This window comes from Schistocerca americana, chromosome 3 (assembly GCF_021461395.2).
Source record: "Schistocerca americana isolate TAMUIC-IGC-003095 chromosome 3, iqSchAmer2.1, whole genome shotgun sequence".
Lineage (NCBI taxonomy): Eukaryota > Metazoa > Arthropoda > Insecta > Orthoptera > Acrididae > Schistocerca > Schistocerca americana.
In genome coordinates this window covers 973,640,114-973,784,292 of record NC_060121.1, presented here as the reverse complement: position 1 = coordinate 973,784,292, position 144,179 = coordinate 973,640,114, and positions in this window count along the sequence as shown.

The following is a 144,179-nucleotide window of genomic DNA, read 5'->3' as shown; positions in this document are numbered from 1 at the left end:
AGCTTGTTTTACTGTTGACAGAGCTGTCGGTGTCTTAACTCGTTCTGTTTCTACCTTGTATGGTTGTCCCCAGATGTCGTTCTGTAGCTCCGTTTTGACAAAATTCGTCCAACAGTGTTGCTTTGTTGTCTTTAGTTGTTTTTGGTATTTCTGTTTAGCGTCACGATACAGATCAAGTCTTATCTGTCTTTCAGGAGCTGTCTTTGCTTGTTGGTAGTACTGTATTTGGCCCGTGAATCATCCTTTAGTATTGCCAGTTCTGTCTACCACAGTTGTTTCTGTCGCCACCCAGTCTTTGCCCGTGGTATAGCTGCTTCCCGTGCTCTCTGTAGGACATATGTCACTACATGCGTTTTGCAATCTATACTGCCTTGAACAGTGTGTAATGACGACGCCTCAAAAATATCTCGAACTTTTTGCCAGTCGGCTCTTCCTATGAGTAAATGCTGGTATTCGTGGCCCATGTTATGTGTATTGATATATCTGTCCGTGGTTATAACGACTGCGTTGTGGTCGCTGTGTGTGGCTCTACCTAATACCCTCCATGTATTGATTAGTGGAAGAGATTTTGCATTCGCTACAGAGAGGCCTATGTTACTTACAGCACCGGCGTCTCCGCGGTAGGTAGGTGGCTGACCCTCTCTACTCAGTATGAAGAGGTTGCATGGGGGCTTAATTAAAAAGAATAATGAATAAATGCAGTAACTTTAGTAGCTATGTGTCCGGTTACGAAGTCTCGTAACCGGTTGGCCCTGACTAGTATTAGCACGCAATCTGACTGCATAAAATAAAGCCGGCCGCGGTGGTCTAGTGGTTCTAGGCGCGCAGTCCGGAACCGCGCGACGGCTACGGTCGCAGGTTTGAATCCTGCCTCGGGCATGGATGTGTGTGATGTCCTTAGGTTAGTTAGGTTTAACTAGTTCTAAGTTCTAGGGGACTGATGACCTCAGCAGTTAAGTCCCATAGTGCTCAGAGCCATTTGAACCATAAAATAAAAATAAGGAATGACAAGGAATTTCCATTAACACAATTGATTAATTAAGTCCCCTGAAACTATAAAAGCTACGAAACAACAAAGCAAAAGTGTAACTGTTGTGTGTGTGGTAGTGTGATTCAAAGTACATGTATCTGGCTCGGTTCTTCCTCAATATGACAAGATATTTTAAACACACATTTACAATGAACTAATTGAAAAACCAGAAATACTACAATTGCACATAGAAACCAGAATTACAAGTCTAATACATGAACTCGAGCCAGAAGCCTTGTTGACTGTACCTGTGACCAAGAGGCATTGTCATTAAAGAAATCTGTAATACTTTTTTTTACCTCAATATATATTAACGAAAAATACATTGTGATCATTGCAACATCTTCCATATATACATTACACCAACCGAACAGCATCTACTCTCTCGCCCAACAGAACAACTGCTCTCGACATCCTCTGAACTACTACTTCCCCAGTGGAGGTGGCTGAATAATAATCTTTGGCGCAATCTCTGGCGCTGTGACTCAGTGTAGCCACCTTTAAAGGTTGCATTCATTTTCCACGTCAAGCACGAGTTGCCCTCTGCCGTCAGTTCTATCTGAGTTCCACAAGGGGGATTTTGCGTATATATCAGTTGCAATGAGTAGCCTTTTTCTTTCTGAGTGTCGTGCAATTTCCGTTACTTTGTCTAAGAAAGGTTCTATATCATACGAGTACTGAGCGTAAATAGATATGAGACATACATCCTGTCCGTCTGTTGCTCGTGCTGTGCCAATGTGTTCAAGGCAAAACTGCGTGATATGTGTTACTGTGAAGTTTTTATTAACTATTACTATCGCGGCTTTCGCGTTTGGTGTTTCGGCTATTGTGATGTAATGTGAGGGGAGCCCTGAAATCTTGCCGCCTCGCAGAAAAGATTCCTGAACGCAGGCGATGTCTGCTTTTGTTTCTTCTAAGAGCCTACCTAGTTCCGTGTTTACTTGGGTACTGCCCAGGCAGTTTAGTTGTACTGCCTTCAGAAGGGATATACAGTGAAGCAAAGACACCTGGGTGAGGTTTCTTTAAAATCCAGAAACACACGTCTATGTGCTCTGACGAATTCCTTGTATACTTTCTCTAGGTGTAGGCCCTCTCCCCTAAAAGCTTACATAGCCCTTTGGAGTGCGTTGGCAGATTTTCAACTCGATACCACAGTTCATCAAGATTATTGGCTGGCGTATTGTGGCGAGCCAGTTGCACGGCCACCATTGACCAGACGTTTTCAATTGGTGAGAGATCTGGAGAATGTGCTGGCCAGGGCAGCAGTCGAACATTTTCTGTATCCATAAAGGCCCGTACAGGACCTGCAACATGCGGTCGTGCATTATCCTGCCGAAATGCAGGGTTTCGCAGGGATTTAATGAAGGGTAGAGCCACGTGTCGTAACACATCTGAAATGTAACGTCCACTGTTCAAAATGCCGTCAATGCGAACAACAGGTGTCAGAGACGTGTAACCAATGGCACCCCATACCATCACGTCGGGTGATACGCCAGTATGGCGATGACGAATACACGGTTCCAATGTGCGTTCACCGCGATGTCGCCAAACACGGATGCGACCATCATGATGCTGTAAACAGAACCTGGATTCATCCGAAAAAAATGACGTTTTGCCATTCGTGCACCCAGGTTCGTCGTTGAGTACACCATCGCAGGCGCTCCCGTCTGTGATGCAGCGTCAAGGGTAACCGCAGCCACGGTCTCCGAGCTGACAGTCCGTGCTGCTGCAAACGTCGTCGAACTGTTCGTGCAGATGGTTGTTGTCTGGCAAACGTCCCCATGTGTTGACTCAGGGATCGAGATGTGGCTGCACGATCCGTTACAGCCATGCGGATAAGATACCTGTCATCTCGTCTGCTAGTGAAACGAGGCCATTGGGATCTGCTTTGTCGATATGAGCTCTCAAAAACAATTACGCTGTTATCCGTAAGGTAACTTAATCTTATGATGATAAATTATGGATCAAAATAACAAACATAAATCAATGATATAATAATGAAGAGTTTATTTATTCTTCATTCCGTATTACCCTACTGAACCAACGGATTCTATATTCTGCTAAGTCATTGGATCTCGACTCAACGCGAGCAGCAACGTCGCGATACGATAAACAGCAATCGCGATAGGCTACAATCCACCCTTTATCAAAGTCGGAAACGTGATGGTACGCATTTCTCCTCCTTACACGAGGGATCACAGCTACGTTTCACCAGGTAACGCCGGTCAACTGCTGTTTGTGTATGAGAAATCGGTTGGAAACTTTCCTCACGTTAGTACGTTGTAGGTGTCGTCACCGGCGCCAACCTTGTGTGAATGCTCTGAAAAGCTAATCATTTGTATACCACAGCATCTTCTTCCTGTCGGTTAAATTTCGCGTCTGTAGCACGTCATCTTCATGGTATAGCAAATTTAATGGCCAGTAGTGTATATAGTCGGTAATGCTGTAGTACCTACACTGTATTGTCTCCCAGAACTGATGCATTACATTAGTATCGGTATCTACATTTAGGGGTTTTAATATCTCCATGTGTTGCCGCCAGGCAACGGCTCACCGCCAGCCTCTCATCCTAGTCGCGGCGATTTGTACCTTTGCCTGTTTGTGTCTTTAGTTACGTCTGTTCCTGCGTGTGTTGGTGAGAGGGGGGGGGGGGTTCTGACAGTTGTGGTAGCACTCCTTATTAATGGACGTAGAGATCATTCATCATCGTCATACGTGCATTGGAGCTGCAAGAACTTAAAAGGCACAAATGAGACGCAGGTGTGCGATCTGCATTGCGGGGAGCGCCCGGTGAAGCGCCTCAGCAGCGATGAGGGAAGGTGGGGCCAGGTGCGAAGCCTGTCTCCCCTCAAAGGAGTCTTCTCTTCTCCCTCCCCCCGGAGCGCAGCGCTGCCGGCTGGGGGCGGCATTGTCTTCAGCGGGCGCGGATATTGCCACTTTCACGGCCGCCGGTGAGGGGCTGGCGCCGAGCCGAAAGCCCGGCAAAGTGGGAGTTGCGAGCCGGGCCGCAATCAACGTCCCGCGTTAAAGCGAGCGAGCTCAGTCGCTCCGAAGCCGGCGGCCTCTTCGCGAAAAAGCCTTCCGTTGCTGCAGCGGCATCACAAGAAACACGGAGCTTCGAGGAAAGCGCCTACTGCAGAAATACAGCTGAATAGAAAAAAAGAGCACCTCTGAAAATAGCCAGCTGGCCATCAAAACAGTAACATCGTGAAGGCGGCATGCCACAAACGTCAGATTAGCGTGAAGTGTACCCTTCCGTTTATCACCTTTCTCTTGAAGACCAGTGAGCCTGGAAATGCTTCGCGTTTGCTAACTGTGTATGAGAATTGGATATACATCCTAATCTTTTCTTTTCTTTTGTTTTCTTGTCTTCCCTTCTCTCTCTCTCTCTCTCTCTCTCTCTCTCTCTCTCTCTCTCTCTCTCTCCCCCCCTCTCTCCTCGTCTATCTCCTCCTTCCCCCTCTGTATATCTATGCCCCCACCCCCCTCCACTCCGCCCATTTCTTCTTCTCCTCTCTTTCTGTTCTTTAGAATGTAATAATTCCAATCCCAAAGAAAGCAAGTGTTGACAGATGTGAAAATTGCCGGAACTATCAGTTTAATAAGTCACAGCTCCAAAATACTAACGTGAATTCTTTACAGACGAATGGGAAAGCTGGTAGAAGCCGATCTCGGGGAAGATCAGGTTCGCATTCCGTAGAAATGTTGGAACACGTGAGGCAATACTGACCCTACGACATATCTTAGAAAACAGATTAAGAAAAGGCAAACCTACGTTTCTAGCATTTGTCGACTTAGAGAAAGCTTTCGACAATGTTGAATGGAATATTCTCTTTCAAATTCTGACGGTGGCAGGGGTAAAATACAGGGAGCGAAAGGCTATTCACAATTTGTACAGAAACCAGATGGCGGTTATAAGAGTCGAGGGGCATGAAAGGGAAGCAGTGGTTGGGAAGGGAGTGAGACAGGGTTGTAGCCTCTCCCCGATGTTATTCAATCTGTATATTGAGCAAGCAGTAAAGGAAACAAAAGAAAAATTCGGAGTAGGTATTAAAATTCATGGAGAAGAAATAAAAACTTTGAGGTTCGCCGATGACATTGTAATTCTGTCAGAGACAGCAAAAGAGCAGTTGAACGGAATGGACAGTGTCTTGCAGGGAGGGTATAAGATGAACATCAACAAAACCAAAACGAGGATAATGGAATGTAGTCGAATTAGGTCGGGTGATGCTGAGGGAATTAGATTAGGAAATGAGACACTTAAAGTAGTAAAGGAGTCTTGCTATTTGGGGAGCAAAATAACTGATGATGTCGAAGTAGAGAGGATATAAAATGTAGAGTGGCAATGGCAAGGAAAGCATTTATGAAGAAGAGAAATTTGTTCACACCGGGTATAGATTTAAGTGTCAGGAAGTTGTTTCTGGAAGTATTTGTATGGAGTGTAGCCATGTACGGATGTGAAACATGGACGATAAATAGTTTGGACAAGAAAAGAATAGAAGCTTTCGAAATGTGGTGCTACACAAGGATGCTGAAGATTAGATGCGTAGATCACATAACTAATGAGGAGGTATTAAATAGAATTGGGGAGAAGAGGAGTTCGTGGCATAACTTGACTAGAAGAAGGGATCGGTTGGTAGGACATGTTTTGAGCCATCAAGGGATCACCAATTTAGTACTGGAGGGCAGCGTGGAGGGTAAAAATCGTAGAGGGAGACCAAGAGATGAATACACTAAGCAGATTCAGAAAGACGTAGGCTGCAGTAGGTACTGGAAGATGAAGAAGCTTGCACAGGATAGAGTAGCATGGAGAGCTGCATCAAACCAGTCTCAGGACTGAAGACAACAACCACAACAACAACAACAACAACAACAACATTTGGTTATTGTTTATTGCCTTGGAAACTGAGCTCGCTTAAAGTGAATGTGTAGGTCGTACACAGAGTATGAACTGACACCTCCAGCCGTTGGACCTGTGAGGATGTTAACTTCAATCTTATTTCGCATAGCCTTAGGAAGTTTCGGACGATTAAAATTCCGTAGTAGTATTCTCATCATAAGCCATAAATGCAATCTTCCTGTTTTCTATTAAATCGACCGCGAGGAAGAAGACAAAATAGCACATAGTTGTTTATATAATTGTTGTTTAAAATTATATTTAAGGAGAAATAATATGTGCGAGAAAAAAATTTGGCTAGTGTTTAAATGTCCTGCTATTTTATTAAAATTGATCACGGGAAGAAGAATAAAACTTCACATCTTTAGAGCACGGCGTAGCACATCATCTTCATTCTCGCAGTCGGTTTAGCAGGAAACCTGTACATATTTGTTGAGTATCGACGTCAGAGGGTGGTACGGGACTACAAGTCCCACCGCCACACCTCCAAAGCGAATTGCAGTGACGGAGTCACTGCCCTGTGGAAATTTACTGCCTCACCAACACAGTTAGACCGCAATAGACCGGTGACGCTGTATTGTAACATATCACCCCCGGACTGTAGTCCATTAAAAAAAAAAAAAAAAAAAAAAAAAAAAAAAACTGGTTGCCCGCGTATATAGTAAGAATTTCCAGAACCATTGCGCGAGACCTTTTCAAAACGTGTTCCTAAAACATTTCCCCGTTCAATGGAATATACATGAGGCGGCAAGAACCATATAAGCCTAATGCACATCGTCGTCAGTTTTGAGATTGTAGGCTCTGTGCATTTTGATGATTTGAGATGATATTACTATGAGCCACATTTATCTGTTCTGTGTGTTCATATTATATATATATGAACATTAGCGGAAAGCTACGTCATCGGTTTCTCTGATACTCTGAGGACGAAGTGCTCTAGGCCCTTGTAGTTCTCAGCGCCTAATATATTTACAGGGTGTTTCAAAAATGACCGGTATATTTGAAACGGCAATAAAAACTAAACGAGCAGCGATAGAAATACACCGTTTGTTGCAATATGCTTGGGACAACAGTACATTTTCAGGCAGACAAACTTTCGAAATTACAGTAGTTACAATTTTCAACAACAGATGGCGCTGCGGTCTGGGAAACTCTATAGTACGATATTTTCCACATATCCACCATGCGTAGCAATAATATGGCGTAGTCTCTGAATGGAATTACCCGAAACCTTTGACAACGTGTCTGGCGGAATGGCTTCACATGCAGATGAGATGTACTGCTTCAGCTGTTCAATTGTTTCTGGATTCTGGCGGTACACCTGGTCTTTCAAGTGTCCCCACAGAAAGAAGTCACAGGGGTTCATGTCTGGCGAATAGGGAGGCCAATCCACGCCGCCTCCTGTATGTTTCGGATAGCCCAAAGCAATCACACGATCATCGAAATATTCATGCAGGTAATTAAAGACGTCGGCCGTGTAATGTGGCCGGGCACCATCTTGCATAAACCACGAGGTGTTCGCAGTGTCGTCTAAGGCAGTTTGTACCGCCACAAATTCACGAAGAATGTCCAGGTAGCGTGATGCAGTAATCGTTTCGGACCTGAAAAATGGGCCAATGATTCCTTTGGAAGAAATGGCGGCCCAGACCAGTACTTTTTGAGGATGCAGGGACGATGGGACTGCAACATGGTGCTTTTCGGTTCCCCATATGCGCCAGTTCTGTTTATATACATCTACATCTACATCTATACTCCGCGAGCCACCTTACGGTGTGTGGCGGAGGGTACTTATTGTACCACTATCTGATCCCCCCCTTCCCTGTTCCATTCACGAAATTTATTGACGAAGCCGTCCAGGTAAAAATAAGCTTCGTCAGTAAACCAAATGCTGCCCACATGCATATCGCCGTCATCAATCATGTGCACTATATCGTTAGCGAATGTGTCTCGTGCAGCAATGGTAGCGGCGCAGAGGGGTTGCCGCGTTTGAATTTTGTATGGATAGAGGTGTAAACTCTGGCGCATGAGACGATACGTAGACGTTGGCGTCATTTGGACCGCAGCTGCAACACGGCGAACGGAAACCCGAGGCCGCTGTCGGATCACCTGCTGCACTAGCTGCGCGTTGCCCTCTGTGGTTGCCGTACGCGGTCGCCCTACCTTTCCAGCACGTTCATCCGTCACGTTCCCAGTCCGTTGAAATTTTTCAAACATCGTTTATTGCATCGCTTTTCGGTCCTTTGGTTACATTAAACCTCCGTTGAAAACTTCGTCTTGTTGCAACAACACTGTGTTCAGGGCGGTGGAATTCCAACACCAGAAAAATCCTCTGTTCTAAGGAATAAACAATGTTGTCTACAGCACACTTGCACGTTGTGAACAGCACACGCTTACAGCAGAAAGACGACGTACAGAATGGCGCACCCACAGACTGCGTTGTCTTCTATATCTTTCACATCACTTGCAGCGCCATCTGTTGTTGAAAATTGTAACTACTGTAATTTCGAAAGTTTGTCCGCCTGAAAATGTACTGTTGTCCCAAGCATATTGCAACAAACGGTGTATTTCTATCGCTGCTCGTTTAGTTTTTATTGCCGTTTCAAATATACCGGTCATTTTTGAAACACCCTGTATATACCATATGTATTCAAGAGGTGTGTAGTCTTTGCTTGTCCGAACGTTCAATACGGTACTGTGTAAATATGTGTAATGAATCAGTCAAATACATTTATCCTTTATATAGTGCATATAAACAGGATGTTCGAGGAGGAATGGCCAATATTCAAGGATATGACAGGACTGATCATTCGAACCAAAATAGCCAAGTAATCTTGGGCTCTAAAACGCATATCTTAAGACCTGTGAGCAAGTCTTGATCTTCGATACTGTGAAACAAATCTCTTCTACTGCAGTCTGTTTCCTTTCCATATTCTGAGAAGTGGTAGTATGGACCAAAACAAGAAAAAATTGAAACACAATTCTTCTAATGAATAAGTGCTCATAACTTTTAAGGTATGGATTTTGGACAATATTTTCTTGTTTTGGTCCATCCTACCACTTCCCAAAATATGGAAAGGAAAAAGCTTGCGGTAGAAGAGATTTGTTTCGCAGTATCGACGATCAAGAATTGATCATAGCTCTTAAGGTATGCATTTCAGATGATTCGAATGATCATTTCTGTCATATCCCTGAATATTGGCCATTCCTTCTCGAACACCCTGTATATTTTTACATATTATATACATATATACTTTTAGAGATTTTTGGTAACAACGTTAAATGACGACTTGCCCTTATATAGTAGTATACAGGTAGCAGAACCAAATCCAGCCTCCCAGTTCACTATGTCGCTTAGTTCGTTTTGCAAAAATGCTTCGTCTCTGATATACAATTATAGAAATTCCGTTGCAGGAACATGTACGTGGTGTTAAAAAAGAGTATTCCATATTTTGAGAGGTGGTAGTATAGATTAAAAGAAGAAATAAAGGCATATATTTTAGAGCCGATTTTTATTGACCTAAGAGCTACGGGGACTGGTTCATCTTCGCTAATGTCAAACACAGCTGTTATATTGCACGCTCTTTGCTACTGAGAACGAGCTACAGAATGCAGGAAACAAACGAGTGACGAATTGAGAACACATTATTCTGTTACTGTGAAACGGTAGATCTTCCAATGTAATCTGCTTCCTATTACGTACAATCTGCACTTGTTAGCCATCACTAAAGGAGGTAACAGAAAATTATGTCTGCCATTTCCAGCGATGTTAAGTGTAAAGATAGAACTATAATGTAAAAGTATTTCTCAATCTCATCAAAACATAAACTATTCCCAGTAGAACCACTGTATCGCCTGCACTTAATCAGCACTGTGAACATATTTTACTGTAACACCACCAACAGATGTTCACTGAGTGGATAATAACAGAAGAATGTGTACTCATGTGTGTCCTGCGTTGTGTAGCTCATTCATAATAGCAAATAATTTGCAGTGGAAGAGACCCAGCGACTGGAAAAAAGCGTAAGTCATAAGTGTTTTCAAGCAGTGCCTTAGGACAGATGTACACAACGGCAGACCTACATCGTTGACGTCAGTCTGTTGTAGAATTATAGGACATGTTTTATGCTGAAGGACCACTAAGTTATGGAGAAAGAAAATCTTCTGTATAAAAATCAACATGGATTCCACGAACAAATATCTTGGCAACGCAGCCCGTTCTGTTCCTCGAAGAGATCCATAGCGTTGTTAGATAATGGCGTTCAGTTTGATGCCGAGTTCGTAGACTTCTGGGAGGCTTTTGACACCATCCTGCACTGCCGTTTACTGGAAAAAAATACAAGCTTACCGAGTATCGGTCCAGTTCTGCAATTAGATTAGACTGTTCCTTGCAGACAGAACGCAGCATGTCGCTCTTAACGGAACGAAATCGACAGATGTACAGGTACTTTCCTTTGTCCCAAGTAAGTGCGACAGGGCCGTTCCGGTTTGCAGTGTACATAAATGATCTAGTAAAAAGCCCTGGAATCTCCTGAAGACTGTTCGCAGATGATGCAGTTGTCTATAAGAAAGTAGTAACACCAGAAGACAGTACCGTTTTGGAGAACGACCTGCAGAGGACTGATGAATGTTAAAAATCTCTGATAGTTGACCGTGAACGTAAATAAGTGCAACACATTGCGTATACATAGAAAAAAAATTTCCGCTACAGTACGGCCACACTATTGATAGCAAATTGTTGGAAATCGTATCTACCGTAAAATATTTAGGAGTAACTATCCACAGGGACCTTAAGTGGAATGACCGTATAAAGCAAACAGTAGGAAAAGTAGAAGCCAGACTGAGATTCACAAGAGGAGTCTTAAGGAAATGTAATGAATCCACGAAACAAGTGGTTTATAAGGAGCTTGTTCGACCGATTCTAGAGTATTATTCATCAGTATGGGATCCTTACTGGGTAGGACCAGCGTTTCGTCAAGGGATCGTTTAGTCAGCGCGATGGCGTTACCGAGAAGTTCAACGAACTCCATTGGCAGACGTTAAAAGAGAGGCTTCCTGCATCACACAGGGGTTAACTGTTGAAATTTCGGGAATAGTCTGAAAACATATTACTTCCTGCCACATATATCTCGTATAATGACCACGAAGAGAATATTCGAGAAATTAAAGCCAATACGGAAGCCTACCGACACTCACTCTTCCTACGCACCATTCGCGACTGGAACACGGTAGGGGGATCAGTTAGTGATGTCACAAGTAGCCTGCGCCTCACGCCATTAGGTCGTTTGCGGTGTATAATGTAGATTTAGATGTAGAGATATTTTGCAGTAGCGAAGACGAACGCGTGCTCATAGCTGTTAAGATATCCATGTTAGTGCCCATGTTTACTGTGGATTTTCGTCTTGTTTTGGTTTCGTAACAGCATCTATAAATTTACGGAGTATTTTCGTACATCACCTTGTGTATCTAGATCCACCATCTTACAACGCAACGAGCTGTGGATAGGAATTTTAGGTTTGGCTAGTTTTGTGCGTTCATCATCTTCCGCTAGTTCATTTAATACCTGCGCTGTTTACGATAAGAGATATAAGCTAGTGCCAGTTAGTTTAAATGCAGATACTTTAGCTCGCTATCCGCTGATTAGCTGTCGTCTAATGGCGGTAGTTCCACAACTGTTCACTTCCGACGTATTCTACTCTACTCTCAGTTTCTGGTCAGGATGAAACTTACTTCCGCTACTCTCCAAACTTGTTATTGTCAGCTTGTTTTTCTTCTCCATGTAAAAACAAATCAAAGTATGTCAGAAGAACGTCCACCTTGTAAACTCCACATCGGTGTAGCTTGAGTAACACACCTCTTCACTAATTTCTATACAATGCCATGAACGGACTTCCATTATTATTCTGAAGAAGTTACACTGGAGCGCATTTTACCTTTGCTAAAATACAGCTTTTTACTCAGCTGATCGTCTTGAAGTTCGCATCGTTGACTTATTTTCGGGGTATGATAATGTCCCCAAGTCTTGCTTGTACGAAGGAAGTACACTGATTCGAGGATTATGAATGTTTGATCAGTCACCAGGAAATAAAACAAAATCTCTAGAATTTTAACCCCTTATGTTTTTAGCATTCTATATGTTTAGCTATTCAAATATCAGGTTGACGATATTTAGCATCCTTCGAGCTACAAATTCCAACCAAGCATGCCTGCCTCTCGCCAATTCTCAAATATGACTTGACACGATCGCACAACACTTCCCATCAAGTGCCAACAAGCAGCAGCACAAAGATAACATTTGAGGAAAAAGATTTACATAATATTCAAAGACATTGTTTGAATTAGCTGATACATATTTAGTACAACTTAGTGCAAATAAATGCATATTTTAAGGTTGAATAACAAGTAAATTGTCCCCGTTCTACGGATTTTTGTTTATTTATAACTAGTTTTCGACCTATTTGGCCACCTTCAGAAACCAACATGCTACGGCCCGCAAGGGAGACAAATTCTTCGGTAACCAAACATTATAAGCGAAGATACAATACACTACACAGAATGTTGTTCACAAGACTTGTTTTTTAACGGTGCATATTACACTTTGTGCAATGGCCAATATTGAACACAATAAATAATTAAACTACACAATATTGCCCTATTACAGGTTATATGCTTATAATATTGAAGTCTGTGAGGTCGTGACATCGGTTGACAACTGTCTAACTGAGCGCTAGTCACTTTTGATATTCAACCAACTATTCTACATTGTAAATTACAGTTTACGCAGTGGGAAATATTAAACACAGTACATGATTAAAATACGCAGTATTACAGTATTACAAGTATGACTGCTACAATGCTTAAGTTTGTGAGGTAAGCAAGGTAAGGAATACGAAACTCTATGGTGCTTTAACTACCTGTAGCAGTGTGTGTCATTGTGATTATCTGTGGGTTTGTGGCTGGTTGAATGCATCACGTGAAGCTTCGATTTGCTCAGCTGTAATTTACATTTTAGAATCAGCTGAGGAATTAGAGCTGAGTGTTTAGCTCAAGTGCTCCCAACTGGCTTAGTTTTCTTCCTTTGTTGGCTACATGTATCACATTTGCGTCGATTTGGTAGCCGTGTCCAGACGTTTGCAATGACACGTACTGCTACACAAAATTAAAGCACAAAAGAATTTTGCATTCCTTACCATTCTTACCTCACAAACTACGATATTACAACAACATAACTTGGAGGACCGTAATATTATGCATTTTAATTATTTGTTGCGTTTCATATTGTCCACTGCGCGAAGTGTATTTCACGACGTTTAAAAAGCTAGTTTGGTGCACCTAATTCTGTGCACTTGGGCTATTTCTTTGCTTATCGTGTTTAGGTAACTAAGAACTAGTGTCCCTTGCGGGACGCCAGTCAGTTGTTCCCTGAAGATGGCACAATAAGCCGATAACTGGTAACAAGTAAACAGAAATCAGAACAAAAACGGTTCACTTGTTATCCAGCCTTAAATATGGAACTGTTCTACCAAGAAAACACGGAAGAACGTATAAATTAGATAACTGTAAATGTTTCCATGTTAAAACCTCAAAATTATCCTAATCATATAAAATATGAATATTTGTGCATGAAATAGTGAATTTTGCTTAATAAATTTTTATAAGGTCGATCAAAGGAACGGGAAATCGTGCATTCTTTCCTCTATCTTGGGATAACCGTCTGTGACACAGGAAGCTGAGAAGATGAAATAAGAAGTCGGATCACATTAGGCCGAGTGGCTATGAAGCAGCTCACCAAGATCTGGCGGAACAGAGCAGTAACAAACACCACAAAGGTCCTACTTGTTGAAACACTCGTATTTTCTGTCTTCCTTTTTGATTGCGAAATACAGACCCTCAAAGCCAGAGACAAACAGTGCATCGATGCATTTGAGCTTTGCTGATGGCGCAAGATGCTGCGCATGAAATAGACTGGAAGAAGAACAAATATGTCCATTATTGAACAACTGATTATCTCGTGTGAACCAAAAAATTCTCCAGGTCTTTGGCTATATAGTGAAAAGAGACGGAGAAAGCTGTGAGGATAGTCATGGAAGGGAAGATCGAGGACAGGAGACTGAGGGGAATAGGAGCGAAAAGGTGGATAGATCAAATAAAGATGACATTTCTGGTCCATCTCTTCAGCAAGCTTTAAGAGAAGTTGGTAAGCGTCTGGGATGGAGACACTTGGTTCATCGGGTCACGAAGCTTAGCAATGAACACAAAGACTCGTGAAGTTTTGTAAGATTTATGCTCGTAATTGAAGTAGCAACCAGCCACAAGTATGGTTTAACAATGTTTATTTGGATCAAACTATGACCGGTTTCGGATTTCTTACAAATCCGTCTTCAGATAGTTGTTGCACGTTTCATTGTTTTCTTTCTGGGGCATAATTTGTATCCAAACTTGGACAGACACAATTTTTTTTGTTCATTATTTGGTAAAGTTTGAGAGATTTAGTTCTTACGACATCAATCAAAGTGTTGATGAAACGGTTTTAAAGTTACAGAAAGTATAAATACTGTGATACAGGTCATAAGAACTAAATCCCTCGTAAACTTTGCCAAATAGTGAACAAAAAAAATTTCTGTCTATCCTAGTGCAGCAAACCAATAACGGAAACGAAACGAGGCCCATTAAGGAAATAACGAAACTTGCAACGTCTCTCTGACGATGGATTCGTAAGGTATTCCAAACAGGTCACAGTTGGATCCAAATAAACCTTGTTAAATCATACTTGCGGCTGGCTTTTGCATTATTTATAGACATCATATACTGAAGAGCCAAATAAACTGGTACACCTGTCCAATATCCTGTGGACCCCCGCGAGCACGCAGAAGTGCCGCAACATGACGTGGCATGGAGACTAATATCTGAAGTAGTGCTGGAGGGAACTGACACCATGAATCCCGCAGGGCTGTCCATAGATACGTAAGAGTACAAGGGGATGGAGATCTCTTCTGAACAGCACGTCGCAAGTCATCCCAGATATGCTCAAAAATGTTCATGCCTGGGGAGTCTGGTGGCCAGCGGAAGTGTTCAAACTCAGAAGAGAGTTGCTCGAGCCACTCTGTAGTAATTCTGAACGTGTGTGGTGTCGCATTGTCCTGCTGGAATTGACCAGTTGAATCGAAATGCACAATGGACATATATGGATGAAGCTGATCAGACCGGATGCTTAAGTACGTGTCACTTGTCGAAGGTCGTATCTAGACGTATTAGGGGTCCCATAGAACTCCAACTGCACGCGCCCAAGACAATTAGAGAGCCTCCATCAGCTTGAACAGTCCTATGCTGCCATGCAGCATCCGTGGATTCATGAGGTTGTCTCCATACCCGTACACGTCCATCCGCTCGATACAATTTGAAACGAGACTCTTCCGACCAGGCAACATGTTTCCAGTCATCAACAGCCCAGTGTCGGTGTTGACTGGCCCAGGCGAGGCGTAAATCTTTGTGTCGTGCAGTCGTCAAGGGTACGCGAGTCGGCCTTCTGCTCCGAAAGCCCATATCGATGATGTTTCGCTGAATGGTTCGCACGCTGACACTTGTTGATGGCCCAGCATTGAAATCTGCAGCAATTTGCGGAAGCGTTGCACTTCTGTCACATTGAGCGATTCTCTTTAGTCGTCGTTGGTCCCGTTCTTGCTGGATCTTTTTCCGGCCGTAGCGGTGTCCGAGATTTCATGTTTTACCGGAGTCCTGATATTCACGATGCACTCGTGAAATGGTCGTACGGGAAAATGCCCACTTCATCGCCACCTCGGGGATGCTGTGTCGCATCGCTCGTACGCCGATGTAGCACCACGTTCAAGCTCACTTAAATCTTGATGACCTGCCATAGTAGCAGCAGTAACCGATCTAACAAGTGTGCCAGACACTTGTCGTCTCATATAGCCATTGCCAGTAGCAGCGCCGTGTTCTGCCTGTTTACATACCTCTGTATTTGATTACGCATGCCTATAGCAATTTCTTTGGAGTTTCAGGGTAGTATTACAGCCACGGTTCTCAAATTGTCTGTTTTCGACAAAATAGCGAATGTAGTTCTATATGAACTTCTCTGCTAATAAATGGAAACAAGGCCCCGGGAGTAGGCAACATTCCATTAGAACTACTGACAGCCTTGGGAGAGCCAGTCCTGACAAAACTCTACCATCTGGTGAACAAGATGTATGAGACAGGCGAAATTCCCTCAGACTTCAAGAAGAATATAATAATTGCAATCCCAAAGAAAGCAGGTGTTAACAGATGTGAAAATTACCGAACTATCAGTTTAATAAGTCAGGACTGCAAAATACTAACGCCAATTCTTTACAGACAAATGGAAAAACTAGTAGAAGCTGACCTCGGGGAAGATCAGTTTGGATTCTGTAGAAATATCGGACCACGTGAGGCAATACTGACCCTACGACTTACCTTAGCAGCTAGATTAAGGAAAGGCAGACCTACGTTTGTAGCATTTGTAGACTTAGAGAAAGCTTTTGACAATGTTGACTGGAATACTCTTTCAAATTCTAAAAGTGGCAAGGGGTAAAATATAGGGAGCGAAAGGCTATTTACAATTTGTTCAGACACCAGATGGCAGTTATAAGAGTAGAGGGTTATGAAAGGGAAGCAATAGTTGGGAAGGGAGTGAGACAGGGATGTAGCCTCTTCCCGATGTTATTCAATCTGTATTTTGAGCAAGCAGTAAAGGAAACAAAAGAAAAGTTCGGAGTAGGTATTAAAATCCATGGAGAGGAAATAAAAACTTTGAGGTTCGCCGATGACATTGTAATTCTGTCAGAGACGGCAAAGGACTTGGAAGAGCAGTTGAACGGAGTGGACAGTGTCTTGAAAGGAGGATACAAGATGAACATCAACAAAAGCAAAACGAGGATAATGGAGTGTAGTCGAATTAACTCGGGTGATGTTGAGGGAATTAGATTAGGAAATGAGACACTTAAAGTAGTAAAGGAGTTTTGCTATTTGGGGAGAAAAATAACTGATGATGGTCGAAGTAGAGAGGATATAAAATGTAGACTGGCAATGGCAAGGAAAGCGTCTCTGAAGAAGAGAAATTTGTTAACATCGAGTATAGATTTAAGTGTCAGGAAGAGTCGTTTCTGAAAGTATTTGTATGGAGTGTAGCCATGTATGGATGTGAAGCATGGACGATAAACAGTTTGGACAAGAAGGGAATAGGTGCTTTCGAAATGTGGTGCTACAGAAGAATGCTGAAGATTAGGTGGGTAGATCACATAACTAATGAGGAGGTATTGAATAGAATTGGGGAGAAGAGGAGTTTGTGGCACAACTTGACAAGAAGGGACCTGTTGGTTGGACATGTTCTGAGGCATCAAGATATCACAAATTTAGCATTGGAGGGCAGCGTGGAGGGTAAAAATCGTAGAGGAAGACCAAGAGATGAATAAACTAAGCAGATTCAGAAGGATGTAGGTTGCAGTAGATACTGGGAGATGAAGATTCTTGCACAGGATAGAGGAGCATGGAGAGCTGCATCTAACCAGTCTCAGGACTGAAAAAGACAACAACACCAACAACAACATCGATATCCGTCGCTACCTAGAGATTCAAACTGAGCTTAAGGTTGGATTGCGTGACAAACTCACAACTCTCGAGAGAAGAGACGATTATCCGTCGTCGCCTTTGCATGTCTCTGTAATGAGGAAGCGTCGGCAGCGAATGAATTCAGACTTCTGCTGCGACCGCCCCCCGGTGCTCTGTCATCCTGTGGCGGGGATGAGTGAGCGGCAAGCGATGAGCGGTCACCTCTGGAGTCTGGAGACTGGAGACGGCGCGCCGGGCGGAATTGCTTGATGGCGGGGAAGTGGCTCAATGGCCGCTAATGCCGGCAATCTCGTCACGCCGCCGCTGCCTGTCCCTCTCCCCCTGTCCTCCTGTCCACCCCCGCCCTCCCCCACCCCTGTAACCTCTAACCTTCCCACCGCTACTCCTGCATGTGCGCGGAGCTGTACGGCCTGGGACGGCGTGCACGGGGATGCGCCCTTGTCCCCACGCGTCCAACAGTACATCTGCGGACGGTATTCCCCGTACAAGTGCACCTTCTCCTGCAAAACACCGAGACACACCGTTCGTCCGCGAGACACGGTGAAGTAGACTCTAACAGACGGAAAATAATACCACGAAGAAATTTTCCGAATGGGAAAACAAATCGGTAGATGGTGTAACCTCCTCCTCACTTTTCGGTCATAATGACAGTGCAAAGCCGGCCGGAGTGGCCGTGCGCTTCTAGGCGCCACAGTCTGGAACCGAGCGACCGCTACGGTCGCAGGTTCGAATCCTAATTAGTTCTAAGTTCTAGGGGACTGATGACCTCAGAAGTTAAGTCGCATAGTGCTCAGCGCCATTTGAACCATTTGACAGTGCAAAATTGAACCGCGTGCACTTAATGGAAATTTGGGAAAAGCAATCGTCACCGAAGTTAATTTGTCGGTAAAGGAGGAGGAAAGGGTTACATCTAAATGAAGCGAAAAATGCAAATGTAATTGGTGGAAATTAATTTTGAGAAAAGGGTAAAATTAATAAAGAAAGTATGTGTGCGGTCTTTACGTTAACAATCAATTGGCGTTAATCAGATATTTGAGATTTGGGGAAAATTATGGTCGCCAGTCCTATGGGCAACTACTATAATAACTGAAAATAAAAGATTAATGCACATATAATTAGCACTAAAAGCGTGGCAGCTGAAGGATGACGCGTGTTGTGTGAAAACTGAATGTTCGTCAGAAGTAATAAATTTCGCTACACTCTGACTTAATTGAGCAAAAGAATTAATAAAACCGGAAAACTAAAATTTAATTTAGTGACTGAAATTAATAGTGAAATTTGTTTCTGAAGCACTACGAAATTCAATAAAATAAGGTTAGTCTTGGGCCGCCTCAACAATCATTTCAAAAGCTACTTGAATCTATTTAGAAATAAGATATTTAACTTCGAACTTGAATTAAATGATTCTGAACAATTAACGATAGTAAAATTTAGTACGTACCAAGCTGAGCTGCAGCCACAGGTAAGCTAAAATATAACAAAACTCACACTCTTAATTTGTGCTTGTATAATCTAAATATTGTAGCCAGCTATGAATACTTTAACTGAACTTTGCAACTGAAGCAGTGAAATGGAATGATATTACTTTAACGGTGGCGTTTGAATTTCAATAACACTCGGGTTCATTCCGGAAAAGGAAGGGACCCTGCTTGGTAATGCAATTGGGACACTGAGCAACAAAGGTTCATGCTACGTTGCTGTAATTTTGTGAGAAAAATTTAACAGTTTGAAAAGCTGAGGTCTGCCACAACAGTTCTAAAACTTTACGTGCTTTTAGCCTTCCTTGTCAGTTGATTGAAGGTTTGCAGCCGTCGATCGGGGAGGTGGCGACAGTCACTCATTGTCGGCCGTCGCTGTTGCAGAAGCTGGATGTTGGCGCGCCTTCTTCTCGACACGGTCACCAAGCGAAACGGGCTCTTGATGTGCGCCAGCTAATGCTTCCCGTCCGCGACACCGTGTCAGAAACTATTATAGCAAGTCGAGCGCAATTACATGCTGCCAAACTCCGAAAGCGCGGCAACTCGCGGGAGCATCACACAACACACCTGCTCCACCGCCTTGCTCCACCCAGACTCCCCCTCTGCCCGCGCTCCACGCCGCAGAGTTAACACTACCAAAGATCCTAAACACTATGGTTCTCCATACGACCTATCGATGTAATCGTTTGATAGCATAGTTTTCCTTAGGCAACACCCAGCGTAAAAATACAAATAATATTTACACAACAAACCAGTCATACATGTATATATATATATATATATATATATATATATATATATATATATATATATATATATTAGTAGAACAGTTACAATATATAAAGACACAGAAACGTCATTTCTTCAGGTAACAAAATAAGGAAATAAATTTACGGTATAATAGATGGAAATAGGAGGATATCCATTTCCGGCGTTACAATGGCACGTACATGTTCAGACAAACAAACTATTCCAACGTCAGAGAAATTGAATGATTATCCAAGAGAGAGAATTTTTTTTTAGGTAATTCTTCTGATTCAAAAAGGGTATTTTTTTGCTCAAAAACGGGGTGATCGAGCTATATGTGGTGCAAGTTCGAGAACGTCTTGTCGAGCCCTATTCAATAGTCTGGGAGTTCTGACATTGCCCTCACAGTACATATTCTCTTTAATGTCGTTTGTTGTTAGCAATATTAGCTTGTTACCAAGAGTTAGCAGTTTGCACACAGTTAATACTAGGCAGAAATGAGATCTGCATGTGGAAAAAATGGTTCAAATGGCTCCGAGCACTATGGCACTTAACATCTTTGGTCATCAGTCCCCTAGAACTTAGAACTACTTAAACCCAACTAACCTAAGGACATCACACACATCCATGCCCGAGGCAGGATTCGAACCTGCGACCGTAGCGGTCACACGATTCCAGACTAAAGCGCCTAGAACCGCAAGGCCATACCGGCTGGCTCTGCATGTGGAATGCACTTCCTTGACTCTTGTGCAGAAAGGATTGCAGTATTCTGCTGCATCCATTTTCAATAAGCTACCACAAGAACTCAAAAATCTTTAACAGTAGCCCAAACACTTTTAAGTCTAAACTGAAGAGTTTCCTCACGGCTCACTCCTTCTATTCTGACGAAGAGCTTCTGGAAGAGCTGAAAAATTAAGCAAATTTCAGTGTTACATTGTTGATTTTCTTTATTTAAACTTACGACTTGTTTCTTATACTTCATTTTATCTGTTTCTACTATCGTATTATAATTTCATGTATTGATTCGTTCCATGACCATGGAGACTTCTCCTTAATTTGGTCCCGCAGAACAATAAATAAATAAATAAATAAAAATAAATAAATACAAATTGAGTTAGTCAATATCGCGTCAGTGTATCTTACCCCTTAGGTGGGCAATTATTCGGCTTGGCAGTGATGCATTGATTGACAGAGTAGTTGAACATTCTCCCCAGGGGTATCGTGCCGAATTCTGTCCAATTGACGCATTAGAAAGTCATAATCCTGGCTGGTTGGAGGCCCCTGCTCATAATGCTCCAAACGTTCTCAATTGGCAAGAGATCCGACGACCTCGCTAGCCAAGGTAGGATTTGGCAAGCACGGAGATAAGCGGTAGAAACTCTGTGTCCTGCCGGGCGTTGTCTTGCTAAGATGGAAGCCCGGGATGACTTACCATGATGAGAAACAAAATGGGCGAACAGTACCATCGACATACCACTGTGCTCTGAGTGTGGCAACCAAATGGGTCTTGCTGTGAAAAGAAATACCACCCACAAAAGATCACTCCTAGTTATCGAACTGCATGACGGGCGACTGGTTGATAATTCACCGCTGCCTGGGACGAGCCAGCCAGGGTGTCCGAGCGTTTCTAGGCGCTACAGTCTAGAACCGCGCGACCGCTACGGTCGCAGGTTCGAATCCTGCCTCTGGCATGGATGTGTGTGGTGTCCTTAGGTTAGTTAGGTTTAAGTAGTTCTAAGTTCTAGGGGACTGATGACCTCAGATGTTAAGTCCCATAATGCTCAGAGCCATTTTGAACTTGTCGGTGGCTGGCCACCGTCGTATTCTGACCATTTTCAACTGTCTGTGGAGTGAGGAGGTATTTCCTACCCAGTGGCAGGAAAGCATTGTTATTCCGGTGCTGAGGCCTGGAAAGCCACCTCTTCAGTTGGATATATACTGTCCAATTAGTCTTACCAACACGCTCTGCAAGCTCCTTGAACACGTGGTGAGTTGGTGGCTGTTTTGGATCTTTGAATCCCGCGATCTTTTGTCATCGACTCAAGGTGGTTTTCGCTGTGGCCACTCGACAGCGGATAACTTAGTCCACCTGGAGTCTATCTGGTCGGCTTTTGCCCATCAGCAACACCTCATTACAGTCTTCTTTGACCTGCATAACGGCTATGACACTACCTGGCGCCACCACATCCTCACCACCCTCCACGAATGGGGCGTTCGTGGCGCTTTGCCCATTTTTATCTGTAACTTCCTTTCTTGTCGCTCTTTCCGGGTCCAAGTTGGTTCCTCCTACAGCACTTCCCATCGGCAAGAAAATTGGGTTCCACAGGGTTCCATGCTGAGCGTCCCTCTCTTTCTCGTCGCCATTAATGGACTGGTGGCGGCTGCTGGGCCGACAGTGTCACCCTCTTTGTATGCTGACGATTTTTGTATCTACGTCGCTTCCTCCGTCATGGGCGCTGGAGGACGCCATCTACAGGCGGCAATCTACTGGGCGCAGTCTTGGGTTCTTTTCCCATGGCTTTCAGTTTTCGGTGGCCAAGTCGTGTGTCATGCATTTCTGCCGTCGCCATACAGTCCATCCCCATCCAGTCCTCTTCCTGGATGGTCAATTCCTCGAGGTGGTGGACACCCATCGCTTCTTGGGTCTGGTCTTCGGTGACTGGTTGACATGGCTCCCTCATCTTCGCCAGATGAAGAGGACGTGCTGGTAAGATCTCAATGTTCTTGGATGTCTGTGAAATACCACCTGGGATGCAGACCGCCCTATTCTCCTGCGCTTGTGGAAAGTACTGATCCAGTCTCGTTTAGACTACACGAGTCCTGTCTATGGTTCTGCATCACTTTCGACATTGCGTGTACTAGACCCCATCCACCATTGTGGGGTACGACCTGTGATTGGTGCCTTCTGGACTAGCCCTGTGATTAGCCTTCTTGCAGAAGCGGGGATTCCACCATTGCGAGTTTTGCCTCAACAACAACTGATATCTTGCGTGTTCCGCATTCGCTGCAGCCCAAAGCACCCTAATTATGGTCTCCTTTATCCAGACACTGAGATCAACCTCCCACAGCGGCGGCCACGATGTGGGCTTACCATGGCTGCCTGCATTCAGTCGTTCTTTTCTGAGCTCCAGCACTTCCCTTTACCGCCTCTTTTCTCCGCTCACGCACGTACCCCTCCGTGGTGCGTCTCTCGGCCACAGCTGTCTTGATCTCTCCATCAATTCAAAGGATTCTGTCCCTCTGGAGGCCCTTCGCCACCAATTCTACTGTCTCCTCAGTTCATTCCAGGGATCAGCTGTGATTTATACTGAAGGCTCCATGGTTACTGGTCACACTGACTATGCTCACACCTATGTGAGACACACGGAACTTCGTTCCTTGGCAGATGGCTGTAGTGTTTTTACTGCTGAATTGGCAGCCGTCTTGCGCCTACTGGACCATGTCCGCTTCTGCTCAGGACTGTTCTTCACTATCTGTAATGACTCCTTGAGCAGTTTGCAAGGTATTGGCCAGTGCTTCCCTCACCAATCATTGGTCATAGCTTTCCAGGACTCCCTTTCTGTCCTTGATCAATGTGGATGCTCAGTGGTTTTTATTTGGACCCCAGACCATATTTAGATCCCTGGGAATGAACTTGCCGATCCACTGCATAAACTGGTTACTAATGGGCCATCTCTTGCTACTGGCATTCCAGAAATAGACCTTCGCTCGGCATTACGTCGTCGGGTTTTGTGACTTCGGAATGCAAAATGGCACACTCTTTCTTCGCCGAACACGCTCAGGGCGATAAAGGATTCTACAACTATGTGGTGATCCTCCTTATGGGCCTCTCGTAAGGCCTCTGTCGTCCTCAGTCGGCTTCGCATCGGCCATACTTGGCTGACTCACGGTTATCTCCTCCGTCGTGAGGACCCCCCTCTCTGTCGTTGTGGAACAATGTTGACTGTGGTTCACCTCTTAGTGGACTGTACCGGCTTAGCCACCCTGAGACAGACTTATAGCTTTCCTGACTCGCTGCCCCTGGTGTTAGCTGACAATGCCTCAGCGGCCGATTTAGTTTTGCGATTTCTTCGTGATGGGAGTTTTTATCGGATTTATTTAAGGGGGGGGACCTTCAGCCTTATCGGTGGGTGGAGGGGATGACAGGCTGTCTTGCTCCCCCCCCCCCCCCCCTTCGCCCTGATGGGACTGGCTTTGACTGGCTTTGACTGGCTTTGACTGGCTTTGACTGGCTTTGACTGGCTTTGACTGGCTTTGACTGGCTTTGACTGGCTTTGACTGGGGTTGGTGGTTCATCCCCACCCCCTGCCTTCCCACTCCTTTCTTTATAGGGTCCGTTTTATCTTGAGTGTCTGTCTATCTGTGCTCCTTCCTTCATGCCCCTGTCATTATTCACTTTCTTTCCCTCCTCTCTTCTTCCGCCTTCTTTCTCTGTTAGTAATTTATAATTTTATGGTCATTGTAGTTTTCTCTTATAGTGTGAGGTTTTACCGGTTTTAGTTATTCCAAGATTGGAGGGACTGATGACCACGTAGTTAGGTCCCTTTCTCCAAACCAACCAACCAACTAGAAACATGTTGCCTGGTCGGACGAGTCTCGTTTCAAATTGTGTCGAGCAGATGAACGTGTACGGGTATGCAGACAACGTCATGAATCCATGGACCTTATATGTTAGCAAGGGGCAGTTCAAACTGATGGAGTCTCTGTAATGGTGTGGGGAATTTGCAGTTGGAGTGATATGGAACCCATGATACCCCTAGATACGACTCTGACTGGTGATACCTACGTAAGCATCCTGTCTGATCACCTTCATCCATTCATGTCCATTGTGCATTCCGACGGACTTGGTCAATTTCAGCAGGACAGTGCGACACCCTACACGTCCAGAATGGTTACAGAGTGGCTCCAGGAATACTCTTTTGTGTTTAAACACATCCGCTGGCCACCAAACTCCCCAGACATGAACATTATTGAGCGTGTCTGGGATGCCTCGCAACGTGCTGTTCAGAAGAGATCTCCACCCCCTCGTACTCCTACGGATTTATGGACAGCCCTGTAGGACGCTGCACTACTTCAGATACCAGTCGAGTCCATGCCACGTCATGTTGCGGCACTTACGAGTGCTCGTGGGAGCCCACACGACATTGGGCATGCGTATCAGTTCCTTTAGCTCTTCATTGTATATTGTACGCTTTATACGAAGACCAAGTTGCTATGTCGACGCTGTGGAGCAGTGGTAGCGACGTGGAATCTTGATCCCGACCGAGAAAAGTAGTAATTTCGCGTCTACCTCACTCCAATACTTTCTCTTATTCATTTTAAGAGAGAGGTTACCTCAGAAGTCGATGTTATTTGCTGCAATTCTTGTTGCGAAGGCCAACGAGTGGAATGTTTACCCAGTGACCAGAAATCTTAACCCGATTGCCAGTCTGTCAGATAGTAAAAGCAGATTACACACTGGAACTTTTTTTTCTATTTTGAAATATTCTGTAATATATCTCTGAGTTTATGGTATGGCTCATGTTTGTATCTCGGCGATAAATTTCTCTTTGAATGATGGTGAGCAGCTTCCGTTCGAATGAAATTACGAAACGAATCTCGCGCTTGCAATCTGTATGTTGCCCGTTATTTCAGAGTGCTAGTAGTCAATGCGACGTCGAGAGTATGAATATTGAGCATGCGCAAATTCACATTAGAGTGTATACCTTAACTATATAGAATTTGAAACGGAAAATGGTATGAATATTAAACTGAGTTAAGCAATAGGTAGTTCTGGTGTGTATATCAGATCATTGTACAGCATTGCGTAGTGTTCCTCTACCAACAACTCGCTGTTCAGGCCATCGAGGAGTCCAGAACCTTCTTCGGGATTTTCTCCGGTCTTCTCGGACAGTCGCTGACATAGTCAACGCAGCTACTTAATGCATGCCCATTTTCATAAGGAAACAGTGTGGGTTGCGAGACATATGAAGCTCGTTGGAGAGCCGTGGGAGCGCAAATCACGTTTACCAGCGCTTCTCTCGTGAGGTTGGATGTTTCGTCCGCGTTCACGTCAATGTCAGCTGCCTCGTCCCGTCACAGAACGGTTTTAAGCCGTCGGCACGCGGCCCTTGCATCCAATCGTTGATCGTACCGAGTTCCTGACGTCATAGCGTGGAACAGCACACTGGGGGAGTCTTTCCGAACCTGCGGAGCAATACCCAGCACGTCAGCTATTCTGAACGTGCGTTTGAACGTAGCGCAATGAGATGGCAGAGCCCCACCTACGTCACACGCTCGCCATCTCCCTTCAATAAAAGGTCGTGAGGCATCATTTTGGCATTCAGTTGATGCCCGTATGTATATACGCCGTTTCTGAGCTCCAACAAATTGAGGATCCCTCGAAAAACGGTCATCAAGTCTGATTCGTTGTAATAAAATGCAAAAAAATGTTGTATTATTGCTAAAAGAATTATTACAACTTGCGTGTTACGAGGCAACGGCATTTTGAGGATCCATTAAAAATTCATTGTTCTTGGTACAATTCATTGTTCTTGGTACAATTCATTGTTCTTGGTACAATTTCATTGTTCTTCGTACATTATAGTTAAATGTCAGTTAGTAACAGGGTTACGATTGAAGTTTTTAGGAGATGATAAGAAACTAGGTGCCGCCTTCAGTAGTTCGTGGTAAGTCCAGCGCAACAAGTAGCGTGACAGAGCTGTAACATGAAGTGTGTTGTTAATTCGTGTCTATCTGCATCCAAATATCTTTTTTTCTAGACCTCTCAATTTTAATAGGTTCTGATATTTTCTTAAACTAATACAAGTATGTACTCTAATATTTTATGTTATACACTCCTGGAAATTGAAATAAGAACACTGTGAATTCATTGTCCCAGGAAGGGGACACTTTATTGACACATTCCTGGGGTCAGATACATCACATGATCACACTGACAGAACCACAGGCACATAGACACAGGCAACAGAGCATGCACAATGTCGGCACTAGTACCGTGTATATCCACCTTTCGCAGCAATGCAGGCTGCTATTCTCCCATGGAGACGATCGTAGAGATGCTGGATGTAGTCCTGTGGAACGGCTCGCCATGCCATTTCCACCTGGCGCCTCAGTTGGACCAGCGTTCGTGCTAGACGTGCAGACCGCGTGAGACGACGCTTCATCCAGTCCCAAACATGCTCAATGGGGGACAGATCCGGAGATCTTGCTGGCCAGGGTAGTTGACTTACACCTTCTAGAGCACGTTGGGTGGCACGGGATACATGCGGACGTGCATTGTCCTGTTGGAACAGCAAGTTCCCTTGCCGGTCTAGGAATGGTAGAACGATGGGTTCGATGACGGTTTTGATGTACCGTGCACTATTCAGTGTCCCCTCGACGATCACCAGTGGTGTACGGCCAGTGTAGGAGATCGCTCCCCACACCATGATGCCGGGTGTTGGCCCTGTGTGCCTCGGTCGTATGCAGTCCTGATTGTGGCGCTCACCTGCACGGCGCCAAACACGCATACGACCATCATTGGCACCAAGGCAGAAGCGACTCTCATCGCTGAAGACGACACGTCTCCATTCGTCCCTCCATTCACGCCTGTCGCGACACCACTGGAGGCGGGCTGCACGATGTTGGGGCGTGAGCGGAAGACGGCCTAACGGTGTGCGGGACCGTAGCCCAGCTTCATGGAGACGGTTGCGAATGGTCCTCGCCGATACCCCAGGAGCAACAGTGTCCCTAATTTGCTGGGAAGTGGCGGTGCGGTCCCCTACGGCACTGCGTAGGATCCTACGGTCTTGGCGTGCATCCGTGCGTCGCTGCGGTCCGGTCCCAGGTCGACGGGCACGTGCACCTTCCGCCGACCACTGGCGACAACATCGATGCACTGTGGAGACCTCACGCCCCACGTGTTGAGCAATTCGGCGGTACGTCCACCCGGCCTCCCGCATGCCCACTATACGCCCTCGCTCAAAGTCCGTCAACTGCACATACGGTTCACGTCCACGCTGTCGCGGCATGCTACCAGTGTTAAAGACTGCGATGGAGCTCCGTATGCCACGGCAAACTGGCTGACACTGACGGCGGCGGTGCACAAATGCTGCGCGGCTAGCGCCATTCGACGGCCAACACCGCGGTTCCTGGTGTGTCCGCTGTGCCGTGCGTGTGATCATTGCTTGTACAGCCCTCTCGCAGTGTCCGGAGCAAGTGAGGTGGGTCTGACACACCGGTGTCAATGTGTTCTTTTTTCCATTTCCAGGAGTGTATAAGAATAACCATGCTCTTCTTGAGGATGTAGTTTGTTGCATTGGCTTAATCTACACGAGAGCTTGAACTGCTTGCAGTAGCATATTTTGCCCTTTTTTTTCTTTTGGGTTTTGTAATTCACGTGTTGCAAAGATTCTGCTGCTGAATAGGAGCAGTGATCAAGCAAGTATGACCTTAGGGTTTTACTAAAAAGTGAGAAGAGTGAAATAATTTTTATCTTATTTGGAGAACTATTATAAATTTGTGTTGCTGTCTTTGTAAGGAACTTTTGTAAACTTACATATTCATTGATTGGACATGGTACTTCCTTTTTTTGTCTTCAAAATATGCCCATGGACATTGAAGTTTTTATTTGCGTATACTGCAGACAGAACAATGTGACTAGCACGCGAAAACTGTTCAAAAAATTACATAACTATCGCAATTTCGCGCCAGTGGTGTGTTGGATCGAAATGCGGTTGGCATCCCTACACACGCGCGTGCCGGAAGTTTCATTGTTGTGCGCCCGTTACTTCGAGATGGTAGAGTTAGAGAAGCAACGCGTCTGCATTAAATTTTGCTTTAAACTCAAGAAAACCTTCACAGAGACGCAGCAAATGATGCAGGGGAAGCCTACGGTGACGAGTGCTTAAGCTGTACTTCTTGTCACGACTGGTTCACACGTTTTAAAAGTGGCCGGCCGGAAGTTAAAAGATGACCCTCGTTGACGACGCCCTTCGATGTCTTAGGCCAGGAATGTCAACAAAATTACGCGTGCTAATCGAAGACTGAGTGTCCGAGAGATTGCAGAACAATGAAACATTTCAGTTGAATCCTGTTCTGAAATCCTGACACAGCATCTTGGAATGCATCTTGTTGCCGCCAAGTTCTTCGCACTCCTCATGGGTGAAGACCACAAGGGCCTCCGCCTCGCAATTTATGAAGAGCTTTCGGATCGCGCAAATGAGAACGAGATGTTTCTTAAGAGAATCATAACTGGTGATGAGACGTGGGTCTACGTTTATGGTGTTGAGACCGAGGCTCAATCTTCACAAAGGGCCGGGAAAGGTTGACAAAGACAAAAAAACGTGGCCAGGTCAGGTCAAATGTCAAAGCCATGCTGATAGTTTTTTCTGACTTTGAAGGATTAGTTTATCATGAATTCGTGCCTCGGGAACAAACTGTTAATCGATGGTGCTATCGGGAACTGTTGCGACGCCTGCGAGAAAAGTATGGGAAGGAAACGGCCTGAAACGTGGCGAGACAATTCGTGGCTCTTGCATCGCGATAACGCACGCGCGCATTCATCCCAGTTGGTGGGTGACTGTTGCACAAGAAACGAAATCACTGGGCTGCCTCATCCTACACACTCCCGAGGCCTGGCCCCAGCGGACTCTTTCTCGTTTCCAAAGTTGAAAACCCCGTCGAAAGGTCGAAGATTTGCAACTTTAGACGAGATAGAACAAAATCCTCAGACAGCGCTTCGGGCGATCCAGCAAGAGGCGTACCAAGGCCGCTTCGGGAAGTGGAAACGCCAGTGTATCATTTGTGGAGCAGAGTACCGGTATCTCGAAGGAGACCAAGCACACTAACTAAAAGGTAAGCGTACAAAAGTTCTGTGGTCAAAATTCCGGATTGTGCGTTTTAATGGAGCTGACGCAGGAGTTTTGTTGTTGTTCTTGTTGTTGTTGTCTTCAGTCCAGAGACTGGTTTGATGCAGCTCTCCATGCTACTCTATCCTGTGCAAGCTTCATCTCCTAGTACCTACTGCAACCTACATCCTTCTGAATCTGCTTAGTGTATTGGTTCGAATGGTTCAAGTGGTCATCAGTCGCCTAGAACTTAGAACAAATTAAACCTAACTAACCTAAGGACATCACACACATCCATGCCCGAGGCAGGATTCGAACCTGCGACAGTAGCGGTCGCTCGGTTCCAGACTGTAGCGCCTAGAACCGGCCGGCGCTTAGTGTATTCATCTCTTCGTCTCCCACTACCATTCTTACCCTCCGCGCTGCCCTCCAATAGTAAACTGGTGATCCCTTGATGCCTCAGAACATGTCCTACCAAATGACCCCTTCTTCTAGTCAAGTTGGGCCACAAATTCCTCTTCTCCTCAATTCTATTCAATACTTCCTCATTAGCTATGTGATCAACCCATCTGATCTTAAACATTCTTCTGTAGCACTACATTTCGAAGGCTTCTATTCTCTTATTGTCTAAACTGTTTATCGTCCATGTTTCACTTCCATACACGGCTACACTCCATACAAATACTTTCAGAAACGACTTCCTGACACTTAAATCTATACTCGATGTTAACAAATTTCTCTTCTTCAGAAACGCTTTCCTTGCCATTGCCAGTCTACATTTTATATCCTCTCTACTTCTGCCATCATCAGTTATTTTACTCCCCAAATAGCAAAACTCCTTTATTACTTTACGGCCCTCATTTCCTACTCTAATACCCTCAGCATCACCCGACTTAATTCGACTACATTCCATTATCCTCGTTTTGCTGTTGTTGATGTTCATCTTACATTCTCTTTTCAAGACACTGTCCATTCCGTTTAGCTGCTCTTCCAGGTCCTTTCATGTCTCTGACAGAATTACAATGTCATCGGCGAACCTCAAAGTTTTTAATTCTTCTCCATGGATTTTAATACCTACTCCGAATTTTTCTTTTGTTTCCTTTACTGCTTGCTCAATATATAGATGAATAACATCGGGGATAGGCTACAACCCTGTCTCACTCCCTTCCCAACCACTGCTTCCCTTTCATATCCGCCGACTCTTATAACTGTCATCTGGTTTCCGTACAAATTGTAGATAGCCTTTCGCTGCCTGTATTTTACCCCTGCCACCTTCAGAATTTGAAAGAGAGTATTCCAGTCAACATTGTCAGAAGCTTTCTCTAAGTCTACAAACGCTAGAAACTTAGGTTTTCCTTTCGTTAATCTATTTTCTAAGATAAGTCGTAGGGTTAGTATTGTCTCACGTTTTCCAACATTTCGACGGAATCCAAACTGATCTTGCCCGAGGTCGGCTTCTGCCAGTTTTTTCCATTCGTCTGTAAAGAATTCGTGTTAGTATTTTGCAGCCGTGCTTATTAAACTGATATTTCGGTAAGTTTCGCATCTGTCAACACTTGATTTCTTTGGGATTGGAATTATTATATTCTTCTTTAAGTCTGAAGGTATTTCGCCTGTCTCGTACATCTTGCTCACCAGATTGTAGAGTTTTGTCAGGGCTGGCCATCCCAAGGCTATCAGTAGTTCTAATGCAATGTTGTCTACTCCGGGGGCCTTGTTTCGACTCAAATCTTTCAGTGCTCTGTCAAACGCTTTACGCAGTATCATCTCCCATTTCATCTTCATCTACATCCACTTCCATTTCCATAATATTGTCCTCAAGAACATCGCCCTTTTATAGATCCTCTATAATGTACACCTATTTCGTAAACAGTGGAACTTACGAACCAGAAAGAGCGCTGGCGCGACGCGATCGCGTATACCACATAGGTGCGCACGTACCTTATGCACAAGTCGCATCGTTCCTGAGCGTTCAACAGCACGTTGAACTTGGCAAGCTCAACGTTAACGATCAAAAGCACGGACAGTGTGCCGACGGCCTTGAGCTTGCCGAGTTCAACGTGCTGCTGAACGCTCAGGAACGATGCGACTTGTGCATACGGTACGTGGGCCCCAGCGTGGTATACGCGATTGCAACGCACTCCAGCGGCAGTTGAGGGATGTTTCTAGTTCGTAAATCACGCTGTTTACTCAACGGGCGTGCGTAAAATTCCCATGTTAGCTCTTTTAAAACGCACATTTCCTCCATGGTCCACGGAAAGGAATGTACCATGTCCAATCAATAAGGACACAGGCTTATAAAAGTTCCATTACAAACAGCGCGGTACAAATTTGGAATACTTCTCTGCATGAGATAAACATTATTTCATCATTCCCATATTTTAGTACAACCCCAAGGTCAGAATTACTTGATCACTGTTCCTACCGAGTAGCAGAATCTTTGCAACATGTGAATTACGAAGCGTAAAAGAAAAAGGAGCAAAATATCTTTATACAAGTAGCGCAAGCTGTCCTGTAGATGAAGCCAATCGAACAAAGTCACCCCTAAAAAAAAAGGTGAACTTATATTTACATAACATCAAATATTATAGCATATACTTATACTAAACTAATAATAAAGTATCAGAACCTAATAAAAACGCGAATTTTAGGAACAAAAAATTTGGAAGTGTTAAGACGCGACCCACCGCCCCAACAAAAACGACTTCATGGGCAGAAACGCTACCCATTACGCTTTTTTTTGTTCGCTTTGGTTCGTTGCATCTGCTCGGGGCGGACGTCGTAAGACATGTGTTTAAGTTCGTTGAAGATCGATTAACTCAGTTCTTTTATTACGGAGGGCACGTAACCCTCTGACCGAACACGCTGAACTACCGTGCCAGCACTAAACCAGTAACTTCACTGTGGAATTAATCGTAGTATAATACCGTATGCTAACAAAGTAAATTGCAGATAATTATGTTACTAATTGAAATTTAATTATAACAAATTGTACCAAAACAGTGCGTTTTTGGTGGATCTTCAGTGTGTCGCTGCCTTCAAATAGCCTACTCTCATAATACGCAGGTTACGATAATTCTTGTGCCACGAATATGATGTTTCTCATTATTTTATTGGAACGAATCACAAAACTAACAATGAGTTTTCCAGTGATTCTCAATTTGCTGGTGCTCAGAAACGGCATGTATACATATAGGCTTGAAATGAACGCCAATATGGCGCCTCACAACTCTGTACTGTAGAGTTGTGGCGATTCGTGAACGAGTCGTTCATTTGAACGACTCTAAATAAAGAATCGTAAGAATCGAATCGTGATACGGACGAATCGTCGTTCAAAAGAATCGTAAGAACGATTGCGTGTTTCCTAGTCGTGACGAAGTTCCAACGATTCATCGATTCTTAGTACGCTGTGCTTCGAAACGATTCATCGATTCTTAGTACGCTATGCATCGAAGGCCACTTTCGAATAATGCCGAGCTGTAGCGAATGTTTACGACCGCCAGATGGCAGTCAAGTGGAGGATGCGTGTGAACAAAGGAAGCTCGGAACGAGCAAACGAAGTTCGTGGGCCTTAATACACTCCTGGAAATGGAAAAAAGAACACATTGACACCGGTGTGTCAGACCCACCATACTTGCTCCGGACACTGCGAGAGGGCTGTACAAGCAATGATCACACGCACGGCACAGCGGACACACCAGGAACCGCGGTGTTGGCCGTCGAATGGCGCTAGCTGCGCAGCATTTGTGCACCGCCGCCGTCAGTGTCAGCCAGTTTGCCGTGGCATACGGAGCTACATCGCAGTCTTTAACACTGGTAGCATGCCGCGACAGCGTGGACGTGAACCGTATGTGCAGTTGACGGACTTTGAGCGAGGGCGTATAGTGGGCATGCGGGAGGCCGGGTGGACGTACCGCCGAATTGCTCAACACGTGGGGCGTGAGGTCTCCACAGTACATCGATGTTGTCGCCAGTGGTCGGCGGAAGGTGCACGTGCCCGTCGACCTGGGACCGGACCGCAGCGACGCACGGATGCACGCCAAGACCGTAGGATCCTACGCAGTGCCGTAGGGGACCGCACCGCCACTTCCCAGCAAATTAGGGACACTGTTGCTCCTGGGGTATCGGCGAGGACCATTCGCAACCGTCTCCATGAAGCTGGGCTACGGTCCCACACACCGTTAGGCCGTCTTCCGCTCACGCCCCAACATCGTGCAGCCCGCCTCCAGTGGTGTCGCGACAGGCGTGAATGGAGAGACGAATGGAGACGTGTCGTCTTCAGCGATGAGAGTCGCTTCTGCCTTGGTGCCAATGATGGTCGTATGCGTGTTTGGCGCCGTGCAGGTGAGCGCCACAATCAGGACTGCATACGACCGAGGCACACAGGGCCAACACCCGGCATCATGGTGTGGGGAGCGATCTCCTACACTGGCCGTACACCACTGGTGATCGTCGAGGGGACACTGAATAGTGCACGGTACATCAAAACCGTCATCGAACCCATCGTTCTACCATTCCTAGACCGGCAAGGGAACTTGCTGTTCCAACAGGACAATGCACGTCCGCATGTATCCCGTGCCACCCAACGTGCTCTAGAAGGTGTAAGTCAACTACCCTGGCCAGCAAGATCTCCGGATCTGTCCCCCATTGAGCATGTTTGGGACTGGATGAAGCGTCGTCTCACGCGGTCTGCACGTCCAGCACGAACGTTGGTCCAACTGAGGCGCCAGGTGGAAATGGCATGGGAAGCCGTTCCACAGGACTACATCCAGCATCTCTACGATCGTCTCCATTGGAGAATAGCAGCCTGCATTGCTGCGAAAGGTGGATATACACTGTACTAGTGCCGACATTGTGCATGCTCTGTTGCCTGTGTCTATGTGCCTGTGGTTCTGTCAGTGTGATCATGTGATGTATCTGACCCCAGGAATGTGTCAATAAAGTTTCCTCTTCCTGGGACAATGAATTCACGGTGTTCTTATTTCAATTTCCAGGAGTGTATTACCATAGAGCAGAAATATCTCTGGAGTGAGCATTGCGTCCTGCGCATGTTCTCAACATTAAACTGGAATTGTCATGTGATCTAGGGACGACGTCGATTGTTTAACGCCAATTCAAGTCCGCCATCAGGTGACGTCACGTCTTGTCACATAACATCAAAACATTCTACGGTACCTTTCGAATGGAGGCCTTCGCACAGGTCGTCAACGGAACGTCACGTCATTTCACGGTACGTCAAGGTTACTCGGGAAGAGTACCAGTCTGTTAACATCTTAAGTTAACCTATTTCGCCCGCGCTCATTTTCCTTATAATAGTGGATTTTGCACTGTTGTATCTTCATTATCTTTATTTTATAATAGCGCTTTGCTTTAGTGACAAACTGGAGATGTTCCATGGCGAGTGGGATATTTTTTCCACTTTCTTAAACAACCGAGGTCGTATATATGAAGGCGAAAAGTTATTTAGGTTTTACGATAACACAACAGCGCTGACGCCCACAATGTATATGTATAAGAACATAAGTAGACGAAGCAAATTCCACCATATGACATTTTAGGCAGCTTTAATGAAGGAGTAAAATACAGTTTTTTATCACGTTATTAATTACGTAAGAAGAAACATAATGGATAAGTTTAACAGGCTTTATTACTTCGTTTGAAGCTTTCTTTGATGTGTATGAATGCACATATTTTCCCTAGCAAATAATTGTCGATGTTTTGAAACGTTGTCTCACTTCTCAGTAATTTACCGAACATAACTACTCAAGAACATAGGTTATAAAGTTTGCTTCGGCCATTGACAAACTTTTATCATTGTTAGCTCCTCAGTTCTGATACTATATTTTATGCATATTAGGGATGGTGACTGAAAACCCCAATTTTGCCGTTCAGTACTGTGTTAAGTGACATGAAAGACATTGTAAATACATGCTGACGTGAAGCTTCTGTGACGTCATGCTCGTTCACTTTGCTCTTCAAAGCTAAGAGCAGAATTTATTTCAAATATCAGACGTAAACTGCTATGGTGCCTGCAAAACATCTATACTAAATCCACAGCACTTACGAAGGGAATCTGTCTTTACTAGCGATATGACAACATTCAAAATTTATAGGACAAATGTCGGACAAATCTACGGCGTCCCGAGATCACGTGACCATTGTGGCAACGTATGTTGACAACACAAAATCAATTCTGCGCTTCTGATGGCTCACCCCAGAGATATTTTTACTCTATGAGTATTACTCGTGAAAACCAAGCTGACACTTGGCAGTGGCTGACGGGAACGAGCGTAAAGGCATTTCCTATTTACCATCGCTACCATCAGCCACCGTGCCGACGTCAGCTGAGTTTGCGCGAGTAATACACGAACTAGTGATGACAGAAACGATATACAGCGAGTACACAGCTCCCAATACACACGATTAAAATCAAGAAATCCAAGTACGATGAATAAATACGTACCTCTTATTTGTTGCAGATACAATGCAAAACACACACACACACACACCTTCTTTACACACGAGCAATAGCACTTGGATTATGTATTATATTTCGCGTATCTCGATAACGACCCTAAGGATTTGGATGAAATTTTGTATTTAGACTGGTTTTTGCTTTTTGAGTTCACCTACACAGTTCCATTCTTTCGTGAAAAGTCAATTTTACAATATACAGGGTGATTCAAAAAGAATACCACAACTTTAGGAATTTAAAACTCTGCAACGACAAAAGGCAGAGCTAAGTACTATCTGTCGGCGAATTAAAGGAGCTATAAAGTTTCATTTAGTTGTACATTTGTTCGCCATTTCAGCCAAGAAAGTTTTTGGTCCCTTTTTCTTCGAAGGTGCTACTGTAACTGGACTACAGTATCTGGAGATGTTAGAGGATTAGCTGTTCCCTCAGCTCGAACAAGAAGCACAACAATTCATATTTCAGCAGGATGGAGCGCCACCACATTGGCACTTATCTGGCCGTAACTACCTGAACGTCAACTACCCGAGGTGATGGATCGGCCGCCAGGCAGCCCGTGACAGAGCACTTCATCACTGGCCTCCAAGAAGCCCTGATCTTACCCCCTGCGATTTTTTCTTATGGGGGTATGTTAAGGATATGGTGTTTCGGCCACCTCTCCCAGCCACCATTGATGATTTGAAACGAGAAATAACAGCAGCTATCCAAACTGTTACGCCTGATATGCTACAGAGAGTGTGGAACGAGCTGGAGTATCGAGTTGATATTGCTCGTGTGTCTGGGGGGAGCCATAGTGAACATCTCTGAACTTGTTTTTGAGTGAAAAAAAAAAAACCTTTTTAAATACTCTTTGTAATGGTGTATAACAGAAGGTTATATTATGTTTCTTTCATTAAATACACATTTTTAAAGTTGTGGTATTCTTTTTGAATCACCCTGTATACATCCTACATAGTTCCGTTAGTAAAAACGCAATTTTATATTATAAAAACTCTATTTCACATGTTTTTATAACGCCACCTCGTAAAACTTTGTTAGTACATATTGAATTTAGTTAAGGTTTTGGTTTTTATGTTTATCTGTATATAGGTGTCTTTCCTTATAGCAAGCGATTTTACACAAAAGAATTTTTTAAATAAAAACGCGAATTTCGTGTTTCTTGGGAACGGCTTTAACAGTTTGGATAAAATTTTATATTTAGATACGAATTTTGATTTTTAAGTTTAAGGGAACAATTTACAGGAATGGGGGAAAGAAATACAGTAGCTTTGAGGGATGAAGTAGTGAAGGCAGCAGAGGATCAAGTAGGTAAAAAGACGAGGGCTAGTAGAAATCCTTGGGTAACAGAAGAAATATTGAATTTAATTGATGAAAGGAGAAAATATAAAAATGCAGTAAATGAAGCAGGCAAACAGGAATACAAACGTCTCAAAAATGAGATCGACAGGAAGTGCAAAATGGCTAAGCGGGGATGGTTAGAGGACAAATGTAAGGATGTAGAGGCTTATCTCACTTGGGGTAAGACAGATACTGCTTACATGAAAATTAAGGAGACCTTTGGAGATAAGAGAACCACTTGTATGAACATCAAGAGCTCAGATGGAAACCCAGTTCTAAGCAAAGAAGGGAAAGCAGAAAGGTGGAAGGAGTATATAGAGGGTCTATACAAGGGCGATGCACTTGAGGACAATATTATGGAAATGGAAGAGGATGTAGATGAAGATGAAGATGAAATGGGAGATACGATACGGCGTGAAGAGTTTGACAGAGCACTGAAAGACCTGAGTCGAAACAAGGCCCCCGGAGTAGACAGCATTCCATTAGAGCTACTGACGGCCTTGGGAGAGCCAGTCCTGACAAAACTCTACCATCTGGTGAGCAAGATGTATGAAACAGGCGAAATACCCTCAGACTTCAAGAAGAATATAATAATTCCAATCCCAAAGAAAGCAGGTGTTGACAAATGTGAAAATTACCGAACAATCAGTTTAATAAGCCACAGCTGCAAAATACTAACACGAATTCTTTACAGACGAATGGAAAAACTAGTAGTAGCCGACCTCGGGGAAGATCAGTTTGGATTCCGTAGAAATACTGGAACACGTGAGGCAATACTGACCTTACGACTTACCTTAGAAGAAAGATTAAGGAAAGGCAAACCTTCGTTCCTAGCATTTGTAGACTTAGAGAAAGCTTTTGACAATGTTGAATGGAATACTCTCTTTCAAATTCTAAAGGTGGCAGGGGTAAAATACAGGGAGCGAAAGGCTATTTACAATTTGTACAGAAACCAGATGGCAGTTGTAAGAGTCGAGGTGCATGAAAGGGAAGCAGTGGTTGGGAAGGGAGTGAGACAGGGTTGTAGCCTCTCCCCGATGTTATTCAATCTGTATATTGAGCAAGCAGTAAAGGAAACAAAAGAAAAATTCTGAGTAGGTATTAAAATCCATGGCGAAGAAATAAAAACTTTGAGGTTCGCCGATGACATTGTAATTCTGTCAGAGACAGCAAAGGACTCGGAAGAGCAGTTGAACGGAATGGATGGTGTCTTGAAGGGAGGATATAAGATGAACATCAACAAAAGCAAAACGAGGATAATGGAATGTAGTCGAATTAAGTCGGGTGATGTTGAGGGTATTAGATTAGGAAATGAGACACTTAAAGTAGTAAAGGAGTTTCGCTATTTGGGGAGCAAAATAACTGATGATGGTCGAAGTACAGAGGATATAAAATGTAGACTGGCAATGGCAAGGAAAGCGTTTCTGAAGAAGAGAAATTTGTAAACATCAAGTATAGATTTAAGTGTCAGGAAGTCGTTTCTGAAAGTATTTGTATGGAGTGTAGCCATGTATGGAAGTGAAACATGGACGATAAATAGTTTGGACAAGAAGAGAATAGGAGCTTTCGAAATGTGGTGCTACAGAAGAATGCTGAAGATTAGATGGGTAGATCACATAACTAATGAGGAAGTATTGAATAGGATTGGGGAGAAGAGAAGTTTGCGGCACAACTTGACCGAAGGGATTGGTTGGTAGGACACGTTCTGAGGCATCAAGGGATAACCAATTTAGTATTGGAGGGCAGCGTGGAGTGTAAAAATCGTAGGGGGAGACCAAGAGATGAATACACTAAGCATATTCAGAAGGATGTAGGTTGCAGTAGGTTCTGGGAGATGAAGAAGCTTGCACGGGATAGAGTAGCATGGAGAGCTGCATCAAACCAGTCTCAGGACTGAAGACAACAACAACAACAACAACAACAACAACAACATCGCAATTTGGTAAATCTTTGTCACTACGACTGTAGTCAGATACGTTCAAGCCACACAACCAAACTGGAATACCACGTAATTTTCCACCACCTTTCGCACAAATCGACTCCTCTTCCCTGGAATACTGAAATAAAACAATAGATACAATCAAATCAAACGTGACCTTTCAGCAATTAAGGCATTACACGTATAAATCGAGAATCACATTTGTAACGTGATACGCTTGTTTACTCATAAATAAACTATTTCTGGCATATCTTATCATGACACAGTTCGATTCTAACCCCATTGACAATTTCAGAAATGTCCTGCCATCTGTGAGTAAGATGTAGAACTTTTTGCATTGGGTAAGAATCGTGCCATCGCAGACTATAGTTCAATTCTTTTATCTTGGCGGTTCGCGCATGCCCGCCCAGACGCGGGAGATTGCTGCGTTGCCAGTTGTACGCGCCAAGAGAAGCAGCGCCATAGTATAGTCCGCAAATTTACGTTTAGGGGGGAGCGCGCAGTTCATGAAGTAAAGCCACCACGGCCGCATTAACCCTTTCGCTGCTACAGAGACGTGCTCCCCGCATTCCGTGCTGTGCGCGATTTTGTCACTGCACTGCTCGCCTGTGCACACACATGATGTTTCGACTGCTTTGACACACTTTATCATCCGATTTCACAAAAACTATTTGGCCCAAAAAATTTGATTTTTACACATCTTCTTGACGGATACCTTCCCCCCATAATTGACTTAATTTTGTTTCGATGTTCAACGCAGTTATTGTGCAGCAATAGATGTAGTAAACCATTGTGCGAAATTTTGAAGAGTTTGCAGAGGTAAATGTCCATGCGTATACTTTCCATATGGTCGATTTTAGTTGCCACTAGAAATTTCAAAAAATTACATTCAAACGAATAAAATTCATGATGTAAGACACTTCGATATTGTTATTAAATAAAGAAAATTTTAAGCACCAAACAAGGTTCGAACTCAGATCCTTTTCTTTTTCTTTTTTTTAACCACGTTTTTTATTTACGCTACCCCTATTTTTTTAATAAAATGGAACTAAAAAAAACAAGTGTCACCGCCACTGTTCATCCTATAACAAAAAAAAAAAAAAAAAAAAAATATGGGCCACTTCAGGCTTTGGCTCCTGACTAAACCTACCCCAGAGAGCTGCCTATATACCAGGGGAAATATGGGAAATCAAGGTTAGGGCTATCCTTAAAAACAAAACAAAATCTTCCTTTTTCTGAATTTTGTTTTAATTTTTTTTTTGTTTTATATTTATTTATTTTTTTTTTATTTTTTTTTTGTGTAATTGATCAGAGGCCTTCTGCGCCCCGCTGGTAATATGTTGAGTCAGCAGCCACACTCTTTAACCATTACACTAAAGGAGCTCGTCAATCAATGCGTCTCCCGGAGGACTCTAAAATACCACGCAAAATACCGACAAACACTGATGGTATGATTGTGAATTACTCACGTTTCATCGAAGTACAATAGGAAATAAACAATTACCGCTGTTCTTTATTGCGAAAAATCGGTTATTGAGAATGATAGAAACACCTCTCCTTGCTATCGCCTGAATTAGGAGGCTTGTTGCTTGTTTGGTTTAATTAATTAATAGAATATGAAGCAATTGGTATAAAGAATGCTTTTTCCAAACTTTCTATAAAAGAAAGTCTGCTATCAAGATATTGCTTTTGTTCAATTGCTTTATTTGCGACTGAACGTCTCTAAAACTGAAGACTGTCGTCCGTGCTCTGCACTGCAGTCGAGCTCTGGCAACGTCGTCCTCTGTTCATTGGCTGACTGTGTTTTGTGACGTCAGATGTGCAGAACGAACCTAAATTCGGCCGGCGTCATAAATGACGCGCACTTTAGAATGAATCGTGAACGAATCGTAGGAATCGATTCGCAATGTGAGATCGAATCGTAGGAGTCGAATCGGGAAAAAGAATCGTGTTGCCCAAGTTTACTGTACTGAAGGGAGACGGCGTACGTGTGACATAGGTGGCGTTGTGCCATCTCATTGGTCAACACTCAGACGCACGCTCAGAATGTCTGATATGCCAGATATTGCTCTGCACGTTCGGAAAGACTCCCGAACGCGCTGTTCCACGCTATGACGTCAGAAACTCGCCACGCTCAACGGTCGGATGCACGGTCCGTGTGCTGACGGCTTTACGCAGAGCTCGCAGCAAAACCACCGCCTTCAAAGTTCAACTTCAAAATTGGGGCCACACGAAGTGAAGCGATTGGGGTACCTCGGCAGCGAAATGGCGCGTGGTGAGCCACGAGCAGTGGCGTAGCGGCGGCCGGCTGCCCGTGGGCAGAGACAGAGCCGCGCCGCCACGTGGACTGCCGGCCCACGCTGCCGCTGCCGCCGCCGCCGCCGCCGCCCCTGAATTACTGTGGGGGGCGGCGAGTGGACCCCGCCGGCCAGCCGGCGGCCGCTGCAGTCGCCCGCTGCGCGTCCTGCGTCGCAGCCGCTCCGCTCCACACAGCGCGTTCCCATGGCACTCCGGCACCCATGCTGATACGAGAGGCCACGGACGGGTAAGCGCTCGCCGCCCCCGCTCTCTCTGCTCTCGCCTCTCTGTACTGCACTCTCTGCCTACAACAGCCGCTTGTTCTCACTTTCTCTCCTTTCTCGCATCGCTCCCATCGTCGTCCGGCATCGAACCCAGCGCTCTGATACAGCTTCGTAAGCTAATCCGACTTCTCACGTCTAATCAGCCAACGCGAGGCCACCACGTACAGATCTTCATCTTCATCTACATCTACATTTATACTCCGCTAGCACACCCAACGGTGTGTGGCGGAGGGCACTTTACGTGCCGCACTTATTACCTCCCTTTCCTGTTACAGTCGCGTATGGTCAACACCGACTCAGAGGAAGGCCTCGGCGCTTGTTGGTGACGTCACGTCAGCTAGGCACGGCGAACGCCAGGTCTGTTGCAGGCAGAAACGCTTGGGCGTGCTTATCACCATAAATCGCTTATTTTAGGACAAAATGTTTGGTATTGTTTTGGATTCTGCAGTTTCATTTAGATGAAAGATTTTCTTACTATCGTAAAGCTACAAATGAAGATCATAGTTCTGTATTACTGAATCCTGCGGAAACGAACGTAGAACAATATGACAAGATAGTTTGCCCCATTGCAAGCTTCGGAAATTTTACATTCGAGTAACTATATTTACTTGATCCATTTTGTTATCGAAACTTACCCCAACCCCCTTACAATGAACTCCTTTGATTTATTTATTTATTTCGTTTGACATCGTCACTGAAAATGTGAACTAATTTACATGTGTAAATGTCCAGCTGTTGCCAGTCATTAGATTACAGTCGTTTTCAACGAAAGGAATTCTAAACAGGAAACAAAATAGCTTCATACATCGAAAATACTGCTGAGCTTAAACTTTTTTAAACATGCACATTAGAAAAGATCAATATTCCCCTCTTGCAACTGAAAGGAGAAACTTCATAAGATACAAAATAATAATTATTTGATAAAACAATTATCTAAGTTTTGCCTCTTCTTCTGTCCTCCACCCCCTCCCCCAACGTTTACAATCGCAAGATATTTCATTAACATTCAGTGCTCCTCGCCCCATAGTCAACCAAGATACTTAAAGAAGAGCACCAATATGTTCACAGTTTCTTGTAAAAGCAACCCAGTACAAACGTAACTTCCTCAGATTTACAAATAAGGTGAAGAAGCACAAATTCTGTTGCTGCTCGACCATGAAGTTGTTTTTATATGTCAATCCTTAAAACAGGTGGAAATTTAAGTTCAGGAGTACACTATTTGTTAAGAAGTGTAATGAATTGCGCAATTAATTGATTGCAGAAATCTCTCAGAACAATGTGTGTCGGTCAACTACCGCCAGTAGTTTCACATTTTCCTGTGTCAGGGAGGGAGACACCACCATTATGAGTATGCCTGCAACAGACCTGGCGTTCGCCGTGCCTAGCTGACGTGACGTCACGAACAAGCGCCGACGCCTGCCTTTGAGTCGGTGTTCGTATGGTTCGCGGGAAAAACGACTGCCGGAAAGCCTCCGTGCGCTCTCGAATCTCTCTAATTTTACATTCGTGATCTCCTCAGGAGGTATAAGTAGGGGGAAGCAATATATTCGATACCTCATCCAGAAACTCACCCTCTCGAAACCTGGACAGCAAGCTACACCGCTATGCAGAGCGCCTCTCTTGCAGAGTCTGCCACTTGAGTTTGCTAGACATCTCCGTAACGCTATCACGCTTACCAAATAACCCCGTGACGAAACGCGCCGCTCTTCTTTGGATCTTCTCTATCTCCTCTGTCAACCCGACCTGGTACGGATCCCACACTGCTGAGCAATACTCAAGTATAGGTCGAACGAGTGTTTCGTAAGTCACCTCCTTTGTTGATGGACTACATTGTCTAAGGAATCTCCCAATGAATCTCAACCTGGCACCCACCTGACCAACAATTAATTTTATATGATCATTCCACATCAAATCGTTCCGTACGCATACTCCCAGATATTTTACAGAAGTAACTCCTCCTACCAATGTTTGTTCCGCTATCATATAATCATACAATAAAGGATCCTTCTTTCTATGTATTCGCAATACGTTACATTTGTCTATGTTAAGGGTCAGTTGACACTCCCTGCACCAAGTGCCTATCCGCTGCAGATCTTCCTGCATTTCGCTGCAGTTTTCTAATGCTGCAACATCTCTGTATACTACAGCATCAGCCGCGAAAAGCCGCATGGAACTTCCGACACTATCTACTAGGTCATTTATATATATTGTGAAAAGCAGTGGTCCCATAACACTCCCCTGTCACTCCCCTGTGGCACGCCAGTCTGTAGACGTCTCTCCATTGAGAACAACATGCTGTGTTCTGTTTGCTAAAAACCCTTCAATCCAGCGACACAGCTGGTCTGATATTCCGTAGGCTCTTACTTTATCAGCCCACAGTGCGGAACTATAACGAACGCCTTCCGAAAGTCAAGGAAAATGGCATCTACCTGGCTGCCTGTATGTAATATTTTCTGTGTCTCATGAACAAATAAAGCGAGTTGTCTCTCACACGATGGCTGTTTGCGGAATCCATGTTGATTCCTACAGAGTACATTGTGGGTTTCCAGAAATGACATGATACGCGAGCAAAAAAATCCTTCTAAAATTCTACAACTGACATCGATCTGTCATATACGCCTATAGTTTTACGCATCTGCTCGACGACCCTTCTTGAAAACTGGGACTACCTGTGCTCTTTTCCAATCATTTGGAACCCTCCGTTCCTCTAGAGACTTGCGGTACACGACTGTTAAAAGGGGGGGCAAGTTATTTCGCGTACTCTGTGTAGAATCGAATTGGTATCCCGTCAGTTCCAGTGGACTTTCCTCTGTTGAGTGATTTCAGTTGCTTTTCTATTCCTTGGACACTTATTTCGATGTCAGCCATTTTTTCGTTCATGCGAGGATTTAGAGAAGGAACTGCAGTGCGGCCTTCCTCTGTGAAACAGCTTTGGAAAAAGGTGTTTAGTATTTCAGCTTTACGCGTGTCATCCTCTGTTTCAATGCCATCATCCCAGAGTGTCTGGATATGTTGTTTCGATCCACTTACTGATTGAACGTAAGACCAGAACTTCCTAGGATTTTCTATCACGTCGGTACATAAAATCTTACTTTCGAATTCACTGAACGCTTCACGCATAGCCCTCCTTACGCTAACTTTGACATCGTTTAGCTTCTGTTTGTCTGAGAGGTCTTGGCTGCGTTTAAATTTGCAGTGAAGCTCTCTTTGCTTTCGCAGTAGTTTCCTAACTTTGTTGTTGAACTACGGTGGGTCTTTCCCGTCCCTGACAGTTTTACTCGGCACGTACCCGTCTAAAACGCATTTTACGATTGCCTTGAACTTTGCCCATACACACTCAACATCGTCAGTGTCGGAACAGAAATTTTCGTTTTGACCTGTTAGGTAGTGTGAAATCTGCCTCCTATTACTCTTGCTAAACAGATAAACCCGATCACGGATTTACTTCGAACTTTGTACATCTTTACCGGGCCATCAAAACAACATAATGCGCAAGTACTAAGGTGCACTGCTTCAGCAATTCTGAAAAAATCGCAAGGGAAGTTATACGCGTCTATTACGTAAGTGACGTATCTGCGCAAAGGTGCCAGTGGGAAGAAGTCATTGTGGTCAAGCGATTAGCGTCATCTACGGACAAGCGGGTCATGGACGAGGCGACGGTTCGAATCCCGTTAACGCTTCTACATCTACATCTATACTCCGCAAGCCACCTGACGGTGTGTGGTGGAGGGTACTTTGAGTACCTCTATCGGTTTTCCCTTCTATTCCAGTCTCGTCTTGTTCGTGGAAAGTAAGATTGTCGGTATGCCTCTGTGTGGGCTCTAATCTCTCTTTCATCCTCATGGTCTCTTTGCGAGATATAGGAGGGAGCAATATACTGCTTGACTCCTCGGTGAAGGTATGTTCTCGAAACTTTAACAAAAGCCCGTACCGAGCTACTGAGCGTCTATCTTGCAGAGTCTTCCACTGGAGTTTATCTATCATCTCCGTAACGCTTTCGCGATTACTAAATGATCCTGTAACGAAGCACGCTGCTCTCCATTGGATCTTCTCTATCTCTTCTATCAACCCTATCTGGTACGGATCCCACACTGCTGAACAGTATTCAAGCAGTGGGCGAACAAGTGTACTGTAACATACTTCCTTTGTTTTCGGACTGCATTTCCTTAGGATTCTTCCAATGAATCTCAGTCTGGCACCTTTTTACCGACGACCAACTTTATATGGTCATTCCATTTTAAGTCATTCCTAATGCCTACTCCCAGATAATTTATGGAATTAACTGCTTCCAGTTGCTGACCTGCTATATTTTAGCTAAATGATAAAGTATCGTTCTTTCTATGTATTCTCAGCACATTACACTTGTCTACATTGAGATTCAATTGCCATTCCCTGCATCATGTGCCAATTCGCTGCAGATCCTCCTGCATTTCAGCACAATCCTCCATTGCTACAACCTGCGGATATACTACAGCATCATCTGCAAAAAGCCTCAGTGAACTTCCGATATTATCCCCAAGGTCGTTTATGTATACTGTGAATAGCAACGGTCCTACGACACTCCCCTGCAGCACACGTGAAATCACTCTTACTTCGGAAGACTTCTCTCCACTGAGACCGACATGCTGCGTTTTGTTATCTAGCATCTCCTCAATCCAATCACACAATTGGTCTGATAGTTTATATGCTCTTACTTCGTTCATTAAACGACTGTGGGGAACTGTATCGAACGCCTTGCGGAAGTCAAGAAACACGGCATCTACCTGGGAACCCGTGTCTATGGCCCTCTGAGTCTCGTGGACGAATAGCGCGAGCTGGGTTTCACACGATCGTCTTTTTCGAAACCAATGCTGATTCCTACAGAGTAAATTTCTAGTCTCCAGAAAAGTCATTATACTCGAACATAATACGTGTTCTAAAAGTCTACAACTGATCTACGTTAGAGATATAGGTCTATAGTTCTGCACATCTGTTCCGACGTCCCTTCTTGAAAACGGGGATGACCTGTGCCCCTTTCAAATCCTTTGCAACGCTACGCTCTTCTAGAGACCTACGGTACACCGCTGCAAGGAGGGGGGCAAGTTCCTTCGCGTACTCTGTGTAAAATCGGGCTGGTATCACATCAGGTCCAGCGGCCTTTCCTCGCTTGAGGATTACTCTGTTATTCACAATAAAGTGGGTTCAGTGAACCACCTTCAAGCTGTCTCTCTACCGTTCCACTCTCTAACAGCACGCGGGGAAAACGAGTACTTATATTTTTCTGTGCGAGCCCTGATTTCTCTTATTTTATCGTGCATTTTCATGAAGATGTAGTGAATTTCATATGTTATTTGACTGTGTACTATTTGTAATTAAAATTTTCAAAGACGAGTGACAGACGTGGAAAGCCGAAGTGAAACTTCGATAAATAATGATATGAACGACGTTATTTACAACTGGTAACAAAGTAATCTTCGTTGATTCATTATGGATCGTGGGGCAACGGCTGGCATATATTTCTTGATGCAATAATTTACCAACAGCCGTATGTATTGTAGAAATTTATTTTATGAATTTCTTACGTGCTACCACTTTGGGCATTACATTGCATCTTCAGGCCCCAACGTCATAGTTGTAAAATCGCTATACACGGAAGGAGCCATATAACTTAATCCGTCTGTGTCGCCCGGCCACCAAGAGCTGTTGCATAACGATTTGATTCACGGATCCAGTTATATGGCTCCTTCGGTGTATAGCGATTTTACGACTATGACGTGTGGGGCCTGAAGATGCCATCAGTGTAATGCCGCAACTGGTAGCATATAAGAAGTTTATAAAATAAATTTCTGCAATACATACGGCTGTTGGTAAATTATTGCCTCAAGAAAGGTAATATAGCATGTCGCAAAGTACCAGACCACAGGAGTAATGTACAATTACTCGTCGGATGTGCTCTCGACGTCACACGTTCCAGGATGGCATTTGTCATACAGACATGGAAAACATAAATTGAAACTTGATGCAAACACACGTGTTTTTTTCATTATATTACCTCTCAAATATCACACAAGTTGAATAATATGAGCAGTGATGAAAAAATAGATCAATAATTAAGTCTGAGCGTGCTACTTTCATGGTCCGAACGACGCGCAATATTTCGCTGTCAGCTTGTATGTTAAAGAGGTTCCCTAAGCGGCCAGTTTGTTAGTCAGAAGATGTCATACTGCCACTGTTGTTCAACCATATCATTCTGAAAGCGTTTCCAGGAAAGAAAATCTTACGGCGACTGTGAATATTGTAGCTACTAAGGGAGTCGGCATTTTCATCGCGAGTTGTAGCAGTTTTCTCCGACTTTGCCTGGCGTTCTCTGAGAACCGGAGAAGTAGAAACCTTCGACCGTCAACTCGTCCTGTACCTAACCCGTTTTCTCTTCACAGCAGCCTCGAGTAAACACATTAATCTACAGTCAAATTTTTTCACAGATTGTTTGTATTAGACAGGTAAAAATTTTATAGTGTATGCATCTATGAAAGAGAAACACAAGGCAGTTTAAATGCAGTACCTGTCTTATCTGTGTCAAAGCCAAAAGTCGAAGAGCAAGTAAATTAATTAATAATTTTTGTTTTTGCCTAGCATATTCATTTCAGCGTGAGTCTAATTGTCGCCTCACACACGTTCGATCTTACGTAGCTCAAATACTAATCACTTTTTTCCTCTCATTTTGTTCGTTACTGTTAGTTGCATATGTTCGGGACGGACGTCCCATGACACCCGTTGAAGTCCACCGTTGATCGATGTACTCAATGTTTTTTATTACTGAGGGCAGCTTTCTCTCTCTGATCTAACATGCTGAGCTACAGTCAGACATGACTTGACCAACAGTGTCTTCAGAAGCATGCACTGAATAACTGTCCTTTGTAGCACATTCTTAAGGCCACTTTCTCATTCAAATGAGCAACATACAGCCAAAGTTTGGAAAACGTTTTGAGAAATTGAAAAGACATGCAAACGATCTGTTTGCGGATTATGATTCCTCATACTTTTGAACTCTATTTTAGATTTTCAGTACAAAAAAATGAACAAAAAGTAAAATGGCGCCCGCAATTATCGTTTAATCAACGGCCCGATGTATGCAGACCGCGTAAAGTGTAGCCCCTCTGAAATCAAAACTGGATAACATCAGTCGATAATGCATTAAATTTATGGTAGCTTATACCTTACCACAATGATATGATGCTAACTCGAACTCTGAGTTCGGTTTTTGGGTTTTTTTTTCACTCTTTATAGCTTCACAAAAAGTAATTTTAACAGATTTCATATATTATAGGTTATTCTCCCAAGGAAAGTGTTGACGTTTTCGGGGTCAAACGTAAAAGTTAATAAGTTGAAGCGTTCCTATTTTACGCTGCACACAGTTTTGAAAAATCCTTTCTCGAGAAAAACCTGTTTAAAGCTTAGGGAGAAAATTTATGCGTGTATTATTTTGCATAAAAACTACTGTCGCAGAACACGAATCTGAAGTTAGATATTCAGAATGGCTAATCTAACATGGCGGACCAAAAACTACGTTCTGACCAAACTTGACCAAAAGTTGACGAAAAAAGGTGTTTTCGTTGCTTTCGTTTAGTCTGCATGCCACGACCGTATATTAACCCTTACTCTAAGTGGAATTGTTGCTCGAGAGAATTCTCTCGTTCTTCTTGACGAGAAAAGCCGATCTTGCCGAGCTGGATACACTGCGTTCGGCAGTCTGCACACGTGGTTCATCATTTGCGAATGTGTTTGCATGCATGTTGCAATATAAATCGTTTTGTGATCGTGCGTCACGGCACGACAACTTCCCCACCTAACCGGGACATTCCCGGCTGAGAGCATACTACGACGTCCGTGAGACTGCTTCGAACAATCGCCTGTAGAAATTTTGGAACGCGCTGATTAAAAAACCTTCTCGTCTCAACATTCCAGATACGTATACGTTTCAAAAAAGTCAATAAAGAATCGAATTTTCGACTATTTTTAATAAAAAAACTGGCCTTCGTAGGTAGTTTCTTTGTGTCTGTTCGGCACAAATGTTGCAATCGATTTTACACTAACTTGCCGGTGAGATACGGGCTTGAAATTCTAAACATAGCTCAGAATAGGGGACGGGGCGCGGGAGACAAGCAGGGCAACGTAGCAGCCTAACCCAGCGCAATGCCTGTCCTACTTGTTGTTCTTGCACGATGGCTGTGCTTCTCACATTGCGACACAGCCCTTACAGACGCAGTCTGCGTAAACGACCTGCTGCAGAAAGAGTCTGCGACAACTCATTCGATTTGTAATTGCATCTCTGTAACGCATGAAGCAATTCCAACCACACTGCGTACACGTATCACTTGCAAGCTGCCCCCCCCCCCCCCCCCAACCCTTCGCCCTCGCAACGCCACGGCTGAAAATGGGGCTGAAAAAGGGTGATGAAAAAGCATAACTTACGGACGCCTAGAGCATTTCCAACCACATCCCGTATACACGGTGGTCCATTGATCGAGACCGGCCAAATATCTCAAGAAATTAAGCGTCGAACGAAAAAACTACAAAGAACGAAACTTGTCTAGCTTGAAGGGGGAAACCAGATGGCGCTATGGTTGGCCCGCTAGATGGCGCCGCCATACGCCAAATGGATATCAACTGCGTTTTTATAAATACGAACCCCCATTTTTTATTACATATTCAGGTAGTACGTAAAGAAATATGAATGTTTTAGTTGGACCACTTTTTTCGCTTTGTGATAGCTGGCGCTGTAATAGTCACAAACATATGGCTCACAATTTTAGACGAATAGTTGGTAACAAATAGGTTTTTTAAATTAAAATACATAACGTAGGTACGTTTGAACATTTTATTTCGGTTGTTCCAATGTGATACATGTACCTGTGTGAACTTATCATTTCTGAGAACGCATGCTGTTACAGCGTGATTACCTGTAAATACCACATGCAGAAAATGCTCAAAATGATGTCCGTCAATCACAATGCATTTGTCAATGTAGCGACATTGCTCTCAAGAGCGAGTAGTTCGCCTTCCGTAATGTTCGCACATGCATTGGCAATGCGCTGACGCATGTTGTCAGGCGTTGTCGGTGGATCACGATAGCAAATATCCTTCAACTTTCCCCACCGAAAGAAACCCGGGGACGTCAGATCCGGTGAACGTGCGGGCCATGGTATGGTGCTTCGACGACCAATCCACCTGTCATGAAATATGCTATTCAATACCGCTGCAACGGCACGCAAGCTATGTGCCGGACATCCATCACGTTGGAAGTACATCGCCATTCTGTTATGCAGTGAAACAACTTGTAGTAACATCGGTAGAACATAACGTAGGAAATCAGAATACATTGCACCATTTAGAATGCCATCGATAAAATGGAGGCCAATTATCGTTCCTCCCATAACGGCGCACCATACATTAACCCACCAAGGTCGCTCATGTTCCACTTGTCGCAGCCATCGTGGATTTTCCGTTGCCCATTAGTGCAGATTATGCCGGTTTCCTTAAATAACGTAACTATCCGGCGAACGGTCCGGACACTTGGATGATATCGTCCAGGATACCGAGCAGCATACATAGCACACGCCCGTTGGGCATTTTGATCACAATAGCCGTACATCAACACGATATCGACCTTTTTCGCAATTGGCAAATAGTCCATTTTAACACGGGTAATATATCACGAAGCAAATACCGCCCACACTGGCGGAATGTTACGTGTACCACGTACTTACACGTTTGTGACTATTACAGCGCCATCTATCACAAAGCGAAAAAAGTGGTCCAACTAAAACATTCATATTTCTTTACGTACTACACGAATATGTAATAAAAATGGGGGTTCCTATTTAAAAAAACGCAGTTGATATCCGTTTGACCTATGGCAGTGCCATCTAGCGGGCCAACCATAGCGCCGTCTGGTTTCCTCCTTCAAACTAGACGAGTTTCGTTCTTTGTAGTTTTTTAGTTTGATGATTATTTCGTGAGATATTTGGCCCGGTCACTATCAATCGACCACCCTGTATACATCTACATCATTTATTGTACAACGTTTTTATCGGGTCACGGTCTTGGGTGTCACTGTGACCTCTGTAAATTTTGCAGTTGATTTTAAATTAACTTCCTAATAATCTAGAGACTTAGAACTTTCAACATAACTCGGAACTGCGTGAGGATGCAATATTAGCCTGTTTTCCCGTGTGGTGTGAGGCAAAGGGTACTCTCTTTACCACTGTGGTTTTCTGATGAGCTAGAGACTTGAAACTTTTAACACAGCGCAGAATTGGATGACAATGCAGTAGTAACTCACTTTCTGGTCAAGTATGTGGCGAAGGGTGCTTTGCGCACCGCTGCCATTTCCCCCTTCTCCAGTCGCGATTGGTTTGCGGCAAGAACGGTTGCTGGTAAGCATTCCTGGGAGCTTGAATGTGTCTAATTTTTACCTTCACAATCTTATCGCGAAATATACGTACAAGAAAGCGGTATGTTGGTTGAGTCAGATGAACAAAAAGTGAAATAAACGTGAAGTTTACCAAGCCGCTGTTGTAATTTCACCAAGATGTTTGAAATCGATTGAAAAATTTCGCACACACGAGACTAAAAAGCAGGAAATATTAAGAGTTTCGTTACAGTTGCTAAAGACGGCAATTAACCTATACAACTTCTATACGTGCAACTGTGGAAAAAAGGAGGCCGCGAAACAAAGAAGACAACATATGGAGGAAATAGTTGTTTAACTAAAAATAAATTTTTAATATAACACATATAACAAGGTTTCTCCTAGCCCCGAACAGATTCCTAACCCTATACAGGTAGTTCTGAAAATCTGTGATGGTGAATTTTTAATGGCCATGAAAATACTTGTAAGATTTATAAGGAAAAGGTGGGGCACACGGAATAGATAATAGTTACATGACGTATTCACGCATGAATTATGTATTGAATGCACCCTATTTTTTTCGTTATAAATTTTACACGTATTTTCATACCCATTAAAAATTCACAATCACAAATTTTCAGAACTGTGCGTCTGGAGCTGAGAATCTGAATGGGGCTAGAAGAAATTATTTTATAAATTTTAGTCCTGTATAACAATATTATAGTAAAGATTTATTTTTATGTAAATAGCTGTTCACATGAAGTTTAGGGCAAAGAAGTGACTTCCGTATGCAAGTTACGTGTTAAGAGCGTGCGTGCCTCAATATACTAGCCTCTCGTTTCCAACTTAGAAATCGGAAATCTACAAATGCACAGCCGTTATGCTGCATGAAATACGATGCACAGACAGTTCTCTTGGAACCTCCTGGGCTCTAAAGCTTGCAAAGAAATGGCAAAAGCTTTCTACTGATTGTAGTTTCCAGGAGCGTGTATACTGCCGGTAAAAGCGGCCCACTTTCATTAATATTCCTGGCAGACAACGTAACGACCTGTGGTGTATAACTCGATGGACATTACGTGCTTACGGTACCTCGAAAGAACAGAATTATTTGCTACGAGTTTATCAGTGTCGCGGGACTAGAAACAAACCTCAGAAACTTTCATTCAGTTGATAATCGATGTGTCTTAAAACATACCCATTGCTACAATAGTGCATGTAATCGTCTGTATGTGAAACACGTTTGTAGTGGATCACAACGAAAGGAAGAACTGAACAACGAGAATTTCATGTGCTTCGCAAAATGCCGGAAAGTTTTTACTAATCCGAACGAGGTGGCGCAGTGGTTAGCAAACTGGACTCGCATTCGTCAAACCCGTCTCCGGCCATCCTGATTTATGTTTTCAGTGATTTCCCTAAATCGTTTCAGGCAAATGCCGGGGTGGTTCCTTTGAAAGGTCACGACCGATTTCCTTCCCAATCCTTCCCTAACCCGAGCTTGTGCTCCGTCTCTGATGACCATAAACGCTTATCTCCTACTCCTCCTTTTTTACTAAACGAGAATGTAATGACTTCAGCAGCGTTATTATTCGAATGGACTAATGGAAACTAGTCTATGTTGTGGTCGATACGCGCATATGGACCTCTGGTCAAGATTGAGTGTGGAAATTTAATAGTCCTGGGCAGCCTTCTTGGGAGAGGTGCTAAGCAGTATCGAAATTTTAGTTGCATTTGATGTCTAACGTGTCGCGTGGCAGCTTATTTCGTGCGATATACCAAGTGATTAGTAGCTCGCTAAAGTCATATTGTACAGACGTAACCAAAACAATAGTATGGCATTGCTCGCCGGAGATCCCATTCGGGGAAGTTCAGCCATCAAATGCTACTCTTATTTCCGTCGACGCCACATTGAGCGACTTGAGCGCAGATGATGCGGATGAAATGACGATGAGAACAACACAACACCCAGTTCACGAGCGGAGAAAATCTCCAAGCCTGCCGGGAACCCAACCCGAGCCGCTGCATGGGAGGCAAGCACGTTACCATCCACCTAAGCAGGCGGACTGAGGCAACTTAATGACTGGATACGAAGACTTATGAACTGTGTCAGTACGGTTTGCTGTTGAATCATTTTATTATTGATGTCAGTGACGCAGGACGGCCTTCTTATTTGTCGTCAGTGTAAGAAAGTTGCTAGATCAATGATTAACGAAACGGGAAGTAAATAAAGAATTATTTTATCAGCAACGGTTAGTGTTTCTGAAAACCGATATTTTCCACAGAGAGTTTGAGTCACGCTCTCATCATCTGGCTGTTTGTGTGTAAATAATGAAACCGAAATGCACGGATATGCGTGGTGGTGGTGGTGGTGGTGGTGGTAGCAGTAGTAGTAGTAAGCACATTTGGACAATAAAGCTTTATCGCACACTATAATTGCCAATTCGTCTCCCTGTGTTCCGTTCCATCACACTACCGAATGTTTATTGGAATGCTTTCGCTTCCGCAATATCCGACCACATCCACTTGGTGACACACGAGGCAAGTTATAGGAAACAGGGGGCTTACGATTGGCCCATATTATAGTAAAATCAGGACTATCAGACAAATGACATTATTGTATGACTAGTGCTTCGCAAGTGCACGTACATCTTAGCTACTTAGTGTCCCTGGCACAGCACCTGAAACTGACTGGTTACTTTACAATTAGTACTGACTTGAAGACATCCTGTTACTGGATTAAAACAGTTGTCGTTGTGGAAACAGTGGGATTGTAGACTGGGATGAGGGAGTCAGTAATAGTTAAGGTGTTTGGTGCTCTCCAGTTGAAAGAAGTCACTTTCGTTAACCGCAATGACCGAATGGAGATACGAAACTTGTTCCTTCTGCTTTTGAGGGTGAGCCAAAGACAGATGAAGTGGTGATAAGCAGCAGATATGAGATTAGCAAAAAATTAACAAAATTGGGGACCACATAGACGATGTAAAGTATTCTGCTTCCAAGGGAGCAAAATAACGCACGACAGAACAGACAGGGAGTCTGTAATAAGCAGGCTGGCACAGGTATAGAAGTCGACCGGTAGTAGGCTAAAAAAGGTCTCCTGGTACCGTGCATGGACCTTAGATTTAGATGATCTTGAGATGTCAGCAAATTGTGAATAGTGGGAAAACAAAGAAAAGAAAATCGAAGCCTGAGAGGAGATGTGTTGTTACAGAAGGCGATAAATGCGGTACATGGAACACACTGACTAGAAGGAACGGGGTGGTAGGATACGTATTAAGGACATCTGCACCCGCGCTCCGCCAGTCAGCATACGGCGCATGGCGGAGGACACCTTGTACCACTACTAGTTTCTCCGTTCCCTGTTCCACTCAAAAATCGAGCGAGGTGAAAACATCTATCTATAAGCCTGCGTATGAATTCTATTTTCTTTTGTTTTCTCCTCGCGATTCTTAGGCGGAACGTATGTTGCTGGCAGTGTTTTCACCTTGCAGTCAGCCACAAATGGCTGTCGCCTTCGCTCCAGGGTTTACCATTTGTGGTCACGAAGCATCTCGGTAATACTTGCGTGCTGACAGAACATACCGGTAACAAATCTAACAGTCCGCCTTTGGCCGGCCGCTGTGGCCGAGTGGTTCTAGGCGCTTCAGTCCGGAACCGCGCTGCTGCTACGGTCGCAGGTTCGAATCCTGCCTCGGGCATGGATGTGTGTGATGTCCTTAGGTTAGTTAGGTTTAAGTGGTTCTAGAGGACTGATGACCTCAGATGTTAGGTCCCATAGTACTTGGAGCCATTTGAATTTTGGTCCACCTTTCAACTGACTGGATGTCTTTTATTAACCCGACCTGGTGGCGCTCCCAAGCACTCGAACAGTACTCAAGAATTAGTCACTCAAGTGTTCGATACGCTGTCACCTTTTAGATGAGCTACACCTTCCTACAAATTTCCAAATAAACCGAAGTCGACTTCGGCTATCCCTATTACTGGCCATACGTGCTCGTTCAGTTTCACGTCACTTTCCAACGTTACGCCTAGTTACTTAACAACACAGTGTCAACCAGCATACCACTAATATTGTATTGGAACATCACAGAATTGTTTTTCGCCCTCACGTACATTAACTTATATTTTTCTACATTTAGAACAAGCCTCCGTTCATCGCACCAAATATAAATTTTGTCTAAGTGATCTTGAGTTCTGTTACAGTCATTCAACGCCGACGCTGACCCGTACGATGCAGCGTCATCAGGTAACAGTCGCAGATTGCTGCTCATAGTATCCGTCAGATCGTTTATGCTTATAGAGAAAAGGAGCGAGCTTATCACACTGTCTGCGACAGTCTCAGTGACACCCTCATCTCTGATGAACACTCGCCATCCAGGACGACGCACTCGGTCCTATTACTTAAGATGTCTTAGAGTCACTCACATAGCTGAGAACGTACACTGAAAAGCCAAAACATCATGACCAGTGCCCACTGCAATGTTGGATGCTGCCCGGTGGCGTTGCTAGCAAAAGTATGTAAACGGCAGACACGGTCCGGGTAAGCGTCTCCAACAAAAGACCGATTATTATTGCGCACAGCCTGTGAACGAGTATCTCGAAAACGGCGAAGCTGGTCGATTGTTCACGTGCTACTGTCGTGAGCATCCATGGAAAGAGGTACGAGGACAGTCAAACTGCTACTAGGCGCTAAATGGTTGGACGTCCAAACTCTTCACAGAACGTGGGGTTCGGAGGCTTGTCTTCTCATTAATGTAGGACAGTTGGTGTTCTGTGGCGTCTCTGCTGAAGCAGCACAATGCTGGTACACGCGCAAGTGCTTTGGAGCACACCGTTCATCGTACATTGTTGAACATGGACCTCCGCAGCAGACCACCTCTACGTCTTCACATGTTGGACCTAACGACATCGTCAACTACGATGGCAGTGGGTACGGGAACAATGCGATTGTACCGTTGATCAGTGGAAACATGTCGGCTCTATGGGTGAATCACATTTTTGCTACACTAGATCGCTTGTCGTCTCCACAAACGCCGCCATCAAGATGTACGGCGACTTGAAACGTGCCGTGCTTTTGGCAGCAGTACTATGCTATGGGAGACATTCTTCAATGTTTGCTTGCGACCTTTGGTAATAATCGAAGACACGCTGACAGTTGCGAAGCACCTGCTTCCCTTCATGCTTGATATCTTCCCCTACGGCGATGTCATCTTTCATCTGTATAACTGTCCGTGTCTTGGAGACAGAACCGTTCCCCAGTGGTTTGAGGAACATTATAGTGAACTCACGTTGATGTCTCGGCAACCAAATTTGCCTGATGTACGAGGTGCATTCAAGTTATAAGGGCTCCGATTTTTTTTCTAATTAACTACTCACCCGAAATCGATGAAACTGGCGTTACTTCTCGACGTAATCGCCCTGCAGACGTACACATTTTTCACAACGCTGACGCCATGATTTCATGGCAGCGGCGAAGGCTTCTTTAGGAGTCTGTTTTGACCACTGGAAAATCGCTAAGGCAATAGCAGCACTGCTGGTGAATCTGCGGCCATGGAGAGTGTCTTTCATTGTTGGAAAAAGCCAAAAGTCACTAGGAGCCAGGTCAGGTGAGTAGGGAGCATGAGGAATCACTTCAAAGTTGTTATCACGAAGAAACTCTTGCGTAATGTTAGCTCTATGTGCGGGTGCGTTGTCTTGGTGAAACAGCACACGCGCAGCCCTTCCCGGACGTTTTTGTTGCAGTGCAGGAAGGAATTTGTTCTTCAAAACATTTTCGTAGGATGCACCTGTTACCGTAGTGCCCTTTCGAACGCAATGGGTAAGGATTACGCCCTCGCTGTCCCAGAACATGGACACCATCATTTTTTCAGCACTGGCGGCTACCCGAAATTTTTTTGGTGGCGGTGAATCTGTGTGCTTCCATTGAGCTGACTGGCGCTTTGTTTCTGGATTGAAAAATTGCAGCCACGTCTCATCCATTGTCACAACCGACGAAAAGAAAGTCCCATTCGTGCTGTCGTTGCGCGTCAACATTGCTCGGCAACATGCCACACGGGCAGACGTGTGGTCGTCCGTCAGCATTCGTGGCACCCACCTGGATGACACTTTTCGCATTTTCAGGTCGTCACGTCATGCAGGACTGTGTGCACAGAACCCACAGAAATGCCAACTCTGGAGGCGATCTGATCAACAGTCATTCGGTGATCCCCCAAAACAATTCTCTCCACTTTCTCGATCGTGTCGTCAGACTGGCTTGTGAGAGCCCAGGTTGTTTCGGTTTGTTGTCACACAATGTTCTGCCTTCATTAAACTGTCGCACCCACGAACGCACTTTCGACACATCCATAACTCCATCACCACATCTCTCCTTCAACTGTCGATGAATTTCAATTGATTTCACACCACGCAAATTCAGAAAGCGAATGATTGCACGCTGTTCAAGTAAGGAAAAAGTCGCCGTTTTAAGTATTTAAAGCAGTTCTCATTCTCGCCGCTGGCGGTAAAATTCCATCTGCCGTACGGTGCTGCCATCTCTGGGACGTATTGACAATGAATGCGGCCTCATTTTAAAACAATGCGCATGTTTCTATCTCTTTCCAGTCCGGAGAAAAAAAATCGGAGGCCTTAGAACTTGAATGCACCTCGTACATCCCATGGAACCCATCTGGGTCGCTATCGGGCACTAGCAGCGCAGACCCAAATAAGCGATCCACGATCCTTGATACGCAGAATCAGTGATGTATCTCGTTCCAAAGACGGACAAACAAGCAGTCAATGAGGCGGTCATAATGTTTCCGCTCATCGGTGTATACCGTATGCTTGGAGCTTCATTAAGAGTCTGCAGGAGGGGTACTAAAAAATGGTTCAAATGGCTCTGAGCACTATGGGACTTAACATCTCAGGTATCAGTTCCCTAGAACTTGGAACTACTTAAACCTAACTAACCTAAGAAATCACACACATCCATACCCGAGGCAGGATTCGAACCTGCGACCGTAGCGGTCGCGCGGTTCCGGACTGAAGCGCCTAGAACCGTTCGGCCACCGCGGCCGGCCCAGGGGGCTACTATGTCAAACACTTCCCTGAAAACTAGAAATGTGCCTATTGGTGTTCATCTGTGGTTCACAGGGTATCACGCGAGAAAAGAGGAGGTTGCGTTTCGCACGAGTGATGCTTGCTAAATCCGTACTGATTTGTAGACACAAGTTTTTATACCTCACGGAAATGTACTATTTTAGAACTTATAATACGCTCTAAACAGTTCTGCAGTAAACCGATGTTACGGCTATTGGTCTGTAATTTTCCGCAACTTTTCCTTTTATGTTCAGAAGTTACCTGCACTTTTTCTAGTCGTCTGGGACTTTACGCTTATCAGGTGTCTCTCACCAAACGGAATCCATTGAGGGGCAAATACATCAGGGAGTACCTTCCATTTTGCTAGAGCAGGCCGTAGAAAGCAAGAAACTGTAAGGGAATACAGAGACAGGGGCACATAAAACAATTAAACACCGCACTTAGGGTGTAAGCGATATTAAAGAGATGGAGAGGGTGATGAATGACCCTCTTCCCCCTTTCCTCCTCCAGTCCTCCACTCCTTTCCCCAACACCATAAAAAAAAAAACACTAACGCCCTGTTAGTGCGGAGAACGGTAAGGACGAAATCTGGTCTCATGTGGACAATCTTGACACAAAAGCGACTCTGACATTATGAAATGAGATGTATTCGCAAACTGCACATACCGTTGTACACCGGCTGCACGATTTACTAGTAACATGCGAAAATTTGTGCCGGACCGTGACACGAACCCAAATTTCGTGCTTTACGCGAGCGGTCAGACCCAGACTTCCATATTTCTCAGTGTCTATGCGCCATAGTGCTCGTATACAAATCTTAAGATTCCTGCACAGGAAGAGGCATTGTTCATGCACGGAACGCTGCCTTACTTGCCATGAAATACACAGGGCAACGCCTGTATTTTATAATGTCTGTATGCATGCTTGCTTGTCCGAGGAATATTGCATCGAAACATAAAGACACTGTAAAATACAGTGCTGTCCTACTGTGTGACTGTTTAAAAAGAATTCAGACACTTAGAGATATAAAGGCTAGTGGAGGACATAAACAGAAAAGACATATCTACGACGGTAGTTCAATAAGTAATGCAACACATTTTTTGTCTGTAACAGGGGTTGTTTTATTCAGCATTGAAATACACTAGGTTATTCCCCAATCTTTTAGCTACACAACACTATTTTTCAACGTAATCTCCATTCAATGCTACGGCCTTACGCCACCTTGAAATGAGGGCCTGTATGCCTGCACGGTACCATTCCACTGGTCGATGTCGGAGCCAACGTCGTACTGCATCAATAACTTCTTCATCATCCGCGTAGTGCCTCCCACGGATTGCGTCCTTCATTGGGCCAAACATAAGGAAATCCGACGGTGCGAGATCGGGGCAGTAGGGCGCATGAGGAAGAACAGTCCACTGAAGTTTTGTGAGCTGCTCTCGGGTGCGAAGACTTGTGTGAGGTCTTGCGTTGTCATGAAGAAGAAGTTCGTTCAGATTTTTGTGCCTACGAACACGCTGAAGTCGTTTCTTCAGTTTCTGAAGAGTAGCACAATACACTTCAGAGTTGATCGTTTGACCATGGGGAAGGACATCGAACAGAATAACCCCTTCAGCGTCCCAGAAGACTGTAACAATGACTTTACCGGCTGAGGGTATGGCTTTAAACTTTTTCTTGGTAGGGGAGTGGGTGTGGCGCCACTCCATTGATTGCCGTTTTGTTTCAGGTTCGAAGTGATGAACCCATGTTTCGTCGCCTGTAACAATCTTTGGCAAGAAATTGTCACCCTCAGCCACATGACGAGCAAGCAATTCCGCACACATGGTTCTCCTTTGCTCTTTATGGTGTTCGGTTAGACAACGAGGCACCCAGCGGGAACAAACCTTTGAATATCCCATGGTGAACAATTGTGACAGCACTACCAACGGAGATGTCAAGTTGAGCACTGAGTTGTTTGATGGTGATCCGTCGATCATCTCGAACGAGTGTGTTCGCACGCTCCGCCATTGCAGGAGTCACAGCTGTGCACGGCCGGCCCGCACGCGGGAGATCAGACAGTCTTGCTTGACCTTGCGGCGATGATGACACACGCTTTGCCCAACGACTCACCGTGCTTTTGTCCACTGCCAGATTACCGTAGAGATTGTGCAAGCGCCTATGAATATCTGAGATGCCCTGGTTTTCCGCCACAAGAAACTCGATCACTGCCCGTTGTTTGCAACGCACGTCCGTTACAGACGCCATTTTAACAGCTCCGTACAGCGCTGCCACCTGTTGGAAGTCAATGAAACTATACGAGACGAAGCGGGAATGTTTGAAAATATTCCACAAGAAATTTCCGGTTTTTTCAACCAAAACTGGCCGAGAAAAAAAGTGTTGCATTACTTATTGAACTGCCCTCGTATGAATAAGAATTTTTTTGAAGGAGTGACCACTATCAACAACTGCTGCACACCATTCCATCGGACAAGCTTTGGCTTCAAGTTTTTGGGGCTACATTACAATGCTCAACATTATCCATATCTCCGAAGTAACTAGGTAATAATATCAACAAAGAGTGTAACCACATTTTCTCCATTTGTCTCATCTGTTCAGCTGTTTTATATTATCAGCAATAGTTAGTGACTCTGCATAAACTGTTTGCTTTCTCTCTTACTGTCTGGGATTACGAAACTAGACTGCTGTTACCGTTGACCCGGTTTCGGCTGTTGGCTTTATGTTTTCCGGCGTTTCCTTGACTCACTACAGGCGAATGCAAAGGCGGTCGTTAATCAAGGTCACTTGTGATTACTTCCGCCACCGAACTAAAAACAGAACAAGGCTGCATCCTGTGTGAACGTGTATGTTGGTTAGAATCTTTAGAAAGTCTGCACTGTTAGGGCGGCCATGAACACACGTACATGAGTTTTTATGATGCACTGGACGTCTGCACTTCCAGTGCCTCCTGCAAGGATGATTTGCATCAGTGATTTGGCTAATTAAATGTTCGCTGGTAGCAAGTGTTTGCTCGTGCAGTACGTAGTGAGTAACCAGTGGCAGAGGTAGTAGCCAAAATCTGACACTGATCATAGAACAAACTTAAAGTTGCTGCAGACTGGTAACGAGAAGTGATAACAATGTGAACGGTATACAATTATTAGTGGAATACGTACGTCTACTTCTGGTGAATAAAATTCATCTACATTGGTACTTACACGTAAGGAATCTTCCAGAATTGTAGTAACGAAAGAAATCTTCAGAAAAGTTCAGGGATGCAACAGGTTGTAATATCACATATGCTTTCCTTATTCCATCGTATGCAGCAACTACATTTGTAAAGTTTTTCGCAGAGTATCGAGTATAGTTCAACGAGTGTCCTTGGCCCGAGATAACGTCAATCACAGATAGAATAGTGTGCGCGCATCGTTCCGTATCTTCTTACGTTCTCTTCTCAGCGGAGGAAGATCAAATTTGTGAATGATTAGCCTTGTGTTGTACGAGGTGCATTCAAGTTCTAAGGCCTCCGATTTTTTCTCTAATTAACTACTCAACCAAAATCGATGAAACTGGCGTTACTTCTCGACGTAATCGCCCTGCAGACGTACACATTTTTCACAACGCTGACGCCATGATTCCATGGCAGCGGCGAAAGCTTCTTTAGCAGTCTCTTTTGACCACTGGAAAATCGCTGAGGCAATAGCAGCACGGCTGGTGAATGTGCGGCCACACGGAGAGTGTCTTTCATTGTTGGAAAAAGCCAAAAGTCAATAGGAGCCAGGTCAGGTGAGTAGGGAGCATGAGGAATCACTTCAAAGTTGTTATCACGAAGAAACTGTGGCGTAACGTTAGCTCGATGTGCGGTTGCGTTGTCTCGGTGAAACAGCACACGCGCAGCCCTTCCCGGACATTTTTGTTGCAGTGCAGGAAGGAATTTGTTCTTCAAAACATTTTCGTAGGATGCACCTGTTACCGTAGTGCCCTTTGGAACGCAATGGGTAAGGATTACGCCCTCGCTGTCCCAGAGCATGGACACCATCATTTTTTCAGCACTGGCAGTTACCTGAAATTTTTTTGGTGGCGGTGAATCTGTGTACTTCCATTGAGCTGGCTGGCGCTTTGTTTCTGGATTGAAAAATGGGATCCACGTCTCATCCATTGTCACAACCGACGAAAAGAAAGTCCCATTCATGCTGTCATTGCGCGTCAACATTGCTTGGCAACATGCCACACGGGCAGCCGTGTGGTCGTCCGTCAGCATTCGTGGCACCCACCTGGACGACACTTTTCGCATTTTCAGGTCGTCGTGCAGGATTGTGTGCACAGAACCCACAGAAATGCCAACTCTGGAGGCGATCTGTTAAACAGTCATTTGGTGATCCCCCAAAACAATTCTCTCCACTTTCTCGATCATGTCGTCAGACCGGCTTGTGCGAGCCCGAGATTGTTTCGGTTTTTTGTCACACGATGTTCTGCCTTCATTAAACTGTCACACCCACGAACGCACTTTCGACACATCCATAATTCCATCACCACATGTCTCCCTGAATTGTCAATGAATTTCAGTTGGTTACACACCACGCAAATTCAGAAAGCGAATGATTGCACGCTGTTCAAGTAAGGAAAACGTCGCCATTTTAAGTATTTAAAACGGTTCTCATTCTCGCCGCTGGCGGTAAAATTCCATCTGCCGTACGGTGCTGCCATCCCTGGGACGTATTGACAATGAACGCGGCCTCATTTTAAAACAGTGCACATGTTTCTATCTCTTTCCAGTCCAGAGAAAAAAAATCGGAGGCCTTAGAACTTGAATGCACCTCGTATGTTGTCATTGACAGTCTGTAAAAAGCTTGCGTGTAATGAGCGCAACAGGATTCCACGTTCCGCCATAAGCAAAAGCATACCTAAATAAAAGCAGGAAGCTCTCGTAATAACATACTGAATGAGCGTTCCTAACGGTCATAATGAGATAAAAAGTTTTAAACACTGCATACTCGGCCATATTGTGCGAGCTAAAAGGACAGAAAATAAAAGAAATAAGGTATATTCAACCTATCATTTCTTATCAATTACTAATCCATCTTATGCTGCGTCCTCGGATACAGCATCCTGTCTCAATCCCCCGCAGTCCAATTAATTTTTCATGAAATCTGCTTCACATTTATTTTCCGTTCCTGAGGTAGCCAGGTCGTTATTCAGAAAAGCAAGAAAGGATCTTAGAAGGTACTTTTGTTACTTGTCTCTGCACCGTCGTATCTTAAAGGAATCACATGAACAAAGGGCAGAAATGCTCATTTGCATCTGTAACGCTACTATACGGCCACTTCACTTTAATTTTCCACCAAGCATGCTTGAAAGACAGTACTTTGCAGCTACTGAGGAAAGCGCCCCTGTTACTTTGTCCGCTGTTTTCTTCGTCCTGGAACTAAATACCTGCTGTTAATACCAGTAGAGATTAAGAGATGTCACCAGTATTTCAAGGTGAGCTTTCAGTTGGCTTCAAGAATTAACTCCAGGCCGTACAAGTGGACAGACATTGCAATCTTTTCATTCTGTATTGCCTGTTAAAACTCACAGCGCTTTACTTAAAACAGTAAAAACAGGCAACATAACATAAAAAGGGTTCACTGCGCAAGTGGCTCGAAACAAAGGCTAAATTAAATACTCTGTAACAGTAACCAAAATAGAAATATAAGAAACAAGAAAAATCGTACTGTGCATAAATAGACGGAAAAATCCGCAACTGTGGGGATATTAATATTACTAATGTACCTATCATGCTAAGAGACCAAGACGCTGCTATGTTCGATTATGTTTTTATTACGACAGGCCTATTTTGCTGTGATCGTCATCTTCACGTTATATCAAGTGGTGTTGATATCGCTGTGTTAGTTCCTGTCACTACTCTGATGTTATTGGAGCTATAGTAGGTGGTAAGCTTTAGCTGTAGCACATTTTTCTGAAGATGTCAAATTACGGAAGTTTATTTCATAATGACGTTACTTGAAGGTGTATTGGGAGAAAACAGCTGTCAAGTTACGTCATTATGAAATAAACTTTCATAATTTGACATGTTGGCCGGCCGCGGTGGTCTAGCGGTTATAGGCACTCAGTACGGTCGCAGGTTCGACTCCTGCCTCGGGCATGGATGTGTGTGATGTCCTTAGGTTAGTTAGGTTTAAGTAGTTCTAAGTTCTAGGGGACTGATGTCCACAGATGTCAAGTCCCATAGTGCTCAGAGCCATTTGAACCATTTTTTGGCTTGTTGTTGTTGTTGTTGTTGTTGTGGTCTTCTGTCCTGAGACTGGTTTGATGCAGCTCTCCATGCTACTCTATCCAGTGCAAGCTTCTTCATCTCCCAGTACCTACTGCAACCTACATCCTTCTGAATCTGCTTAGTGTATTCATCTCTTCGTGTCCCTCTACGATTTTTACCTTCCACGCTGCCTTCCAGTACTAAATTGGTGATCCCTTGATGCCGTAGAACATGTCCTACCAACCGATCCCTTCTTCTAGTCAAGTTGTGCCACAAACTCCTCTTCTTCCCAATTCTATTCAATACCTCCTCATTAGTTATGTGATCTAGCCATCTAATCTTCAGCATTCTTCTGTAGCACCACATTTCTAAAACTTCTATTTCCTTCTTGTCTAAACTATTTATCGTCCATGTTTTACTTCCATACATGGCTACACTCCATACAAATACTTTCAGAAACGACTTCCTGACACTTAAATCTATACTCGATGTTAACAAATTTCTCTTCTACAGAAATACTTTCCTTGCCATTGCCAGTCTACATTTTATATCCACTCTAGTTCGACCATCATCAGTTATTTTGCTCCCCAAATAGCAAAACTCCTTTAGTACTTTAAGTGTCTCATTTCCTAATCTAATTCCCTCAGCATCACCCGACTTAATTCGACTACATTCCATTATCCTCGCTTTGCTTTTGTTGATGTTCATCTTATACCCTCCTTTCAAGACACTGTCCATTCCGTCCAACTGCTCTTCCAAGTCCTTTGCTGTCTCTGACAGAATTACAATGTCATCGGCGAACCTCATAGTTTTTATTTCTTCTTCATGGATTTTAATGCCTAATCCAAACTTTTCTTTCGTTTCCTTTACTGCTTGCTCAATATACAGATCGAATAACATCGGGGAGAGGCTACAACCCTGTCTTACTCCCTTTCCAACCACTGCTTCCCTTTCATGCCCCTCGACTCTCATAACTGCCATCTGGTTTCTGTATAAATTGTAAATAGCCTTTCGCTCCCTGTATTTTACCCCTGCCACCTTCAGAATTTGAAAGAGAGTATTCCAGTCAACATTGTCGAAAGCTTTCTCTAAGTCTACAAATGCTAGAAACGTAGGTTTGCCTTTCCTTAATCTTTCTTCTAAGATAAGTCGTAAGGTCAGTATTGCCTCTCGTGTTCCAATTATCATTATGCAAAACCGTTTGCAGAGTGCCGTTTTTTTCCCAAGAACGTAAAATTTCATGCGATCACTGATAATTTTTACCAAATTATTTCTCCTGCTGATATGTCGCTCTGAGAGCAACAAACCTGAAGCGCAGGTCACGTCTTATGTAAGAACGACATTTAAAATGCTGACCAAGGAGACATAGTTTTTATATGCGACATGAAATTTTTTTATGAAATTACAATTAAATCACAACTCTTGGCTGCATACAGGCGTTGACATAGGTCAACGGGGACAGGTGAAAATGTGTACCCCGAGTGGGGGACTCGAACCCGGGATCTCTTGCTTACATGGCAGACGCTCTATCCATCTTTCTTTTTTCTTTTTTTTTTTTCTTCGCTGATCTCATTTTGTTCGTAATTATCCGTTGTATATGTTCGGGCCGGACGTCCCAAGACACCTGTTAAAGTTCATCGTTGATCCGTTAGCTCAGTTTTTAATCACAGAGGTCCGCTAACCCTCTGACTGAACATGCTGAGCTACCGTGCCGGCAGTCCACCTGAGCCACCGAGGACACAGAGGATAGCGCGACCGCAGGGACTTATCTCTGGCACTCCTCCCGTGAGACCCACATTCTCAACATTTTGTCCCGCACTATATTCGTGCTGCCCTTGCCTATTATACTCATTACTCGCGGGTTTTTGTCGATTCCCATAAGAGTTGGCGCGCTGTTTGTGCATCCGCACAGAAGATGAAAAGATGGTCAAATGGCCGGTGAGCCTTATATATATCTATAGGGTGAGTCACCTAACGTTACCGCTGGATATATTTCGTAAACCACACCAAATACTGACGAATCGATTCCACAGACCGAACGTGAGGAGAGGGGCTAGTGTAATTCGTTAATAAAAACCATAAAAAAATGCTCCGAAGTATGTTTTTTAACACAAACCTACGTTTTTTTAAATGGAACCCCGTTAGTTTTGTTCGCACATCTGGACATATAAACAAATACGTAATCAGTGCCGTTTGTTGCATTGTAAAATGTTAATTACATCCGGAGACATTGTAACCTAAAGTTGACGCTTGTTAAGAGCACCGAATTACGTAGGGATCCAAAGGGAACGGTGATGGACTTTAGGTACAGAAGAGACTGGAACAGCACATTACGTGCACATGCTAACACCTTTTTATTGGTCTTTTTCACTGACGCACATGTACATTACCATGAGGGGTGAGGTACACGTACACACGTGGTTTCCGTTTTCAATTACGGAGTGGAATAGAGTGTGTCCCGACATGTCAGGCCAATAGATGTTCAATGTGGTGGCCATCATTTGCTGCACACAATTGCAATCTCTGGCGTAATGAATGTCGTACACGCCGCAGTACATCTGGTGTAATGTCGCCGCAGGCTGCCAGAATACGTTGTTTCACATCCTCTGGGGTTGTAGGCACATCACGGTACACATTCTCCTTTAACGTACCCCACAGAAAGAAGTCCATAGGTGTAAGATCAGGAGAACGGGCTGGCCAATTTATGCGTCCTCCACGTCCTATGAAACGCCCGTCGAACATCCTGTCAAGGGTCAGCCTAGTGTTAATTGCGGAATGTGCAGGTGCACCATCATGCTGATACCACAAACGTCGTTTCCAGTGGCACATTTTCGAGCAACGTTGGCACATCATTCTGTAGAAACGCGATGTATGTTGCAGTGTTCCCCGATACACACGATCGAACAGCGGAGGAGTGGTACTCAAGCGTCAACTTTAGTTTACAATATCTCCGGATGTAATTAACATTTTACAATACAAGAAACGGCACTGATTACGTTTTTGTTAATATGTTCAGATGTGCTAACAAAACTAACGGGGTTCCATTTAAAAAAACGCAGGTTTGTGTTAAAAAACATAGTTCCCTGCATTTTTGTATGGTTTGTATTAAACAATTACACTAGCCCCTCTCCTCACGTTCGGTCTGTGGAATGTGTTCGTCAGTATTTGATTTGGTTTACGAAATATATCCAGCTGTAACGTTAGGTGACTCACCCTGTATATATATATATATATATATATATATATATATATATATATATATATATATATATATATATATATATATAAAGGATGTCCGAAAGAACAGACACCATATTCATATATATTAAATTTTTTATACGTGTTTTCAGCAACAGGTGGCTGCTGCTTGATAATGGGCATAGCATCGAAACAGGTCATAAAGTTGAATTTTATGAAGTACACTCCCTCGCGATCACATACCCCTTCAAATCCCCCTCTTCAACTCCCTGCTCGCCCCCACGCCTTCTCCCATTGCTGGATCCTGAACGCTGAGCAGCCAGTTGTGAACTGCTCGCCACGGAACTTTCAGGCCTCCTACAGCACTAGTGCGCAAGCTACCTGAAATGTAATTCAAGTCTAACGCACTGTCGACCGTGGAAAGAAGTCAACATTATTCCTGCTTACAGGAGAGCCCAGTCAATTAGTAGACTGAGAACGGCGTAGAAGGAATTATAGTCATCAAGAAGATTAAAGTTTAACAATGAGATGTACACTATCTGGTGAAAAGTATCCAGCCAGTCTTATGTAAAGTGGAATTCACTGCTAGGTGTCAGGACAGGCGGAGCCGACGGTATCAAAGGAGGCGGTGGGGAACGCTGGGTTATCAGTAGAGAAGGAGAAACAGCACAAGAGCTCGGTGACCTCAAACATCAGCTAGTCTTTGGACGTCACCTGAGCAACCGGGACATTTCAGCCCTTCTAAAACCGCCCAGGCCCACTGTTGACTATGTAACTGAGAAATGGAAGCGCGAAGGAACTATCTTGCTGAACCAGGACCAGGCGTGTACTGACGTACAATGTGGTTCTAAAGCATTGCATGAAATGAGGGAAAAGAATCATTCGTGAGTTCCGAAGTGTTAACATCGGTCCAGCTAGTACACTGACTGTGCGGGAGGGAGATCAGAAAAATGTGGGACAAGGATCGAGCAGGTCTTCATAAGCCACACATACCTGCAGTCACTGCTAAGCGACACTTGAGGTGTCGGAAAGAGCGACGGGCCCAGTGGATGACTGAGAACGAGCGATTTGGAGTGATGACTAACGCTGTATCCTGTGGCAATCAGATGAAGGGGCTTGGCGAATGTCTGAAGAACGTAACCTGCCATCATGTTTAATGCCGAAGAAAAGTACAGAGGAGGTGCTGTTGTGGTGTGGGTGTATTTTTTGTGTTCATTTGGGGAGCAAAATAACTGATGATGGTCGAAGTAGAGAGGATATAAAATGTAGACTGGCAATGGCAAGGAAAGCATTTGTTAAGAAGAAAAATTTGTTAACATCGAGCATAGATTTAAATGTCAGGAAGTCGTTTCTGAAAGTATTTGTATGGAAGTGAAACGTGGGCGATAAATAGCTTAGACAAGAAGAGAATAGAAGCTTTCCAAATGTGATGCTACAGAAGAAAGCTGAAGATTAGATGGGTAGATCACATAACTAATGAGGAGGTATTGAATAGAACTGGGGAGAAGAGGAGTTTGTGGCACAACTTGACAAGAAGAAGGGATCGGTTGGTAGGACATATTGTGAGGCATCAAGGGTTCACCAATTTAGTATTGGAGGGCAGCGCAGAGGGTAAAAATCGTAGAGGGAGACCAAGAGATAAATATACTAAGCAGATTCAGAAGGATGTAGGGTGCAGTAGGTTCTGGGAGATGAAGAAGCTTGCACAGGATAGAGTAGCATGGAGCGCTGCATCAAACCAGTCTCAGGACTGAAGACCACAACAACAACAACAACAACAACAACAACAACAGTAACAACAACAACAGTGTGGCCCCTTTATTGCAGTTAAGAAAACGCTAAATGCGGAAGGATATGAACACGTTTTTCGACATTGTGTATTGTGTGCAGTAGAGGAACAGTTTCGAAACAATAACTTGTTTCAACATGACAATGCACCATGTCATCAAGCTGCAGCCGCGCGGAGTGGCCGCGCGGTTTGAGGCTTCATGCTTCGGGCTGCGCGGCCCCTCCCGCCGGAGGTTCGAGACCTCCCTCGGGCATGGGTGTGTGTGTTGTGTTGTTGTTGTTAGCATAAGTTAGTTTAAGTAGTGTGTGTAAGTCTAGGAACCGATGACCTAAGCAGTTTGGTCCCTTAGAAATTCTCTCCCTCCCTCCCTCCCCCCCCCCGCACCCCGCACTCTCTCTCTCTCTCTCTCTCTCTCTCTCTCTCTCTCTCTCTCTCTCTCTCTCTCTCTCTCTCTCTCTCTCTCACACACACACACACACACACACACACACACACACACACACAAATTTTATATATATATATATATATATATATATATATATATATATATATATATATATATACACACATTAAGCTGCATCTGTGAGGCAATAACTTGAGGACAGTGACATTCCTGAAGTGGAGTGACCTGCCCAGAGTTCGTGCCTGAACCCAGTGGAACACATTTGGGATGAGTTAGGTGTTAGACTTCACTAAGACTTCAACGTCCAACTCCAATACCTTGTCTGCTTTCGCCTCTTGTGGAAGAAGGTTGGGGTTGTTTTGGCGAAGGAGACCAGACAGCGAGGTCATCGGTATCATCGGATTAGGGAAGGACGGGGAAGGAAGTCGACCGTGCCCCTTGAAAGGAACCATCCCGGCATTTGCCTGGAGAGATTTAGGGTAATCACAGAAAACCTAAATCAGGATTGCCGGACGCGGAATTGAACCGTCGACCTCCCGAATGCGAGTCCAGTGTGCTACCACTGCGCCACCTCGCTCGGTCTCTTGAGGAAGAATCCGGAGCTATTCTTCCACAGACATTCTGACACCTAACTGAAAGTGTCAGCAGCAGAGTTTAAGCCAAGGTGAAGGATGGTCACACCCCACATTAATGTCAGCTAGTATGTGTCTGGATGTGGTTGATTACATACTGTATTTTCCAAGAATTCATCAACATACACCCCAGAGCAGGCTTCACTACGTACATAGGGCTACAGCAATCAGTGAATGCCTGAATCAGCCTATATAATCACCAAAAAGACGTAAAGGAAATCTAGTTCATTAACTTGCTGGAGAAAGCTGAATTCATACACTACTGGCCATTAAAATTGCTACACCAAGAAGAAATGAAGATTATAAACGGGTATTCATTGGACAAATATATTATATTAGAACTGACATGTGATTACATTTTCACGCAATTTGGATGCATAGATCCTGAGAAATCAGTACCCAGAACAACCACCTCTGGCAGTAATAACGGCCTTGATGCGCTTGGGCATAGAGTCAAACAGAGCTTGGATGGCGTGTACAGGTACAGCTGCCCATGCAGCTTCAACACGATACCACAGTTCATCAAGAGTAGTGACTGGCGTATTGTGACGAGCCAGTTGCTCGGCCACCATTGACCAGACGTTTTCAATTGGTGAGAGATCTGGAGAATGTGCTGGCCAGGGCAGCAGTCGAACATTTTCTGTATCCAGAAAGGGCCGTACAGGACCTTAAACATGGGGTCGTGCATTATCCTGCTGAAATGTAGGGTTTCGCAGGCATCGAATGAAGGGTAGAGCCAAGGGTCGTAACACATCTGAAATGTAACGTCCACTGCTCAAAGTGGCGTCAATGCGAACAAGATGTGACTGAAACGTGTAACCAGTGGCACCCCATACACGCTTCCAATGTGCGTTCACCGCGATCTCGCCAAACAGGGATGCGACCATCATGATGCTTTGAACAGAATCTGGATTCATCCGAAAAAAATGACGTTTTGCCATTCGTGCACCCAGGTTCGTCGTTGAGTACACCATCGCAGGCGCTCCTGTCTGATGCTGCGTCAAGGGTAACCGCAGCCATAGTCTCCGAGCTGATAGTCCGTGCTGCTGCAAACGTCGTCGAACTGTTCGAGCAGATGGTTGTCTTTCAAACGTCCCCATCTGTGGACTCGGGGATCGAGACGTGGCTGCACGATCCGTTACAGCCATGCGGATAAGATGCCTGTCATCTCCACTGCTAGTGATACGAGGCCGTTGGGATCCAGCACGGCGTTCCGTATTACCCTCTTGAACCCACCGATTCCATATTTTGCTAACAGTCATTGGATCTCGACCCACGCGAGCAGCAATGTCGCGATACGATAAACCGCAATCGCGATGGGCTACAATCCGACCTTTATCAAAGTCGGAAACTTGATGGTACGCATGTCTCCTCCTTAAACGAGGCATCACAACAACGTTTCACCAGGCAACGCCGGTCAACTGCTGTTTGTGTATGAGAAATCGGTTGGAAACTTTCCTCATGTCAGCACGTTGTGTCTCCACCGGCGCCAACCTTGTGTGAGTGCTCTGAAAAGCTAATCATTTGCATATCAGAGCATCTTCTTCCTGTCGGTTAAATTTTGCGTCTGTAGCACGTCATCTTCGTGGTGTAGCAATTTTAATGGCCAGTAGTGTATGTTAACGCTGATTGAGAGAGGGCGAGAGCTGAATCCATGGGATAGCGATCTAGGTAACAGGGGTGAGGAGGAGGGGGGGGGGGGGTGATTTTTGCAATACTGTTTACCGCATAGCAGAGGGTGTCGCCTCACGCCAAGGATGCTGCTACGGATTCGCGTACGCTGACTGAAAACGGTGGCCCTTATTCGCGAGCGACGTTACGATCTTCTGCTCAAACCAGTGAACGGGCAAACGGTAATCGCACTCGAAGCGGCAAGTGACAGGAGCACATGCGTTCGCGTCGGAGTCGTGTTTCTGCTACCGTTGGTCTGATGAGAAACTGGAAAGCTGGTCGTGGGGCAGCTGCGCTCTGAAGTCTGACTTTCGAGCGCCCACACTCCGATGAGTTTCCGACCTCAAAAACTAGGGCTATTACCTGCTGCTCGGAGAGGCGGTGACCAAGCGCTGGCTGCTGGGACATGGAGAACCGAGAATGTCTCCTGTTTGCATAGGTTTCACATCCTGTTTTGACTCCAACATTAGAAACACGATCATCTTTGTCGTACTGCATTTCCTTGAGGAGGAGAAGGATCCGATTGAAATTTAATCTGAATTTCACGATTAGCAGCATCTTTAGCAAAAAATTCTATCCTTAGTAAGTGATGGTTTTGAAGAGTCCTAAGTATTGTCAATCACTTTCCTCGCAGAAATTTTAATATGGGGTTAATTATTTGCATTTAATCTTTAGGGAACCTCAAAATAAATTTGATAATCTCATAGTAATCTCACTATTTTGTCTGTCATTAACAAAACGTCTGGACTCTACAATGATAGGTATTCGTTACGAATTATTCGGGATCTGTTATTCTGTTAGTAGCGTCTCACTAACGCACTTGTACGCATCCTGACCCATGACGAGGCTGGCTAGGGTAATTGTTACATCCTCTAGAATAGTCTTCCATGTGTGTACCCACTCCTATTTTTTATTTATTTATATATTTATTTATTTTGCAATCGTATTGCTCAACTAGGACCGCGTTAACAACTTTAGTTCCTCTCCCTCCTCTGTTGTTTTCTATTTTTCCAGTATTCCCTCATTTCTCCTCACGAAGTCTCTTCCTTTCTTCTGTCCATGTTGTTCCCGATTTTTTATGTCTTCTGCTTTGAAAGCCGTCCAAATTTAGTATTTTATTTTTAAAACGGGTTCTTTCTGTTATTTCTTAGTCTTTGATGATGATCTTTATTTCTAGATCTTTCCTTACTCCTGTAATCCATGCTATTGTCGATTTCTTCTTCCAGAAATATAGGAGTATTTGTTTTGTTAGTCTATTTCCATCCATTCGGAAGAGGTGTCCGAAAAAGATAAGTCACATCCAGTCAAAATCTCTAACGCAACCATCCGTGTGGCGTGCTTACGATTATGTACTATTTATATTTTAGGACAATTCAAATGGCTCTGAGCGCTATGCGACTTAAAGTCTAGAACTTATAACTAATTATGCCTAACTAACCTAAGGTCATCACAAACATCCATGCCCGACGCAGGATTCCAACCTGTGACCGTAGCGGTCGCTCGGTTTCAGACTGTAGCACCTAGAACCGCACGGCCACTCCGGCCGGCTTTAGGACAATTAATCTGGAAAGAAACGCACCACATGTTGTAATGAAAGCATGAAAACCGTCTGAAGATGAATCGTAATGATTGGAAACCGGTAACGGTACCTTTTGAATAAAGGAAGTGAAAATTATTTTTTGGCTGGTTGCTGTCTCAACACCATCAACATTTGTCTTCAAATAACAGCCACGGTCTCCAATCATGTCATCATATGACAAAATTTCACGTTAATCTTCGTTTGGCCATTACTTCAGATATTTTCTCTGTATTTTTGTAGATCTCCTCATTACTTCTTATTTTCCAACCATCTGCAGTTTTTATTGCGTCCATTATTTTTCTAACAACCCTTCCTTCTAGTACCTCTAGTCTGTCCATCTTATAGTTCATCGTTAGGCATTCAGATCCATATAAACATTCTGGTCGTACCACTGTGGTGTAGTGTTTTAGTTTTGTTTTTCTAGATATACATTTCTTGTTGTAAATATTTTTAGTCAAACCATACGCTCTTCTCATTTTTTAATCCTTACATCTACTGCAGATTTCTCTAGTCAATTCTGTTGTATAGTCTCTCCAAGATAATTTAATTTGTTTACTCGCTCTATTTTACCTGTTTGTGTTTCTATGAATTTTGCTGCATTTTTATATTTGTCGTTAATTTTGTTTTTTCATTCATATTACTACTGTTATTATCATTATTAGTATTAATTTCATCTCTACGTGGCCAGTAACTAACCCATTTATAAAGTAAACAGAAGCCCGACGCGGAATTTGAGGCCTTAAGTTCTTCCGAAGATGCATCAGTGTTAGAGCTGAAATCACGGGCTAGCCGTAGCACGAGAGTGAAGACAGCCCGTGATATAAATTATAGATTACAGCGAAAGTGCCAAAGTTTCCAGTTTCAGCGAGACTGCTTACTGCGCCCAAGTCGAGAGTCCTCGATTCACTATTCATCAGCTCAATCATCGCATCACTGCTTTGTACAAGCCGTATGGTTACGCACCATTTTATGTAATGGACTCTCGTTTCACATTCTTGCTTCTCTTACCGCGACTAGCGACACGAACACTCAATCTTAACATTCTCCTCCACTGGAGAGATGCAGACAAAATTCACGAGAGAAATAGGTCGTCATGTTCCAGAAAAGAAAGTTTTGGGTGTGGCGAGTAGCCAAACATTTTGTGACCACAACAGGCTACATTTACACCTACATGCGTACTCCGCGAACCACTGTACAATACATATTGGAGGCTTCTCTGAATCGTTGTTAGTGACGTCTTTCAATGTTCCACTCGCAAACAGACTGAAGAAATAAATATGGTTTCCTGTAAGCCTTCGTATGGGCTCCATTTTTCTTTACAGTTCTTGCGCTGTGTGAACGTTGGAGGGAACATTTCTCTAACATTCCCGTACTGTTTGAACATCTTGTTGTTGTTGTTGTTGTTGTTGTTGTTGTGGTCTTCAGTCCAGAGACTGGTTTGATGCAGCTCTCCATGCTACTCTATCCTGTGCAAGCTTCTTCATCTCCCGGTACCTACCGCAGCCTACATCCTTCTGAATCTGCTTAGTGTATTCATCTCTTGGTCTCCCTCTACGATTTTTACCCTCCACGGTGCCCTCCAATACTAAATTGGTGATCCCTTGATGCCTCAGAGTATGTCCGACCAACCGATCCCTTCTTCTAGTCAAGTTGTGCCACAAATTTCTCTTTTCCCCAGTTCTGTACAGTACCTCCTCATTAGTTATGTGATCTACCCATCTAATCTTCAGCGTTCTTCTGTAACACCACATTTCGAAAGCTTCTATTCTCTTTTAGTCCAAACTGTTTGTCGTCCATGTTTCACTTCCATACATGGCTACACTCCATACAAATACTTTCAGAAACGACTTCCTAACACTTAAATCTATACTCGATATTAACAAATTTCTCTTCTTCAGAAACGCTTTCCTTGCCATTGCAAGTATACATTTTATGTCCTCTCTACTTCGACCATCATCAGTTATTGTTTTCCAGATAGCAGAACTCCTTTACTACATTAAGTGTCTCATTTCCTAATCTAATTCCCTCAGCTTCACCCAATTTAATTCAGGTACATTCCATTGTCCTCGTTTTACTTTTTTTGATGTCCATCTTATACCCTCCTTTCAAGACACTGTCCATTCCGTTCAACTGCTCTTCCAAGTCCTTTGCTATCTCTGACAGAGTTACAATGGCATCGGCGAACCTCAAAGTTTTTATTTCTTCTCCATGGATTTTAATTCCTACTCCAAGTGTTCCCTTTGTTTCCTTTACTGCTTGCTCAATATACAGATTGAATAACATCGGGGAGAGGCTACAACGCTGTCTCACTCCCTTCCCAACCACTGCTTCCCTTTGATGTCCCTTGACTCTTATAATTACCGTCTGGTTTTTTTACAACCTATCGCTCCCTGCCACCTTCAGAATTTGAAAGAGAGTATTCTAGTCAACATTGTCAAAAGATTTCTCCAAGTCTACAAATTCTAGAATCCTAGGTTTGCCTTTCCTTAATCTATCTTCTAAGATAAGTCGTCGGGTCAGTATTGCCTCACGTGTTCCAACATTTCTACGGAATCCAAACTGATTTTCCCCGAGGTCGGCTTCTAGCAGTTTTTCCATTCGTCTGTTCAGCATTCGAACATACTAGTAACAAATCTAGCAAGACACCTCTCAATTGCTTCCTTACCTTTCTATAATCCGACCCTCTGGGAACCCCAAACAGACTGGTAATGCTACACATACGCTGTGTACGTAGATTTCCTTATAAGTGTACCACCTTACCCCAGGACTCTTTCAATTAACTGTTGCCAGCCTTCCCTACATATGACATGGTGCGGCCGTAAATAAAACCGTCTATATCGCTTAATGTGTGTCTTCATTTATAACGTCTTTTCGGCTACAGCCACTATCAGGTCAAAACTCACAGAGTGTGAAACAAGGGGTCAATAAAAAATTCAGCCCCCGTTTTACATGATTAGGCATAATATTGTTGACAGCGACACAGAACCCTGTTTTACACATTCCAGTTTTTATCTGACGGCGAGAGTAGCCGAATATATTATAAATAAAAACATATATTAAGCCGTCTAGACGATATATTCGCAAAATACTAATACAGAAAATTTATTTCCTTTATCAATATACTGTTCTCGTACATCGCAGGAAATGTTTCTGCTACTGATTGTTTATCTATTGCCAGTCGATATTTTATATGCTCTATACTTCAGCCATCGTTATTTATTTTGGTGCCGAAATAACAAAAGTAATCCATCACTTTTAGTATCTCATTTCCTAATTTAATTCCCTCAGCATGGCCTGATTTAATACTAGTACACTCTATTACCGTCGTTTTAGTTTTGTTGTAGTTGATCTTTTAACGTCTTTCAGAGATACTATCCATTCTGTTCAACTGCTTCCAAGTCTTCTGCTACCCATAATAGACTTACATTATCGGCAAACCTTGAAGTTTTTATTTATTTTCTTCAAACTTTAAATCGCTTCCCAAATTTCTTTTTAGTTTCCTTTACTGTTCGTTTGATACACAGATATAGACGGAGCTGTAGCCTATCCCAATGTTACTCACTCGCTTCTAAACCACTGCTTCCGTTTCATTTCTTTTTGAATCTTAATACTGATATCCGGTTTCTGCACAAATTGTAATAAACTTTTCTTTCTCTGTATTTCAACCCTACTATCTTCGCAGTTTCAAAGTGTGTACTCTACACAACACTGTCGAAAAGTTTCTCTAAATCTACAATAAACGTTGGTTTCTGTTTCTTCAGCCAGTCTCTTCAGATCTGTCATAAGGTCAGTAATCTTTCACGTATTCCTACATTTCTCTGGAATGCAAACCGGCTTTAATCTATTTTTCTATCCTCGAATAATTAATTTTTGTCATCATTTTGTAAGCATTGTTATGTGACAGTTTATGCCCAAACTGTCACACAATCTACTTTACATTGTAACATGCAGATCCCAGTAGTCAGTACAGTCACTTCTTTAATGCTGTACGAAAACTGCAGACAATGTGAACTGCTACCAGTGACTGCCGAGATAACTATTTCTTCTTCTCCTTTCCTTTTCTTACTTTGAGGGAGACCTGTTACTTCCTGCAGTCTTGTGGTCGTTCTTTAACTGGCTTGTGGTAGGGAAATGAACTCAGAAGGGTTGGAGTGTCATAAACTACTTCGGCACTAAAAGCCACCCCTGAGGGAAGTCGCAGTGTCTCATATCTGCACAGCAGTCACGTAGGACGGCGGCCTGCATTCCATGAAAACTGTATTGTACAAGACACTAGAGGAAAACCTTTTAGACAATATAAGATGTGGAAGCCGGATGAAAAACTCTGAGCTTGAGACTGTGGGACTGGCCATTGGTAGCGACCATGCCACATAGGAATGTTCCATTTATATCTGAGTGATTGGCTCACAGTAATTACTTTGGTAGAAGGCACATTTTCCCATGCGTGTATACGAGTATGTGCAAAGCTTTTAGATGGCGGGATTTAGAAATCTGTCACGTAGTGGGAAAGATTCATTGTTTTCCTTCCGACACCCCACCATTACTGATTAATCATGATAACATTCGCAAGAGCAGAAATTTGTTGAACACTGTTTATGAAATTATTATTGGTCAACTGTTACTACGCTGGCAGAATCAGACAGGTTTCAGGGAGTTAAGTCAGAGCTCAGAGCACACTTGCCGGAGGGATGTGAAAGAGTATGCTTGCTTCAGGGACGCTGAAGAATATACTCAACAGTATAGAGGGATGTCTGCAACTGAAGAGCAGAGCACACAGGGTGAGATGGACTCAAAATTTCCATCGCTATCGCAGCCATCTTCCACATTCACACCATTCTGGAGTGGCAAGCATGAGCTCTCGATGCAGTCACAGCTAGTTAAATTGCATCAGCGTTTAACAGCGCAGTTTTAACGTTTGCGGCCATCTAGTTGCACTTTGACTAATCTACTGGTATTCCTACTTGCTTCTCTGCGGATCTTTCTTTCAATTACTAACCATTTATTGTTCATACTTCCAAATTTTTGCCCATTTATTAAATATTTATGTGCTTCATTCAGTAAATAAGTAATTTTATTTGTTGTCTTACAGCAGTAAACAAAATTGTTATAGTGACCATTAGTTTTTCTTTGTAGTCACATGAGTCCCTTTATTAATATCTCCATGTGACTTGTAGCAACATACTGCCATGCATAATTTGCGCCCTTCCCCCCCCCCCCCCCCCCCCCCCCCGCCCCCCTAGGAATTTCGTTTAATAAGACATTATCCATTCTGTAACATTGTTTGTCTTAGATTTTCAGGATTTTATGAGGAGCTTCCCTTTCCTGTAGATTAACAGGCATCGGACTAGGAGCATCTTAGAGTTATGCTAAACAGTTCAGCTGGCACATCACAGCATAAGTTATTCAATAACAGATCGGTAGCATTCGTATCTATATGCACCTGCATTCTTTGGTATTATAATTATTAGAGCCTTCTTGAAACTTGAGGGTATTTTCCCTGTCTCATGTACCGTATCTTGCACACCAAGTGGAATAGTTGTGCTATTGCTGACTCTCTCCAGGATCCCTGTGGGGATGCCACGAACGCCAAGGACCTTACTTCGGTCTCGGTCTTTCACTGCTTTGTCAAATTCTTCCCTCAGTATCATAACTCCTATCTCAGATATCATTTGCTCCCTCTCCTCTTTCTGTAACACAGTATTCAGGTTAATTTCCATTGCAACAAACATCAACAAAGAATTTGCAAAATTCTGTTGCATCTTGGTATGAAATCTAGGAAGATGCTGTAATATACATACCAGTTTTTGAAGACGACTTACCTGTAAAAGTAAGTAAGTCCGGATATTCCGGCCGGCCGGAGTGGCCGAGCGGTTCTAGGCGCTACAGTCTGGAACCGCGCTACCGCTACGGTCGCAGGTTCGAATCCTGCCTCGGGCATGGGTGTGTGTGATGTTCTTAGGTTAAGTTCTAAGTAGTTCTAAGTTCTAGGGGACTGATGACCTCAGCAGTTAAGTGCACAGAGCCATTTGAACCGGATATTCCCTTAATTGAAAAACATGACCTTTTACGTACAATGTTTTGACCCATGAATAAAGTTAGTAACGTAATGCGTCGGCAAAAGTTTTTTAAAAATTAGCTAGGCTTTTGGCACATTATTTGCAACGATTTACAATGGGCATAGCAAAAGGAAACGGAATTTTTTTCCCTGAATAATCGTAACAAATATCTTGCTATGCGTGAAAAGTGTGTAAAGCAACGTGGCTTGCAGCCACGAGCGGTTCTGTGACACGTGACCCAGACTCTTGGAGTAACTGACAATTCCAAGACCTCAAATAATCACACTTCGTGTAAACTGAAGGGCTTTCACCCTGCCAACGGCGTCATCTCAACACCTACCTTATCTGCCGAAAGACGACGTATAGAAACGCGAAGTTTAATATTCACAATCCAGTTTTGATATTAACTGCAATGAGAAATCCAAAAAAATTTACCATTTGCCGAAGACAAGTAGTTCATTTTACATCGAATGATCATATAGTCACTGCTAAGCACAAGAAGTCAGTTAAATAGGAAAGCGATTGGCAAGGAAAATTGATTTGAAAGAAAGGTTCGATATAAATCCATAGAATTGTCTCCGGTGATAGACAAATGACGAAGGAACAGGTGAAGTTAATGCTCAAAAAGCACATGGTACACAGAGTTCCAACACGTGAGAAAATCAAATAGTCACTGGTAGGGAGTGTGACGAAATTAAATGTTCTGCTGCTAAACCTCCTCTCCTCACCAAATCACAAAGAAAAAGTAGTTTGTAAGACATCACATCTGTAAGAGTGATAGCACTTCCCTAGCATAGGGCCAATGAACTGCAGTTGGCCGCCTGCTGTACCTACGACCCTGCCTATGTTATCGTTCCGTTTCATATCCCTAAAAACTGTTACACTCTGGTTCTCGTGTAAGCTGATATAGGACAGTACGCTTTTTAGTTTTGTGAAGTGCGCAATTTTACATTTCTTTACACTTAACCGCTAAATCCCGAACATCGCGAATTCGCATCATAGCAGGCCAACTGTGAAAAATGGAAGGTTAATTTTTCTGAATGCCAGTTGTAACCTTCCCACTATATTCGTTTCTGTATGAAATTCAGCTCTACTTTACCTCCGACTCTATAAAAGCCTAAGTATTTCCAAAACTATTTTCCCACAAACTGTTATCCAACTTAAACTCGTATGCTAACTTTGTTCAAAACATAACCTAATTTGAATTGAACTGCAACTGACCTGAATGCAATTTGTGTTACGTAAAATGCGCAACTGCAGTAAAACAATTATCTGGCCCTAATCAAAATTTCCATTTTCCTCGTGGCTTTACAACTTTGTTCCAGATTTCTCGATAGCACAGCAGGAAACAGCAAACAGGCAGCGGCTAAGCTAGACTTCTATTTTTAAGAAAAATTTCCAAACAGTATTCAAACTGTTGCACCATATAGTGGAATGTGGTAATGGATAATGATAAACCTTTAAGCGGTGGAATGGGGAGAGAAACTATTCCTGTGAAATGATATTTAAAAAAACGATGTTACAATGAAGTATACAGGGTGGTCCATTGATCATGACCGGGCCAAATATCTCACGAAATAAGCGTCAAACGAAAAAACTACAAAGAACGAAAGTCGTCTAGCTTGAAGGGGGACACCAGATGGCGCTATGGTTGGCCTACTAGATGGCGCTGCCATGCGTCAAACGGATATCAACTGCGTATTTTAAATAAAAACCCCATTTTTTATTACTTATTCGTGTAGTACGTAAGGAAATATGAATGTTTTAGTTGGACCACTTTTTTGGCTTTGTGATAGATGGCGCTGTAATAGTGAAAAACATATTGCTCACAATTTTAGACGAACAGTTGGTAACAGGTAGGTTTTTTAAATTAAAATACAGAACGAAGGTTCGTTCGAACATTTTATTTCGGTTGTTGCAATGTGATACCTGTACATTAACCCGCCAAGGTTGCTGATGTTCCACTTGTCGCAGCCATCGTGGATTTTCCGTTGTCCAATAGTGCATATTATGCCGGTTTACGTTACCACTGTTGGTGAATGACGCTTCGTCACTAAATAGAACGCGCGCACAAAATCTGTCATCGTCCCGTAATTTCTCTTGTGCCCAGTGGCAGAACTGTGCACAATGTTCAAAGCCATCGCCATGCAATTCCTGGTGCATAGAAATATGGTACGGGTGCAATCGATGTTTATGAAGCATTCTCAACACCGACGTATTTGAGATTCCCTATTCTCGTACAATTTGTCTGCTACTGATGTGCGGATTAGCCGCGACAGCAGCTAAGACACCTACTTGGGCATCATCATTTGTTGCAGGTCTTAGTTGACGTTTCACATGTGGCTGAACACTTCCTGTTTCCTTAAATAGCGTAACTATCCGGCGAACGGTCCGGACACTTCGATGATGTCGTCCAGGATACCGAGCAGCATACATAGCACACGCCCGTTGGATATTTTGATCACAATTACCATACATCAACACGATATCGACCTTTTCCCCAATTGCTAAACGGTCCATTGTAACAGACGGCGGAATGTTACGTGATACCACGTACATATACGTTTGTGACTATTACAGCGCCATGTATCACAAAGCGAAAAAAGTGGTCCAACTAAAACATTCATATTTCTTTACGTGCTACACGAATATGTAATAAAAAATGGGGGTTCCTATTAAAAAAAACGCAGTTGATATTCGTTTGACATAGGGCAGCGCCATCTAGCGGGTCAACCATAGCGCCATCTGGTATCCCCCTTCGAGCTAGACGACTTTCGTTCTTTGTAGTTTTTTCGTTTGATGCTTATTTCATGAGATATTGGGCCCAGTTACTATCTATGGACCACATTGTATATTTATAAAGATTTCGCGTGATCTTCACACATAATATAGTTCGAAACAATACTATGCTTAACAAAGAGAACAACGGCTTAAAGAGGGTACAATATTAACAGAGCATTTCTATAAAAAAAAACAAAAAGCTTAATCAATTAATATGTTGATGCATGACTCAGGGAAGTGGGATGGTCTTTCTCTCAGCTCTGAGCAAATGTACAAAGTTAACGAGCTGACAGTAATCATTGTGACAATCTAGCTGTGTAGTGTTGGAGTCTTACCTCAAACTTCTTCAAAAAATAACATATTTGCATATTAGGGACGGTATAGCCACCATTGTTGTGCCCCCCCTCATCTTTTTCTTTCTCCTCTCCATCATAGCTTCGAATTTTACCATTCTATTTCTCTTCCTCTAACCTATCTACCTCTTCTATATCTCTTTCACCCCATTCCATCGTCTTATGTCTCTGCTTGATGAGAATGACTCACAAGCTGCAAGAACATAACGAGAAAATTCCCAACTAGCAATAGGACTGACACTCATAAAAGAAAAATATGTTTACTTTCATATACATAGTCATTACTATTATTATTATTATCATTATTATTATTTTTATTATTCTTGATTGTTATAATTATTTTTTGATTGTTATAATTGTCATTGTACTACTTTTATAATCTCTATTTTTTTTCTTTAACATTAATACTGTATAACATGTTATATGTCCTAATTTTCTGTAGACACTGAAATTTGTTGAATCTGAGTATGCCTGGTTAGGTGTAAGAGAGGGCCTGAAGGCCCTAATCTTGCCAGGTAAAATAAATGCATAAATAAGTAAAATAAATAAATTACTCAAAATTTATATTCTCTTCGCTTATTCATCCTTGTAGTCCTTTACAGCCGATCTTACTGCATCTAACAGGTTCAATCACCAGTCGACACAGCACTACAGAATACGTCCATCACCTACCAACTTCAACTAAGAACTCAAAAACTACTTCCTGAACACTTTGCAGGCATTTATTAGTTCCTCCGTGTGCTCCGCAGCTGTTTGTTTAATTGTACACAACATTGACATTTATTACCCTCACAGCCGAAGATAAGCTACGCAGTTCGCAGTCGATAATTAGGTGCAGAACTATGTCTTTGCAGAAGATGTCCATTAACTGATAACGCGAAACAACTGAACAGGGGAAGTTAGAGATTAGACAGTAAAAGTTGCTAACGTAACGGCCAATTCTCAAAATGTCCGTGGTAGCGGCGGAGGAAGGAGCTGTATCATGTTGTGTCCGAACGAATTTCGGTCCAGTAAATTGCTACGGGTGCTCGTTAGCGAATCTGCATGCATTAACGTCTGATAGGGCGCGCCCTGGTGTTTCCGTAGTACGGCGCGGCCTTCCAGTGCAGGCAGTGTTTGCTGTTCCGGCGCCGGCGCCAGAGGGCCTAACCGCTTCCTGTTTGCTTCCGCAGCCCGGCCGGTACTAATTAAGACGCCGTGGTGGAGGGTCGTTAGCGGGGGAGGCGGCAGCCGAAACGGGGGCCGGGAACGCCTCCGTCAGGAAAACAAGTCTGCCTGCCTGCCTGCCTGCCTGAGTGTACGCTGTGCTAAGCGCGCCCGTACGTAACTCCCGGCCGCTGGGCAGCAGCGAATACTGGACCCGAGGGAGGCACTGTGCCCACCCCTTGCCTCCACTCTGTTAGTGCATCAGGGTGAGCTACGCTACAGAGAATTAAAGTAAAAGAGCAGCACTGGCATATTCGCAGATTTTCTAATTTTTCTTCTTACACAACGAGCGTTCAAAAAGTTTTGCACAGCCGTCTCTAATTTTTTTATTTTTTGCAGGAGGAGAATGAAATTTTTTGTGGAGATACTTGGAACATTTAGGTATAAGTTGGTTTATAAAAGTATTTACTTACACTACTGGCCATTATAATAGCTACACCAAGAAGAAATGCAGATGATAAACGGGTTTTCATTGGACAAATGTACTAGAACTGACATGTGATTAAATTTTGACGCAATTTGGGTGCATAGATCGTGAGAAATCAGTACCCAGAACAACCACCTCTGGCCGTAATAACAGCCTTGATACGCCTGGGCATTGAGTCAAACAGAGCTCGGATGGCGTGTACAGGTACAGCTGCCCATGCAGCTTCAACACGATGCCACAGTTCATCAAGAGTAGTGACTGGCGTATTGTGAAGAGCCAGTTGCTCGGCCACCATTGACCAGACATTTTCAGTTGGTGAGAGATCTGGAGAATGTGCTGGCCAGGGCAGCAGTCGAACATTTTCTGTATCCAGAATGGCCCGTACAGGATCTGCCAACATGCGGTCGTGAATTATCCTGGTGAAATGTAGGGTTTCGCAGGGATCGAATGAAGGGTAGAACCACGGGTCGTATCACATCTGAAATGTAACGTCGACTGTTCAAAGTGCCGTCAATGCAAACAAGAGGTGGTCGAGACGTGTAACCAATGGCACCCCATACCATCACGCCGGATGATACGCCAGTATGGCGATGAGGAATACACACTTTCAATGTGCGTTCACAACGATGTCGCCAAACACGGATGCGACCATCATGATGCTGTAAACAGAACCTGGATTCATGCGAAAAATGACGTTTTGCCATTCGTACACCCAGGTTCGTCGTTGAGTACACCATCGCAGACGTTACTGTCTGTGACGCAGCGTCAAGGGTAACCGCAGCCACGGTCTCCGAGCTGATAGTCCACGCTGCTGCAAACGTCGTCGAACTGTTCGTGCAGATGGTTGTTGTCTTGCAAACGTCCCCATCTGTTAACTCAGGGATCGAGACTTGGCTGCACAATCCGTTACAGCCATGCCGATAAGATGCCTGTCATCTCGACTGCTAGTGATACGAGGCCGTTGGGATCCAGCACGGCGTTCCGTATTACCCTCCTGAACCCACCGATTCGTCATTCTGCTAACAGTCATTGGATCTCGACCAACGCGAGCAGCAATGTCGCGATACGATAAACGGTAATCGCGATAGGGTACAATCAGACCTTTATCAAAGTTGGAAAAGTGATGGTACGCATTTCTCCTACTTACACGAGGCATCACAACAACGTTCACCAGGCAACGCCGGTCAACTGCTGTTTGTGTACGAGAAATCCGTTGAAAACTTTCCTCATGTCAGCACGTTGTAGGAGTCGCCACCGGCGCCAACCTTGTGTGAATGCTCTGAAAAGCTAATCATTTGCATATCACAGCATCTCCTTCCTGTCGGTTAAATTTCGCGTCTGTAGCACGTCATCTTCGTGGTGTAGAAATTTTAATGGGCAGTAGTGTATATTTCAGGTGAGGCATAAAAGACCGTGAAGTAGATGCCTGGTTGCGACAAAGTTCGGTTATGGAGGTTCTCATCAAGACCGGCGATGACTGTGCCGCATCGATTCACATGAAGTTGCTCCTTGTTTATGGGGAGGACACAGCCGATCGCAGCAGTATCTAGCAGGGGTTGCAGAAGGTGATTTCTCTCTACCGGACAATCCACGATGCGGTAGACAATCGACGGCAGTCAGTGATGTGAATAAGCAGATCATTGATCAAATCATCCAAATGACAGATGTGTGACGACACGACAGCTTGCAGAAATGACTCGTTTTTCATTGGGTAGTGTGGTATCACTCGTACAGTCACTAGGCTAAAGTAAAATCTGTGCAAGTTGGGTGCCTAGATTAATGACAAGAGAAACGAAAACGATGAGGAACAATGTGTGCGAGGGTCTCATGAAGATCTTTACTGAAGAGTGGAAACAGTGTTTTGGCGGCTTCATTATCCAGGATGAAACATTTTTGTTTTTGTTCGAACCTAAGAGCAAATCCCAATCCATGGAGTGGCGTCATTTGGGTTCCCCTCAGAAGAAGAAACCAAGACTTTCACGAACAGCATGCCGAAAGGTGATGGCCTCATTCTTCTGGGACCACTGTGGTGTCATTTTCATTTACTTTTTGGAACCTGGCTCCACAATTAACCGGAACCGTTACTGTTTGTCACTGGACAAGCTGCGACTTGCCATCAAGACCCACAGACCACAGCTTCAGGGTCAGCTCATGAGACTACACCATGACAATGCCAAACCCCATACAGCCCTTATGACGCAGGAGAAAATCAGGAGAATGGGCTGGAAAATTGTTCCTCATCCTCCCTACAGTCCGGACTTGGCTCAGTCTGATTTTTACCTCTTTGGTCGTCTGAAGGCCCCACATGCGCGGTAAACCATTTGATAGTGAGAAAGACCTTATTTCCCGAGTCAAGCGACGGTGTAAAAGTTAACCACCAGAATTTTACCAAAGTGAATTTACATCATGGAAAGAACGTTGGGCCAGATGCGTCACAGCTGATGGAGGCTACATTGAGTAGGCTCCATGTATGGCTAAATGTTCCAAGTATGTTCCCAAAAAATTTCATTCTCCTCCTGCCAAAAAAAAAAAAAAAAAAATTAGAGACGACTGTGCAAGTTGTTGAACCCACTTTGTATAAGCATTTGACTCACAATCAGTCCCACAGTTATGCTTATCATTGAAAATGAGATCGTTCGGAATGTTAAGCGAAATTTTAAATGGAGAGCCAACGACTGCGTAGAAGTAATTTCATGTTTGCCCTACAGAAGTATTTGGAAACTTACTGGTAGTGTTGTATATTAATGATTTTCGAGACGACGAGACGATTTTAATAGCAACCTTAGAGTTTTTGCACATGATGCAAATGGTTCAAATGGCTCTGACTACTATGGGACTTAACATCTGAGATCATCGGTCTCCTAGAACTTAGAACTACTTAAAGCTAACCAACCTAAGGACATCATACACATCCATGCCCGAGGCAGGATTCGAACCTGCGACCGTACCGGTCGCACGGTTCCAAACTGAAGCGCCTAGAACCGTTCGGCCACCTCGGCCGGCGCAGATATTGCAATTATCAGTGTGAAAAATGCTGCACAAATTTACAGTCGTATCTCGATAATATTTCATAACTGTGCAATGATTAGCAACTTTGACCCTTCACTACTGGAATAAATTTCTACTTGAAAGAAAAAAAAATCTTATTTTGTAACCAGTAATGAAACGTTACAGGGTACATAAGGTCAAATCCAATATATGCTACACCTGTCAGCTGTAGCTGGTTATGTTGTGTATTTGCAACAACAGGCATATGAGAAACGTAACACTTACACCATTTCAGTTAGACGAACATAGACGCCACAAAATGAACCACGTATCTCCCATCTTCCTTTTGGATCCGGTCCATGGCCCAGCACTGGCTGTGTTACATTCACATATTTCTGATGATTGATATGGTTTAACTTATAACTGCTTAAAACAAACATTCGGCTATGTTCAACACTAAAACATGATTTTCCATACAGTGTGATGGGTGACTATTTTTTCTGCGCACTTTCTTCAGACCATCATACATTGAGGTGACAAAAGTGGGGTATCAATATGCACTTACACAGCGGCGCTAGTATCGCCTACACGAGGTATAAAAGGGCAGTGCATTGGAGGAGCTATCACTCGTGCTCAGGTGATTCACGTGAAAAGATGTCTGGCGTGATACTTGTCGAACGACGGGAATTAATAGACTTCGAAAGCGGGATGGTAGCTGGAGATAAACGCATGCGACATTCCGTTTCGGAAATCGTTGGGACTTCAGTATTCCGAGACCCACAATGTCAAGATTCAAGCATTGCCTTTCACCATGGACAACGCTATTTACAATTTGCACAGAAACCAGATGGCAGTTATAAGAGTCGAGGGACATGAAAGGGAAGCAGTGGTTGGGAAGGGAGTGAGATAGGGTTGTAGCCGATCACCGATGCTATTCAATCTGTATATTGAGCAAGCAGTAGAGGAAACGAAAGAAAAGTTCGGAGTAGGTATTAAAATCCGTGGCGAAGAAATAAAAACTGTGAGGTTTGCCGATGACATTGTAATTCTGTCAGAGACGGCAAAGGACGTGGAAGAGCAGCTGAACGGAATGGACAGTGTCTTGAAAGGAGAATGTAAGATGAACATCAACAAAAGCAAAACGAGGATAATGGCATGCAGACGAATTAGGTCGGGTGATGCTGAGGGAATTAGATTAGGAAATGAGACACTTAAAGTGGTAAAGGAGTTTTGCTATTTGGGGAGCAAAAAACTGCTGATGGTCGAAGTAGAGAGGACATAAAATGTAGACTGGCAATGGCACGGAAAGCGTTTCTGAAGAAGAGAAATTTGTTAACATCGAGTTTAGATTTAAATGTCAGGAAGTCGTTTTGAAAGTATTTGTATGGAGTGTAGCCACGCATGGAAGTGAAACGTGGACGATATATAGTTTGGACAAGAGGAGAATAGAAGCTCTCGAAATGTGGTGCTACAGAAGAATGGTGAAGATAAGGTGGGTAGATCACGTAACTAATGAGGAGGTATTGAATAGGCTTGGGGAGAAGAGAAGTTTGTGGCACAACTTGACTAGAAGAAGGGATCGGTTGGTAGGACATGTTCTGAGGCATCAAGGGATCACCAATTTAGTATTGGAGGGCATCGTGGAGGGTAAAAATCGTAGAGGGAGACCAAGAGATGAATAGAGTAAGCAGATTCAGAAGGATGTAGGTTGCAGTAGGTACTGGGAGATGAAGAAGCTTGCACAGGATAGAGTAGCATGGAGAGCTGCATCAAACCAGTCTCTGGACTGAAGACAGCAAAAACAACAATGGACAACACAATGGCCGACGGCCATCACTTAACGACCTAGAGCAGCGACGGTTGCGTAGAGTTGTCAGTGCTGACAGACATGCAAAACTGCTTGAAATCAATGCGGGACGTACGACGAACGTATCCGTTAGCACAGTGCGGCGAAATTTGAAGTTGTTGGGCTATGGCAGCCGACGAGCGACGCGAGTGTCTTTGCCAACAGCACGATATCGCCTGCAGCGCCTGTCCTGGGCTCGTGACCACATCGGTTGCATCCTAGACTACTGGAGAACAGTCGCCTCCTCAGATGAGTCCTGATTTCAGTTGGTAAGAGTTGTTGGTAGGGTTTGACTGTGGCGCAGACCCCACGAAGCCATGGGCACAAGTTGCCAACAAGGCACTATGCAAGCTGGTACTAGCTCCATAACGGTATGGACTGTTTACGTGAAATGGGCTGGGTCCTCTGGTGCAATTGAACCGATCATTGACTGGAAATGGTTGTGTTCGGCTACGTGGAGACCATTTTCAGTCATTCAGACCATTTTCAGCCATTCATGGGCTTCATGTTCCCAATCACCTGCCTCGAGATGACTGGGTAATTGTTTTGTCCTCATCATTTCATCATCATTCCTGAAAGTGGCGAGATCGGGCTGAACAAAGATTGGGAATTTGTATGGGCGCTGATAAGTATGGAGGTGTGATTACACATGTCAATCACATCGCGATTACGGGCAGCATGGGGTTCACGCCTGAGCCTCAGGACGTGTGCTAGCAGCGCATCTCGGCTGTTTCAAGCGTCAACTTCGCGTCTCAATATCTCGGGATGTAATGGGAATATTGCGATGAAATCAACGCCATTGTGTATGTGCTTTGTCATGCTATGGACTGCTGAAGAAAAAATATAGGAGGTCCATTTAAAAAAACCATAAGTTTGTGTTAAAAAACACATATGCTTTCGTTTTAGAATGTTTCCAAATATGTACATTCATGGGTCCCAGCCCTTCATTGATACCGGTGAAAGTCGTTTTCCAATAGCTGTTATTGTTCCAGAGATATTTTGGGTGGACAAGATAGCTGGGACACCGTGTATATAAATGACGTAGTAGATAGTGTCGGAAGTTCCATGTGGCTTTTCGCGGATGATGCTGTAGTATACAGAGAAGTTGCAGCATTAGAAAATTGCAGCGAAATGCAGGAAGATCTGCAGCGGATAGGCACTTGGTGCAGGGACTGGCAACTGACACTTAACATGGACAAATGTAATGTAGTGCGAATACATAGAAAGAAGGATCCTTTATTGTATGATTATATGATAGCGGAACAAACACTGGTAGCAGCTACTTCTGTAAAATATCTGGGAGTATGCGTCCGGAACGATTTGAAGTGGGAACGATTTGAAGTGGGATGATCAAATAAAATTAGTTGTTGGTAAGGCGGGTGCCAGGTTGAGATTCATTGGGTGAGTGCTTAGAAAATGTAGTCCATTAACAAAGGAGGTGGCTTACAAAACACTCGTTCGACCTATACTTGAGTATTGCTCATCAGTGTGGGATCCGTACCAGATCAGGTTGACGGAGGAGATAGAGAAGATCCAAAGAAGAGCGGCGCGTTTCGTCACAGGGTTATTTGGTAACCGTGATAGCGTTACAGAGATGTTTAGCAAACTAAGTGGCAGACTCTGCAAGAGAAGCGCTCTGCATCGCGGTGTAGCTTGCTGTCCAGGTTTCGACAGGGTGCGTTTCTGGATGAGGTATCAAATATATTGCTTCCCGCTACTTATACCTCCCGAGGAGATCACGAATGTAAAATTAGAGAGATTCGAGCGCGCACGGAGTCTTTCCCGCAGTCGTTCTTCCCGCGACTGGAACAGGAAAGGGAGGTAATGACAGTGGCACGTAAAGTGATCTCCGTCACACACCGTTGGGTGGCTTGCGAAGTAGAAATGTAGATGTAAGAGAATCTACTGGAAATGCGGTTGTGAAAATGAGGGAATTGAAACAATAACCGGAGAGGACGAGAGAACGAGAAAGAGTGTTTACCGCTGAAAGTACGGCTACGCCTGTGACCCACCTCTTGGCCAGCAGTGCGCGCACACCGCCATCGTCCCTGGACAGCCAGTGACGTAGCGGTAATTGGCTGGGACGTTGCCAGGCCAACGCTGGCCTGTTATTACCCCCGGCTGCCTCGTTAATGTTCGGAGCGGCCAAATTAATCGGTTACGGGCGCGCACTCACTCCACAGGCGGTGGACCGCTCGCGTATAAAGCGGCCGACCAGCCCACCTTTCGCGACCGTGGAACTCGCATGTAAACATGGCCGAAGGCGAGCGCTTCGGGGTCAAGGTCATGACGACAGTCTGAAAAAGTTGCTCCAATTGGCTGTTCAAAAGGACTACATATCGTACTCAACTCCCGTTATAATTTGCGGTGAGGTGATTTTACAATGAAAAGTTTGTTGTGTTTGGTCACAGCAATACGAACGAGAGCGTGAAAATACGCGCTATGTTACGAAACACCTCGAAGCGGACATAAAAAGGCATGTTTTCATCTGTACGCCTTGTGGCTAGTCTCCGCGCGGCTGTGTTTACCACACGCACATGTAGAGGTACGCCTGTAAAGTGCAGGCCTCCTTCTCCGTCAGCTTGTGCGCATTACTGATCCCATCCATACCTACTTTCCTTATCCGCGTCGGCAAAACGAAGGCCCACGTACATCGGCTACCCTACGGTCTTCCTCAAACGATATTACGGAAACTACTGAATGACAAATTTTGATTTTTTTAAAAAAAATTATAGTCTTATATATCAGCTCCAAGATGAACTATCTTTCCGTTAATACTCATAGTTCTTACGACAGTTAGGTACGTCACAACAAGAAATTTGAATAGTTTCCAATGAAAAATAAGAGTCGCTATGACTTGCGTTTGGTGCATGTAAACTCATATATACCAGGCGATCAAAAAGTCAGTATAAATTTGAAAACTGAATAAATCACGGAATAATGTAGGTAGAGAGGTACAAATTGACACACATGCTTGGAATGACACGGGGTTTTTATTAGGACCAAAAAATTACAAACGTTCAAAAAATGTCCGACAGATGGCGCTTCATCTGATCAGAATAGCAATATTTAGCATAACAAAGTAAGACAAAGCAAATATGATGTTCTTTACAGGAAATGCTCAATATGCACACCATCATTCCTCAACAATAGCTGTAGTCCAGGAATAATGTTGTCAACAGCACTGTAAAGCATGTCCGGAATTATGGTGGCGCATTGGTGTCGGATATTGTCTTTCAGCATCCCTAGAGATGTCGGTCGATCACGATACACTTCCGACTTCAGGTAACCCCAAAGCCAATAATGGCACGGAATGAGGTCTGGGGACCTGGGAGGCCAAGCATGACGAAACTGGCGGCTGACCACACGATCATCACCAAACGACGCGCGCAAGAGATTTTTCACGCGACTAGCAATATGGGGTGGTTCTAATAAAACCCCATGTCATTCCATGCAAGTGTGTCAATTTTTACCTCTCTATCTGCATTATTCCATGGTTTATTAAGTTTTCAAATTTATACTGACTTTTTGATCACCTGGTATATATGAACTCGTCTTTTTGAATTCCTATTGTAAGAATTACTTAAGAGAATTTACTGGAAATGTGGTTGTGAAATTGAGGGAATCGAAACAACCGGAGAGGACGATAGAATGTACGGTCAAAAGTACGGCTATGCCTGTGAGCCACAATATTACGGTTTCGAAAAAGACGATCGTGTGAAACCCAGATCGCGCTATTCGTCCACGAGACTCAGAGGGCCGTACACACGGGTTCACAGGTAGATGTTTTGTTTCTTGACTTCCGCAAGGCGTTTGATATAGTTCCCCACAGTCGTTTAATGAACAAAGTAAGAGCATATAGACTATCAGACCAATTGTGTGATTGGATTGAGGGGTTCCTAGCTAACAGAATGCAGCATGTCATTCTCAATGGAGAGAAGTCTTCCGAAGTAAGAGTGATTTCGGGTGTGCCGCAGGGGAGTGTCGTAGGACAGTTGCTATTCACAATATATATAAATGACCTTGTGGATAACATCGGAAGTTCACTGAGGCTATTTGCGGATGATGCTGTGGTATATCGAGAGGTTGTAACAATGGAAAATTGTACTGAAATGCAAGAGGATCGGCAGCGAATTGACGCATGGTGCACGGAGTGGCAATCGAATCTCAATGTAGACACGTGTAATGTGCTGCGAATACATACAAAGAAGGATCCTTTATCATTTAGCTACAATATAGCACGTCAGCAACTGGAAGCAGTTAATTCCTTAAATTATGTGGGAGTAGGCATTAGGAGTGATTTAAAATGGAATGATCGTATAAAATTAATCGTCGGTAAAGCAGATGCCAGACTGAGATTCATTGGAAGAATCCTAAGGAAATGCAATCCGAAAACAAAGGAAGTAGGTTACAGTACACATGTTTGCCCACTGCTTGAATACTGCGCGTAGGTGTGGGATCAGTACCAGATGGGGTTGATAAAAGAAATAGAGGAGATCCAACGGAGAGCAGCGCGCTTCGTTACAGGATCATCTAGTAATCGCGAAAGCGTTACGGAGATGAAAGATAAACTCCGGTGGAAGATTCTGCAAGTGATATGCTCATTAGCTCGGTACGGGCTTTTGTTGAAGCTTTGAGAATATACCTTCACCGAGGAGTCAAGCAGTATATTGCTCCCTCCTACGTATATCTCGCGAAGAGACCACGAAGATAAAATCAGAGAGATTAGAGCCCAAATAGAGGCATACCGACAATCTTTCTTTCCACAAACAACGCGAGACTGGAATAGAAGGGAGAACCATTAGAGGTACTCAAGGCACCCTCCGCCTCACACCGTCAGTGGGCTTGCGGAGTATGGATGTAGATGTAGATACTGCTGTGTGTCAAATGTAGCTAAGACATTGAATTTTTCTTTACACGTGGGAGGGAGTCTGTATCTGTCTCCAGTATTGAGACAATGGATTTCACGTATCATACTCCCTTCCGCCTGGGCACACAACAATACAGCTATAGCGAATTATCCATAACGTCCATTGTATTTCCTAAACGATTCAAGATATCGAAAACACTTTTTAGTAAATGGAAAACTTTCCTATAAATCGCATCAGAAGTAACTAGATTTTTTTCAACGCGATATTTTTATCGTTCGCTTCCAATACCTACATAATTTAAAATAAATTTCATCAAATATATGGTAATTAACACATATCTAAAAATCATTTTTATAAAAAAATGCACGTCTCTTTGTTTCTAATTACGTATGAACGAAAAATCCAGTTTTAATTACAAATATAAATTATTAATGCTAGATATTATATAAAAGAGTGTCAATAAACATCGTTTAAATTAAAACATCATAAATTTTTTAACATTCTTTCATAAAATATCGATAGTTAAGAAGTTTGCTTCACCATGAACTCTGGAATTTTGCGTTGAATATTTCATTGCAAACAAGAAGAAATGCATTTTTAATAAAAGTAATGGTTAAATACGAGAGTTGGAACTTAAATAGTGGTAACTATTTATTCACAACCTATACAAAAGAGTTACATGTTTGCACTTGTTACTGTCCTTCAAAGCAGTCAGCAGCGTTGTGTAGAACCCGTTGCCAGGGATGTGGAAAGCGTAGTATACCGTTAGCAGGGCCTTTTCTGTTGATGGTGCGAATCGAGCGGTCTACTGTCTGTCGAATCTCTGTAACAGTTCTGAAGCGAATGTGACGAAGTGGTTCCTTCATCTTCGGAATCAAATCAAAGTCACTGACTGAAGTGTGGGGAGTATGGTGGATGGTACAGTACTTCCCAGTCCCATAGACCGAACAGAGCAGCCACAGCTTGCGCTGTATGCGCTCGCGCATTGTCGTGCTAAATGATGGGTGGGTTGCGCAGAAAATGTCGCCGCTTCTTTCGCAAAGCTGGTAGCAGGTGATGCTCCAAAAACGAACAGTAATACTGTGCATTGACAGTCTGCCGTGGAGGAACGTAATGCGTTAGGATAACACCATCACAGTCGTACACGAGAATCACCATAACTTTCATGATACTGGTGCTCTGTTTATGCCAGTGACAGCAAAAGACTTGGAAGAGAAGTTGAACGAAATGGCCAGTATCTTGAAAGGAGGATATAAGATAAACATCAGCAACAGCAAAACATGTATAATGGAATGTAGCCAAGTTAAATTAGGTGATTCTGAGGGAATTAATTAGGAAACGACACTCTTAAGGTTGCAGATGAGTTTTGCTATTTGGGCAGTAAAAAATGGGTGATGTCCGAAGTAGAGAGATTGCAATATGTAGACTGAAAAGAAAAGAATTTATGAAGATGAGAAATTTGGTAGCATCGAGTGCTGGGATGTTATAACACCGAAAATGCAGGCTGCATGGCACCTGCTACCGATATATAATTTTTTTTTTGCTTAAGTACATATAAGTATTTGTAATTGAAATGCTTTCTTTTAATAACTAAGGACATTGCTTCGCTGTATGTGTAAATTTAATCTGTGTTTTACTGTGAAAATTGCAAGCTCTGGGAATAAGCCAAAGGAATTGTTATTTGCATCGACTAGCAACGATAATAGCAGTGCTTGTGCGTTGTAAAATCTTTGGGTAGGGGGTTGCTGCGCGGAGCGCACAGAGAGAGGGAGACGGTTCCAGCGCTTGTAGTGTGCGGAAGTGTGGCGTTAACGCTCTGGCAGTGGAGTGTACCATTTGGGCGGCATCATGTCCGTTCGCCGGCCAGATGTCTGGAGCAGGAGTACGGACAGTGGACGGGTGGAAGAGGCTGCATTAATTACGATCGCCCGTTCCTGTTATTAGCCGTGGCTCCACAAGATGCTACCGTCTTCAACAACAGCAGCAGTTCCAGCAACACAGTTTCGTTGTCGGCTCCGAGTTTCGTCGTATGCGCAGCACTGATGTAAGACTTCATTGGTAGAAAGTATTCACGGCTAACCCAGCAGCAAAACTGAGTGTGATTTGATTGATAAAATTTATTTAAATAATAAACAGTTAAACTCAGGGCGACTGTGTCCTTATTGCCTCCAGACATTGTTACCAAGCAGGATCCTTGTTCCTTTTTCTCCCTATATGCTAACTGAGTGTCATAAGAAACAAATTGAATAGTTTCAGCCGGTTTATAATGAATAATTTCACTTTTGAGAATTTTTGCCTCGGTCTACTTTCAAAAATGGTTCAAATGGCTCTGAGCACTATGGACTTAACATCTGCGGTCATCAGTCCCCTAGAACTTAGAACTACTTAAACCTAACTAACCTAAGGACATCACACACATCCATGCCCGAGGCAGGAGTCTAACCTGCGACCGTAGCGGTCGCGCGGTTCCGGACTGAAGCGCCTTTAACCGCACGGCCACACCGGCCGGCTGGGTCTACTTTCAATTAACTGTTGTACAACAAGGGCTTCAGACATGACTAAAGTAAAGCAATTTCATTTTTCAATTTTGGGAATCAGTCATTAGAAAAAATCCATTAGGCACACACACGATCCATGGTCTTATTTTATATCGCAAGCAGTATAGGCCGATTAGTAACGGGGAAGTTATAAAGTCTTTCGCGAAAGTATTTGTACGTGTGCAACCATGCATGGAAATGTAACATGGACGATAAACAATTTAGACAAGAAGTGGATAAAACCTTTTGAAATGTGGTGCTACAGAAGAACGCTGAAGATTGGATAGGTAGATCACGTAACTAACGAGGAGGTACTGAACAAAACTGGGGAGAAAAGAAATTTGTGGGGAAACTTGAATAACGAAAGGGATCAGTTAATAGGACACATTCTGAGACATCAAGAGATCACCAATTTCGCATTCGCAGGAAGTGTGGGGCGTAAAAATCTTAGCGGGAGGTCAAATGAATAGAATAAGCTGATTTAGAAACATGTAGGTTGCAGCAGATATTTTCTGATGAAGAGGCTTGCACAGGGCAGGTTAAGATAGAGAGCTGCATCAAACCAGTCTTCGAACTGAAGACCACAAGAAACAGCCCCATATATTCGTAGTTTTGCCCCCCCCCCCCCCCATATATTCGAAGTTTTGCACTTAACAACATACTGGCCTCTCGATTTAGAGGACTGCAGCCCAAATATCCGACCGTCCATCCCGATTTAAGATTCCAGTGGTTTCCTAAGCTGCTTAAAGCAAAAGCTGCGATCGTTCTTTTGAACAGAACACCACCTATTTCCGGTTCCATCCACACCAGATTGTGCTCCGTTGCTAAAGACCTCGTTATTAGATGGAACGTTGAACTCTGATCGTCACTCCTTGCTTCCTTCTCTCTGTTTGAATACAGTGTTCCACGTGCTACCGATGAAATATATGCGGAACTATTATTCGTATCAAAATTAGCAAGGACACCTTCTGTTTCAAATCTTTATGTTGTGCTAGGTTTGAAGTTATACGGTACCTTATGAAAAGTGCAGTGTATGGATACAGGACGGCAAACACTGTGGAAATGTGCAATATTGTTCACTTACGTGCCGTTGTTGTGAAACTTTCTGCTGTGAACTCTGACATCCGCTACGTCAGTGTGCTTCAGTTTTCATGAGCTGACCACTATCGTTAAAAAAAGACTTCATTCCCACGGGGAACCTAATCGCCACAGTATCTCAGGAGCAAATAAAAATAGGAGCATTGAGCATACAGCGAAATACTCTCTTCTCTGCTTGCTTGTCGAAATCATATTTCGTTGTATGTAACGGTCATAAAAAAATTAGAGGTTAACAGCTGATGTGAAGTTCGCGAAAAACTGAAGTTGTTTCTTAGGGACTTGTCCGACTTTACCTTTGTTTTTGATGAGCACTCGTCGAAATAAACTTATATGCTATATATCTCGAAAATTGTTCCATCGTCTCACCACACATTTAGGAAGATACGAGTGAGCAGTTCATATACAATGCAGAGCTCTGCTCTTAAATGTTCCTTTGTAAACATTCTACTTGTTCGTCTGTGTCTGCGATTCGCTGCTCTGGTTTTGAAGGCAATGATCCGTCGAATTTGTGACAGCATTGCTCAAGAAGAGTCTAAAAATTCAAACTCACCCTGAAACCAACTGCCTTTTTGTTGCCTTTCTTTCAAATGGCAGTGCCGTAGAATGTTTGCAACCCAAGTGAGACTTACAAGGGAATGATTCTCGCGCTTTGCAGACTCAGAAAGCCAGGGGATAGAAAGGCGTGGAAGAAAAAACGGTTCTGTATATTTGATGATGGATAAGTTCCGAAACGCGTCAAATGAGTAATAAAGTCACTCCTTGCCTGAAGTTTGACTTCTACTATTGCGACCCAGTAAGCCTTAATGCAGAACTGCTGAGTGTTTGAATGTCAAGTTTGATGTCGGATAGCGAATAAAAAAAGAAACTTGTTTTGTGTGATATAACCAAAAATTATCAATTTTCGGAGTTTTTCATTAACTTGTAATGTGTAACCTTGTTTCTTGCCAAGTTTCATGATTCTAGGTCAAAGTGAAGTACTCGATGGCTTTTGACGAGCGAGTTTGCGAGTATCAAAACTTTTGACATAAAAGGCCGTATCTTTTGACTGCATTGACTTAGAAGCTAACGTTTATTGCACCGCCTACGACGTATAGACCTTAGCATGTGACACAAATTTCAACTTGATATGTCCAACCGTTCCTGATGAGAAAAATGAGTTTTACCAGACGGACGAACGTAGACATTGCATTTCAAGTTGTATCCAAAACAAACCTTCGCTTACTATTTGCATACTATGCTACGAATGTTTCACATAAAACTTGAAACGCCACATCATTGTGCAGTAATCGCACCTGGATATGTGACGATGCATAAATTCTGAACATAAGAAACGAGAGAAAAAAATTTTTCGTTTGATATAATTACAGATTCGCAGTTTTCGGAGATTTTTCCTATGGTTGTACTGAGAAACCTTCCTTTTCACTAAATTTCATCTTTATGGCCGACGGGAAGTAACCTATAGGTTTTGATGATTGGGTTTGCAAGTATTAAAATATGTCACGTAAATGGCCGTATCTTTTGAGTGCACTGATTTAGAAGCCTTAATCTTTTACACTATCAAGGGAGTGTATACCGTCAAGGGACTTGATATGTCTGCTCGTTCGTGAGAAAAATTGGTTTTTAAGAGTCGGCGGACATATAGACAAACGGACAAGAAGGCGATCCTATAAAGGATCTATTTTTACCGGTCGAGACACAGAACTCGCAGTATGTCATTATCAGTAAGAAACTCCCACTTGATGGAAACTTCAGAATGTTACTGCAGAACAAATGCTGTTACCAACAACAGAACTTAGTCGGCATTTAAATGGAAGTTAGCATATTTTCATTAAAGTAGTTACACAACTGAGAGCAATTTTACTCCAGGGGGACGTTTACCACTCGCTATGAAACGTGACGAGGAGCGGGGAAAGGCTGCTAATCCCATTTCCGCAAGGCGCACTTCATAATTTACGAGAGCGCAACTCGGTATAAAAGTTTAAGGGAGCGTGTGCGTAAAGGGGCGCCGCTTCGCTACTGCCGGCGCCGTGAGTTGCTTTGCTTCGCTCGCGTAAATTCTGTGCCTTCGGTAAAGCAGAAGGAAGGCTTACTCGGATTAGTACACACTTAATTTTCATTAAAGTTATTAATGGGCTCGGAACGGCGAGTGGGGAGCGCGAGAAAGAGGCAACAGATTGCACCGCGCGTAGCAGGCCGCTTAGCAGCGAAGGCAGATAAACACCAAGAATCTATTGTTTTCTCGTTCTTCTTTTTCCCCGCTATTTTTTTTTAATTTTCTGCCTTAATAACTTAAAAGCACGTAGCGGGCGTGAATACACGTGATGATACCCTTATATTTATCAGTGGTCAGACGGAGCCGATGCGGCCCATTACAACTTTCTCTTCTGTGCCAACATTTTCATCTCAGAGCAGCACTTGAACTTAACGTCCTCGACAAATACATGAAAAAAATTCTAATTTCCGACTTGCGCTACAGTCTTTGCTCTTTACGGCTCACTCTATTATGGTTCAAATGGCTCTGAGCACTATGGGACTCAACTTCTGAGGTCATTAGTCCCCTAGAACTTAGAACTAGTTAAACCTAACTAACCTAAGGACATCACACACATCCATGCCCGAGGCAGGATTCGAACCTGCGACCGTAGCGGTCTCGCAGTTCCAGACTGCAGCGCCTAGAACCGCACGGCCACTTCGGCCGGCTCACTCTATTACCGTCGAAGTTAACACCTGATGTCATTAATACACATCTTCCACCCTCCTCCTTCTTCTAGTCAGTAGTTTTCACGTATTCCCTTCTTTGTGGAATGAGTAGGAAACTTTCTTATTAATCTAAGCACTGCACTCAATTTTCAGCATCCTTCTTGACACCGCACTGTTGTATTCTCTCCCTTTAAAGTTTTCCAACAATCCGTGATCACTTCTTTACATAACTACTTTACAGACATACCCTCATCGACTTGGTTACTCTGCTATTCACAATAAAGTGCCTGGCAGAGGGTCCAATGAACCACCTTCATGCTGTCTCTCTACCGTTCCACTCTCGAACGGCACGCGGAAAAAACGAGCACTTAAATTTTTCTGTGCAAGCCCTGATTTCTCTTATTTTATCGTGATGCTCATTTCTCCCTATGCAGGTGGGTGCCAATAGAATGTTTTCGCTGTCGGAGAAGAAAACTGGTGATTGAAATTTCATGAGAAGATCCCGTCGCAACGAAAAACGCCTTTGTTTTAATGATTGTCACTCCAATTCACGTATCAAGTCTGTGGCACTATCGCCCCTACTTCTCGATAATACAAAACGAGCTGCCCTTCTTTGTACTTTTTCGATGTCATCCGTCAGTCCCACCTGATGCGGATCCCACACCGCACAGCAGTACTCCAGAATAGGGCGGACAAGCGTGGTGTAAGCAGTCTCTTTGGTAGACCTGTTGCACCTTCTAAGTGTTCTGCCAATGAATCGCAGTCTTTGGATTGCTCTACCCACAATATTATCTATGTGATCGTTCCAATTTAGTGTATTTGTAATTGTAATCCGTAAGTATTTAGTTGAATTTACAGCCCTCAGATTTATGTGACTCACCGCGTAATTGAAATTTAGCTGATTTCTTTTGGTACTAATGTGAATAACTTCGCACTTTTCTTTATTGGGGGTCAATTGCCACTTTCCGCACCATAGAGATATCTTACCTAAATCATTTTGCATGTCGTTTTGATCATCTGATGACTTTACAAGACGGCAAATGACAGCATCATCTGCAAACAATCTAAGACGGCTAGTCAAATTGTCTCCTATGTCGTTAATATAGATCAGGAATAATGGAGGGCTTATAACACTTCCTTGGGGAACGCCGCATATTATTTCTGTTTTACTCGATGACTTTCCGTCCATTACTACGAATTGTGACCTTTCTGACAGGAAATCACGAATCCAGTCGCACAACTGAGGCGATACTCCGTAGGCACGCAGTTTGGTTAAAAGACGCTTGTGAGGAACGGTGTCGAAAGCCTTCTGGAAATCTAAAAATATGGAATCACTTTGACATCCCCTCTCGATAGCATTTATTACTTCATGAGTAAAAAGATGTAGTTTTGTTTCACGAGAACGATATTTTCTGAACCCGTGCTGACTATATGTCAGTAAATTGTTTTCTTCAAGGTACTTCATAATGTTCGAATACAGTATATGTTCTAAAACCCTACTGCAAATCGACGTCAGTGATATATTCTCAGAATTTTCTTCTTAAATTTAGCATCCATATTTGCTACTAGCTGGCTTCGTTTAGTGTGAAATGGCGTTTTTGTATGTGCCAGTAAGCTGTGCTGAATGATATTGTTGGGTGGAATATCCCACAGTTTGGGTTCAGCTGGCTCTCAGAAACTCTCTTCTCCCTTCTCGCTCATTCGTCCTTACGCTTGCGGACATGGGAGAGTTGTCGTATGTGTAATTGTGGATTGTAGGTGAGTGTAGTGGGTGGTGCAGTTGTTGATGACGGTGATGGAAGGGTGAAACCCAATGTCAGCACAGTGCCTACTCCGCCAAGCGGAACGTCCTCATTGACAGACGGATCACCATTAACTGCAAGTTACACTTCAGAGCTGTCTGAAATTAAATTCATGACATTGGGGCAAAGACTGGTGATCAGAAACTTCACACTACCACCTCTCTTCCTCTTCCTCTTGCTAGGCTCTACACACCATGGACCCTGAAACAAGGAACCTAGCGCAGCTGATCACAGCCCAGGAATATGCTTATGTTCCAAAATATAATCTTGAAAGTTATTGTTTTTATACCTTGCTCATTTTCACCTATTTTTTCATCGAGCTGAGAAGTGATTTTAGTGTTCGCCAGGTATTGTTTCCCTTTTCAATAAATAATAATAATTATTCCTGTAGCACCACAGAAAATTCAGCGTATGCATTTGTGGTAGCAGAAACTTCCTCCACTTTTTGTGGACGCACAGTCACCAGCTTGCACCCACTGCTTAGTTACCTACTTCACTTCTAGCGTGTAGTGGTGGACATGCATCTCGTCTTCAGTAAGACACTGGAGTTCAAAATCTGTGAGATTCTTTGTGAAACATATTAAATGTACGTCTGTGCATTTACTTTCAGCACTAAATGCGGCACCCTTTTTTTCTGAGCAGGGGTTTCTCATGATATACAATTCCTGTAAAATGTACTGCCTCTTTTCTTCTGACATTTTCGCTGTCCAGTCACATTTACGTTATCACCTGTACAAAAGCCTGAATAACCACCTATTGCAGCGTGGATCGCTGCGAAAAGTGCAGGAATTGAGTCAAGGAGGTTCTGGAAGGTATCGACGAAATGGAAGGTACTGACAGAGATTTAAGTTGTTCGTAATTGTAATACCTAGGTATTTAGTTGAATTTACGGCTTTTAGACTGATTCATCGTGTAACCGAAGTTTAACGAGTTACTTCCTGCACTCTTGTGGATGACTTCACACTTTTCGTTATTTAGGGTCAAGCGCCACTTTTCGCACCATTCAGATATTTTTTCTAAATCGTTTTGCAGTTTGTTTTGACCTTATGATGACTTTATTAGTCGATAAACGATAGCGTCATCTGCAAACAACCGAAGACGCCTGCTCAGATTGTCTCCCGAATCGTTTATATAGATAACGGACAGTAAAGGGCCTATAACACTACCTTGGCGAACGCCTGAAATCACTTCTGTTTTAGTCGATGACTTTCCGTCAGTTACTATGAACTGTCACCTCTCTGACAGGAAATCGCAAATCCATTCACATAACTGAGACGATATTCCATAAGCACGCAATTTCACTACGAGCCGCTTGTGTGGTACAGGGTTCAAATGGCTCTGAGCACTATCGGACATAACATATGAGGTCATGAGTCCCCTAGAACTTAGAACTACTCGAACCTAACTAACCTAAGGACAGCACACACATCCATGCCCAAGGCAGGATTCGAACCTGCGACCGTAGCGGTCGCGCGGTTCCGGACTGAAGCGCCCAGAACCGCTAGGCCACAGCGACCGGATCTACAAAAAATAGGGAGTGTCGTAAGGGACTCAGTTTTAATGTGTTCAGTGTCAGCAGTGTGGCGAGATGTCGTGCAAAAAATTTGTAATTTAAGTGAACGCATTTGCAAACGATAGATTTACACTGATCAGCCAGTACATTATGACCACCGTCTAACTATCGATATACACCCGTCCTCGCAATAGCACCGTTACTAGGCTAGGAATGACTCGTACAGTGAGCTCGTGAGCTCCTCGGAAGACCCAACAAGTCGCGCAGTTGCCTATCTTACGCATGGACGACCCAGTTTGTATATTTTGCTTATTTTTTCATAGTTCCACACAACTTCTTCCTGTTTTCTCGATTGATCTGTGTTCAGTTTTTCAAGACCTATCCACTGTGCCAACTTATAACTAAATCTGAGGGGGGTGCGATGGGGATGTTCGCTTGTCAGCAGACCTAGCCCCAAGTGATTTCCATATGTTTGGACCACTCAAAGACGCAATGGCAGGAAAGAAGTTCCGTTCTGATGAAGAGGTACGCCACGCGGTGCAAGAGTGGTTACGCGGACTACCAAAAGAATTTTTTTTCTATAGGAATTTATGCACTTCGTAAGCGCCGGAGGACTTGCATTGAGCGTGGAGGAGATTATGTTGAAAAGTGATACAGCTTTGTACCACTTCTACACAGTAAATAATATTTAAAAAATGTTTAAGGACCGCAAAATTTTGTACATGGCTGCACGTTCAGAGACCGTGAATAGTTACAATTGAAAGAAAACAGCCCTCGGTCACTATTTTTAACGAATTAACCGGGTTTCAACAATGCTAGGAGTGTCTTCGTCTTTCATTTAAATTCTGAGGAAGACACTCTTGGCAGTGTTGAAACCCGGTTAATTCGTTAAAAATAGTGTCAGAGGGCTGTTTTCTTTCAATTGTAAATATTTAAAGTTTTCATGTGACACCCTCGTACGTGGCCATAATATTGTGGCTGATCAGTGTATTTGGTACAACCACAGAGTCGGAAAAACACGAAAATAAAATATTTACTGCTATTTAACGTCTCTTACTGCTGATATCTCCCGGAAGAAAATGACCAATCTTCGTTCACATGGTAGAGGAAAGAAAGGAAGAAGGAATCGAGAATAGGGGAAAAAAGTTCTTTCCATGACAATTTTTGTTAGCAAAAGCAGAAGACGATGTGAATGTGGAGGGAACGACCGAAGACTTTATTATAGAGGTGACTGCAGTGCTTTCGTTTCAGCGGACACACAGGCAGCAGTAGACGGGAGTCACACCTGTGACGTGCCAGGCACTTTCGCTTTCATTGTCCACCGGAGACGTACTCAAACAATTTCCGTGAGTGGCGACACGCATCTCCGTGGGGTCGGATCGTTTCATTTCTGCACCGTACCTCAGTGCCCGCAGAGCAGTCTTTAACGCCCCGGCCATCAATGTGGAGGAAAAGAGCTGACGGTGGGGGTGGGGGTAGAGGGGGAGGTTGTCACTGTTCGCCTCTCCCTGTCTGGGGAATGTTTACGACGCTGTCGTTCCAAAGAGGGAGGTTACCACCGTCAGGCTCTTTCTCGTCTCTAGCAAGCGCTCCTAAGAGATCCTGTCGCGGTCCCAAAGCATAAAGCGAGGGGATGTTCTATGCATCGTGAAGGAGAATTTATGTTTGTGACAGTATCGTGCAGTCTCGTTGGAGAAATTGCTTGGCGGGTAGTTGCATGCTGCTGCATTCGGTTCAACTAAATGCCTAGTAATTACAATTACAAACAACGTAAACTCGAACCATTACACAGAACATGTTGTGGGCGAGGCGAATCAAAGATGCTTTTTATTCGCAAAACACTCAATACCTCCAACAAACCTTGTACAGGGGCCGCCTACACTACGTTTGTCCGTCCTCTTATGGAATATTGGTACGCCATACAAGATTCTTACCATGTGGCATTGACGGAGGATATCTAATAGGCTCAGAGGGGCCGTTCCTTTTGTATTATCGCGAAGTAGGGGAGAGAGAGAGTCGCGCAAATGATAAGCGTCTTGGGGGTGAGAAACAAAACAAAGGTGTTTTTCGTTGCGGTGAGATGTCTGTAACCTCCCCACACGAAATATAAAATTAAATAAATATTATTTGGTTAATGATTCTAAGTTTTGTGTGACCTCAGAACAAAATTGGTTCCCATTGATAATCTCCGTACAGAAATGCATTCGCATTTTATGTACCCACAAATTTCTTTTCTCATTTACTGTAAGCACGAAACAAAAAATTCTTAAACCTCATAATAAAAAAAATTCAGTAACCTGGTAAATTTTAGGACGACAGCAGTGCTGCGTCATGGCCCTGTAAGATGATTCTGAATAAAAAAGCAAAAATTCTTTAAATTCTTTATATCACAAAGAATATTATTAGGATATTTTTTTAAAAGATTGACATGGGAATTCACATACATTACTACATATGTGCGAGGCTGCTTTTTACCTTATACAATAATACTCAGGCTCCGGCATTGCTGCACCGCGAACGGCCCAGCCAACATGATACACCAGACTACAGTAGACTGCAGACAACCGCAGACTAGCGCAGACTAGCAACTTACTGCTACAGCTACACGGTTCCTACTCAGTCAACACTGCTCTCTGGTCAGAGATTCTCTTATACCTTGCATATTGCAGGCAGCGCATACCTCTTACATGTCTACCAAACATTTACTTACGAATTGCAGAGCATTCATAGAGATGTGCACTGTGCAGTCACCTTTTGCAGAGCAGATCGCTGTGAGAAGGCCGCACTAGTGTTTAAGAAGGGAGTAATCCGTCGAACTACAGACCTATATCATTGACGCCGGTTTGCAATAGGGTTTTAGAGCACATACTGTATTCAAACATTGTGAATCACCTCGAAGGTAACGATCTATTGATACGCAATCAGCATGGTTTCAGAAAACATCGTTCTCGTAAGATCTACTTCAGGAGCTAGTCACACAGAGTCAAATCTTCATTTTTGCGTTTATTATTCTCCGTTGCAGACATTCATTTTACACCCGCCTGGAGTAGCATCTTGGACGCAATCCAATGAAACGTTGCGACAAGAAGAGGACGCCATTCGGCTGATAACCCGTGAAGATTTCATTGAAAACATCGCTCTTGTGCAACGCAGCTAGCTCTTTATTCCCACGAAGTAATGGCCGCTATCGACAGGGGATCTCAAGTTGATTCCGTATTTCTAGATTTCCGGAAAGCTTTTGATACCGTTCCTCACAAGCGACTTCTAATCAAGCTGCGGGCCTATGGCGTATCGTCTCAGTTGTGTGACTGGATTCGTGATTTCCTGTCAGGAAGGTCGCAGTTCGTAGTAATAGACGGCAAATCATCGAGTAAAACTGAAGTGTTATCAGGTGTTCCCCAGGGAAGCGTCCTGGGACCTCTGCTGTTCCTGATCTATGTAAATGACCTGGGTGACAATCTGAGCAGTTGTCTTAGGTTGTTCGCAGATGATGCTGTAATTTACCGTCTAGTAAGGTCATCCGAAGACCAGTATCAGTTGCAAAGCGATTTTGAAAAGATTGCTATATGGTGTGGCAGGTGGCAGTTGACGCTAGATAACGAAAAGTGTGAGGTGATACACATGAGTTCCAAAAGAAATCCGTTGGAATTCGATTACTCGATAAATAGTACAATTCTCAAGGCTGTCAATTCAACTAAGTACCTGGGTGTTAAAATTACGAACAACATCAGTTGGAAAGACCACATAGATAATATTGTGGGGAAGGCGAGCCAAAGGTTGCGTTTCATTGGCAGGACACTTAGAAGATGCAACAAGAGACAGCTTACACTACACTCTTTCGTCCTCTGTTTGAATATTGCTGCACGGTGTAGGATCCTTACCAGGTGGGATTGACGGTGGACATCGAAAGGGTGCAAAAAGGGCAGCTCGTTTTGTATTATCACGTAGTAGGGGAGAGAGTGTGGCAGATATGATACGCGAGTTGGGATGGAAGTCATTAAAGCAAAGACGTTTTTCGTCGCGGCGAGATCTATTTACAGAATTTCAGTCACCAACTTTCTCTTCCGAATGCGAAAATATTTCGTTGAGCCCAACCTACATAGGTAGGAGTGATCATCAATATAAAATAAGAGAAATCAGAGCTCATATATATATATATATATATATATATATATATATATATGTGTGTGTGTGTGTGTGTGTGTGTGTGTGTGTGTGTGTATACACACACATTTAAATTACAAAAAACAAATACTAAAAAGAAAATTTTACATGGCGCGAGATTCGATCCGGCGACCTTCGCATTAGGAACCCGAGCGCGTACCACTGCGCCACGACGCTGTAGAAAATTATTAATCGTAGAGAGTATTTCACCGCAACGGTTTCTTTTAACTGTCGATTTTCTCGACAATGGCTGAGAAGTGCATCTTGGTGCTTTGCCACATTACACCTCTGGCCATGAGCTTTTATTATGCGCAGTATGAATCGGATCTGAATTTCACAATTGGCGGCCTCCCCTTGTCAGACGTTTCACGCCGTACACGTCAACGGCAACCTGTTATCTGAAAGGGCCACCTTTGTCGCTCAGTGGACGTTCAGTTGGAGGACTGGCATGCAAATTCCAGCATTCGTCGCCGATGAACATACTGCTACGAGGCCTATACGCAGCAATGTTTTGCTGTACGGTTGTTGACACACAGTTGGTAGCCTTTTGATTCATGTGGGTGGTCAGTCGGTCAAAGCAGCACGTCTAATCCCCCTTACACACTCCGCAGCCCTCCTTCACCAATGGTCTCTGTAACCTGTGGTACATCGCAGTTGCCTAGGTGCCTGTTTTGGACAGCGCCATATTGCCACGCACTTTATACTTCAGCCACGGTGGCACGTGTGCAGTTCAAAAACTAAACCGTTTCGGAAATTCTTTCACCCTTCGCTCGGAAGCCCATGATCATGCCCTTTTCGACGTCAAATAAATCGCTCTGTTCATGCATTACGATGACGACTGCACTGTTTCCTGCGTCCCTCACACGCTTTATATACCCTCCACTGCTAGTGCTGCCACCTTCCGCCTCTGAGTGGTTATTGCCCGTTGTCCTCGACCATAGGCGGTGGTCATATTAATGTTACAGGACAGTGTGTATCTGCGGATTTGCGTACACCCAAAAATTTGAAACTTCCTGGCAGATTAAAACTGTGTGCGGGACCGAGACTCGAACTCGGGACCTTTGCCTTTCGCGGGCAAGTGCTCTACCAACTGAGTTATTCAAGCACGACTGACGCCCCGTCTTCACAGCTTTACTTCTGCCAGTAACTCGTCTCCTACCTTCCAAACTTTACAGAAGCTCCCCTGCGAACCTTGCAGAACTAGCACTACTGGAAGAAAGGCAAAGGTCCCGAGTTCGAGTTTCGGTCCGGCACATAGTTTTAATCTGCCAGGAAGTTTCATATCAGCGCACACTGCGCTGTAGAGTGAAAATTTCATTCTACACCCAAAAATTTGTTTACTGGTTTCGTACATAATATGTAGGGTGAACATGAAAGCTTTCCCTGATTACAAAAATTTATTTCTAAGGAACTATGCTGGATACAACTTCGCGGTGTCTTGCAAATGGTAGCTTAAGATGGCAACTTCGTGGGTTAAGTTAACGTTTGCAGCAAATCGCGCAGCCGCCGTATCTAGGATAGGTCCTCAGAAAAAAAATTTTGTAATCAGGGAAAGACCTTATGGTCACCCCGTATATTTTATTTTTATAGCATTACGAATAGTCAAAAAGTACATCAGTAGTCAAAAAATGAGAAAAAATAAAAAAGTCAGCACCCTACGTGCTCGGGGTACCACTGAGAATCGCATTGTAATTTTTTACACACAGTGCGCTAATGAGGTTATTTTTTCATGTTTTTACTCTAATTACGTACTTCTTGAACATGAACGCACAGTTGAAAACTAGTGATGAATAAATTTGGTCGTCAACGCAACTATAACGAAAGTAAGCGGTGAAATTCGTGTTCTCCCTTATACGAGAGATTTAGAAGAGACCATCTCTCAATAACACTTTTGCGTTTTCAGTAACATGGCACCATCAGCAAATGATAAATCTTAATCTCCTTTCGTCTGTAGATAAAAGATTATCAATATGCGCGAGCAGTGTAAGGTATAGAAGGTATCGTCGATGAACTGTTCCTCTGTAATAACTGCATACAATGGCCATTCCCAGGGCAGATGCAAATTAGAAATTTAAATGTTTCTTTCAGACTACAATAGTGAAGCTATAATCACAGTTCATAACATATTTCTTCAAAAAGTGGGGACACATTACCGATTTCAAAGAACTACGTCTTCATTTTCAAATGTTAAAGATTAGTTTGAGAATATACACTGTGATCAAAAGTATCAGGACACCTGGCTGAAAATGACTTAAAAGTTCGTGGCGCCCTCCATCGGTAACGCTGGAATTCAGTATGGTGTCCGCCCACCCTTAGCCTTGATGACAGCTTCCACTCTCGCAGGCATACTTTTAGTCAGGTGCTGGAAGGTTTCTCGGGAAATGGCAGCCCATTCTTCACGGAGTGCTGCACTGAGGAGAGGTATCGATGTCGGTCGGTGAGGCCTGCCATCCCAAAGCTGTTCTATACGATTCAGGTCAGAACTCTGTGCAGGCCAGTCCATTGCAAGGATATTATTTTCGTGTAACCACTCCGCCACACGGCGTGCATTACGCCATCCTCAAATTGCCCTTGAACAATGGGAAGCAAGAACGTGCTTAAAACACCAATGTAAGCGTGTGCGGCAAAACAAGGGTTGCGAGCCCCCTCCATGAAAAGCACGACCACACCAAAACACCACCGCCTCCGAATTTTACTGTTGGCACTGCACACGCTGGCAGATGACGTTCACCGGGCATTCGCCGTACCCACACACTGCCATCGGATCGCCACATTGTGTACCGTGATTCGTCGCTCGGCACAACGTTTTTCCACTGTTCAATCGTCCAGTATGGGAAGGAAGTTTATATGTAAAACATTCTCGGTATTCTTGCAGCGTCAGTTCTGGATAAAATCTCGAGCTTTCGACGATTACCTCCATCGTCAGGAGGTGACTGTCATCACTGCTGCTGTGGTAGCCTTATTTATAACCCGTGGACGGCTTCTGATTGGTCGGCGATTACGTACTGCTGTCGCAGACGGTGTCATTGTGTGCGCCGGTGGCGCCACCGCTTCCGTTTGAAGGTAAACCTTGGAAGGAACGCCTCTGCTGCCTCTCTGCATCAAGCGCTCGTTTCCCCGCACAGCTCAGATTGTATCCGCTATCACGGTTAAAGTTATTTTGGCTTATTTTTATTTTAACAGCCTCCTTAATGACAGAATCCCAGTACGTGGAGGCATGGGACAGAATTTTTGTTTCATCGAACAAAGTTTTATGTTTGTTCGTGAGGCTGTGCTCCGCAATTGCCGATTTCTCCAGCTCTCTATTTTTAATATGGCGTTGGTTTTCTGCACAGTGGTCGGAAACGGTACGAATCGTCTGACCTATACAGGGTGTTACAAAAAGGTACCACCAAACTTTCAGGAAACATTCCTCACACACAAATAAAGAAAAGATGTTATGTGGACATGTGTCCGGAAACGCTTAATTTCCATGTTAGAGCTCATTTTAGTTTCTTCCACCTACGCTCAATGGAGCACGTTATCATGATTTCATACCTGTGCTGCTAGAACATGTGCCTTTACAAGTACGACACAACATGTGGCTCGTGCACGATGGAGCTCCTGCACATTTGAGTCGAAGTGTTCGTGCGCTTCTCAACAACAGATTCGGTGACCGATGGATTGATAGAGGCGGACCAATTCCGTGGCCTCCACGCTCACCTGACCTCAACCCCCTTGACTTTCATTTATGGGGGCATTTGAAAGCTCTTGTCTACGCAACCCCAGTACCAAATGTAGAGACTCTTCGTGCTCGTATTGTGGACGGCTGTGATACAATACGCCATTCTCCAGGGCTGCATCAGCGCATCAGGGAATCCATGCGACGGAGGGGGGATGCATGTATCCTCGCTAACGGAGGACATTTTGAACACTTCCTGTAACAAAGTGTTTGAAGTCTCGCTGGTACGTTCTGTTGCTGTGTGTTTCCATTCCATGGTTGATGTGATTTGAAGAGAAGTAATAAAATGAGCTCTACCATGGAAAGTAAGCGTTTCCGGACACATGTCCACATAACATATTTTCTTTCTTTGTGTGTGAGGAATGTTTCCTGAAAGTTTGGCAGTACCTTTTTGTAACACCCTGTAGAATTACTTTCTCACTCACAGGGTATATTATAAACTCTAGGGACCCTAGGCCGAGATTGTCTTTAACAGAGCGCATGATCTCCTTAATTTTCTTAGGACGACGACAAATCGGTCTTATACCTCGTCTACGCAGGACTCTTCCTATTTTGCTGGAAATCGCGCCAGAAAAAGGAAGAACCGCAATCGGTGTTTCATCCTGTGAGTGTGCAGCATTTTCACGTTTCCTTTTTTTTTAAGAACGCTCCTTCATATCGCGTGCACCATAGACATTCTTTCGGAACGCTTACTTCAGATGGTTAATCTCGTACCTTAAGTGGTCCTCGTCAGAAACAGTTTTTGCTATAGAGGGTGTCCCAGCTATCTTGCCCACCCAAAATATCTCTGGAACAATAACAGCTATTGGAAAACGACTTTCGCCGGTATCAATGTAGGGCTTGGGCCCATGAATGTACATATTTGGAAACATTCTAAAACGAAAGCATATGTGTTTTTTAAAACAAACTTATGTTTTTTTAAATGGACCTCCTATATTTTTTCTTCAGCAATCCATAGCATGACGAAGCACATACACAATGGCGTTGATTGCATCTCAATATTCCCATTACATCCCGAGATATTAAGACGCGAAGTTGACGCTTGAAACACCCGACATGCGCTGCTAGCGCACGTCCTGAGGCTCAGGCGTGAACCCCATGCTGCCCGTAATCGCGATGTGATTGACATGTGTAATCACACCTCCATACTTATCAAGAGGTCCGAAACAACGGTGAAACTTTTAGTCCACTTGCTCGTTTCACTAAAACCATCAACATGAATTTTACTATTACGAGTGAATGATTAACTGTCACTTGCGCTAGATCTACAGTAAAGTAAAGTTTTAGCGTTGAACGGCATTACCGTTTTAGTAACGGATTAACGATAAGCGAAGTTAACTTTATGACTAACGTTGCGGTACACAGGTATGTTACAGAACCGCATCACCCCTAGCCTATGGGATAAATACCTGCTGGAATGTACGACGTTAATGTAGGATGGCAGCAGACCGTATTATTCGTTTCGGACCTCTTGATAAGTATGGAAGTGTGATTACGCATGTCAATCACATCGCGTTTACGGGCAGCATGGGGTTCACGCCTGAGCCTCAGGACGTGCGCTAGCAGCGCATGTCTGGTGTTTCAAGCGTCAACTTCGCGTCTCAATATCTCGGGATGTAATGGGAATATTGCGATTCAATCAACGCCATTGTGTATGTGCTTCGTCATGCTATGGATTGCTGAAGAAAAAACATAGGAGGTCCATTTAAATAAAGGTAAGTTTGTGTCAAAAAACACATATGCTTTCGTTTTAGAATGTTTCCAAATATGTACATTCATGGGCCCCAGCCCTACATTGATACCGGCGAAAGTCGTTTTCCAATAGCTGTTATTGTTCCAGAGATATTTTGGGTGGACAAGATAGCTGGGACACCTTGTATATACTAACGTGTTCGAAACTGCTCTCTTCTGAGCAGGACGATGGAAACTCGGTGCATTCTGGTATAAATCGGTATGCGTCGGCTTAGGGAGTACAGAATGGCCAAGACGCACCTTGTATGGAGATACAGACAGAGATTGCCGCAGATTGGCTGAGCAGGCAGGCGCCGGGCCTGTTTCTTGCACAACGCGGAGCAGACGGCCAGTCCGGGGGTGACCACGAAGCGGGGGTCCGGTCGGCGCAGCGCGGATGCGCTTCGTTAGCGAGCGGCCGTCACGCGCCGGCGGGGCCGCGGGCTGCGATTGGCCCATCCGCTGCCGCCGTCCACCGCCCTAATTGCGCCCACCCCCGCGCTCATTAGCCGTCGTCAATTTGGCGCCGTCTGCGCATGCGCGGCGCAGCGCCTCAACCTGCCGGCGCGACCCTGAATCTGCCCTGCGCGTCCCGGCGTGCTCTGCTGGTGCAGCGATAACTTCCAGTACTTTCAACATTGCAGCGCAGTCAGCAATAGTGATGATCTGATACAGGGGTTTCCAAACTACGGCCCGCGGGCCGAAACCGGCCCGCGTTACCTGGCCGGACATCCCTGGTATCTACATCTACATCTACACTCCGCGAGCCACCTTACGGTGTGTGGCGGAGGGTACTTATTGTACCACTATCTGATCCCCCCTTCCCTGTTCCATTCACGAATTGTGCGTGGGAAGAACGACTGCTTGTAAGTTTCCGTATTTGCTCTAATTTCTCGGATCTTTTCGTTGTGATCATTACGCGAGATATATGTGGGCGGTAGTAATATGTTGCCCATCTCTTCCCGGAATGTGCTCTCTCGTAATTTCGATAATAAACCTCTCCGTATTGCGTAACGCCTTTCTTGAAGTGTCCGCCACTGGAGCTTGTTCAGCATCTCCGTAACGCTCTCGCGCTGACTAAATGTCCCCATGACGAATCGCGCTGCTTTTCGCTGGATCATGTCTATCTCTTCTATTAATCCAACCTGGTAAGGGTCCCATACTGTTGAGCAATACTCAAGAATCGGACGAACAAGCGTTTTGTAAGCTACTTCTTTCGTCGATGAGTCACATTTTCTTAGAATTCTTCCTATGAATCTCAACCTGGCGCCTGCTTTTCCCACTATTTGTTTTATGTGATCATTCCACTTCAGATCGCTCCGGATAGTAACTCCTAAGTATTTTACGGTCGTTACCGCTTCCAATGATTTACCACCTATGGCATAATCGTACTGGAATGGATTTCTGCCCCTATGTATGCGCATTATATTACATTTATCTACGTTTAGGGAAAGCTGCCAGCTGTCGCACCATGCATTAATCCTCTGCAGGTCCTCCTGGAGTACGTACGAGTCTTCTGATGTTGCTACTTTCTTGTAGACAACCGTGTCATCTGCAAATAGCCTCACGGAGCTACCGATGTTGTCAACTAAGTCATTTATGTATATTGTAAACAATAAAGGTCCTATCACGCTTCCCTGCGGTACTCCCGAAATTACCTCTACATCTGCAGATTTTGAACCGTTAAGAATGACATGTTGTGTTCTTTCTTCTAGGAAATCCTGAATCCAATCACAAACCTGGTCCGATATTCCGTAAGCTCGTATTTTTTTCACTAAACGTAAGTGCGGAACCGTATCAAATGCCTTCCTGAAGTCCAGGAATACGGCATCAATCTGCTCGCCAGTGTCTACGGCACTGTGAATTTCTTGGGCAAATAGGGCGAGCTGAGTTTCACATGATCTCTGTTTGCGGAATCCATGTTGGTTATGATGAAGGAGATTTGTATTATCTAAGAACGTCATAACACGAGAACACAAAACATGTTCCATTATTCTACAACAGATTGACGTAAGCGAAATAGGCCTATAATTATTCGCATCTGATTTATGACCCTTCTTGAAAATGGGAACGACCTGCGCTTTCTTCCAGTCGCTAGGTACTTTACGTTCTTCCAGCGATTTACGATAAATTTCTGATAGAAAGGGGGCAAGTTCTTTAGCATAATCACTGTAGAATCTTAAGGGTATCTCGTCTGGTCCGGATGCTTTTCCGCTACTAAGTGATAGCAGTTGTTTTTCAATTCCGATATCGTTTATTTCAATATTTTCCATTTTGGCGTCCGTGCGACGGCTGAAGTCAGGGACCGTGTTACGATTTTCCGCAGTGAAACAGTTTCGGAACACTGAATTCAGTTCCGGCCCGCCAAATATTTGATGGGGTACCTACACTGCAAACAACTGAGTTTAGAGGCCTATCCCGACCAATACACCGCGACATTGTCGGAGTTCTATCTTTACAAAGCGGAAGTTAGATACTCTTCAATATTGAGCCATTCGTACCTGTCTTGGAGCCATGCGATCGACGCCCACCAACGCCCTTTTAATAGAGGCAGGGGGGGTGCCCTTGAGCATTAGGCGCCAAATGTTATCGGAGAAATTCTACATTCAAGGCATGGCCATTATGGACAGTTCCGTCTATCAAAGTTGTGGTGTCACCGCCAGACACCACACTTGCTAGGTGGTAGCCTTTAAATCGGCCGCGGTCCGCTAGTATACGTCGGACCCGCGTGTCGCCACTATCAGTGGTTGCAGACCGAGCGCCGCCACACGGCAGGTCTAGTCTAGAGAGACGCCCTAGCACTCGCCCCAGTTGTACAGCCGACTTTGCTAGCGATGGTTAACTGACAAATTACGCTCTCATTTGCCGAGACGATAGTTAGCATAGCCTTCAGCTACGTCATTTGCTACGACCTAGCAAGGCGCCATTATCATTTGCTATTTATCTTGTGATGCATGTACCGTCAGACCGATGTTCACCAATTATGGATTAAAGTTATGTATTCCAGAAGCTACGTGCTATTTTTGCTAGTTTCTATTCCTCTAACTGTTCCAGACCTCACGCCAGCCTGCGTGAGCTTAAACGCGTGCCTTTCGGCTTCCTCTCATAGTGGCTTGGCTGTATTGCCAAGTCACAACAAAAGTAGACACTGCATTTATCGACTGTGGATTGCATCCCACAGAAGGAATAAAGTGCCAGCCGTTTGTGCCAGCTTTGACACTTGGTCACCTGTCATACATTCTATACGGCGTTCAGCGCATCTACCTGTTTTTCAATATGATCTTCAAACACTCTGCTCTCAGATCCCAGTCCATTACTTAAGCACCACCTGGCTGGACAGTACTAATGTCAACGTTGGATTCAATCGTCTCGTTCAAGCACAATGGCCGGGTTTTCTCTGTGTATATACCGATGGCTCCAAAATTCCGCAAGAAGAGTGTACAGGATGCGCTTTTTTCTGCCCGCAAAACCTTCAAACTGCCTACGAGCACTTCTGTTTTTACGGCGGCGACAGTGCCAGTTTTGGAAGCACTTAAGTTTGTCTCTAGCACTTCCTTCCCGAAGATATTGATAGTATCTGACTCGCAAAGCGTTCTTAAAGACATTCAGTACAGTCGATGGAACAAAAGAACCAGCACTTATATCTCGTATGTGATATCTGAATATATTCGCAGCACATGCACGGGCCGGACGATCCATTTGTTGTGGGTACCTTCCCACTCTGGTGTCCTCCATAATGATGAAGTTGATGCATTAGCCAAACAAGCGGCAACCTTAGGCACCGTCCTGGGTCTGCACCTTCCTTATACAGACTACTTACGTGAAGTCAAGGATCACGCAAGACAACAATGGCAGGAAATGTGCAACGTTTCTCAACAGACAAAAGGCGGTTATTATGCAGTGCTCCAACCTCGGATTCCTTCACAGCCGTGGTTCATGTGGACCCATCTGGACCGATCCACGATTTCTACCATCATAAGACTCCGCTTCAATCATGCCTCTTTCCCACAACATCTACATCGGATCAACGTTTACAGTTCACCAGCATGTGAGTGTGATCCTGAGTCGGAAGGTGATGTCAACCACATCTTATTTATGTGCCCCAAATTTGACCGTGAACGGTTGGTCTTTCTGAAGACATTGCTGAGTATGGGCTACCATCTTCCTCAATCAGCTTCTTCTCTTTTGTGTACTAAAGACGTCCGTCTATATAAAGTGATAGTTGACTTCATCAAGAGTACTGGTTACAATCTGTAGGTTTTAATGGTGTACGTAAATTATAAATATGTCTTGCTGATGAAGATATTTCAGAATTGGTGTGAATTGTAAGCCATGACACTTTTATTTATTTTCCAATTCAATTCAATTTTTAAAACATTATGTACAAAACTGTACCAGTTAAGCTTTTTATTCTTGTAAATATGCATTTCTGTATTTGTTTATTCAGTTATATGTACGTTGTCACTATGTGTTGCCGATGGCTAAATTGGGTACAGACTCAAAGGCAAAAACAAAACAAAAAAAAAAACAAAAAACCGATAGACCATTTTCCGTGCGATAGTGAAAAAAAGAAAGGAACGGTTGACAGACTAGTTTGGCGAAAACATTAAAGTAAAAAAATTGTTTGCATTTTATTCTACTCACGAGTCTGGTGCAAGTCTTTCAAATGGACGCCACTTCGGCGACTACCCTTAGTAATCAATCATTATGGAAGATGCTTCTTAAGCGAGCTTTCACTTTCTTTTGATTACGTTGTAAAATACACATAGCAAGAAGGAAATTTAAAGAAAATACAATACCTGGTGTACATAATGATATTGGATATTTTAGTTGTAACTGATGCAGAAAATAACTGTAATTAATTTATATCTTAAAAACCGACAGTGTAACTGGAAAATAAAATTGTGCTATTTAATACTAATAAAACTAGAGTAGCTGCCTAAACAAAATGCAATGAATTTATTTATAAGGTACATTAATTACTAAATTAAATACTCACAATTACACTGTAGTTCCACTAAAAGATACAGTGAAAATATTCAAGTCGTGCTATACGTATTTCGATTTTCAGATTTTCCTTGTCTATTCGAATTCAAACTTTGAATTGTCCCACACTTCGTCGTCTCACCTACTAGTACAGCGCATGAAAACACTAAAAAAAACTCGTGAGACACTCGCAACATAGACACAATGATCCAACAGAACTATCAAATATATGCTCTGGCTCTGCTACTCGCTACAAGACTACATAACTAAACTTATTGTTGTGCCGCTTGAAATGACAATGCGTTGACATACTCTACCTCTGTTACGTCTCGCAGTAATAGTGTTGCTAACAATAATTTTGAGATTTCGTTAACTTTGCAGGACGCTTTCGTGAAGATATGCAGTGACATACTTTTTTTCAGTGAAACTCGCCAGAATAAAAGACGCCAGAATTTCGGTCAGGTACGACCACCAATCAAAATTAGGTAATTAAATAAAAATCGTAGTTCGTTTCAGTGCTAGCCATTCCCACAACCTCAGATTTTTGCGATTTCATCTTTCCTTTAGCCTTACATTACGGTGATCGTGGAGTGCTAGGGTTCTTTAATCCCACTAGGTGGATCTTGGCCCTTATGACTTCGTGGAGGAGTCAATGTGGCCCGTGGACTAAAAAGTTTGGAGACCCGTGGTCTAATATATAAGAAACTGTCAGCCTCGACTGAGGTAGGGAGGCCAACCTTTGCATAGGTTTCGGCCCAAGTAATTGAGCCTTCTTCAGAGGCCCACCGCACGGCGTCCATGGTGACGAGGCGCTCGCCGGAGCTTAAGTGAAGTCTTGGTGGTGACTTAGTACCTATGTACCGCATCTTTAAAATGTGAGTACGCCTATTCAGGCTGTTTTAGTTTTGTTTATAGACCATGGCGTCCTAGACATATTATAGAATCAGGTTTATCTTCTGAAGAAGGCTCAATTACTTGGGTTGAGGCCTAGGTGGGGGATGGTTTCATTGCCGCAATTGAGGCTGATACAGGGTGTTTCAAAAATGACAGGTATATTTGAAACGGCAATAAAAACTAAACGAGCAGCGATAGAAATACACCGTTTGTTGCAATATGCTTGGGACAACAGTACATTTTCAGGCAGACAAACTTTCGAAATTACAGTAGTTACAATTTTCAACAACAGATGGCGCTGCGGTCTGGGAAACTCTATAGTACGATATTTTCCACATATCCACCATGCGTAGCAATAATATGGCGTAGTCTCTGAATGAAATTACCCGAAACCTTTGACAACGTGTCTGGCGGAATGGCTTCACATGCAGATGAGATGTACTGCTTCAGCTGTTCAATTGTTTCTGGATTCTGGCGGTACACCTGGTCTTTCAAGTGTCCCCACAGAAAGAAGTCACAGGGGTTCATGTCTGGCGAATAGGGAGGCCAATCCACGCCGCCTCCTGTATGTTTCGGATAGCCCAAAGCCATCACACGATCATCGAAATATTCATTCAGGAAATTAAAGACGTCGGCCGTGCGATGTGGCCGGGCACCATCTTGCATAAACCACGAGGTGTTCGCAGTGTCGTCTAAGGCAGTTTGTACCGCCACAAATTCATGTAGAATGTCCAGATAGCGTGATGCAGTAATCGTTTCGGATCTGAAAAATGGGACAATGATTCCTTTGGAAGAAATGGCGGCCCAGACCAGTACTTTTTGAGGACGCAGGGACGATGGGACTGCAACATGGGGCTTTTCGGTTCCCCATATGCGCCAGTTCTGTTTATTGACGAAGCCGTCCAGGTAAAAATAAGCTTCGTCAGTAAACCAAATGCTGCCCACATGCATATCGCCATCATCAATCCTGTGCACTATATCGTTAGCGAATGTCTCACGTGCAGCAATGGTAGTGGCGCTGAGGGGTTGCCGCGTTTGAATTTTGTACGGATAGAGGTGTAAACTCTGGCGCATGAGACGATACGTGGACGTTGGCGTCATTTGGACCGCAGCTGCAACACGGCGAACGGAAACCCGAGGCCGCTGTCGGATCACCTGCTGCACTAGCTGCGCGTTGCCCTCTGTGGTTGCCGTACGCGGTCGCCCTACCTTTCCAGCACGTTCATCCGTCACGTTCCCAGTCCGTTGAAATATTTCAAACAGATCCTTTATTGTATCGCTTTTCGGTCCTTTGGTTACATTAAACCTCCGTTGAAAACTTCGTCTTGTTGCAACAACACTGTGTTCTAGGCGGTGGAATTCAAACACCAGAAAAATCCTCTGTTCTAAGGAATAAACCATGTTGTCTACAGCACACTTGCACGTTGTGAACAGCACACGCTTACAGCAGAAAGGCGACGTACAGAATGGCGCACCCACAGACTGCGTTGTCTTCTATATCTTTAACATCACTTGCAGCGCCATCTGTTGTTGAAAATTTTAACTACTGTGATTTCGAAAGCTTGTCCGCCTGAAAATGTACTGTTGTCCCAAGTATATTGCAACAAACGGTGTATTTCTATCGCTGCTCGTTTAGTTTTTATTGCCGTTTCAAATATACCGGTCATTTTTGAAACACCCTGTAGTTTCTTATATATCAACGAAAACTCTTTTGGAGCGATACTCTCTCGATTTAATGACGTTTGTTTCTGCGTGAAGAGAACTAGCGGTGATCAGGTAGGTTCTGTTGAAACCTTCCCGTGTCCTCTATACCTCTTTTGTTGTTACGCAATAACAGTCTCCTCTATATCTCTTATGTTACGCAAGCTTCCGTTTTACAATAAACTATGAAACCTTTCCTTAGGATTTCTATCTCTTGCTTAATAATAACAAATGAAATCTTCCCTTTGAAATTTTTTCTCTTACTCAATCTTCGCATACAAATTTAATTGCTGCTTATTAAAAGTGATTTTCTGATTATTTCGACGAAACATAGAATGTGTCGTCGTCGTGGCCCTCTGTCGTTATCTGCAATAACCCAAAACTGTTCCTTACGTTTTTTTACTGTTTCTGGATCGCCATCTGACTGCTACATCGAACTGCGACATGAGTATACTTACTCTGTTTTACTATATCTATTAACTGCTTGTGTGCTTTCATAATAAGTGGCTGTATTTATTACCAAATCTGACGTTATTCTTTAATAGCAAAGCTGACGTTATTCTTTAATTAATTTGACTGAAGTTACGTAATTCATAGTTACTCTTTTTCTTGACAACAATAAAATTTTTGCAAAGTTTTACGTTGATGATTTTTGGGATGGATTATAATCAGTAATGCAATATTGCTGGCAAAAATTAATTATATTCCGAATGAAATTATTGTACAAACGTTCAAATGGGACTTATTTTTTACAATAATCTTACAACCAGCATTGCGCAAACATACCTTCAGTAGTCTTGAGTTTCGCAAAGAAAATAACTTAATAATATTAGTTCCTCTTATGATAATAGTTAGCTGATGTCTCTGTACATCCGTTTATAATCTCTTGTAAATCATAGCTGGTGGCTGGCAGGCACACCGCTCCTCTCAACCTCTCGCTTCAGACCTGCTACCGACTCGCTTCACATCTCGCTTACTACTGATTTCCTACGAACGCTAAAGTGCGGTCTCTCCTGCCAACAATGCTTTCTGGTGCAGACAATCCCTGCTGCTATTACAAAAAGTACCAATGCGCGGAACAGTTATTATGTTCGAGTATAATGACTTTTCTGGAGACTAGAAATCTGCTCTGTAGGAATCAGCATGGGTTTCGAAATAGACGATCGTGCGAAACCCAGCTCGCGCTATTCGTCCACGAGACTCAGAGGGCCATAGACACGGGTTCACAGGTAGATGTCGTGTTTCTTGACTTCCGCAAGGCGTTTGATACAGTTCCCCACAGTCGTTTAATGAACAACATAAGAGCATATGGACTATCAGGCCAATTGTGTGATTGGATTGAAGAGTTCCTAGATAACAGAACGCAGCACGTCATTCTCAATGGAGTGAAGTCTTCCGAAGTAAGGGTGATTTCATCAGGTGTACCGCGGTTCCGGACTGAAGCGCCTAGAACCGCTCGGCCACCCTGGCCGGCTGATAAATGTTATTATGGAAATATCTCCAAAAGAACGCAAAAAGCATGATTAACAAAAACTTTTGATTCCAAAACGCGATTCTGGTAGCTTGTCAGAAGTACAGTCCATTCGGTCAGAAGTACAGTCCTTTTCATGTTTCTACGGCCTCGATTAGCTTGAAAAGCTTAAGAGGGGTTGCAGTTTTTGGACAACACAAAAATTCGATTAAATAAAAGCAATAAAATCTCTGCAGGCCATACAGTCTAAGCGAGCGAAGCAGCGGGCACTAAGCTAGTAAGTTCACAAACCAATTTTAAGAATATGTGGGTAACGCACCTTGTAAGCAAGTTACGTACAATGAGCATGTAAGGCTCAATCTGTTAGTCTAACTCTCCCAATTTAGAACTCTGAAATCTAAACACTCGTATCAATCACACCCGTGTATCAGGCGATGTGCCATCAGCTTTCTCTGCAGTTCCCGATGTTGACTTATCGTCTGACACGAAAAACACGTAAAGAAATAGCCGAAGCATACGCCTGATTGCAGTTTCTAGAAATGCATATACTGATTATAATAGTGACTCAACGAGACTCGTCTCCCTGCTGAAGGCAGATAGTCTGAAACTTCAGGTGTCGTAATGCTGCGGAGGTCACGAATTGCACGTATTATCGTGAAAATAGTGCAATCGTTAAATATTGGCACAGGATTACGAATAAAATTGATAAACTTTGATTCAAGTGGTTATTATTTCATCTAAGCCGCAGTCATTGCTACCAAGTTACGGAATCGTCTATGGATGAAGCATGTGGTGTAAAGGATCACCACAAAAGATAGAACTCAAGATCAGGATTTCGGTAGGCAATAGAAACTACAGGAAATCTTTTACTAGACGAGCGTGTGACGAGTTCGACAGGCCTAGTGTTCGAACTGAATGATGGGAACCCAATTCCGCACCATGCTTGGTGAACTAACCACCAACACCGGACATCGATACATCCGCAACACCAGACAGCGAACACTAAGGTTTGAGCGCCCATAATCCACGTTAAACACCTGCAAATGTTATAGGTTTAACTTTCAAGTTTTCCGATGCGAGCTACATTCTCACCAAAGGTTCTGCAAACACAATCTCAAAATGTCCAACTTAAAAAGTACTCCAATGCAACGTTATAACATTATTCAACCATCACAGAACCGCCGCAGACAGAAAAGAAGATTTAACATGAACATAAACAGTTTCAACTGCAAGAAACATTTATTTTAGTGGTTACCGGTTTCGGTCAGTTACTGACGATCTTCAGACCGCATACCATGTTGGTAGGCTGTGGAGGTGAACGGAGCAGGCACTGCGAACTCCACGAACGTCAAGTGTGTGAACGGAGCAGGCGTTACGAACTCCACTAACGGCAGCTTCAGTTGACGTTCGTGAAGTTCGCAATGCCTGGTCGGTTCACCTCCACCACCTACCAACATGGTACGAGATCTGAAGATGTTTGGTAACTGGTCGAAACCGGTAACCACAAAAATAAGACTGTTTGTGTTCATTTTAAAGTACAAAGAAAAACCTCTGTTCTGCGCGAGAAATGCTGTCAAAAACTGCAGAAAAGAACAGACTAGAGTCTACTCGGACCGTGGCGTTGGAACAGCCAGTTCTCACCGGAACAGGCGGTCGCATTCGCTTCCCATTGGCTGTCTCAGCTGGTCGCCGAAGTGAGATAATCCTTCTGAGTTGGTCAAAGACTGTGATACTTGCAGAAATAGACTGCTCGGTATGGAAACATCTTAACACTGTTACGGTATATTGATAATTTTTACATATGGACCGTCTGACAGCAACTGAATAAAACACAATTTTAGTGCCATACGCGTTTCGCCTTTATTTTCTGCAAGGCATTATCAGTGGCCTGGAATATGTACATATGTTAGCTATTTTATTTACATTTTTGTCGCTGTGCCTATAGGTTATAAACAGTTCTGGTGGTTGGCTGGTTCAAATGGGTCTGAGCACTATGGGACTTAACAGCTATGGTCATCAGTCCCCTAAAACTTAGAACTACTTAAACCTAACTAACCTAAGGACATCACCCAACACCCAGTCATCACGAGGCAGAGAAAATCCCTGACCCGCCGGGAATCGAACCCGGGAACCCGGGCGTGGGAAGCGAGAACGCTACCGCACGACCACGAGCTGCGGTCTCTGGTGGTTGCTATTCCCTATTAAGTAGTAATGTTTTGAACTGTACTTATAGGTTGCGTGGACAATTTCTTACATATTACGCTCCTGTTGCATTTTTGGTGTTGTTCTTCTTCTTATGAACGCCAATTTGCGGTTTTTTCCACATTCCACAGCACTATGCACTGAACGCTTGTTTTAATGCAATGTTTTGGTTTCTGTTGCCGACTGTCAAATGTTTTTGCCAAAGATCGAAACTTATGAGTGTAATTATTAAAGTATCTCTGGTCTGTTCGTGTATGCATTTGTGTGTGTGTGTGTGTGTGTGTGTGTGTGTGTGTGTGTGTGTGTGTGTTTTGGTGCAACAGGAGCGTAATATGTAAGAAATTGTCCACGCAACCTGTAAGTACAGTTCAAAACATTACTACTTAATAGGGAATAGCAACTACCAGAACTGTTTATAACCTATAGGCACAATGACAAAAAATAGCTAACATATGTACATATTCCAGGCCACTGATGATGCCTTGCAGAAAATAAAGGCGAAACGCGTATGGCACTAAAATTGTGTTTTATTCAGTTGCTGTCAGACGGCCCATAAATAAAAATTATCAATATACCGTAATATTACACGCAACTGAGGAAGACAGGACTAAAAAAGTTGAAGATGTCTTAACACTGTATCTGCGATTTAGAGTATGTCGGAAAATAACAGTTCCGAAAGTCGCCATTTAGACACGCAACTTCCACGCTCTTTTCGACTGAGCTAGCCAGGCACGATTCACGACGCACTCTCACAGGTTTACTTCTGCCATTATCTCTGTCCTACTTTCTCATACTTCGCAAAACGTGGCCAGCACACTTACTTCCTGGAAGAAAAGGTGTTTTCGATTTATGAGAAATGGTTTATCCACAGCTTAGGGGAAGAAAGGACTGCCTGCAGTGCTAGTTCCTCTAGTTTTACAAAGGAAATCACCTGAAGGCTGAAAAGTGGTTCAGGGGTAGTGGTAGAAGTGAAGGTCATCAGTTGTGGCTGGTTCTCTGAGTTGGTACAGGGTGTTTCAAAAATGACCGGTATATTTGAAACGACAATAAAAACTAAACGAGCAGCGATAGAAATACACCGTTTGTTGCAATATTCTTGGGACAATAGTACATTTTCAGGCAGACAAATTTTCGAAATTACAGTAGTTACAATTGTCAACAACAGATGGCGCTGCGGTATGGGAAACTCTATAGTACGATATTTTCCACATATCCACCATGCGTAGCAATAATATGGCGTAGTCTCTGAATGAAATTACCCGAAACCTCTGACAACGTGTCTGGCGGAATGGCTTCACATGCAGATGAGATGTACTGCTTCAGCTGTTCAATTGTTTCTGGATTCTGGCGGTACACCTGGTCTTTCAAGTGTCCCCACAGAAAGAAGTCACAGGGGTTCTTGTCTGGCGAATAGGGAGGCCAATCCACGCCGCCTCCTGTATGTTTCGGATAGCCCAAAGCAATCACACGATCATCGAAATATTCATTCAGGAAATTAAACACGTCGGCCGTGCGATGTGGCCGGGCACCATCTTGCATAAACCACGAGGTGTTCGCAGTGTCGTCTAAGGCAGTTTGTACCGCCACAAATTCGCGAAGAATGTCCAGATAGCGTGATGCAGTAATCGTTTCGGATCTGCAAAATGGGCCAATGATTCCTTTGGAAGAAATGGCGGCCCAGACCAGTACTTTCTGAGGATGCAGGGACGATGGGACTGCAACATGGGGCTTTTCGGTTCCCCATATCCGCCAGTTCTGTTTATTGACGAAGCCGTCCAGGTAAAAATAAGCTTCGTCAGTAAACCAAATGCTGCCCACATCCATATCGCCGTCATCAATCCTGTGCACTATATCGTTAGCGAATGTCTCTCGTGCAGCAATGGTAGCGGCGCTGAGGGGTTGCCGCGTTTGAATTTTGTACGGATAGAGGTGTAAACTGTGGCGCATGAGACGATACGTGGACGTTGGCGTCATTTGGACCGCAGCTGCAACACGGCGAACGGAAACCCGAGGCCGCTGTCGGATCACCTGCTGCACTAGCTGTGCGTTGCCCTCTGTGGTTGCCGTACGCGGTCGCCCTACCTTTCCAGCACGTTCATCCGTCACGTTCCCAGTCCGTTGAAATTTTTCAAACAGATCCTTTATTGTATCGCTTTTCGGTCCTTTGGTTACATTAAACCTCCGTTGAAAACTTCGTCTTGTTGCAACAACACTGTGTTCTAGGCGGTGGAATTCCAACACCAGAAAAATCCTCTGTTCTAAGGAATAAGCCATGTTGTCTACAGCACACTTGCACGTTGTGAACAGCACACGCTTACAGCAGAAAGACGACGTACAGAATGGCGCACCCACAAACTGCGTTGTCTTCTATATCTTTCACATCACTTGCAGCGCCATCTGTTGTTGAAAATTGTAACTACTGTAATTTCGAAAGTTTGTCCGCCTGAAAATGTACTGCTGTCCCAAGCATATTGCAACAAACGGTGTATTTCTATCGCTGCTCGTTTAGTTTTTATTGCCGTTTCAAATATACCGGTCATTTTTTGAAACACCCTGTATGAACACCACTGCCCGCAATAGGCAAGAGCCCTGACCTTAAGTCTCGGTCCGGTACACAGTTCTGATCTGCCTAAAAGTGCAGCGCAGAATGAGAGATTCGTCCTGGAAATTGCAATGTGGACCACAATGACAATAATAGTCTTTGGAATGGCAGGCTAACAGGGCTCTTAACAGTTGTACGTGGTACCCCAATATCCTCAGTATAGGACATTGTTTAAGAGACGGGGAACGTCCTTCAGGTTGGACCGTTACTGTAGCACCATTGTCGAAAAAAGGCTTCAGTGTTTCTATGGCTATTCGTTCACCTTGAGCTATCAAAACAGGGACAAAGTTTGCCTAAACATGCAGTAGTTTTCCTGTCTTCAGAATGAGGGGGTCTTTGCCACGGCGTGCTAAGACAGTTTTCCGTGTTGCCGTGATTCGTGGTAGTCGCGAGCACTTACGTTCTCCATTTTTATTTTCGTAGCTGTTGCAAGAGAACCTTCATAAACGAGGAGTGATCTTCTGTTGGTCCCTTAGCGACTGTGCGTATTTATACCAGAGCACAGGTTTCGGGCAGGAGTTACTTCCGCAGTTGAGTTCGCAGTGATCTCTCTTGTGATGTCTCTTCTAACAAAGAATGCATTCTAGAAGTAATTATTGCGTAAAATCACCACGAAAGATGATAATGAGGTAAAAAAAGCAATTCTACAAATGGGCAGAAACTGTTATCAGCGGATACAGAACGGCTTCGCAATATGTGGGTACGTGTACTTCTCTCGTTTTATTGCACTTTTCATCAAAGTGAAGATTTCAGGCTACTCAGTACGTTTACATTAGAAATTCACCCTACTTAAATACAAAAAGTAGAACGCAACATACGGCACGTCAGTGAAAATAGCTTTAAGTCTGCTTAATTATACTGCAATTACTTAATCCAGAAAAAGCAAGTAACTTACCGTTCAATGTCACCGATATAACATTCCTAGTGAATAAGATTTTTTTTTATGACGCCTAACCAAGGATCAAGAACAGTCGGAAACCGCAACAACGGTTAAATACCAACTTCAAACGAGAAGACAGTTGAGAGACCTGAAGTTTAAGAATTGTATGAAAAGATTAAATTATCTTCCCCCGTTTCCACCCACTTACTAGGGTTTCTACACATATGTGATACTGAAAATTAATTACGATATTTGTAAAAAGAAAAGCCAATATATCGGCAGAAAGGCGCCACACTTTCGTCCTACATGCCGCATTTTCATATCAAGGCAATACGAGGAAATTCATTACCTTCATTGTGCACAGAATGTTCACTTTTTACTTACTGTTCCACTTAACTGGCAAGTACTTCGAGACAGACTACAGCAGTGACGTGGATCGTGAGCTCGTATTTGGCGTTGGGTAGTTTCTCTAGAGGTCAGTGAGGATGCTTTATCATTACTCTCCCGAACTCCTGAGCATCTAAGCCGGCCGCGGTGGCCGAACGGTTCTAGGCGCTTCAGTCCAGAACCACGCGACTGATACGGTCGCAGGTTCGAATCCTACTTCGGGCATGGATGTGTGTGATGTCCTTAGGTTAGTTAGGTTTAAGTAGTTCTAAGTTCTAGGGGACTGATGACCTCAGAAGTTAAGCCCCATAGTGCTCAGAGCCATTTGGTCCATTTTGAGCGTGAGCATCTACGCAAATGATGTGGGCTTTCAACGTTTAACACCAAACAGAAGGCAGAATTCGCTGCGGAAAAGAGAGTATCACAAGAATAGTCATTTGCCATTTAGCCAATTAAAGAAAAGGGCCTCTCTGGATTATCTTCTTAACATCGGAAATGTTTTAGAACTAGTTCGGTGCCACTATGATACATTGTGCTCATCTTGGGAACAACTCAAAAAACTGGCTGAATATTTGTTATTACGATTCAAATCATGTAAGATACATTTAATGAATAACACTCCGAATATATTGAATTTTGAAATCCGATGTGATGTTTATAAAAATATATGTAAAGACCACGAAAACCGTTCTGAATGACAAATGATTATTACAATGAAATGAATACCCTTAGCTGCACACAGGCGTTGATATAAGTCAACGAGGACAGTTGAAAATGTGTTCCCCGACCGGGACTCGAACCCGGGATCTCCTGCTTACATGCCAGGCGCTCTATCCATTTTTTCCCCAAATATAGAATCGTTGCGTTTGGTCCCGTGTGTGTGTGTGTGTGTGTGTGTGTGTGTGTGTGTGTGTGTGTGTGTGTGTGTGTGTGTGCGCGCAGAAATGATTATCACATCGTGCGTTAGAGCATCAGTGATTGCTACAAACCAACAATTAACAGAGGAAAGAATTTATGTTTCGCAATTTTACGTCTGTACAGAATCTGGATCGTAGCCACACACCGAATTTTAATCTGTCGGCTGTGCTCTGTCTGCCTTAGATTTAACTGTCGGAGTGACACGAGAGAGTCAGTTTGGATCAAAAATTCGTGAACAAGTAACGTAAAAAAATTTATATTTGTCTAGAGAGTTTAACATCATTTGCAAAGGTGGAAAAACTTCCACATTTGTAGTTTCAATACGTATTATTTGGCATATGAAGGTCTACATCTACATCGATATTCTGCAAATCAGACTTAAGTGCCTGGGCGAGGGTTCATCAACCGCCTTCACAATAATCCTGTATTATTCCAGTCTCGAAGAGCGTGCGGGAGAAACGAACACCAATATCTTTCCGCGCGACCTCTGACTTCCCTTATTTTATTATAATGATCGTTTCTCCCTATGTAGGTCGGCGTCAACAAAATATTTTCGCATTCGGAGGAGAAAGCTGCTGACTGAAATTTCGTGAGGAGATTCCGCCGCAACGAAAAACGCCTTCGTTTTAGCGGTGTCCACCCCAAATCCTGTTATGTCAGTGACACTCTCTCCACTATTTCTCGGTCATGTAAGATGTGCTGCTCTTCTTTCAACTTTCCCGATGTGCTCCGTTAATCCTATCTGGTAAGGATCCCACACCGCGCAGCAGTAGACGGACAAGCGTAGTGTAGGCAACCTCTTGATCAGATCTGTTGCATCCTCTAAGTGTTCTGTCAATAAAACGCAATCTTTGGTTCGCCTTGTCCACAACATTTTCTGTGAGATCTTTCCAATTTAAGTGGTTCGAAATTTTAATTCCCAGGTATTTAGTTGAATTTACAGCCCGTAGATTTGATTGATGTATCTTGTAACCAAAGCTTAACAACGGATTCCTTTTGGCACTCACGTGGATGATCTCACACTTTTCCATATTTAGCATCAATTGCCCATTTTCGCACCATACACACATATTTTTCTAAATCGTTTCGCAGATTGTTTTGATCTTCTGATGACTCTACTAGACGATAAACGACAGCATCCATTGCAAACAAGTTGATGAACTGAATCATACGTAATATTATCTTGGAACTCTTCCATTTGGTCCGTGTTTGCATAGAAAAACAGTAATATCAGAAATTGAGTCCGGCTTGATGGAAAACACCTTGTTATTCGTTTATTTCTTTATTATCCCAAACTAGTTTCAGCGACAAATATCAGCATCAGCAGTGTTTTTTTTTAAATCTAAAACATGCAGAAAATGGCATGGTTGTACAAACACAATAAAACATTATTACAGTTTTACAATTCGTCTTTTGAAATATAGTTTTCTATTGATACTTTCATACTACCTTATTTATTGTATGTTACGGCATGTTTTAAGCAATTATTGGAGCTGTTTGCGACATATTTTGTGTGCTCTTTCTTTTTCTGCTGCCGTCTTTTTACTTAGAAACATCATGTCATCTGCAACCATGTGAGCGGCTGTTAGTAAACAAATACTCAAAGGTGAACTTCGTATGTCAGCAGTATATACTTAGGGTTGTGGTAGTGTTGTGGAAACCAGTGATTTGGTGCCGGCCGGAGTGGCCGAGCGGTTCTAGGCGCTACGGTCTGGAACCGTGGGACCGCTACGGCCGCAGGTTCGAATCCTGTTTCGGGCATTGATGTGTGTGATGTCCTTAGCTTAGTTAGGTTTAAGTAGTTCAAAGTTGTATGGGACTGACGACCTCAGAAGTTAAGTCCTATAGTACTCAGAGCCAGTTATTTGGTGTGTACAGAGCTGTTGCTTAGCTCTTCGTGTACTCACGTTCGTTGGATGGTATGTGGCTGCTTCTATACACAGAAAAACAAAAGTTTTGCACTTTGTTTCTGATCCAGAATATTACGCCATCATGCTGGATCAGAAACAAAGTGAAAAACTTTTGTTTTTCTGTGTATAAAAGCAGCCACATACCATCCAACGAACGTGAGTACACGAAGAGCTAAGCAACAGCTCTGTACACACCAAATAACTGGCTCTGAGCACTATAGGACTTCTGAGGTCATCAGTCCCCTAGAACTTAGAACTACTTAAACCCAACTAACCTAAGGACATCACACACATCCATACCCGAGGCAGGATTCGAACCTGGGACCGTAGCAGTCGCGCGGTTTCAGACCGTAGCGCCTAGAACCGCTCGGCCACTCCGGCCGGCACCAAATCACTGGTTTCCACAACACTACCACAACCCCAAGTATGTACTACTGACATACGAAGTTCACCTTTTAGTATTTGCTTACTAACAGCCGCTCACATGGTTGCAGATGACATGATGTTCGCTAAGTAAAAAGATGGCAACAGAAAAAAAGGGCACAGAAAATATGTCGCAAACAGCGTCAATAATTGCATAAAACATGCTGTAACATACAATAAATAAAGCAGTATGAAAGTACCAATAGAAAAGTATATTTCAAAAGACGAATTGTAAAAATGTAATAATGTTTTACTGTGTTTGTATAACCATGCCATTTTCTGCATGTTTTAGATTTAAAAAAAAAAAGCACTGATGACGGTGATATTTGTAGCTGAAACTAGTTTGGGATAATAAAGAAATAAACGAATAACATGGTGTTTTGCATCAAGCCGGACTCAATTTCTGATATTACTGTGAATCATACGTAGCGTCTAAAAACGTCAACAAAACCACAGAAAATTCCGTTACACTACCGAAACGTGTCAACAAAGACAGGAAAATAACATGTCACGATTGGAGACGTCGCATAACTGAGGAAATTTTCCTAATGTACATACAATTAGGTCAGTGACAGCTGTCGATGATATATCTGTTAGTAATGTAAACAACAGCGGAATGGTTAACTGAGCCTCGCCCCTGCAGAACAGAGATACCGAGTGTTAATCTGCATCGCCTCGCTCGTTGTACAGAAGGCGTGCGTCCGGAAAGCTTGCTGCTGCTGGGCGGAGCGGCGCTCGGTAATTCCCTCAGGGGTGATTAAGGCGCGTTAAACGCGGCTCCAATATTATTCGTAAAGCGATTTCAGCTCTCGGCTGGAAGCTGCGGAAATGATCAATTAACGGATCAGCTGGCGGTGGAGGACTGGCGGTTAATTGAAGTGGAGCGTGGCGGAACGCTAAGCGGCCGTTATTTAGCGGCCTGGGTAGACGGTGTTCCGAGTTGTGAGTGACTGAGTGCGGTCCCGTGCTCACGTCGCTCTTAATGGCGCGCCACTTTGCCCACCACGGCCGCCGCTCTGTTTACGTCCTGCTGATGCCCTCACTGCGGCCTCCAGGCGAGAACAAGAGGTCGGATGACGTGATCCCACCAACGCCAGAGAGAATATGTGCGCTTTCTCTCTCTCTCTCTCTCTCTCTCTCTCTCTCTCTCTCTCTCTCCCTCTACACTTTATGTCCTCTCTCTCTCTCTCTCTCTCTCTCTCTCTCTCTCTCTCTCTCTCTCTCTCTCTCTCCCTCTCCCTTACATGTTTCCTCCCCCCCTCCCCCCCCCCCCACTAGCACTTTATACACCTTATAGAACTACTGTAGGTGTGGTTTATGGGATTCCTCAGGTAAACTTCATAGGATATTTCATGTTCGTGCTTCAGTTTAATGACCTGGCATACAGACTAGTCGTAACTTCAGAGATTCCAAAATTTCCACAGTTGTCTCAAAGCATCATCCAATAGCAAAATTTCTCTCTGCCACAGATTTTTAACAGAGCACCAAGAGAACCAAGTACGTACACTCCTCTTTCATTAAACGTAACTTTTTTTTCATTTCGATTTTTCTAAAATGGTTCAAATGGTTCACGTGGCTCTGAGCACTATGGGACTCAACATCTTAGGTCATAAGTCCCCTAGAACTTAGAACTACTTAAACCTAACTAACCTAAGGACATCACACACACCCATGCCCGAGGCAGGATTCGAACCTGCGACCGTAGCAGCCTCGCGGTTCCGGACTGCAGCGCCAGGACCGCACGGCCACCGCGGTCGGCTCGATTTTTCTACTTGAATGTCTAATGTTCTTCTACAAGTGAAGATATATCAGAAGACATACGAGGTGTGGCTAGAAAAAAACCGGACTAGTACTGGTGAAACAATAAAACGAATGTAATAGGGCTGAAAGTCGCGGGGCCTGTCACGTGACTCTCGCTCCGCCTACTGCTCGAGTTACATCTGCCTCCTGCACTCAGTCTGCCCGTGGCGTCTGTTTTAAGTAGTTGACGTTTTGTCTGTGCGTCGGAAAATGTTGAGTGTACAGAAAGAACAGCGTGTTAACATCAAATTTTGTTTCAAACTAGGAAAATCTGCAAGTGAAGCGTTTGTAATGTTACAACAAGTGTACGGCGATGATTGTTTATCGCGAACACAAGTGTTTGAGTGGTTTAAACGATTTAAAGATGGCCGCGAAGACACCAGTGATGACACTCGCACTGGCAGACCATTGTCAGCAAAAACTGATGCAAACATTGAAAAAATCGGTAAACTTGTTCGACAAGATCGCCGTTTAACAATCAGAGCAGTGTCTGAGTTAACAGGAGTTGACAAGGAAAGTGTTAGGCAGATTCTTCATGAAAGTTTCAACATGAACAAAGTGTGTTCAAAAATGGTTCCAAAGTGTCGCACAATTGAACAGAAGGAACGCCGAAGAATGATTTGTTCTGACATCCTGGTAAACATTGAAAGTGATGCCACCTTCTTACAAAATGTTATTACTTGCGATGAATCGTGGTTTTTTACTTACGATCCCGAAACTAAACGCCAATCGATGCATTGGAAAACTCCTGGTTCTCCACGACAAAAAAAAAGCACGAATGTCAAAATCGAAATTCAAGGCAATGATGATTGTTTTTTTTTTGACATCAAAGGGATTGTGCACATTGATTGGGTACCAGAGGGACAAACAGTGAATCAGCATTACTACATTAGCGTCCTGGCTACCCTACGTGAGCGAGTACGGAGAAAACGGAACGATTTGTGGAGAAAAAAGTCATGGATCCTTCACCAAGACAATGCCCCAGCTCTTAAGTGCGTTGTCAGTGAAGACGTTTTTGGCAAAACACAACATTCCCATCTTAGATCATCCACCCTACTCACCTGATTTGGCCCCTGTGACTTTTTTCTGTTCCCTAAAGTCAAGTCAGCTTTGAAAGGAACTAGATTTGAGACTGTTGAAGCAGTAAAAGAAAAAGCGACGGAAGTAATGTATGGACTTACCGAAAATGATCTGCAGCGTTGCTATGAACAGTGGAAGATTCGTATGGAGCGGTGTAGAGACCGAGGAGGAGAATACATTGAAGGAGATAACATGAAATTGTAAATAATTGTAAATAAATGTTTTTTCCAGCATCAGTCCGGTTTTTTTCTAGCCGCACCTCGTATACCTAGTAATGTGGTGAAAATTAAGAAAAAAAAAAGTTGTTCTGCAGCGTCATCGGTTAACACTAGAATCCATTTGCATCAGTGACTTCATACATTACTGTTTGCGAAACTAGATCAGATTTTGTAAGTCGTTGCTTCGTGCATGGCTTTCATTGACATACGTGATAAGCAGTTAATTTTTACATGTAGTTTACAAACTCAGGACAGTTTCCAGGTGTTGCATTTCTCATTTGAGGTGTTGCGGCTCACATATTCGTCCTGCTCTCGTTACGAGCGTTCTAATCATGCCTCTTTTCTGGCTCTGGTGGTGGTTTGACAGTTTGTGCAGGTATCGGTCCGTGTGTGTCGGTTTTCTATACACGCTGTGTCCCAGGTTTTCGCCGTCCCTTGTGATCAGCACATCTAGAAATGGCAGTTTCTTGTCCTTTTCTACTTTCATCGTAAATGTTATGTTGGCATGGAGGCTGTTCAAGTGTCTTAGTACGCTCGTAACGAGAGCAGGACGAATATGTGAGCCGCAACACCTCAAACGAGAAATGCAACACCTCGAAACTGTCCTGAGGAGCAATGGGTACTCCAAAAATTATATTAGAAGTGTAACAGAGCCAAACACTCGGCGAAGTAAGGAACCAGAAAAAGAAATGTCGGGTACGGCCTTTCTGCCATACATTCCCAGAGTGACGGACAGAATCGGCCGTATATTGCGCAAACATGGCGTAAAGACGATTTTCAAACCGACAAGGAAGATCAAAGAGTGTCTTAGATCGGCGAAGGAGAAGAGAGACCCACTTGCAATGTCGGGAATATACCGTATACCATGCATATGCGGAAAAGTTTATGTCGGAATGACTGGACGATCCATCAACGCCAGGATCAAAGAGCATAAGCGACACTGCAGGTTGGGGCAGGTGGAGAAATCGGCCGTGGCAGAGCACGCACTGAGTGAGACCGACCACGTAATAAAATTCGCCGACACGGAAGTTCTGACTGTAGAGAAGCGCTATCACACGCGCTTGTTTAGAGAAGCTGTAGAAATACAAAAACACGCGAACAATTTCAACAAGAAAGAGGAAAGCCTTAAGGTCAACGGATCCTGGCTTCCCGTACTGCTGCGAACGACCTTCGCGGGTAGCAAGAGGAGAACCGCACCGGAAATGACCGCGGAGAAGCCCTCGGACGTTGGGGCGCCAGGTACAAATAGTCTGCGGCCGCGAGCTCGGCTCCAGTTCACCACCGGCAATGGAGGGTGAAGCTTTGACAATGCCAGCCACTCGTGCTGACGAAATGTCAGAAAAATCATTAGATGAACGTCGGCCGAAGAACCCGAGACAGAAGCCAATAGGCTGTTCACATTGTGTCATATGCGGGTTCGTTGTCGGCTGTTAGGATATTCCCACGAGCAACAACGTGTGTTTTCAAGTTGGCAAATTTTAGCCACCCTCTGGTGGAGCTTAACTGTACTTGGTTATTCGAATTGAAGTCCACCAGAGGAACCTTCTGGTTTGTGGCTGTTAACGTTCCGGTCACCTGCCCCAGCTATTGACGTTAATTCAGGCAGTGTACTTTCCTCATGGTGTTGTCACTGTCCAGCACGATGTGTAGTTTGGCAGCTAAATGTATAATTGGTTGTTGGCGCCAATACACCTTCTACGTTGTTCCATTGGACTTCCTGTTGTGTGCTGGTCGGACGGAGCGCAAGTTATCTTGTCGGTGGGTCCATTGGTTGGGCCGACTGCCTGTCTCACCAAAGCAAGCGTTAGTGTTTGAATTCCAGGTCGACCCTCGGAAACTTCTGAGCGCCCTCGGGTGTACTGCCTATTCTTGTTTGTTCTTGTTGTTTGTACGTGTATGGCTGCTAGCCGATTTTTAGATTAAGATTGTTTTGCCCTTAAGGCGTCAGACGGTTTGGGCCTCCAGCCTAATTTAAGAACTATTTAATGTAAAGCCTTTGGCATTTTTAAAATTAATGTTATTGAGTCTTACGTGTTGGGCCTTCAGCTGATTTTAAATTTAAGTTGTTTGCTCTTAAGCTGTCAGATTATTTGGGCCTTCAGCGTAATTAAGGAACTGTTTTACGATAAGGCTTTGCCTTTTAAATTTCTGATTATGGTTGAGCTTTTAGTTATTGCCTTTCAGCCATTTTTAAATAAAGTGGTCTTGCCTGAAGGCATGAGATTGTACGGTGCATTCAGCTGCTAATTAAGTTCCAAAACTACAGCTGTTTTTTCTTTTAATTTTTCTTGGCTCTTGTAACCTTTCATAAAATAAAAGGTTGTATGTTCGAGTGTAAGTGACAGCCGCTTATTTTGGCCCTTTTCCACAATTGAAACTACCTGTGCTGCCCTGCGGTTTTAGCTGGGCGTCTCAAATACCTTTTGTATCAAATAAAGTTTTTTTTTGCTATCTTCGAGAGACGGGTGATGAATTCTTAGGCCGATGCAGATGTAAGAGTACAATTATGTACAGTGTGTGTACTGCGAAGAAAATTCGTCTGATATATTTTTGTTTCTTTACTTATAGCCCAGAACGAACACACAGGCTATATTTACAGCTTTTAGCAACACCCATTTTTTTTTTTTTTTTTTTTTTAACACAGGCATCATACTTAAAGTAAGCTTCAAACATTTGCGGCTGAATGCAGAACAGTTCTATTGCCGGCAATGAACATTTCGCGAAAGGACCGACAGGACAAAATAAGAGGAATTAGGGCTCGCACAGAGGCACATGAAATATCGTTTTCCCCCGATCGATTTGCAAGTGAAACAGGAACGGAAATGACTGTTACCGGTAGAAGCTACCCTCCGCCATACACCATACGGTGGCTTGCAGAATATGTATGTGGATGTAGACTTTACAACGCTAACGTTTGTGTTGACTTGTTAACAAAGAAAGTTTAACTAGATTATGTCATAAAGTGGTAGGGAATACAAGGATGCAGAGTCTTGGGATGGAAATATTAAATAAAATGTTTTCGGGCTTAAAATGGACCGAGCGAGGTGGGGCAGTGGCTAGCACACTGGACTCGCATTCGGGAGGACGACGATTCAACCCCGCGTCCGGCCATCTTGATTTAGGTTTTCCGTGATTTCCCTGAACCGCTCCAGGCAAATGCCGGGATGGTCCCTTTGAAAGGGCACAGCCGACTTCCTTCCCTAATCCGATGAGACCAGTGTCCTCGTTGTTTGGTCTCTTCCCTCAAAAGTACTCAGCTTAAAATGAAACGAGCCTGACCATTGTCACGTGGAATAGCTGCTGACGGGTTGCTGGTATGCCGCAAGATAATCTAGCTGCCGGCTGTGACGTCACTGGTGCTCACGACTTGGCCATACGTGGGCGTGCGTTTCCTCCACGTACGGTGCGCCCGTTGAGACTTGCGATCGCTGGACTCAGCCCCGCACTGAGCAGCAGGCCGCCGTCCCTATTGAGGGTGTTAGCGGTGATTTTTTATTTAGGTAGCTGTTTTAATTACACTGTCTCAGAAGCCGTTAGTGCCAGCCGCAACAGAGGTGTCGTCAAATTTGTTCCGATGACTGTTTCTAGAGCAGGCCTGTTCACCGATCTGGTCGTGCGAGATTGGCTCGCGCTCACTCCTGGGCAGTGAGCAACTGGCCAGCTCATGGCGCGAAATGGAGGGGAAAGGCTAAGAGGAGGGAAAGGGGGTAGGAATCGGAAAAAGGTAGCTCAACACGAGAAACTACTGTCGAAGAGTCAATTCTGTGGCACCTAGTATTAGTTCTACGGAGATGTTTCGCTTCACGATAGCTAATTAATACCTTTTATGACAAATTAATTTTGTGAGAGTGTTGCATTGATGAGGAATGGCAATCTTCTTCTTCTTTCGTTACTACCTCTGTAAGGCCACGGGTAACCCCTTCGTGGACTGCATTTCCCTCTTCTTCTCCCAGAACCTCACCATTCTTTCTCTTCTTCTCTCCCGCTCTTCTTCCGCGATCTTCAGTTTCCGTTTCTCCTGTCGGCTCCACTGGTGACACTCTGATCTTTTCCTGTATTCTTCTCTGTCGTTGATCTCCGGCATATTGGTCGGTGTATATTTGTTCCTTCAATTTTCCTTTTCTTCGACCTTGATCCCCAATTCCAACCAGTACTTCCGAATTTCCTTTTCTTCGACCTTGATCCCCAATTCCAACCAGTACTTCCGAATTTCCTTTTCTTCGACCTTGATCCCCAATTGCAACCAGTACTTCCGAAGTTCAACAGCCCACTTGGTTCCTGTCTTTCCCCTTGTCCTCCCTGTTGTTTCCCACACTCACTTCGTCATTCTGTCCATACTCATCCTAACTACATGCCGGCCGGTGTGGCCGTGCGGTTCTAAGCGCTTCAGTTTGGAACCGCGTGACCGCTACGGTCGCAGGTTCGAATCCTGCCTCGGGCATGGATGTGTGTGATGTCCTTCGGTTAGTTAGGTTTAAATAGTTCTAAGTCTAGGGGACTGATGACCACAGATGTTAAGTCCCATAGTGCTCAGAGCCATTTGAACCATTTTGAACCTAACTACATGTCCAGCAAACCTTGCCCTGATTTTCCCGGATATTGTTCTCATGTTCCAGTACAATTCTTCCCTAGGTCTATGCATCCACCTCTCTCCACCTCTTTTGCGACCCAGTATTTTTCTCTCTTCTTTCTCTAGTTGCTCTGCCCCATTTCTTCCTAGTGTCATCGTCTCAGTAGCGTATAATACTGCATTCCTCACCGTTGCCCTGTAGTGGCTTATCTTTGTCTCTGTGGATATATTCTTTTTACTGTATATCTCTCTCGTCGTACAGAAGGCTGACCTCATCTTCTTTATCCTCTCTGTTATTCCCTCCTTGCTCCTGTTCCTTCCTGGTATAAATTCTCCCAGGTATTTAAATTTGTCCACCATTTGCATAGTGCCTTCCGGTGTTTCCCAGTCTGCAGTGATATTTATTGCCTGTCTTGTTGTAGGTGATCCTCAGTCCTACCTTTCTGGGCTACCTTACTTAAATTATCGTGTTGTGTCTTTGCGTCTTCTTCTGTCTCTGACAATGAAATAAAACTTACATTTCTTTTAGTGGCGGAGAATACGGAGCAGCTAAGTATGAAATATGACTTTTCTTTGGACTAATCCAGTCTTACGATGAATGTCACTTTAGACGAAGTTTCAGTTGGCATTAACTTGTATTTCGTGATTATTTTATTCGTACTACAAACACAGAAACACTCATAGTGGATGAATACTACTGATTTCGTCTTTTTTCCCCTAAAGCATCAATGTTTGGTACCACTTTCTGAGCACTGCTATCTCGAACATAAGCATTTAACTGAAGTTTCTAAGTTAGCTTCTGTGGACAGATTTCTCCCTCTACACTGCACAAAAAAGTGGCTAGCACACAGATGTAGAACCAAAAGCTGAAATAACTGCAGCTGCAAACTTGTGATGCAGTGAAAATTTGTGTGTTCATTTAAATGGTGTCTGTTCTCTTGGACATGGTCTACAGAGCAAACACCTTTCGCGACGACGCGGCTGGTGCGTACATTTATGTGGAATAGGGAGTGGGGAAGGAAATGGAAGGGATCGGTGAGAATTCACGACTTCCAGCCGCACAGGGCATTGTGGTACTGGAATGGCGAAAGCTGTAAATTTGTGCCAGAATGGGACTCGAACCGTGATTTACTGCTTCTCATGAGCAGCTGGATTAACCGCTTTGGCCACCCGGACACTATCGCTGACCGACTCAAACTTCAAACTTATCGCACAGTGCAATGTAGCATTCCTCGTCTATTAACCCCCTACTCGCAAGTTACTGATTTCTGTGGGAGTTGGGACGATATTAATGCATCCGCCCTGAAAGAAACGTCAAGGAGCTGTCGCGTTCTTACAGAAATGCCTAGCCGCCTCTTGAACAGGCATGTTCTAGGGCATTCTGAACTAAAATGGATTTCTCGGGGTATTGTAGTCGATAAAACCCTTCACGTTCCTTCGTGCATTGTTCTACAGTGCGCACTGTCTGTCCCATGTAAGACTGGCCGCACTCGCAAGGTATCATGTAGATCCTAGGTGTTCACAGACCTGTGGCATCTTTAATTGGACTCAGTAATTGCTGGATTTTTGTCAGTGGCCTGAAGATCGATTTTCCGTTGTCTTTCCAGAAGGAGGCTTATCGTGCCTGATACAGAGCTACAACACGGCAAAAACCAAGTTTATTTTCCTGCTCCTCTCCGTGATCTTGTTATGATCTTGCTTGAGAACGCTTCATTTATTTGGCGAACGTTGTAGCCGTCGTTTTGAAGACGTTGCTTAGGTGTCTCAGCTCATGGGGTAGGTTATCAGCGTCTGATATCGTTTCTTGCACAATGTACCAATCTTTGCAACACGGCGCACTTCTGTGTCGGGTGGTGATGGCTGACGGGGGGAGCTAGTAGGTACCGGTCTGCGTCGGTTATGTGCGGCCTCTGTGACCAAGGCGTCCATTTCGTTTTCGGTGGACGAGGACGTCGAAGAAGGGCAATGCATCGTCTTTTTGTTCGTCGATAGTGAACTGTATTTCACTGTTAATGCTATTAAGATGTTACAAAAACTCGTTACGTTTTTCAAATCCGTAGGGCGAAATGACAAACGTTTCGTCAACGTATCTGAAGAAACAACTGGGCTTTCATGGGGTGGTTTCTAAAGCAATGTTCTCTAAAATCTCCATAAAGCAGTTTGCTACAGCTGGAGCCAACGGGCTTCCTATAGCAACGCCGTCCATATGTTCATAATACTGGCCGTTGAGACAGAAAAAAAAAAGACGTAAGAATTTAGTCGATTTTATCAGCCGAATTAACCGGCTTCGATAAAGTGAGATTACGATCAGTTTTGATGTTGTGGTGCTGTTTACGAATGCGTCTATCAAAGACTCTTTAGTCCTAGTACCCCAGTTCTTTGGAAGTGACGTGGTCGAGCTATTTAGGCGTGCTCTTACATCACCTTGTTTCTCGTACAACGGCCAGTATTCTGATCAGATGGACGGCGTTGCGATGGGAAACCCGACTGAACGTAAGTTAGCGAAAATAGCATATCGATATAGTTACTCCAGCTAGACATGATTTGGCTGGCCTCTGTTAGCTACCTTGCCATGTACATACGGAGCCACTTTACGATGTGTATGGAAATAGAAACAACCTACCGATAACGTCGAAAGGAATGTAAAAGTTAAACACAGTTTTCACGGAAAGCAGTTTTTAGGCAGACTTTTAGTCTGCAGACTTAGCTGGTTACGCAAACGTCGCAGCCGCATCTCGTATGTTATTCAATAGGCTCGTAAAACTTGGAAAGTCGATTTCTCGAAAATGTTCGAGGCGGCTTTGTGCTAGAGCTGCAGTCGTCAGTGTGAATGAGTACTACAATCTGTCGAAAGAAGCGAAAAATCGGTGACACGACGGGTGCATGCTTCCCTTGTTATTGGAGAAGGATGGGCATAACAGTAATGAACCTAACTGACATTGTAATAAGTACATTTTTCAAAATGTAACTTTAGTGTCAGTTAATGCTGTTATTTACGCTTTCGTTAAGACTTTGCCTGCGGTTCATGTAAACCTACTCTTTTCTCAGAATGGCAATCCTTTTTGTGGATCTTTCAGTACTTTTTATGATGACTAAGACAACATTGAACTGTGATCTTAACGTTCCATGAAAGCCTTAAACTACTTCTGCCGGATTACATATTTACAGCTTCTTTTAATGATTAGTATTTTCTTGATGTTTACAATGAACATTAGGTTATGGAAAAAATTAAAGCTTCTTGAATTCAAAAATATTCCTTATTACCATTGTCATCCAAATAACCTACTATTGTTTCAGTAATTGAAAACTAACATGCCAAAACCTTAATTATTATACATTTTTACATAGTACAATTTGTTTGGTGCGATAAACTCTGAAATGTGGGTATTTCGCACTGACTTTACTTTATGGAGCTATAACAAATTGTTTCATAGTTCGAAAATGAGAGAGAATAGTCTGAATATAAT